This window comes from Tetrao urogallus (genome assembly GCF_951394365.1).
Source record: "Tetrao urogallus genome assembly, chromosome: 10".
In the NCBI taxonomy this organism is placed as follows: Eukaryota; Metazoa; Chordata; class Aves; order Galliformes; family Phasianidae; genus Tetrao; species Tetrao urogallus.
The window spans coordinates 2,545,792-2,667,271 of record NC_136823.1 but is presented as its reverse complement, the minus strand read 5'-3'; the positions used below and the strand labels follow the sequence as shown (position 1 = coordinate 2,667,271).

Genomic DNA, 121,480 nt, shown 5'->3' with positions numbered 1-121,480 from the left:
AGGACCTCCAGCCCCGCCCGTGCCGTGGGCTGCCCGCCCTCCAGCTCCCGCCGCCCAGGGCCCCTCGGTGGCCAGGGGCACCTCCAGGGGCGGCACCCGCGGCTGAGGGGCGGCTCTGCAGGCGGGGGATGGGATCAGACGTGGGCTAACGAAGGGATCGCTTGCGGGAAGACCGCGGCGGCAGAGCGGCAGCTGGCGAGCTGGAGGGGCGCGCAGCCCTTACTCAGAACCCCGTGGTGATGAGCGGCTGCGTAACGGCGGCTGCAGCGCGCTGCAAACCGGTTTTGCTCAACTTTTTAAAAAAAAGGAAGAAGAAAAAAACCTCCACCCCAAAAAGGGAAGAGCACGGCAACGAGTAAGCTCAGTAACGGCCATGAAATCCCCACAGCGGCTGGAAACTTCCTGCTCTGCCGCTGTGTCACCCCGGGGCGGGGGCAAAGGACTGCCTTTGCGTGTCCGAAGCACAGCCTGCCCCCCCCTTCAAAAAACTAATTGTATTTTGCAGGACTCGGCCTGGGTGCAGCTCGGTGCTCCCTTCCACAGGGCACCGGCCCAAACCCAGCTCTGCTGGCAGGGCTCTCAGCTCCGCAGCAGCTGCTGGAACACCAACACGGGCACAGATGCATGCTGCTGCACAGCTCAGCCGGAGAAGAGAAGGCTGCGGGGTGACCTCATTGCAGCCTTTCGGTACCTAAAGGGAGCCTGTAAACAGGAGGGGAATCAACTCTTGGAAAGGTGGATGATGGCAGAAGGGGAAATGGTTTTAAGTTGAAAGAAGGAAGACTGAAAAGACTGAGGTTGGATGTCAGGGGGAAGTTCTTTACTATGAGAGCGGTGAGGTGCTGAATTTCAGGCTGCCCAGAGAGGCTGTGGATGCCCCATCCCCGGAGGTGTTGAAGGCCAGGTTGGATGGGGCCCTGCGCTGCCTGGTCTGGCATTAAATACAGAGGTTGGTGGCCCTGCCTGCGATGAGGGGGTTGGAGCTTCATGATTTCTGAGGTCCCTTCCAACCCGGCTCGTTCTGTGATCTCATCGCCAGGCAGGGTGAAGGATCCTCCTCCACGGGCAGCACTTACCAGGAAAAACACACAGAAGCATTTGCAGCTGTTCCACAGCCACACCGAGAATGATTCTTCTGCTTCAGGTTGTTGGACGCTGGGCCAAAAGCCCGGAGTGAGCAATACAGACACCAGGATACAGGGAGCTTAGAAAACTGCCTTTATTCTATTAGTTGTTGGAAAAATGAAAATACAGAAAGTTTAGTTGGCTGCAGAACAGCAAGAAGTTCACAGGTTAGGAGTCTGATCACTACATGGTAACCAAACTTACACAAAAAGTTTCCTTTTTTTTTTTTTTTTTTAATTTTAGTTTTGAAACTGGGTCCAGCAATGAGCTTAAGGCAACTGAACAGTTCAGAAGCTTTGAGTGTGAGCAGGCTGTCTTTTCTCATCCCTACGGCACGTCATGGAAAAAACTCCTCCTGGCTGCGCAGACCACTTGGATCATTCCGGTGGGTCAGACTCTTACAAATGAAGGGGAAGAGGATCAGCTGCTTTCCATTGGACTTTATTTTCAAATACAGTTTCTTAAAAAACCCAGAACACCTTAACGCAGAGGTTACAAGTAACAGTATTAGGAAATCCAATTATACAAAAAATACTACATCTAAGCTGGGGTAAATAGATTTATTTTTGGTAACATACATTTAAACTGGCACTAATTACACAGTAACTAAAAGGTAACTAACATGAAACCACAGAACCCTCACTTTTCCTTAGCTGAATGGGACTTGGTCATTTCAGAGTGATCACATTTTCAAACAAACCTTTCACACCACCCAGCCATGCAAATCAGACCTTCCTAAATGTGATAGCACTGAAGCCACGCTTCGTTCCACATACAGCCATGAACTGTTGTACTCAATTAGAATAGGACGTTAGTTATTAAGTAGTTACAGACCAATCCTCTGTGTTGACAGCTTTTTCTCTTTCTAGAAAGAAGAAAGAAGATAGAGAATTGTCTTCAATTAGCGCCTGGCATATCCTGTGAGTGCAGAAAAGGTTGGTTAGAGGAATGTTGAGGTTAACCTTGGGTGCACAGATGAATTTGATGCAGATTGTTATAAAAATCATGGTTGGCTTCTAAATACTGGTAGCAAGATGACTCGATTTTTAATCTCTTAAGTAAATTATAGATAATGAAAAAGGCCAGTAATCATACACTAAGATTAATAAACAGCACTTCAAAATTACTCAAGTGCAGGGTGCTGCTTTGGCCATCTTCCTCTGGCCACACTTTATAAGAGAAGGCACCCGGACTTTTTCTTGCCACGCCGGGCTTGCAAAGCAGCTCTAGTGGCCATTTCAAAAACCTCCCTCACACCGTCTTTGGTCTTTGCCGAACACTCCATGTATCCAAATGCACCGATGCGGTTTGCCATATCTCTTCCTTCCTCAGGCTTGACAGGCTCCTGCAACAACACAAAGGAGAGTTAAAACCAAGCGACGTGCTCAGGAAGGAGCTGCAGCGTCTGCACTGATGGCAGACACGCCACTGAAGCCATTTCCTTTTACAACCCGACCATAAACTGCTCACTGTGCAACACACAGCAAGCTGCCCATGCCCACTCGATGCTCTGGGACAGCTGAGATGCACTTTCATAGAATGGGCTGCAAAGGAGCACAGCGCTCATCCAGTTCCAACCCCCTGCTGTGTGCAGGTCGCCAACCAGCAGCCCAGGCTGCCCAGAGCCACATCCAGCCTGGCCTCGAATGCCTGCAGGGATGGGGCATCCACAGCCTCCTTGGGCAACCTGTGCCAGTGCCTCACCGCCCTCTGGGGGAAAAACTTCCGCCTGATAGCCAACCTAAACCTCCCATCTCAGTTTAACACCATTCCCCTTGTCCTATCACTACCCACTTCATGTCTTGTTAAAGCTCTCACAAAGGAACCTGCCTGCTTCATTTTGGCCAGCTCTCGTCTTGTGTGCTCGTCATTCCTCAGGTCCTTCTTGTTTCCTACCAAGATGATAGGCACGTTGGGACAGAAATGCTTCACCTCTGGGGTCCACTTCTCTGGGATGTTTTCTGTTAAAAAAATACCACAAGTGTGAGCACACCAAAACCCAGTTCTGGGGCTGGTTTTCTTTTAAGGCTTCTGCCTGCTGACTTGTAGTAACGAGCTAAAACACACTGATGCCCTTATTCTACTTTCCACACCAGGTGCAAATAGACCTGTTCTGCTGATACCAAAAAGACAAGCTGATGGACACCCAAAATTTTGGTTTCTCTACGTCTCAGTAACCACTTGACAAGGGTTAGCACAAGATTTCAAAGAAGAGAAATCAGAATTCTGATGTGAAGAGTTATGGAATGTTTGGCTTCGAGAGATGCACTGCCTTTATCTCCAGAAGCTAAAGACAGGCACGACCCTGCAGCGTAGCTTTTTACAACACCCAACCCCAACACCAAACCACCACCTGAACTCCCACGCAGTGTCACTCCATGGACTACAGATGCACAGAAACAAACACTGTGCCACTCATTTGTAAGGCAAGGCAAGAAATCAGAACAACCACCAGGGTTTTCTGTCTCCTTGTTTCTTCCTGAGGCAACTCAGGGAGGAAGGGTTTGCCCATAGGATGGATCAGAGGAGTAGGGAGATCTAGTGAGACAGCTCCCAAATAAGCACCAGTGAACAAATGCCACTGGTGACTGATCTTTGCAGAAAATCACTTGTTTAAGAAAATGTTACCACAAAATACGTGGTTGGGAGGCTATGCGGGATGCAGCATTTACCATTTTAACTGGGACGGGAATCAAAGTGCAAGAAATGTTCTGAGTCTTTGCAATAGGAGCCTCCCTACTTCCTTCTTCTCCCCCTCCTCAGAACTGCCTTTTTAAGATCAAACACGTATCTGTGCATCAGTCTTAAATATCAAACACCAAACAATTCAGCCCTGGGCTCTGTGCAGGAGAGGTGCCATCTGATACACAAACATCTGTCTCATTTGGAGCTCAGAAATCTTAAGCAGCTGTGTTCTCTTCTCCACCAAAAGCAGGTGCCACTCACAGGAAAGCAGAGCAGGCCATAAACCCTCAGCCTCTGCAATCCCTTCCAGCAGTGAGAAAGCCTCTCCTCCCCATCCTGAGCCTGCTCCAGGTCAGGTTTCTTCCCCACCATGCAGAGAAAGAGAACTCTGTGTGTTTAGAACCTAGTAATTGGGAGTGCTTCAAACCAAACTCTCTCCTGAATAAAAAGGGTGTGTTGGGAGGAGGAGGACTGACACAAAGCTAACTTTTCCCATTTACAAAGGAAGGGAGTTGGTCAGTTTTCCTGGATATAGTGTGATCTTGAGCACGTAAGAACCTGCCATTTTCAAGGAGAAATAATAATAATAACAATAAATCAAAGTGCCAATCTGTACTGCAAGGTTCCTTAAAGATCTGAACTTACGAAAACCATACATTGCAATAAAGGCAGATTTTGAAGCTGGGAATGCTCTCATCGCAGCACACGAGAATACATTTTAAGGGATGATTTCCAAAGGAATACAGCAACACCCAGGAGCAGTTTTTCATGCGATGCCATCCTGCTTACCTAAACTATCAGGACTATCGATTGAAAAACACATAAGTATAACGTCGGTGTCTGGGTAAGAAAGCGGTCTAAGTCGATCGTAGTCTTCTTGTCCTGCTGTGTCCCACAGAGCCAGCTCCACCTGCAGCACAAAGACCAGGGCAGTCAGCCACCTCACAGGGATGCTGTGATTCTGAAGCAAGAGACCCAAGCACAGTGCACCACGTATTGCAGTCAGTGCCTCATGGGAGCAGAACAGAGCTGCTTTGGCACCAGAACTGCCTGTCCCCAGACTGACTTCCTGCAGCTCGTGAGACCTCCCCTCACATCCACAGCAGTTCTCTGCAAGCACTTGAACGCTTCCAGCAGAAAAGCAAGATGGGGATTAAGGGGACCCAGCTGCACAGGGCTGAGAAGCCATTCGATAGGCATTCCAGGAATACCAGCTGTCAGCAAAAGAGGACTCTCTAAGTATAAACTTTTTAGGATTAAGCATATTTTCAATTGGTTTACAGCTGGAACCCGTAGTGACAGCGAAATGTCAAGCTAATACTTATTTGTGCACAAATTCTTACAACTCCATCTGAGCAGAAATGCAAGCTTGCCATTTGCTTTGGCACACAGCTGGTTTGTGCACCCAGCTTCTTGTGAGCAATTTTATTCAGTTCTGAGTAAGGTTCTTGGTATTTACACTTCTATTTTACTCTTCTCCTTTAGACTCCTTCAGAAAAAAACTCCACAGCAGCTCAGATAGAGACAGACAGAACCAGAACTCAAATGTGAGCTTGAACAGGCAATGCAAACGTCTGGTAACGCTGTAAAGATGCAATGCCTTATCTGCAGACACACAGAACACCGTGACATAAATACAGCAGAATGATTCCTCAGAGCAATCTCTGCATTCACAGCTGCTAATGTGAGCTTGGTGGCACTCACGCTTTTTACAGAGGTATCTGCTGCAGGTTCCCTCACATGATGCTCACATCAGCTCCTTTGCTCTGTCTGAACAAACACATCCCACAGCATCACCGTTCTGTTTTCATGTGGCACTGTGCATTTCTGGGAATGCTTTTCTAAGAGGACAGCAGGCGTGCATCCCTGAGACGGCGCAGCCTGAAGCACTGCTCCACTGCAGGCTTCTGTAACCAGGTTTTCAGAATACAAAGTGCTTGGATAAAACATCATCTGCTTATCAAACAGGCACGGACATTTCCACAGCAGAAAAGGCACCGCTCGAGCTGCTCGTGCCACTTGTACCAAGTGCTGGTGGCACAGAGCTGCACACCGCTGGAATGGCACAGCTCTCTGGCCCACCCATTGAGAGATGCAGGGATTCAGGCAGGAGGGAGTGAGGCTGTGTGACTGGGTGATAATGAACGCCAGATGTATTTGAAACAATTTAAGATCTCGTATCTCAGATATGATAAAGCAGCTGAAGAAGTTGTAACTGTGGAGGGAAATGTGTCTTTGTACTAGCCTAAAAGGATTTCTTTTCTATTCTATCCACATCATATGAGAGCTCTTTTCAGACTCAGATAGCATGAAGTGTAATGACTACAACCACAATTAATCCATACCTCCGACAGCAGGAAATCAAACGCAACAGAACACCCATAACTGGCTCTGATCTTGGCCCAAATCAGAACTGAAACTAAGCAGTTCCAATGCACATCACTGCACCTGAACTACAAGTGACAGGAAGGTATTCTGACCGTGCCTGAACCTACAGTGAAAGGACTGTGGCACAGGGGAGCTCAGCACCACAGCCTGCCACAGAAGACCAGGAAGGTCAACTGTGTGATAATAAACAGACACACGTCATGCTTGCCAAAATTCTGAAAGCAGTTGGCCTTTTGAGGTACAAGGCTCCAGAGCACGCTGCAAAGTGCCCGTTTGACACAGCTCATGCCACTTAGTGGGACACAGACACAGAATGCAGCGTACTCGGCTTTCAGATTGCAGGCTTCTGAAGGCTGGTTCCTGGAGCAGGGGTTTGGGGATTTGTTTGGCAAACTGTGTGACCTCTGAGTCCCATTAATACAAAACTGCTCTTCGAAGTACTGAAAATGAAGCGTATGAGCAATGCATTCACAAAAGAACAACTAAAATTGAAGCTTGGTGAGCACGCCCAGCTGCTAAGATCTGCATTCCTGCAGGCCAGTAGGACAGATGCTGATGAACACTACAAAAATGAAATCCCTTTGAAGTCTGCCAGTCATCTGTTCCAAAGAGGATTCTGCACATTGCCAGGAGCGGGTAGGAAAAAATACTGCTCCAGGAACTTTGTCCTCACAACTGCAGGACCCCATCAAGGCAGGGCTGCCCCTTTGCAGCTGCCCCGTGTTCTCAGCACATCTTTGCTTCAGCACACGGCATTCACCTGCCAGAACTGCTTGTTTTCCACCATCTCAAATTGTAGGGGGTTAGAAATACGTCGTAACAAGAAATATGCTGTAAACAGACACTGGATATGAGCAGGGCAGTATTTTTACTGCATGCAAACACGATGTGTTTAAAAATAAATTGACAAAGTGGGTACTAAAAGCACCTGGACTGCCCACTTATTAAAGAAGCACGCTAATCTCTATGGTGTTCTGAATAAATGCACGTTCCTTTTGATTACTGTAAGCGTGTATACATACCTGCTTTCCATCCACTTCAATATCTGCTACATAATTTTCAAAGACGGTGGGAACATAGACTTCAGGGAACTGGTCTTTGCTAAACACAATCAGCAGGCAGGTCTTCCCACAGGCACCATCACCCACTATAACCAGCTTTTTTCGAATGGCTGCCATAGCTGAAACACAAGAGGACAGCTTATTAATCCTTCCGTCGCAGCTTTTAATTGAGATGCTAATAATTAGCAATCGTTACTAATTATTTCCAATCAATAACAACTTCTAAATCGAGTCTTTCTGCTCTGTGCAGAGACACATCTGGAAAAAGATCTCCATCTTTTTAAGAAAACCACCATGCTGCTGAGGCACCGGGCACGGAAGCGGCAGAAGGGAATGGAAATCAGCATGCTGTAGCACTGCCTCGCCTGACCTGGAGTTTGAGACACGGAACTCCACAGAAACCAAGTGAGCACATCCTGAGAAGCGTGTTTTAGACAATCCAGCGAGCAGTGCTCCAGTCTGAGGGCACTGACACTCTCCCAGGCTGAGCTGTCCCAGCGACCCAGTGCCAGAAGGCTTGGTGAGTCACTGGGGCTGGGGAGTGCCCGTCTGCCACGTCACAGTGCTCACACAAGGACCTCCAGGTCTCAGCCTGCTCCTCCAGTTACAGGCAGCACGCTGCACAGGGCTGGGAAGCACACAGCTCACTCCTGGACAGCACGGCCAGTAGCTCCTTGCGGGCTGCTGGGATCCCTGCTGCTTCCTCCTGGAAGTGTCCCCTCAGTAGCAGTCAAAAGAACAAAAGGAAATAGCAGAAACTGCTAGGAAAGCAACAGAAGGACAAAGTAGCATCGTGAATGGGAGGAAAGCTGGAAGAGGTTTAACAAAAGCTGGTCAGGGTGGGGCTGAACGAGATGACCATGTCAGAGTTGGCAAACATCTACAGAGTCAGGAGTGGCCAGCGTGGATAGACACTGACTGCTTGTCATCACTTCCCACAAATGACTATGAGGGAGTGACACAAAGGCAGCAGAATAGAGTCCAAGCCCACCAGAGGGCAACAGGGACCTGGGCGACTCCAGCAAGGGGATGATGTGAGCACAAGAAATGCATGCAGCTCTAAAGGAGACTGGGCAGGTTTGTGGAAGAAGCTTCCTGCACAGGTTCAAGAATGCAGGAACCACACCTGAATTAGAAAATCCCTCATCAGAAAGTACTCTGAGACTGAAAGTCCTTGGAACACTATATATACACATAGTTGTTCTCTTTTCTCCTCAGGCATTATTTGCTCCCATTGCAGGAACAAGACATATAAGGAGGGGCTGGGCTGCATGGGAACGGAACAGGACAGAACCGCACTGACTTCCTTCTGCAGTGAGGGCACTTTGGAGGGCACCCTGAGACACCCCACAAAGCTTCCCAGCCATGCAGCCAACACGCTGCCATTATAGCCATTTTATGACCAACTGCACACTCCCAGAGGAAACTTGTACTGTGACGAGCCCAGTACAAAGCTCACAGGGATGACTGGTGCTGCTGGCGAGGGGAGAAAGGCTTGAGGAAGCAGAGAGAAGAATACAGCCAAAACATTTCCTCCTTTCCACCTCTTCTCTCTCCCTTGGAAATTAAGCAAATGAAAAGATAAAACTAACCACCTAAAGGCAATCTTCAGCACTACTTCATGGCGAAGCAGCAGTGGTTGCTAGAGGTTCTGGGCTTCTGCTGGGGGTGCCAGTAGGGAAGGACCCCTCAGCCATCAGTCAGCAAGGGCTTGGGGACTCCTGGAGCACGGCAACATCAGACAACTGCTGTAATCCAAATCTCTCTCTAAAATGGGCTACATTCACCTTATGAATTAACACACATGCATGCATTTGTGTTATTTACCTTAGGGCTTTAGGGTTATTTTTACATTTGTGGAAGGTTTAAAATGATACATGCCTTAAACGGGTTCTCTTTCAGTGGCTTTAGATGGTTTTGAATATTTCTAGCAACGGTAATATTTGATTTTACAGAACTGGAGATCATCTGTCCTCTGCACCAAGTCACAATCAACTGCATAAGGCCTGTCCCCTGCCAGGTTTCTCCATCACCCTTCAGAACCACAATGCTGAGCCCTACAGACCCCTGGAGCAACCTGTCTCTGCACTCTGCTCCCTCTGAGCATACTTCCCCTGCAGGCTGCCCTCAACCTTCCTTATGTAATGTAAGCCCATTACCTCTTATCCTACTTGACATGGGTGCAGGACAACAGCTTATTCCCTTTCTCCAGTGCATACCCCTCCTCAGGCTTCTCTGCAGGCAAACCCATCCCAGCTCATCCAACGCTTTTTTGGATATCACGCTTCCCATGCTTCCCTACGGCTCTGCTCTGCACACCCTCACCAGAATGTGGGGGACCAAAGAGTTCACCCAGTGCTTCACTGACATGAACCAACACACAGACGTTCAGGGAAGGAGCACTGCTGCTGCCTTTGCAGCACAATTTGTGTTCACAGCGATGACGCTGCAAGCCCCAAAAAAATCCAACCGGTTTTGTTCTTTGCTGGACAGCACATATATGGCCATGGCAACAGCACCCTGCTCTCCACGGCAGCTAGAAGGGATCGTCAGAGCTGGCAAACACTGAGAACAACATCTGGAGGGCACAAATGAGAAGGAATCTGACTGCTTGCAGCAGGACCACATCTTAGCAATCTGTATCACAGGACAACGCTAACAGCACGCGCGGCATTTGAGGCCTTCTGCATTTTGGCACGCTCTGCTTTCTTAACCAGGTATTCTGAGGCCTGGATATACACCCATTCGCTGCAGAAAGCAAGAAGAGCTTTGCTGTAAGACGGGCAGCACCTAGGCTACGCACACACTGCATTTGCTGCAGTGCAGCCAGCATGCAGCTCCAGTCAGGTGAGAGAAGAGATTCAAACGGAAGAAATTCCAAATTATGACACCCTCCCAGCCAGTGCCTTCCCCAGGTACCACAGGAGCTGCAGCTCCTCGCTCGGCACAGAGCTGACAGCACAAGGAGCTCCTGTTTGCTCAGCTGCCACACTAATACCCTTGTTACACGAAGCTATTTCCAAGCGCAGCACTCGCGCAGCATAAAGCCCTGCTTGTTACAAGAACCTACTGAACACTCCCAAAGAATGAAAAGATGGGGAAAGTAGTTTTTTTTCTGTGTTTCAAATATATTCTGCCACCCACTCCCCCAAAGCATTATTATTTAATGCAACAGAACCTGCCCCTTTAGCTCAGCACATACATTATTTTCCCAGGGGAATGCTGGCAGTGCCCCCCCTCCTGCAGACCCCAAAGTCACACTCAGAAGGGAGCCCACTGGCACGCTCCAAAGGTGGATATGGCCGTGCCCCACAGCCCAGGTGTGCCTCTCCAGCTCTGCATTTCCACCCCAGAGAAAGTAAGAAAGGGGCATTAAAGCCCTTTCCCACCACATGGGTATCCTCGCTATGCTTCGTGTCACTGACCTGTTGGCCACTACCAACTTTATGTTACTGCTATGCCATGCAGGCAGACCCAAGGTTTCACCCAAAAGGATCACTGCTTTGATAAAAAAAATACACAAAACCACAGCAGCAGCCCAGCAGCCCCACTCAGGACATTTTTGCCGCTGGGAGCAGAAACACACTTTAGATTCTTTCCCACCTGGTCTTACTAAAGCCCTCCAACACAAGGTGTTGCAGAGTTTCGGCATCTTGCAGGCAGCCCTGCTGCTGCCTCCCGCACGCTGAGCACCAGGCAGACTGATGTCCAGCACTCTCTGTGTCCCCCTACACCCAGCCAACCCTGCTGAGGTGGGGCAGAACCCTGCCAGGCCCTGTGTTCTGTTCTAAAATATTCCCTTCTGTGAGGACAGAGGGGGAGGAGCTTCTGCAGTGGTTCTGGAGAGGAGGGCAGGGAGGGATGAGCAGGCTGCTCCCACCGCTGTCTTCTGGCATACAAAATGAGAATGACCCAAGTCTCAGAGCAGTTTGGAATGGAAAGCAGAGCAAGTCTGCTCGTGGGGCAGCTGCATGCAGACTGTGAAGGGACTGGGGCTGAGTATGGAGCATTTGGGTGAGGGAATGGTACCAAGATCATCATCACAAGGAAGAGGAGGATGGCAAAAGCTCTAACTGCCCAGTCCCCCTTATTCCAGTCCAGCCCAAGTCCCACAGATCTGCCAGCAAGACAAAGCATCCCAGCCTTTTCTCCTTCCATCTCCCATGGAAAAACGTCACTGACTGCACATCTTGAAGGTTTCTTTCCCCCACCACATCTTCACATTAATGAAAGTACGTCTAAGCAAACGTTACAAATGCTGCAGATGAACTGCAGTTCATGCTGCCTTCGTCAGCTCCTCTCCGCATGCAGAGCTCACACAGGATGGGCCCCACGCTCAGCCAGCCATGCCTGTGAAGTAAAGGAAACTGTGACCCCAATTCACCTCTTACAGAAGCTGCAAAACAGGTTTGCAATCGGCCTTGGGACTGCAATGAAAGGAAGGGAGGAAAGAGACCAATTCAGTCACACAGAGGAGTTAGATTTAACCCTAAGAATAACATACACCAAAACACGCTGCCAGCACTTCATTATTGCCATTATTGCCAAAGGCATCCAGGACAGGGCTCATCTACACTGCACTGAAAGCAAAGACTGACCAGCTCTGTGCTCAGAGAGATCACACCCGTGTGATACCACAAACAGCACGGAGCACAGCGGGCTAGGAGGATGCCTTGGCCACAGGGCACCAGGATGCAAGCACTGAAAACATGAATGCTACAAGGTGATGGTCAACACAGCTTGTTTCAATAATAAACAGCTGCTTGAATGTGTGCAAACTGGCCTGTGGATGTTCATTCTCACATCAGACATTCCATGTGTTGCTATTGAGGCTTTTGGGAAATAACCATATTCTTTAGGGAGCATGGAGAACATGAGGCAGCTTTGTTTGACAGCACTGCAAAATAGTTCTATTTCTAACTACCGTGCGCCACAGGAGCAGGTGGTAAGAAAAGATGGGGGTTTTTTGGAGGCTTATATATGAAATGTAGCACTCAAACAGTCCCGGAGCTGGCAAAGCACGGGGCACGCTACTGCTGCGGCACGTCGTGTGCAGCCCTTAATGGAAATTTTCTATTACCTGACTGAAGTACAATCGAAAAATGCCACAGAAGGTTGGCACAGCTGCCAGCAGGACTAAGTGCTGGACCCTTGGCATCCAAGCACAGCGCTTGGCTTTCTGCTCACGGGTTGTTCTGACTGCTAGCCATGCTCAAGCCTGGCAAGTTTTACTAGGAAATGCTTTGCAAACAGAGCCGCCCATTTCCAGAGCCACGCAGCTGTGCTAAACCCCAGGTAACAAAGCTCAGCAGGCCCAGGTCACTGATAACTGATAACCCACTCAATGCCCTGCAGCACAACCCCAGAACTGCGAGCAGAGGCAGCTCAGTGCATCAGAACCCAAATGCATCAGCTCTGAGGCAGCTTTTGTTTTTGGTTTGAGGCAGCTTAATGACTGATGTATTTTACACAAGAGCAAGAAAGAGCCAGCCAGAAGTGCCAAACTGGAGCTTTACAGGCACGAGCATCCCATGTGTGTCAGTTACATGCTGCTGGTGCTGCCCACGTTGCTGCAGTGCAGAGAGTGCAAAGCTTCCCAGGACACCAGGTTGGCACTCAGCACCAGATCAGTGCTGGGGGTTTTGTGTGACACCTCAGCACCGGATTCCTCGTATCAGATGGCAGCCTTTGCCCTTGCTTTCCTCTTCAGGAGGAATCCTGTGCTAGAGAAAACTGCTTCTGATTGTGATATGCTTTCTGGATTTCTAGCCACTGGCTCTTCACTCACCGGGGCTTTACAGGAACAAAGCCACGGCAGCAACCCCAGCCTGCCTCCCGCCCTGCACTGTGGGCAGCTGCAAGGCAGAGCTGGCAGAAGGGCAGGGAGGAGGAAGAGGAAGGAACAGCATCCTGCAGGACTCCCTGAGCAGCTGCACACCCCCACCCTCCCCCAGCCAGGCCAGACGCCTCTGAAGCCGCGCGCAGCTCTGGGCTCACAGCCTGCAGGAGGAGGGAGCTCCCACAGCTTAATGACACACTGTGAGTAAAGCCACTTCCTTCCAACTCAGAACCATCCCTATTCATCTCTCTCACCGCCACCCAACTCCCAGGCAGGCACAGAGGAGCAGGCCACCTCCCTCGCCCTTTCTGCTTTTAGCACGAAGGAGCACCCACAGCTGTGGCTCTTGCTCTGGCAGCACTTGCACTTTGTGCAAGGGGTAAGGTTTTATTTGCATCTTCCTCCTTTGCAGGCCTGTTAATCCCTCCTCTGCTGCTTGGTGCAGCAGGAACCCCAGCCCAGGAGCTGAGTGCCCCACAGGCTCTACAGCCTCTCCACATTGAATACAAGACATACTGATTTTATAGCAGTTCAGTTCTTACTGAAAGCAATGCGCAATCACATCGAAGGCCAAGAGAACACCTGCACTTAAGAACAGAACTGAAACAATTAGCACTAATTGTTTCTCAGTCCTCAATGAGTGACAGTGCCTTAATTCTTTTCTGAACGCTTTGTTACTTGTTCCATTATTGTACCTGGGATTGATGCCTTACTCTGATGGGATTATAATCATTAAGGCTGTCCTACTTCTGCTGATTATTAGCACTCTTCCAGACTCCTTAAATCACTGCAGTAGTTCAAGAGCTTTCCAGAAAAACACATCCATGCAGAACCCCCCCACTTGCAGGCCAGACAGAGCTTCAAGCTGAGCCACACACAGAGCAGAGGTGTAAGCCAGCAGCTCCAAAGCACACAGTGATGTTCCATCCTTCCTACTGACAGAGGTAATGAAGATATCTGTGAGATCTAACACCTCCTGGCCTAGACTTCTCCTCGAGCTCCTTTTTCCCCCAGCTTTCTGTGCCTTCCAGCCTGTTTTTCTACTTTCTGCTTTCAGTTTCTACTTTTCTCCTGTCCCATCCGCACGGCTTTCCTGCATTATGCTGTAAATGCAAAACAGAACAGATGCTTTCATTTCCCTTCCAGGCCAGGTTACTCAGTTAAATCACTTTCAACACTTGCTTACAGAAAAACATCACAAAGTGAGGTTCCCAAAGCTTTTTTTTTTTTTTATTAAGCCAACTCAAGCCCTAACAGTTAGAAGCTAAAGCTGCAATATGCTCGAGCAGAACCCTCCATCCAAACACTGGCACCATGTGCCCTGCTGTCCAAATGCCAAGCCCAGCGAGATCCTTCTGGGCTCCCACAAGCTCCCTTTGCTCCTGCCAGGCTCCCCACTGTGCCACCCTCCTTCATTTCCAACAGCTATGGGATGGATGCTGCATCCATTAGCACTCAGGCAAGAAGCTAACTGCAGCATTTCTCTGGTCCATGGCAGGACACTCTCACACCCTGCCCCAAGGCAGGGCTATGAGGCAGGAAGCATTTAACCTGAGGGCGCACAGCCCATCGCCCCTCTGCACGCCTGCTGCTTTGCCCCCGCTGACCCTCTCTTTGTTATCAGCACACACGAGAGCACTTCTCTTACGCAATACCGAGTCCCAAGATTACTCTGCACAAAATGAGATTAGGGCTTAATATTGAGGTAATTATAGTAGATCTGTGGATTTCCAATCATGCGTGCGACCTGTGGGACGCTCAGCATTTAGGCCAGCTTTCTGTTCAGTATCCTCCCCCCCCCAGGTGCCCACCAGCTCCACAGGCACTTAAGATTACCAAGGGCAGGAGCAGGAAATGCTCAGCTACAAGCTTATTTTCCCAGTTTCCAGCTTGGGCGTTCCTTGCTTCGCAATCTTTGTGCTCAGCAGCACGCCTGACAGTGCTTTCTTCCATCATTTCACTTGCAAGGTCCTGAAGCTCCAAAATAACAACAACAACAACAAAAAAAAACCAACAAAAAAAACCAACCAGGCTGAGCTGGGGGGTTCAGCCTCTAGGCACCCCCTGCCTTATTATCTCCAGTCGCCTTCATCAGCCTCTCATCTGCTTCCCTTGGCACTCTGCACCCCCAAACCCCTCTTCATGCACAGCATTCAGGACAACAGTGGGCTGTGATCTGAGAGCCACGATGCCATCCTGTTTTCTTACTGACTCCTCTTCCCTTTGCTCCTCAATCAATCACTACCAAACATTAAACTCGATTTCCACTGAACGATGACAAACTCTTCCTCATAAGTGGCAATAATTAACTCTCACCCCACCAAATTACGATTATTTCTCCCTCCTGATTTGCACTTACCTGGAGCGACATGCATTTGATGCTTTTCCTCCTTTCATTTAGTATCCAAAGGCCTGGGCTGCAGTTCCTCCTCCTCACTTTTTGTCTTTCCTTCCCAGACTACTCAACACCCACCCCACCTTCAGACCTCATCAGATCCTCTGGTTGCACTGAGCAGATCCCCACATCTCCCCTCTGGGTGCTTGCAGGGCATTCAAACACTTGGGTACACTCACACATTTCCTTTGCAAAAGCCACACCGATTTCACCCACTGTAAGTGACCAATCTCTTTCCATTGAATTAAAAAAAAGGCATTGAACTATGTGACCTCCTACTGAACTATTTTTAAGAACTGATGCCATGCAAGCCATCTTCAGTTTCTCTGCCTTCGTGGCATTAAGCAAGAAGTCACAACAGCACAGCCACCAATGCAGCTGCTGGATTCCCAAGTTCCTTTGGAAACCCTTGGGCACGTACCATCCAGCCCTGGCACTTTGTAAGGATGTTTATCTCCCTTCTCTAAAAGAACCTCTTTGCTGACAGTGCTTCAAGCAGGGAGAGATCTTCCAGCGAGCGCTGTTCTGGCAGAGGAGCCTCTTTGGACTCCACTGTAAGCAAAAAGGACGCTTGTAAATCCATTCATTTTCTTCTGATGGCTTTAGCATCAAATATTTCTATCACCTATCCACCCTCCTGGCTCCAGCAAGCTTCTTGCTTCCAATGGGCTTGGAAAACAAGGTATTCTTTTACTATCAGCATGATGCTGCTGAAGGCTTTTCTGGCCAGTCCTCGTGCTTTTCAGTGGACTTGAAGGTGAGAGCTCACATCCTCATTCACTTCTCTGGTCAACTTCATGACTTGAACTGCATCCCTAGCAGTTACCTTATCCCAAACTGCACGCTCATTCTCCTCTGTCAACGTTCCACAGTATAATTCAAAACCTTCCCAGCAACACGTTCGATTTAGAGTGCAGAAGCCGAGCTCTGCTGTGGTGTACATGGAAGCCAGGCTTTCCCAGTAGCTTTTGGGCTGAGCCAAGGCACTCTGTCAGCACCAAGATCCTCCTGTCAGAGCTCTCTCATCTCACACAGCTTTGACAGGGCAGATAGGTGAAAAACAAAGAGCCTTCAGGTGTAAAACACGCATCAGATGGAACTTCAGCAAGAATGCAAGTGTTCAAACCGCTACCACACAAATCCCTGCCACAAGCAAAGGCCATAAAATTCTCTGCCTTCCTAAAAGCAGTGAAGGTGAGGAGGAGGAATCGCTTTCTACAAAGCATAGGAGGACCCACTCCACACTGACAGTTCCAGCTGAGACAGAGGGCTGCAAAGCACTGCTGCCTTACTGAGCAAGGAGACCACAGGCAGTTTCTGATCAACAGCAGCGAAAAATAAACAACAAAACCTAAGCACTAGAGCTAGAGGAAATAGAAACCTGCATTTGTTGTGGGAGCACAGCCCAGCTGTATACAGTGACACCGTCTGCTCCTCCCTACAGACCATACCTACGGCTGGTCAGAGAAAAGCAAATCCTGCTCCAATGTTTTTTACATGATTCAAACACCTTAAGGAGAAGTTGCTCTAAGAATATCTTGGTTATTTCACCACCTCTTAGTATCCTTCCTAAGTAAAAACAGAGACAGGAAAAGGACGGAAGAGAAAGAGGACAGGCAGATGTGAGCTGCTCTACCACTTCCCCTGCACTTTCAGAATCCGCCCCATGCAGCTCAGAACAGGCAGAGAACAGATCTCAGCAAGGTCAGAAGGACCCGGACACCTGGCACTGCTGCCGAGCAGTAAGCCAGGGTAACAGCACCCATGGCCTGAAAGCAGCCCTTCACCAGCATTTCTTGGTGAGTAACACACGAGCTGTTCCAGGCTTCAGTAGCAAAGGTTAGGCAGTGTTTGGTTGGGGAATGCAGCACCGCAGCCAGCACAGAACAGGAGGATGCGACGGTGGTAATGCAGCAATCGGGGCAGAAGAGCACATAGAAACTGGGTAAAGCAGAGCCAGAGGGACACAGAAATAAGAAAATGGTGAAAACAAACAAGTCACTGTGAAAAAAACTGAGGAAAGGCATTTCTAAACCCTTCCAAACCATCAAACTGTTTCAATTCGGAATTCACTTATCTGAAGGACCATCTCCAGCCCTACATCCTGGTGGCAGCTGAGACCACAGAGGATGTTTTTACCGTCAGTTCCTGGCTCAGGGAACTCCCCGCCTCCGGCAGTTGCTATGGCACGGGGCCAGGGCAGGGAGCTCCGGGGGACAGCCCTGCACTCAGCTCCTCAGCCCTAAGCATTTCATACCAGTAGTGTTAAACGAGACAAATTGCCCATTAAAAAATAATTCATGTCAAGCGTTTATGCTGGATATGCATTTAAGCATTCTAGAAAGCTAATTAAAATGAAATCAGAAAAATGGCAGGTCTTTTTTTTTTTTTTTTTTTTTCCCCCCCTTAAACATAAGGCTTTGGTCCAAACCAGAGCTGGGAGCATTCAGCACATCTGGAACAGAAGCACAGAGCTGCGTGGCTGCAGACCCAGGTGGGAATGAGCAGAGTGGGAGGAGGGCTCAGAGACAGACTGGGAGAGCCTTCCACAAAGCGCTTCCATGGACGAGATTCTCAGGGAGCAGTAGAGTTCATATTCCCCCCTAAACGAAATTCAGGATTAAAGGCCTTGGCATTGCGGCCCATAATACGTGGAGTCATAGATAATGGTTAGAAGGAACCAAACTAATTTTTGATGTTTTGATGGTAAGAAGATGACAACAGAACCGTGGCTTAAAACTACAAGACGGGAGATCTAGGCGAGACGTTAGGGGTAAATTCTTTGCTCAGAGGGCGGCGAGGCGGTGCCGCCCAGAGCTGCGGGTGCCATCCCTGGGGGTGCCCCGGGCCAAGGAGGGGCCGCGGGCAGCCCGAGCCGGGGGACGGCCAGCCCACGGCACGGGTGCGGCTGCGCGATCATCGCCGGTCCCCCCGCGCCCGTCCCACATCGGAGCCCATCGCCCGGCCGCGGGCCCGGCCCGGCCGCCCCCGGCTCCTCCCGCGCTCGCCGCCCGCGCGCCCCGCCCGGCCCCGCCCCCCCGCGCTCTCGCGGCGCCGCGCGGTGACGTCACCACGGCGGGCTGCCAGTCACGGTGCCGCCCCGCCGCCCGCTCGCGCCCCGTGGCGGAGCCGCCCGACCCCGCGCCTCTCCCGGCCCGGCTCCTCACAACCGGTGGGCCCGGCAGGCCGCCGCAGGGCGCCCCGTCGCACGGCTATCCCCGCACGACGCCCCGCCGGGCCGCCCCGCCCTCCTCTCCCCTCCCCCGCCGCCCGGAAAGGCCCCGTTACCGACCCCGGAAACTTCGGGGCGCTCTGCCGAGCGGCCGAGCCGCGCCCCGCCGCCTCCGCTTTGTGCGGGCGGAGAGGCCTGCCGCGGCGGCGAGGAGCCGGGCCCGGCTCGAAGAAGCTCGGCCGCCCCCGCCCGCCGGCGGTCGCGCGGGCTCCCGTCGGTCGGGCGGGCCCCACCCGAGAGCCGCCGCCGCCGAGGCGGGGGGAGCCGGGCGGCCGCCCCCGAGCGGCCGAGAACCCCGTCCCGGTACCTGCGGCCTCCGCTGGCTCCGACTCCCGCCGCTTCCTGCTCCACAGGCCCGAGCTCGAGCGGCGGCGAACGGAAACGGGCGGGGCGGGGGCGTGCGCGCTCACCGGGCCCGGCGCGACGCGGCGCGGCGCTGCGCTCCTCAGCCGGCCCCGCCCCGCCCGGCGCGCGCGCCCGAGCGCGTCCCCGCCTCGCGATAACCAATGGCAGCGCCCGGCCGCGGGGGCTGCCGGGAACGGCCGCTATAAAAGTCCGGGTGCTATTTACGCCGCGCGGGGTGGGTGTGCGCGCATGCGCGCTGCAGGGGCTGGGCCTTCCCGTAATGGCAGGGGACGGCGCTCGGCGGAACTCGCCCGGCCGACACCGAGCGGCGTGCGCTGCCTGTGCCACTCGGTGCTTCTGGAACCGCCTTTGCCTTCTTTCTCTACCAGCTCTGCCCTTCCCGTGGGCAGTGGCCTGCTGTCTGCTACAACCCTCCCCAGGAGCACAGTATGTGGTCGGTGCTTCCTGCCAGGCTTTCAGCCGTCTGCGGCAGTGCCTGGAGCACCTCTGGCCTTTGCACTACCGACTTCTTTTGACACTCCCATTTATTTTTACCAATATATATTTACCAATAATATACTTATGAGCTTATATAGTAACAACAAAAAAGTTTATTAACTCATATACAGGGACAGCTGAAACATTTTGAAGTATCTATCACAAAGTGCTTTTTGCCGTCAGTTTTGCTTATTGCACTCAGGCAATGTCACAAGTGTTTTTAGATGCGCAGAATCATTCAGGTTGGAAAAGACCAATAAGGTGTCAGGTCCAGTGGTCGACCCAGCTCCCTGGTGTGTGACATCTCTCAGTTTTATTGTGATGCACTCTGAGGATTGCTGTCAGCATTTGGGATTGCACACGGCTGCTCCTAAAGCTGCCCACCTCGGGAAAGGCAGAGAAGAACCAAACTGACAGTGGCATGATGGAACTGTCACTTTTATTGATGGACTTTGATGACTTTACACAGCAATTGGAGCTGGCACACGGCTGCTCCTATGGCATCAGTGGGGCCGGCGGTTGATGTTCTGGGCCCGACGTGGAACCAGGGAGCGGCTTCGGCCCCAGGCTGGCCCTGGCCGCCTGGACCGGCTCCTGCGGCGTCTTTGGGGCTGGCTGTTGTTCTGTGCAGCCCGATGTTCCAGAGGCGAGCGGCTGCGAGTCCTGGCCCGCTGTGTCTGCCCGGAGAGCAGCTCAGGCACCTGGGAGCTGTGATCTGGTCCCGATGGTGCCTGGTTGGTGGTGTTGGAGCTGCTGCTCTCCTGCCCTGTAGGGCCTTGGGATGGCCCCAGTCCCTGCTGGCTGGTGGTGTTGGGGCCAGCGCTGTCCGCATTGGTGCTGGAGGCTGTAAGGGGAGGCAGGAAGGTGAGCGGGACAGATGTCCAGCCCCGGGGTGGGACAGGCTCTCATCCCTCCAGGGCCAAAGGGACTTGAGCAAGGCCTCGCCTGGCCCCAGCCCAGCAGCACGCGGCCGTTTGCCTCTTACCGATGCCCTCTCCAGCACAGGCGTTGCACTCCCATCTGGTTGTGCTGTGACTCAGGTTGGAGCAGAGTCGATGGGTGCCTTGTGCAGCGCAGGAGCTGCAGAGGAGCAGCTGCCAGGGCCTGGGGAAACAAATGGGTTGTGGCCGTGAGGACAAAGTGAGCTGAGCCAGGGAGCGCCCGGCACAGCTCTGGTGCCCAGTGTGTGCTCTCCCAGGCCGTGGTGAGGCTGCGATCCCACGCAGAGCCCCAGAGGGCTGCTGAGGTAACTCACCCCTCTCCCTCTTCTCGTTCCCGGCCATGTGGATAATGGCAGTCTCTGGCATCACAGCGCTGATGCCTAACTCCCAGGGTTGCATAGTCATAATTGTCCTCCCATGTTGGTTTTCTGCAAGAGAAGAGACAGAATGTGATGCCCCAGGACTAAAACTAATCCATGGCATCCTTCCCCTTCCACCCAATGCCCAGTTCCATGTTGATGGCTGCAAGGGCCAGGCCTGCTGGACACAGCTTGTATGCCCTCACACCTCAAGAGCTGGCTGAAAGACACCAACCTGAATGGGATTCGGATCCCCATAGTGAGCATGTCTCGAATAAACCTGTCTCTGTCTCGGCAGTGGGGGCAATGAAAGCAATAAATTCCTGCACACATGGCCAGTTCCTGCAGCAGAAACAGAACAGGGTGAGCGTGAGCCAGGCCTGGTGCTGCTGAATACCTGCAGTGCCTGCGGGGTGAGGAGAGGGCTCCTACCTGGATGCAAGCCCGGTGGAACCAGGCGTGTCGGCAGGCTGGGCACACCATGGTGCTGTATGATCTGCTGTGCTCCATGGACTCCAAGCAGATGATGCAGGTTGTGTCCTGCGCCGGCGCTGCCTCCACTGCCTGATGTGGACGATGCACCCAGCAGAAGGACCTGGGGGAAATTTGAGGGACGGGCAAGGTGAGAAGTGCTGCGAGGAGGGCAGGGGAACAGGAAGGAGCCCCAGGCCTTGGCTCTGGCTCTGCCAGGCTGCTGGGAGGCGTCACGGCGCGCTCCTCGCTTCTTTGGCTGGTGCTGAAGCAGGGGTTGGAGGCTCGCAGGCCATGCCTGGCAGCCCTTACCTGAAATCTTCGCAGAACTGGGTGACGCATTCACCCTCTGAGGTGCAGGAGAGGTGGAAGCTGCGGTCGCAGCCCGGCTCTGCGCAGGTGATGGTGGCCCCCACATTGCCACAAACGAAGCAGAGCTGTAAAGAGCAGAGCATTTCCCATCAGCTGCAGGCTCAGGGCCTACGCAGCGGGCCCCGCACCTCTGTGCAGGGCACGGGATGGGGGCAGGGCTGGCTGGCACTCTGCAGAGCTGCCTGCTGAACAGGGCTGGTCTGCAAGAGCAGGGATTTCTCTTGGGGCTGGCTGGAAGGGCCGGGATTGTGTTCTTGAGACCAGGCAAAACTCAGCCATGCCTCCGCTGGCACCAAGCTCCCTGTTCCGGTGCGGTGCTCACCGTCTGCTCTGCCTGCCTGATGGTGCGTATCAGCTCTTCTTCGAAATGACATGCATTTCTGTTGTTGTTTCCAAGTTTACAAAGACCAGTGGAGAATATCTGTAGAAGAAGAAAGAGCAGGCTCTTGTTAGGGCAGGAAGGAGGGAATCACTGGTTGGAAGGAGGCAGGAGCCATGAGGGAACTCACCACACAAAAAGTATGGAAGTAGAACCCGTTTTTCTCATGTTTGTGCCCATATATGCTCGAGTCCTGATCCACTCGGCCACAGAGCACGCATGCTGGAGAGGAGAGAGGAACAGCAGTGAGCAGCTTGCGCAGCCAGGTGCCCTGGGGGCTGTCCCAGGGGCTGCTGTGTGCCGGCCGTGCCAGCTGAGGGCCAGGGCTGTGGCCGTGGAGAGGAAGGGGCACTGCAGGCCCAGTGCTGCCAGCAGGCGGCCACAGCCCAACCGCGGCCTCCCTGGCGAAGGAGCAGAGGGGCCCTGCGTGCCCCGCCTCCCCTGTCTGCCGCTGGCAGACCCCCAGCACCCCTCTGCCCTGCGTGCAGGGATCCTTTGCTCTCACCTGGCTCCCTCGAGCCGGCGGCCTCCTGAGTCCCCTCGGACATCGTGTGCATCAACGGCGAGCACTCGCAGAGTGTCTGTCCCAGCAACACCAGGCTTTCTCCTCCGCGTGACAACCTAGGGGAGAAGCGGGACGAGGCTGAGTTCTCAGCTCAGGCCCCGAGCGCTGGGGAACCCTCCTCCCTGGGCAGCCTCAGGCAGCCCCTTCCTCCCTGCTCACCTCACCAAGTCGCACTGAGCTCGGCCTGAGCCCCGCAGCCTTGGCTCTGTTCTGCACCCCGCAGGTCACAGTGGTCGCTCTGTGCCACACCTGCGGAACCATCACACCTCACCGGGGCTGAGGGCCCCCAGGCAGCAGGGCGGAGGCTCTTGCAGCCAGCGCAGGGTGAGGGGCCCGGTGCCATCAGTATCCCAGTCAAGTGTTTATGTGCTTCCGTGACTTTTTGTTGCTTGCTGCTGGTTTCCTCTCGCTACAATAAATGACTCGATTCACAGAATCACAGCGTCTCGGTGGTTGGCGAAGGCCTCTAAGATCCCCAGGTCCCACCGTCCACCCCCCACCTGCCCACGGCCCTCAGTGCCACATCCCCACAGCTCCATGGGCGCTGACTCCCCCAGCTCCCCGGACAGCACATTTTCTTTTAAAGCTGACAGATTTTGCAGACTAGAAAATATGCTTCTCTCATCTGCAATGTCAGAAACTGAGATGAAGTTAATTTCCAAATAAACTTATTATGGCTCAAAGCTGCAGGTAAATGAGTTTTTGAAGATTTTGGAGTTTATGAGGCTATTCTGTCATGTAACAGGTCCTTGCTGCCCTTTCGGAGTCAGTCTTAACCTGAATTTGTGTCACAGAACAGAAAACTGAAAAACTTCCCAGACACCTCGTTTTTCTGCAAAAACTCATGTTAAATTTGGATGAGCTTCTTTGGGTCAGAGTTGCTTCTGGGAAGGGGCTGCAGAGTGGAGTTCACATCTATGAGTGTGGAGGGTTTTCAGCCCTGTGACATGGTCTTGCTACACTCTGAGATGACAGAGGTGCACAGTGCACAGTTAACTTGGAACCATACTCCAGAAGTGTGGCATGCAGATTGCTCTGCTGCTTTGATCACCTCTGTGTTATTCTGTGTTTACCAGCCCTTCTTCTGCAAACCATCACTGCACAGAGGCTGGGGAGGCCCTGGGACTTGTGCCAAAGCTCAGAAACCTAGAAGCAAAGCTTTCCCTCATTCAACCATGAAACCTTTGCTTCTCTCATGCGAGGGGAGACATGATGCCTTTGAAATACTTTCTTCTGCATCTTCTGCTTCTTGTGCTATAAAAATAATGATAATAATATAAAGATATTAAAAAAGAAACACCATAGAAGGATCACATTAAGGCCTCCCCTGGAAAAGATACTTTTTAGTGTGTCAGAGACAGTTTGCTGGCAAATCTGAATACTACTTCCCTGGAATAAGTGATCGAGTGAGCTGTAAGGAGCCAGTCACTGCTGCACATGAGAACTATCATGACCTCAGACCTGACCAGAACCTTTGGCACCAAGCTGGTCCTGGTGTATCTAACTGGGATGAAGGCAAGAGTGCTGCCTTCTAGCATTTGGGGAATGATGGATGGGATTTGAAGCACTGCATGGGGCTGGGAATAGAGATTCTGTTTAATATGGTATTAGGTAGGTATTACTTCCTCTCTTAGTCCTAGCCAGGTAACAATCTGGCTTCTTGGGAACAATGCAATAAACCAGAGTGAGAACCGCAGCAAAGCCTGCGCACTCCCAGATTCTCAGTTCAGGGCCTTGTTAGAACTTCAGATGAAATCATCTGCCATCCAGATATCAGAGAAATAAGGCACTGTGTCCTGGTTGGGAAGGCAAGCTGTCTTGATGCTTAATTGCAGTCAAATACCTGCCAGTCTGAGGGCTGCACCACAGGCAGCACTTCTTCTCACTCACCGAGGCCTAATGAAGGAATACATGCAACTCACAAGAACTGGATCCAAGCCATATCTCTGGAGGTAGAAAGGCTGCACCAGAGCAGCTCCCAGTGTATAGCTGAATAAGCTGAATTTAACAACATCACAGGAGCTTCCGACTCAGAGCCCGTCCTGCTCAGCTGTGCACACTGCCACACGTCCCAGCCAACACTTTGCCACCAGCAGCCAGCAAGCAGCATCGTGTGAAGAAATCCTTTTTCCTTCAGGGCTGAATTAAGCCATGCTTTGTGCCCCCGCTGCTGGCCAGGGCAGGAAGGCTGCAGATCCGGTCAGCTTGGGGTTCTGCTTCGAACCACTCCATGCTGGCCCGTGACCTCTGAGCAATCCATCCCAGGTTTTCCCTCATAACAAAGTGTTAAAGACCCCACTGCCAAAACATTCTCCTTGCAACTACCTTCTCAGGCCTCCTGCTCCCACTGTCCCTGCAGACTGGTTGCTGGGGTTTTGCACTATATGGTCATACAAACCATGCCCAAAGTTTGCCAAAGTGCACTGGGCACTTCCAGGCCAGCGTTCACCTGTTGCAAATTAAGTCTGACACCATCTCTGGGAGGGCCACCAGCAAGCAAGCTGGGCTCTGCTTGCCAAGTCGGGCTGTGGTGAGCTGGTAGCTCCCTCCTCTGTCCACAGCACCTAAAGCAGTTTAGGATCTGAACAGGTGTCACTTGGAAGAGAGGACATTACACGTTTTCTCTCACTTTTCCACGTGAGAGCATCTTCAGCACAGTTTCCCAGGAGTAAGGCCAGCACACGCCAGCCCCTCTGCTCTGCCCCTCCGAAGATGTGTCTCTCACAATATACCTCTTGATGGAACTCTTCCGAGTATTTCTAAATGCAGAAAATGGGAAGAGATCAGATAACCTTACTCTGAATCACACCAAATGTTAATTTTGAATACCTTACTGTACAGCTGAAATCTTCTCTTTATAGTCCATACTTGGATGTTTTGCAAAGCATTACAAATTTCTCTATAGTAGCATCGTTGCAGGATCCCACAAAATGCCTCAACCTGCTTTTTGTATGCCCTGCTCCAATTAAAGAGCCAAAGTTCTGGATAAGTGCTGTCTTTGTGAATAAACTGAATTCCACCGGCCTCATCTGCTGCCTATAGATTTTTCTTATAGGGTTTTTCATTTGATTAATTCTCTTCACATGTACCACAAGGTACAACTTGCTTGCTTCAACTGCATTTTCCTGCCCTAGCTGCTCCCATGCACCCAAAGGCAGCAGAACATCACGTGCAAGCTTAAAGCAAAGGCTCTATGTAGGTGTGAAAGGAGCTGAATAATTGCAAATTGAAATTCAAAGCAGCTTCCCACTGAGGTGTGAATGAAAAGGATTGTGCAGAAAAGCAAATCACTTGCAACAAAATGATAGTGACATTTATGGAAGGGTTTTCACAACTGCTCTGTAAATCCCCCGCCAAGTGCTGCAGCTCTCCCCTGGCTGGAGGACAGCAGTGCTGACCCACGCCATGGTGCGGCCCATTGCAAGCTGCCAGCTGCAGAGAGGCTGCAGTCAGCTCACAGGAGGATGGCTGCTTCCTTCACAGTGTCAGACAGGCAGCTTGCTTTCTGCTTTCCTCGTATGTGGGACAGGTGCAGAAATGAAGTTAGCTGCAGTCGGCCTAAATGCTGTGTTTCCTGGGAGAGAGGAAGAAGGATGTCCTACATGGGAGAAATACGCTGCTTCTTTCACAGTTGTTTGTTTTCTTTTTATTGGCTCCATTGGGAGAGTTCCCATTTGCTTAACTAGGCTGTGTGTGAGGAGGCACATTTGGAGTGGTTTGCCCTGCTAATCTACAGAGGAGCATTCTTGATTTTCACAAGAGCTGGACATCCAGACCAGCTTTAGAAAGTTGTTTTGCCTGGGTTTTGTTTTTTAGAAGTAGAAAAACACACAGATTACAACCATACAAATGCATTTCTCCTGGGGGACACAGACCCTTGGCGCTGCTAAGCCTACAGCAGTTCTGAAGTAATAATCTGATGGTACAAAGGTGTTACTTTGGCAAGAACATCACTGGGACAGGTGTCTCAAAGTCCCAACCTCTAAAAGCAAAATATAACACAATAAGCAAACAGAAAATGCAGTGTATATTACAGAAAGACTTTTATTAAACATCATCATGTTGGAAATAAGCACTCCATTTCCCAGCACAAAAACTATTTCCGCTCTCCAACCAAGTGAGTGTGACTTCAGTGAAAGCAGTCCTGGATACACTTTCAAATGAAAATCCTGATCAGCTCCTGCTCCCAGCAATTTCCCCTCATTTTTTCTAGATGTTTCTAGTAGCTATACCGGATAAGAAGAGGCACACAGTAGATCTTAATACCCTCTACAGCTCCTTAAACGGAGATGCTGTATTCTCTTCACTACAAGAAAGACATGGAGGCCCTGCAGTGTGTCCGTGGAAGGGCAACGGGGCAGGAGAGGGTCTGGTCCCAAGAGGAGAGGCAGAACGAACTGGGGTTGTGCAGTCCAGAGGAGGCTCAGGGGAGGCCTCACCACGCCGTATAGCTCCCTGAAAGGAGGTTGTAGGGGGTGGGGGCCGGCCTCTTCTCCCAAGAAACAGCGATGGGACGAGAGGGAACGGCCTCCAGTTGCACCAGGGGATCCCCGTTGGATCCTAGGAAGAACGTCTTTGCTGAAAGAGCGGTCGGGCGCTGGCACAGCTGCATGGGGAGCTGGGGGAGTCAGCGCCCATGGAGGCGTCCCACAACCGTGGGGATGTGGCACTGAGGGACGTGGGCAGGTGGGGGGTGGACGGTGGGACTCCTGGGGCTGTTCCTCTGCCCTCCTGGCAGCACTTCTCACCTTGCCCATCCCTCCCATCTTCCCCCAGATCCTTCTGCTGGGAGCAGCTCCCACAGCAGCCAGTGGAGGCAGCACCAACACAGGACACAACCTGCATCATTTGCATGGAGCCCGTGGGGGACAGCATGTTGTACATGGTGTGCCCAGCCTGCCGACATACCTGGTTCCACCGGGCCTGCATCCAGGTAGGAGCCCCCCTGTTGCCCACAGGCACCACAGGTGCTCAGCAGCATTAGGCTCTGCTTACACTTGCACTGCTTCTGTTTCTGCTGCAGGGAATGGCCAAGAGTGTTGGGCTTTGCTGCTTCCAGTGCCCTCTCTGTAGAGACAGAGACAAGTTTATTCAAAAAATGGTCAATATGGGGATCCACATCCCAGTCAGGTTAGTGTCCTTCAGCCAGCTCTCCTCTCAGTCTCTTCTCGAGACATGAGGGCACAAGAGCTGTGCCTGCCAAAGACTGCCCTAGCAGGCTAGGCCCTTTTGCTGCTCATGAGCAGTGGCCTCAGCTTCACAGGTATGGTGGAAGTCCAGTCAGGCTGGAAGAGCAGGGATGGCTATGGTCATTCTTAGTCTAGAGGCACTGGGAGCTCATCACATTCCCTCCGTTCTCTGGCAGAAAACCAACATGGGAGGACAATTATGACGACTCATCCCTGGGAGTTAGGCATCAGCGCTGTGATGCCAGCGACTGCTATTATCCACATGGCAGGGAACGAGAGGTGAGTTACCTCAGCAGCCCTTTGGAGCCCTGCATGGGATCGCAGCCTCACCACAGGCTGGGAGAGCACACACTGGGCACCAGAGCTGTGCCGGGCGCTCCCTGGCTCAGCTCACTTTGTCCTCACGGCCACAACCCGTTGTTTTCCCCAGGCCCTGGCAGCTGCTCCTCTGCAGCTCCTGCGCTGCACAAGAAACACATTGACTCTGCTCCAACTTGAGTACGGGCACATCTGCATAGGAGTGCAATGACTGTGCTGGAGAGCTGCAACCACAGCTTTTAGTTTTCTGTTCTTTGACACAAATTCAGGTTAAGACTGACTCCGAAAGGGCAGCAAGGACCTGTTACATGACAGAATAGCCTCATAAACTCCAAAATCTTCAAAAACTCATTTACCTGCAGCTTTGAGCCATAATAAGTTTATTTGGAAATTAACTTCATCTCAGTTTCTGACATTGCAGATGAGAGAAGCATATTTTCTAGTCTGCAAAATCTGTCAGCTTTAAAAGAAAATGTGCTGTCCGGGGAGCTGGGGGAGTCAGCGCCCATGGAGCCGTGGGGATGTGGCACTGAGGGCCGTGGGCAGGTGGGGGGTGGACGGTGGGACCTGGGGATCTTAGAGGCCTTCGCCAACCACCGAGACGCTGTGATTCTGTGAATCGAGTCATTTATTGTAGCGAGAGGAAACCAGCAGCAAGCAACAAAAAGTCACGGAAGCACATAAACACTTGACTGGGATACTGATGGCACCGGGCCCCTCACCCTGCGCTGGCTGCAAGAGCCTCCGCCCTGCTGCCTGGGTGCCCTCAGCCCCGGTGAGGTGTGATGGTTCCGCAGGTGTGGCACAGAGCGACCACTGTGACCTGCGGAGTGCAGAACAGAGCCAAGGCTGCGGGGCTCAGGCCGAGCTCAGTGCGACTTGGTGAGGTGAGCAGGGAGGAAGGGGCTGCCTGAGGCTGCCCAGGGAGGAGGGTTCCCCAGCGCTCGGGGCCTGAGCTGAGAACTCAGCCTCGTCCCGCTTCTCCCCTAGGTTGTCACGCGGAGGAGAAAGCCTGGTGTTGCTGGGACAGACACTCTGCGAGTGCTCACCGTTGATGCACACGATGTCCGAGGGGACTCAGGAGGCCGCCGGCTCGAGGGAGCCAGGTGAGAGCAAAGGATCCCTGCACGCAGGGCAGAGGGGTGCTGGGGGTCTGCCAGCGGCAGACAGGGGAGGCGGGGCACGCAGGGCCCCTCTGCTCCTTCGCCAGGGAGGCCGCGGTTGGGCTGTGGCCGCCTGCTGGCAGCACTGGGCCTGCAGTGCCCCTTCCTCTCCACGGCCACAGCCCTGGCCCTCAGCTGGCACGGCCGGCACACAGCAGCCCCTGGGACAGCCCCCAGGGCACCTGGCTGCGCAAGCTACTCACTGCTGTTCCTCTCTCCTCTCCAGCATGCGTGCTCTGTGGCCGAGTGGATCAGGACTCGAGCATATATGGGCACAAACATGAGAAAAATGGGTTCTACTTCCATACTTTTTGTGTGGTGAGTTCCCTCATGGCTCCTGCCTCCTTCCAACCAGTGATTCCCTCCTTCCTGCCCTAACAAGAGCCTGCTCTTTCTTCTTCTACAGATATTCTCCACTGGTCTTTGTAAACTTGGAAACAACAACAGAAATGCATGTCATTTCGAAGAAGAGCTGATACGCACCATCAGGCAGGCAGAGCAGACGGTGAGCACCGCACCGGAACAGGGAGCTTGGTGCCAGCGGAGGCATGGCTGAGTTTTGCCTGGTCTCAAGAACACAATCCCGGCCCTTCCAGCCAGCCCCAAGAGAAATCCCTGCTCTTGCAGACCAGCCCTGTTCAGCAGGCAGCTCTGCAGAGTGCCAGCCAGCCCTGCCCCCATCCCGTGCCCTGCACAGAGGTGCGGGGCCCGCTGCGTAGGCCCTGAGCCTGCAGCTGATGGGAAATGCTCTGCTCTTTACAGCTCTGCTTCGTTTGTGGCAATGTGGGGGCCACCATCACCTGCGCAGAGCCGGGCTGCGACCGCAGCTTCCACCTCTCCTGCACCTCAGAGGGTGAATGCGTCACCCAGTTCTGCGAAGATTTCAGGTAAGGGCTGCCAGGCATGGCCTGCGAGCCTCCAACCCCTGCTTCAGCACCAGCCAAAGAAGCGAGGAGCGCGCCGTGACGCCTCCCAGCAGCCTGGCAGAGCCAGAGCCAAGGCCTGGGGCTCCTTCCTGTTCCCCTGCCCTCCTCGCAGCACTTCTCACCTTGCCCGTCCCTCAAATTTCCCCCAGGTCCTTCTGCTGGGTGCATCGTCCACATCAGGCAGTGGAGGCAGCGCCGGCACAGGACACAACCTGCATCATCTGCTTGGAGTCCATGGAGCACAGCAGATCATACAGCACCATGGTGTGCCCAGCCTGCCGACACGCCTGGTTCCACCGGGCTTGCATCCAGGTAGGAGCCCTCTCCTCACCCCGCAGGCACTGCAGGTATTCAGCAGCACCAGGCCTGGCTCACGCTCACCCTGTTCTGTTTCTGCTGCAGGAACTGGCCATGTGTGCAGGAATTTATTGCTTTCATTGCCCCCACTGCCGAGACAGAGACAGGTTTATTCGAGACATGCTCACTATGGGGATCCGAATCCCATTCAGGTTGGTGTCTTTCAGCCAGCTCTTGAGGTGTGAGGGCATACAAGCTGTGTCCAGCAGGCCTGGCCCTTGCAGCCATTAACATGGAAATGGGCATTGGGTGGAAGGGGAAGGATGCCATGGATTAGTTTTAATCCTGGGGCATCACATTCTGTCTCTTCTCTTGCAGAAAACCAACATGGGAGGACAATTATGACTATGCAACCCTGGGAGTTAGGCATCAGCGCTGTGATGCCAGAGACTGCCATTATCCACATGGCCGGGAACAAGAAGAGGGAGAGGGGTGAGTTACCTCAGCAGTCCTCTGGGGCTCTGGGTGGGATCGCAGCCTCACCACAGGCTGGGAGAGCACACACTGGGCACCAGAGCTGTGCCGGGCACTCCCTGGCTCAGCTCACTTTGTCCTCACGGCCACAACCCATTTGTTTCCCCAGGCCCTGGCAGCTGCTCCTCTGCAGCTCCTGCGCTGCACAAGGCACCCATCGACTCTGCTCCAACCTGAGTCACAGCACAACCAGATGGGAGTGCAACGCCTGTGCTGGAGAGGGCATCGGTAAGAGGCAAACGGCCGCGTGCTGCTGGGCTGGGGCCAGGCGAGGCCTTGCTCAAGTCCCTTTGGCCCTGGAGGGATGAGAGCCTGTCCCACCCCGGGGCTGGACATCTGTCCCGCTCACCTTCCTGCCTCCCCTTACAGCCTCCAGCACCAATGCGGACAGCGCTGGCCCCAACACCACCAGCCAGCAGGGACTGGGGCCATCCCAAGGCCCTACAGGGCAGGAGAGCAGCAGCTCCAACACCACCAACCAGGCACCATCGGGACCAGATCACAGCTCCCAGGTGCTTGAGCTGCTCTCCGGGCAGACACAGCGGGCCAGGACTCGCAGCCGCTCGCCTCTGGAACATCGGGCTGCACAGAACAACAGCCAGCCCCAAAGACGCCGCAGGAGCCGGTCCAGGCGGCCAGGGCCAGCCTGGGGCCGAAGCCGCTCCCGGGTTCCACGTCGGGCCCAGAACATCAACCGCCGGCCCCACTGATGCCATAGGAGCGGCCGTGTGCCAGCTCCAATTGCTGTATAAAGTCATCAAAGTCCATCAATAAAAGTGACAGTTCCATCATGCCACTGTCAGTTTGGTTCTTCTCTGCCTTTCCCGAGATGGGCAGCTTTAGGGGCTGCAACCACGGGCATCTCTTCTCCCCAGCACCCAACCCACTCCTTCCTCCCCCCAGCCCGGTTCAGGCTGAGCTGGGTTCTGGCCCCGACTCCAGCAGGCGCAACGTTTCCAACGCACAACGTGGCGGAGGCCAGGCTGGCAGCTGCAGCCCCGTTCTGGGGGTGTTTCTGTCATCGTGGGGATGCCGCTGTGTTTGGGACACGCGGGCAGCCCCACGGCTGCTGCTGGCTGTGGGTGGGCTGGGACCCAGGCTTTCCTCCTGCATTCCAGCAGTGCCTCAGGTCTGCTGCCACTGCTCGTAAACGTGACATCCGCCCTGTATTTACTTGGTCCAGTTGTCTAAAGAATTAGCCTGCTGGTCTCTTCCCGGATCCAGTGTGTTCTGCTAACTCTCCCATTGCAAAGTGACGTCTTTCATGCCCATACAATTCAAAAGGCTTTCCCAGACTGGGCAGTCCTAAGCAGGGCTAGACATCAGAGCTGCTCTCAGGGCCCTGAGACTCCACCCTGCAGCCAACCTCAGCTCTGGAACCAATCTCTGCCTGGCTTTCATCCATACTGCACAGAATCATAAGTGAAAACAAAACCTGTGCTTCTGCTGCAGCCCCCTGCGAGTTTTCATGTTCCTCATGCAGGAGTGTGCAGTAGGAGGAACAGGATTCCATGCCCCGTATCGCCGTGTTCCCCTCTACATCCCCATGCCCTCCTTATGTTCCCTTGTGCGAGAAAAGCTCAGAATGCATAATTTTCGATCATAGATCTCAGTGAAGCAGCAAAGGTTTTTTGTTCATGGTTGCAATAGTGGGCACGCTCCCCTTGTGGCAAAGGAGAAAACACACACTTGATCAGTGAACCACTTCTCCTTACACACCTTTCTTCTCGTGGCAGGTAATTACTCTCCTGTTCCCCTACTGGCCAAGTACCCCAGACTCACAATCTATGTGACACATTTGTTAATCCATTTTTCCATATGAGGTTTATCACCTGTGGTTTTTAAGATCATTTTGTATGTTTCTATGGATACAGGAGGGCAATATTTCTTGAAGTTCTCGTACCTGTCTCATCTTATACCAGGCTTTTCTGTACTTTGTTTCCTCTGTACTTTTGTCCGGTTTCTCACTACTAACAAAAGCCATGTTTAAAAAAGAAGAAACCCATATCAGAAAATATCTAAAGGTTACTAAGACCCAGTTCCTGATTTGTGATACCTGTTCTGCTTTGCTAACAAGCATAAATATAATTACACACATTTAGAGAGGAGGCACACACCTAACTAAGCAAGCTCCTGAAGACGGGGGTCAAAAGTTGAGGAGTGACGAAGGCTATCAGCCTTCCTCCCTTGACCCCCCAGACAGCCACCAAAAATACCCTCAAGTGTGATTGTGAATGCTCTAAGGGGGAGGGCCTGAGGTTTGATTCTAAGAAAACATTAACGAGTACAAGAAAATATTTAGCATATAGATGAAATTGTGGGGAAAGACATGAGTATGAGCGTAGCCAATAAATGCAATCTGCACATGGGCCCAGGTGTGCATATTAGGTAGAGTTATCCCCTATGTGCCCCGCACCACAATAAAGGAATACCTGCACAACACAACGCGTGTCAGGTCAACCTACCCACATCCTCGGCATCGGTGACACCATGCCACGTCCGAATCACAGTGCCGGCACCACCCATGACACAGTGACACCACCACGCGGTACAGTGACCCCAGCACTTGGCAGGATGGTAGCGTTGTATGGTGAGACAGTACCATCACAAAGCACAGTGTCAGCATGATCCTGACCCTGCGACACCACCCACAGCACAGTGACACGCAGACATTATCACAGCATACAACGACACCACCCCGTGACACAATGACACCATCTCAACAATGATTAGGCTCCTCCTATCATGCATACCTGGTATAAAAGAGCTTCAGCCTATATACATCACTTGTGCTTTATATGAAAACATTTTCCCAGGCAGTACATACCTATTCACTGCTTCCCCCAAAATGATTAATGTAGAGCTCCTTGCACATGCTCAGTCTTTTTGTGGTGGATGAAGTCAGTACTCTCTCGCACTGTGTTTGCTGGTTGAATCCAATCTTCACACACATTCAGTTATCTTCTTGCCTTGATTGCACAATATTTGCTTTCACAAAATAAGCTGATTCAAGCAGAACTTCCTTATCTGGAGTTATAAGTTATAAGTTATAACTCCTTATAAGGAGTTCAGTATTTCATTGTTAGCTCCTTGGTACCAGGGCACAGGTTCTTCCTGTTTTATAAAGCTACAAGGCTATTTATCGATGAACATTACCAAGCTAATAATATCACTATAACTTGTATCAATATGAATACATGCTGAGTGCACCATGGAGGTGCTGTGCGGTACTGCAGGTGAGAAGTGGTTGTAAAAAGGTATTCTGGTGTTCCTGTGCCATGTGGTTGTGTGGATGTGCTGATGTGCTGTGGCTGTACCATGGAGTTGCTGTGCAGGGCTACTGGGACATGTGGGCTGCATCATGGCACTGTGAGGTGGTACCAGCACTGTGTTCCCTAGGGGTTGGTGCTGGGACCTGTCCTCTTCGATATCTTTGCTAGTGACCTGGATGAGGGCATTGAATGCACCCTCAGTAAGTTTGCGGATGACACCAAGTTGGCTGGAAGTGTGGATCTAGCTGGGGTACTACCTGGGGTAGTGAGGCCCTACAGAGGGATTTGGACAGGCTGGAATGCTGGGCTGAAGCCGATGGGATGAGTTTCAACAAGGCCAAATGCCGGGTCCTGCACTTTGGCTGCAACAACCCCAGGCAATGCTACAGGCTTGGGGTGGAGTGGCTGGAGGACTGCGCAGAGGAAACGGACCTGGGGATATTGACTGATGCTCAGCTGAACGTGGGCCAGCACTGAGCCTGTGTGTCCAAGAAGGCCAATGGCAGCCTGGCTCGCATCAGGAACGGTGCTGCCAGCAGGAACAGGGAAGTGATCATCCCCTTGTACTCAGCTCTGGTGAAGCAGCACCTCGAGTACAGTGTCCAGTTTTGGTCCCCTCACTGCAAGAAAGACATTGTTCAAAGCAGGTTCAAAGAAGGGCAACAAAGCTGGTGAGGGGTCTGGAGCACAAGGCTGATGAGCAGCAGCTGAAGGAGCTGGCACTGTTCAGTCTGGAGAAGAGGAGGCTCAGGGGAGACCCTATTGCTCTCTATAACTACCTGAAGGGAGGTTGCAGTGAGCTGGAGATCAGCCTCTTCTCTCGTGTAACTGGTGATGGAACTAGAGGGAATGGCTTCAAGTTGCACCAGGGGAGATTTAGGCTGGATGTTAGGAAATGCTACTTTTCTGAAAGAGTGGTCAGGCAGTGGAATGGGCTGCCAGGGAGGTGGTGGAGTCACCGACCCTGGAGGTGTTCAAGGAACGTTTGGATTTTGTGATGAGGGATGTGGTTTAGTGAGTACTATTGGTGATGAGTGGATGTTTGACTGGATGATTTTGAAAGTCTTTTCCAACCTTGGTAATTCTGTAATTCTGTGATTTTGTGATTCTGTGATGGGGCACTGATGCAGGAGTGCTTCAGGCATGAGGCAATGGTGCTGCAGATGTAGATAGAGGGGCTGAAGGAGGAGAAGCACTGCATCCATCAGCCGGGGCTGTCATGGGCTCCGTGGTTGAGCAGCGGTGCCATGCGGTGCTGCAGGAGCTTTGGAGGGATGTGGAGCTGCGCCTGCAGAGTGGGGACTACGTGGCACCTGGTGGTGCACAGACGTTCAAGGAGGGCTTCAAGCGTGAGGCAGCAGCCATGCAGGAGCTGATCACACAGCTGCAGAAGGAGAACACGGAGGTGGGCCCCTTGGTTAGCTCCGCTTGAACGTTCTGAGCATTTTTGCAATGTTCCTGCGTGGTCTGGCAGTCAAGCTTTTCAACAAACTGCAGCGTGTGACATAGCCTGTCCCCCAGCAGCTGTCCCTGCAGTAAATGCTGTTGGTGTGGTACTGCCTGTCTGTGCGCTGTTTTTGTAGCAATCAGTACCTGCTGCTCTTTCCCTTGTAGCAGCCAGATTTTCTGACAGGACAAACAAGACAGACAGCTGCTTGATGTTGTCTTTGTTTGCAGCAGCTATTCCAAATACCCATCGATTTCCCTTGGGATCCTTAAAATTCCTCCTTCTGAGGCAATTGACATCAAGTATACATGGAGCCCTCGGGCCAGTCACAATCAGGTGCTTTTGCCAGTCCTTACAAGTGAGGCTTATTTCAGCCTCTAACACAGGTCATTATTGGGAACCCCCCGTCACCCCAGAAATACAAATTGGTTTTGTGCCTTGATTTCAGGACATCACAGTGCACTGTGTGCCAGTGTCCACCAGTGCCTCATGTTTCTGTTGTTCTGATGTGCCACGCTATCGAATCCACACAGTCCAATATATTCTGTTGCCCATTTCCCCTCCTGGCTGGGGGCACGGCCCTTCTATTGGTTAACTCTATAGTTCTTCTTCCTTCATCACAATCATGGTCCTAAGAGTTTTTGCCACATCCTGCAGCAACAGGAGCAATCACCTTTTTGGAGGAGATCACCTTGGTGGATGATCTGTCTTGTAATTCTCTTATCCATGCTCATAGTGCCATGACACATCATGAAGCTGTGTGGTGGTGGTACCAGAGCAAGAGCTCCTGGACAGCTGACAGGTCTTCCAGCGCTTTCTGCTCCACGATCTTCCCAGGCACAGAGCTGAGGCTTGCCAGCCTGCAGTTCCCGAGTCCTCCTTCCTGCCTTTCTTACAAATGGCAGCGATGTTTGCCTTTTTCCAGTCTCTGGGGACATCTGCCAGCCAGGCGGCTCAGCAACTGCATCAGCCAGCTCACTCCGTACAAACAGCAGCTGGGGCTGGGCCCTGCATGGCCAGCACAGTGAGGCTGCTGTGCAGTGGTGCAGGCACACTCTGGCTGTACCGTGGTGTTGTGTGATTGCGTGGTGCTACAGGTGCATTTTGGCTGCAGCATTGGAGGTTCAGTGTTGTGGTGCTGGCACACTGTGTCTGTACCATAGAGGTACTGTGCTCTGCTGTCGGGGCGTTGTGGATGCACCTTGGCATTGTGAGGCAGTAGCAGCACGGCTCCATGTCCCACAGGACATGAGGCACTGGTGCTGGACTGCTTCAGGCATGAGGCAATGGTACTGCAGCTGTAGATGAAGTGGCTGCAGGAGGAGAAGCGCTGCATCCAGCAGCCATGGGTGTCATGGGCACCGTGGTTGTGCTGTCCCTGCCCTCAGTGGCCAGCCAGGTGTCAGGCACTGTCAGCAAAGTGCTGCAGCATGCTGGAGCTCTTATCCCCACCAGCAGTCCCTGCAGTGAATCCACCGATATGGTACAGGTCATGTGACTTCAGTGAATTAAGCAGTATTCCGGGAATTAGTATTCCAGGAAAGGAAGAGAAAAAAGGGAAAATCAAAGACACAGGATGTGGAGGGTGGGGAGGAGCAGGACCTGGCTTCACTATATATTGCAGTTTCCAGTCTGTGATCACAGCAGGCAGCAGCACAACCATGGACGCTCCGATGCTCCCAATGCCGGCTCCCCTCTGCCTGGTGACCAACAAGGACAGCGTGCTGTCCCTCAACCGCACGGCGCTGGCAGTGCTGCGCAGTGTCACCCAGCCCCTGGTGGTGGTGGCCATCGCTGGGCTGTACCGCACTGGGAAGTCCTTCCTGATGAATCGGCTGGCGCAGAAACGCACTGGTGAGCAGAGGGGGAAACCCCATGCGTTTGGAGGGGCATCCTGTGGGATTTCTGACAGCTCACTGCCCACAGGCTTCCCGCTGGGCCCCACGGTGCATGCGGAGACCAAGGGCATCTGGATGTGGTGCCTGCCCCACCCGCGCCGGCAGGGAGTGACCTTGGTGCTGCTGGACACCGAGGGGTTGGGAGACCCCAAAAAGGTGAGTGCAGGGGTGATGGGGTCCCAAAAACCCCGTGGAAGTGGAGCCCCAGTAACTTGGATATATGTGCAGGATGACGATGACAGCGACGCCTGGATCTTCACGCTGGCGGTGCTGCTCTCCAGCACCCTGGTGTACAACAGCATTGGCACCATTGACCAGCGGGTACTGGAGCAGCTGCGGTACGGGGATGGCCGGGAGGGAGGTGATGGTGTGACAAAGGTTCTGCAGTGACAACGCTGACGGGGTGACGTGGGTCCCACAGGCTGGTAACGGAGCTGACGGAGCACATCCGCGTGCGGGAGGAGAACGACAACCCAACATCCAACTTTGTCCGCGTCTTCCCGTGCTTCGTCTGGACCGTGCGTGACTTCACACTGCAGCTGCGGGCCGGTGAAAAGGCCCTGAGTGAGGATGAGTACCTGGATGACATACTGCGAAAGCAGACCGGTATGGCCACCAGCGTGTGTCCCCAGGCGTCACCGTGCGCATCCGCAGTCGGAGGCTCTGTGCTAACAGTGGCAATGCAGGGGACGGGAAGAAGGCCAAGGAACGCAATGAGCTGCGGAGCTGCCTGCGCGACTTCTTTCCCCGCCGCAAGCTGTTCACGATGGAGCGGCCAGCAGCTGACGCGGATCTGCAGCGGTTGGAGGAGCTGCGGGAGGACGAGCTGCAGCCAGGCTTCCGGAAGCAGGTGGACGCCTTCTGCCGGTACATCTGGGAGGAGGCGCCAGTGAAGGTGTTGCCGGGTGGGCACCAGGTGACGGGCAGCGGTGAGTGGCAGCAGCGTGAGAATGGGTGGCGTGCGGGGGACGCGTGCCGGTGACGGGGACACGTGCGTGGCGGTGACGCGTGCGGGTGGCCGTCACCTCTCACAGTGCTGGCAGGCCTGGCGGAGAAATACGTGGCGGCCATCACCAGCGGCGCGGTGCCCTGCGTGGAGAGCGCAGTGACAGCGCTGGCACGGGCCGAGAACAGTGCAGCAGTGGAGGCGGCGGTGGCCGAGTACCAGCGGGGCATGGAGCAGGGCCTGGTGCTGCCCACGGCCTCACGCAGTGCTCTGGTGGCCGTGCATCGGGACTGCGAGCAACGCGCCATCGCCCTCTTCCTGTCCCGTGCCTTTGCCGACCATGAACGCCAGTACCATGCGGAGCTGGTGGTGAGTTGCCGTCACACCGTGGGGTTTTGGAGGCACGGCCGTGCACTTGAGCACTGATCTGTGGCGCAGCGCAAGCTGGAGGCGGCCAAGGACGAGTTCTGCCGGCGCAACGAGGAGGCGTCGGAGCAGCGGTGCCATGCGGTGCTGCAGGAGCTTTGGAGGGATGTGGAGCTGCGCCTGCAGAATGGGGACTACGTGGCACCTGGTGGTGCACAGCTGTTCAAGGAGGACCTGAACCGCGTGCTGGAGGAGTACAAGCGGCGGCCCGACAAGGGTGTCAGGGTGAGTGGGGTGTGGGGGAGGGCGGTGGGGTGGCACCAGGTGCGATGGAACTGTGCCGCATGGTTGTGCGGTCAGGCGGAGGCGGTGCTGGAGGTGTTCCTGCGGGAGCGCGAGGGGCTGGCACAGGTGTTGAAGGCCACTGAGGTGCAGCTGGAGCTGGCGGAGCGGCAGCGGGAGGCAGCAGCGGCCGAGGCAGAGGCGGCCCAGAAAGCGGCAGAGGCACAGCTGGAGGAGCAGCGGCGCACCATGGAGGAGCACAAACGTCAGCTGGAGCAACAGTTGAAGGAGGAGCAGCGTGCGTGGCTGGAAGAGCAGCAGCGCGTGTTGGAGCACCACAAGAAGGTGAGCGCTGTGATGGTGCTGCGAGCGTACCACAGATGTGTTCTGTGCTCGTAGCAGCACACTGGGCTGTGCTGTGGCATTGTATGCTGCTACTAACACGGCTCCCTGTCCATACAGGAGTATGAAGCACTGGTGCAAGAGGGCTTCAAGCGTGAGGCGGCAGCCATGCAGGAGCTGATCACACAGCTGCAGAAGGAGAAGAAGAACAGGGAGCGGGACACCTGGATTAGCTCAGCTCTGAACGTTCTCAGCAACATTTTGGCTCCATTCCTGCCTGGTGTGGCAGGAAAACTTTTGAATAAACTGCGGCGCATGTGATGTGGACTGTCCCCCAGCAGCTGTCCCTGCAATAAATCCAGTTGCACTGCCCAGGGTCTTGTCATTTCAGGGAAGCGTGGGGCTTAATTCCAGGAAAGCAAAGGCAGCAGAGGCAGAAGGTGGACTATGGGGGCTGGGTGTCCTTCCATTTTAAGTTCCAGAGCGGTGGCCACCACAGGCATCACACAGAATCATAGAATCACAGAATCATGGAATCACAAACTCTAGTATGGCTTGGGTTGGAAGGGGTGTCAGTGACCCTCTGCTGCCAAGCTCTCAGCTGCAGGCTGGTTGCCCAAGGCCCCTCCATGGCCTTGCCCACCTCCAGGGATGGGGCACCCACAGCTTTGGGCAGCAGTGCCAGCGCCTCACAGCCCTCTGAGTTAAAACCTCCTCCTCATAACTCACCTAAATCTGCCCTCTTTTAGTTTTAGACCTTTCTTCCCTACCCAATTGCCATCAGACCGTGTAAAAAATCACTCTCCATCCTGCTTATAAGCCCCTCAGTAATGAAAGGCCTCAGCGAGGTCACCTCAGAGCCTTCTTCTTCTCCTCCCCATTCTGAACACCCGTGCTCTCTCAGCCTTTGTTTGCAGAGGAAGAGGTGCTTCAGCCCTCTGAGCGTCTTTCTGGCCCTCCTCTGGGCCTGCTGCAAAAACTTCACATCGTTCATGTGATGGGGGTCAAGATCTTCATGAGCAGAGCAGAGGGCAACAATCCCCTCCCTGCCTGCTGACCACTCTCTGTTGGTGCAGCCCAGGATGCAGTTGGCCTTTCTGGGCTGCAAGCGCACACTGCTGCCTCGTGTCCAGCTTTTGTCCAGCAGGACACCCAACTCCTTACCTCAGGGTGGCACTCATGGAGTTCTCCCAGCCTGCACATCTATCTGGGATTGCCCCAACCCAAGTGCAGCACCTTGCACTGGGCCTTGCTGAACCTCCTTAGGCTCATGTGGGCCTACTTCCAAAGCCTGTCCTGGTCCCTGTGGATGGCGTCCCTTCTTCCTCTTGTGTCAGTGACACCACTCAGCGTGGTGTTGTCAGCCAACTCAATCCCACTACGACACTGACCAAGATGCTGAAGAGCAGCGGCCCCAAGAAGGTCCCCTGGGGACACGGCTCGAGCCCAGCCTCCACCTGGACATGGAGCCACTGAGCACAACCACCTGGCTGTGAACATCCAACCAATTCTTATCCACCAAAGAGTCTACTTTCTGAACTCATCTCTCCGTTTTACAAATAGGGATGCGGTGCAGGACCACGTCAAAGGCCTTGCACAGCTTCAGGTAGGTGACATCAGCCGCCCTTCCATTGTCCCCCAGTGCCGTCACTCCATCACAGAAGGCCACCAGGCAGGTCAGGCACCATCTGCCCTCGGCAAAGCCGTGCCGGCTGCCTGGGGTCACCTGGTCGTCACTCATGAGCCTTAGCGTGTCATCCAGCAGGATCTGCTCCATGACCTTCCCAGGCACACAGATCAGGCTTGCTGGCCTGGAGTTCCCTGGCAGCTCCTTCCTCCCTTTCTTATACATGGCAGTGACGTTTGCCTTTTTCCAGTCTCCATCTCCTGACAGCCCGGACATTTCAATGATGATGGAGAGAGGTTCAGCAACTGCATCAACCAGCTCCCTCCATACAAACAGCAGCAGAGGGTGGGCAGTGATGCTGTTGTGCAGTGGTGCAGGCACACTCTGGCTGTACCGTGGTGGTGTGTGACAGTGTGGTGGTGCAGGTGCATTTTGGCTGCAGCACTGGAGGTACAGGGTTGTGGCGCTGGAGCACAATGGCGGTACCATGGAGGTGTTGTGTGGCGGTACAGAGGCACTGTGGCTGCACCATGATTATTGCGTAATGGGAAAGTGGTGTTGTGTGCTGTTAGTGTCACACTGTGGCTGTAGCATGGTGCTGATGTGCGGTGGTACTGGCACGCTGTGGCTGTGAAGGTGGTCACTGTGATGGTGTTAGATGGCATTGCTGGCTATGTAATGTCTATTCCATAGCTTTGTGACGCTGTGTGGTGGTGGTACCAGCACTCTGTAGCTTCCCCATGGGCCTGTGTTTGCCTTTTTCCAGTTTCTGGGGACATCTGCCAGCCAGCCGGCTCAGCAACTGCATCAGCCAGCTCACTCCGTACAAACAGCAGCTGGGGCTGGGCCCTGCATGGCCAGCACAGTGAGGCTGCTGTGCAGTGGTGCAGGCACACTCTGGCTGTACCGTGGTGTTGTGTGATTGCGTGGTGCTACAGGTGCATTTTGGCTGCAGCATTGGAGGTTCAGTGTTGTGGTGATGGCACACTGTGTCTGTACCATAGAGGCACTGTGCTCTGCTGTCGGGGTGTTGTGGATGCACCTTGGCATTGTGAGGCAGTAGCAGCACGGCTCCATGTCCCACAGGACATGGAGCTGGACTGGTGCTGGACTGCTTCAGGCATGAGGCAATGGTACTGCAGCTGTAGATGAAGTGGCTGCAGGAGGAGAAGCGCTGCATCCAGCAGCCATGGGTGTCATGGGCACCGTGGTTGTGCTGTCCCTGCCCTCAGTGGCCAGCCAGGTGTCAGGCACTGTCAGCAAAGTGCTGCAGCATGCTGGAGCTCTTATCCCCACCAGCAGTCCCTGCAGTGAATCCACCGATATGGTACAGGTCATGTGACTTCAGTGAATTAAGCAGTATTCCGGGAATTAGTATTCCAGGAAAGGAAGAGAAAAAAGGGAAAATCAAAGACACAGGATGTGGAGGGTGGGGAGGAGCAGGACCTGGCTTCACTATATATTGCAGTTTCCAGTCTGTGATCACAGCAGGCAGCAGCACAACCATGGACGCTCCGATGCTCCCAATGCCGGCTCCCCTCTGCCTGGTGACCAACAAGGACAGCGTGCTGTCCCTCAACCGCACGGCGCTGGCAGTGCTGCGCAGTGTCACCCAGCCCCTGGTGGTGGTGGCCATCGCTGGGCTGTACCGCACTGGGAAGTCCTTCCTGATGAATCGGCTGGCGCAGAAACGCACTGGTGAGCAGAGGGGGAAACCCCATGCGTTTGGAGGGGCATCCTGTGGGATTTCTGACAGCTCACTGCCCACAGGCTTCCCGCTGGGCCCCACGGTGCATGCGGAGACCAAGGGCATCTGGATGTGGTGCCTGCCCCACCCGCGCCGGCAGGGAGTGACCTTGGTGCTGCTGGACACCGAGGGGTTGGGAGACCCCAAAAAGGTGAGTGCAGGGGTGATGGGGTCCCAAAAACCCCGTGGAAGTGGAGCCCCAGTAACTTGGATATATGTGCAGGATGACGATGACAGCGACGCCTGGATCTTCACGCTGGCGGTGCTGCTCTCCAGCACCCTGGTGTACAACAGCATTGGCACCATTGACCAGCGGGCACTGGAGCAGCTGCGGTACGGGGATGGCCGGGAGGGAGGTGATGGTGTGACAAAGGTTCTGCAGTGACAACGCTGACGGGGTGACGTGGGTCCCACAGGCTGGTAACGGAGCTGACGGAGCACATCCGCGTGCGGGAGGAGAACGACAACCCAACATCCAACTTTGTCCGCGTCTTCCCGTGCTTCGTCTGGACCGTGCGTGACTTCACACTGCAGCTGCGGGCCGGTGAAAAGGCCCTGAGTGAGGATGAGTACCTGGATGACATACTGCGAAAGCAGACCGGTATGGCCACCAGCGTGTGTCCCCAGGCGTCACCGTGCGCATCCGCAGTCGGAGGCTCTGTGCTAACAGTGGCAATGCAGGGGACGGGAAGAAGGCCAAGGAACGCAATGAGCTGCGGAGCTGCCTGCGCGACTTCTTTCCCCGCCGCAAGCTGTTCACGATGGAGCGGCCAGCAGCTGACGCGGATCTGCAGCGGTTGGAGGAGCTGCGGGAGGACGAGCTGCAGCCAGGCTTCCGGAAGCAGGTGGACGCCTTCTGCCGGTACATCTGGGAGGAGGCGCCAGTGAAGGTGTTGCCGGGTGGGCACCAGGTGACGGGCAGCGGTGAGTGGCAGCAGCGTGAGAATGGGTGGCGTGCGGGGGACGCGTGCCGGTGACGGGGACACGTGCGTGGCGGTGACGCGTGCGGGTGGCCGTCACCTCTCACAGTGCTGGCAGGCCTGGCGGAGAAATACGTGGCGGCCATCACCAGCGGCGCGGTGCCCTGCGTGGAGAGCGCAGTGACAGCGCTGGCACGGGCCGAGAACAGTGCAGCAGTGGAGGCGGCGGTGGCCGAGTACCAGCGGGGCATGGAGCAGGGCCTGGTGCTGCCCACGGCCTCACGCAGTGCTCTGGTGGCCGTGCATCGGGACTGCGAGCAACGCGCCATCGCCCTCTTCCTGTCCCGTGCCTTTGCCGACCATGAACGCCAGTACCATGCGGAGCTGGTGGTGAGTTGCCGTCACACCGTGGGGTTTTGGAGGCACGGCCGTGCACTTGAGCACTGATCTGTGGCGCAGCGCAAGCTGGAGGCGGCCAAGGACGAGTTCTGCCGGCGCAACGAGGAGGCGTCGGAGCAGCGGTGCCATGCGGTGCTGCAGGAGCTTTGGAGGGATGTGGAGCTGCGCCTGCAGAATGGGGACTACGTGGCACCTGGTGGTGCACAGCTGTTCAAGGAGGACCTGAACCGCGTGCTGGAGGAGTACAAGCGGCGGCCCGACAAGGGTGTCAGGGTGAGTGGGGTGTGGGGGAGGGCGGTGGGGTGGCACCAGGTGCGATGGAACTGTGCCGCATGGTTGTGCGGTCAGGCGGAGGCGGTGCTGGAGGTGTTCCTGCGGGAGCGCGAGGGGCTGGCACAGGTGTTGAAGGCCACTGAGGTGCAGCTGGAGCTGGCGGAGCGGCAGCGGGAGGCAGCAGCGGCCGAGGCAGAGGCGGCCCAGAAAGCGGCAGAGGCACAGCTGGAGGAGCAGCGGCGCACCATGGAGGAGCACAAACGTCAGCTGGAGCAACAGTTGAAGGAGGAGCAGCGTGCGTGGCTGGAAGAGCAGCAGCGCGTGTTGGAGCACCACAAGAAGGTGAGCGCTGTGATGGTGCTGCGAGCGTACCACAGATGTGTTCTGTGCTCGTAGCAGCACACTGGGCTGTGCTGTGGCATTGTATGCTGCTACTAACACGGCTCCCTGTCCATACAGGAGTATGAAGCACTGGTGCAAGAGGGCTTCAAGCGTGAGGCGGCAGCCATGCAGGAGCTGATCACACAGCTGCAGAAGGAGAAGAAGAACAGGGAGCGGGACACCTGGATTAGCTCAGCTCTGAACGTTCTCAGCAACATTTTGGCTCCATTCCTGCCTGGTGTGGCAGGAAAACTTTTGAATAAACTGCGGCGCATGTGATGTGGACTGTCCCCCAGCAGCTGTCCCTGCAATAAATCCAGTTGCACTGCCCAGGGTCTTGTCATTTCAGGGAAGCGTGGGGCTTAATTCCAGGAAAGCAAAGGCAGCAGAGGCAGAAGGTGGACTATGGGGGCTGGGTGTCCTTCCATTTTAAGTTCCAGAGCGGTGGCCACCACAGGCATCACACAGAATCATAGAATCACAGAATCATGGAATCACAAACTCTAGTATGGCTTGGGTTGGAAGGGGTGTCAGTGACCCTCTGCTGCCAAGCTCTCAGCTGCAGGCTGGTTGCCCAAGGCCCCTCCATGGCCTTGCCCACCTCCAGGGATGGGGCACCCACAGCTTTGGGCAGCAGTGCCAGCGCCTCACAGCCCTCTGAGTTAAAACCTCCTCCTCATAACTCACCTAAATCTGCCCTCTTTTAGTTTTAGACCTTTCTTCCCTACCCAATTGCCATCAGACCGTGTAAAAAATCACTCTCCATCCTGCTTATAAGCCCCTCAGTAATGAAAGGCCTCAGCGAGGTCACCTCAGAGCCTTCTTCTTCTCCTCCCCATTCTGAACACCCGTGCTCTCTCAGCCTTTGTTTGCAGAGGAAGAGGTGCTTCAGCCCTCTGAGCGTCTTTCTGGCCCTCCTCTGGGCCTGCTGCAAAAACTTCACATCGTTCATGTGATGGGGGTCAAGATCTTCATGAGCAGAGCAGAGGGCAACAATCCCCTCCCTGCCTGCTGACCACTCTCTGTTGGTGCAGCCCAGGATGCAGTTGGCCTTTCTGGGCTGCAAGCGCACACTGCTGCCTCGTGTCCAGCTTTTGTCCAGCAGGACACCCAACTCCTTACCTCAGGGTGGCACTCATGGAGTTCTCCCAGCCTGCACATCTATCTGGGATTGCCCCAACCCAAGTGCAGCACCTTGCACTGGGCCTTGCTGAACCTCCTTAGGCTCATGTGGGCCTACTTCCAAAGCCTGTCCTGGTCCCTGTGGATGGCGTCCCTTCTTCCTCTTGTGTCAGTGACACCACTCAGCGTGGTGTTGTCAGCCAACTCAATCCCACTACGACACTGACCAAGATGCTGAAGAGCAGCGGCCCCAAGAAGGTCCCCTGGGGACACGGCTCGAGCCCAGCCTCCACCTGGACATGGAGCCACTGAGCACAACCACCTGGCTGTGAACATCCAACCAATTCTTATCCACCAAAGAGTCTACTTTCTGAACTCATCTCTCCGTTTTACAAATAGGGATGCGGTGCAGGACCACGTCAAAGGCCTTGCACAGCTTCAGGTAGGTGACATCAGCCGCCCTTCCATTGTCCCCCAGTGCCGTCACTCCATCACAGAAGGCCACCAGGCAGGTCAGGCACCATCTGCCCTCGGCAAAGCCGTGCCGGCTGCCTGGGGTCACCTGGTCGTCACTCATGAGCCTTAGCGTGTCATCCAGCAGGATCTGCTCCATGACCTTCCCAGGCACACAGATCAGGCTTGCTGGCCTGGAGTTCCCTGGCAGCTCCTTCCTCCCTTTCTTATACATGGCAGTGACGTTTGCCTTTTTCCAGTCTCCATCTCCTGACAGCCCGGACATTTCAATGATGATGGAGAGAGGTTCAGCAACTGCATCAACCAGCTCCCTCCATACAAACAGCAGCAGAGGGTGGGCAGTGATGCTGTTGTGCAGTGGTGCAGGCACACTCTGGCTGTACCGTGGTGGTGTGTGACAGTGTGGTGGTGCAGGTGCATTTTGGCTGCAGCACTGGAGGTACAGGGTTGTGGCGCTGGAGCACAATGGCGGTACCATGGAGGTGTTGTGTGGCGGTACAGAGGCACTGTGGCTGCACCATGATTATTGCGTAATGGGAAAGTGGTGTTGTGTGCTGTTAGTGTCACACTGTGGCTGTAGCATGGTGCTGATGTGCGGTGGTACTGGCACGCTGTGGCTGTGAAGGTGGTCACTGTGATGGTGTTAGATGGCATTGCTGGCTATGTAATGTCTATTCCATAGCTTTGTGACGCTGTGTGGTGGTGGTACCAGCACTCTGTAGCTTCCCCATGGGCCTGTGTTTGCCTTTTTCCAGTTTCTGGGGACATCTGCCAGCCAGCCGGCTCAGCAACTGCATCAGCCAGCTCACTCCGTACAAACAGCAGCTGGGGCTGGGCCCTGCATGGCCAGCACAGTGAGGCTGCTGTGCAGTGGTGCAGGCACACTCTGGCTGTACCGTGGTGTTGTGTGATTGCGTGGTGCTACAGGTGCATTTTGGCTGCAGCATTGGAGGTTCAGTGTTGTGGTGATGGCACACTGTGTCTGTACCATAGAGGCACTGTGCTCTGCTGTCGGGGTGTTGTGGATGCACCTTGGCATTGTGAGGCAGTAGCAGCACGGCTCCATGTCCCACAGGACATGGAGCTGGACTGGTGCTGGACTGCTTCAGGCATGAGGCAATGGTACTGCAGCTGTAGATGAAGTGGCTGCAGGAGGAGAAGCGCTGCATCCAGCAGCCATGGGTGTCATGGGCACCGTGGTTGTGCTGTCCCTGCCCTCAGTGGCCAGCCAGGTGTCAGGCACTGTCAGCAAAGTGCTGCAGCATGCTGGAGCTCTTATCCCCACCAGCAGTCCCTGCAGTGAATCCACCGATATGGTACAGGTCATGTGACTTCAGTGAATTAAGCAGTATTCCGGGAATTAGTATTCCAGGAAAGGAAGAGAAAAAAGGGAAAATCAAAGACACAGGATGTGGAGGGTGGGGAGGAGCAGGACCTGGCTTCACTATATATTGCAGTTTCCAGTCTGTGATCACAGCAGGCAGCAGCACAACCATGGACGCTCCGATGCTCCCAATGCCGGCTCCCCTCTGCCTGGTGACCAACAAGGACAGCGTGCTGTCCCTCAACCGCACGGCGCTGGCAGTGCTGCGCAGTGTCACCCAGCCCCTGGTGGTGGTGGCCATCGCTGGGCTGTACCGCACTGGGAAGTCCTTCCTGATGAATCGGCTGGCGCAGAAACGCACTGGTGAGCAGAGGGGGAAACCCCATGCGTTTGGAGGGGCATCCTGTGGGATTTCTGACAGCTCACTGCCCACAGGCTTCCCGCTGGGCCCCACGGTGCATGCGGAGACCAAGGGCATCTGGATGTGGTGCCTGCCCCACCCGCGCCGGCAGGGAGTGACCTTGGTGCTGCTGGACACCGAGGGGTTGGGAGACCCCAAAAAGGTGAGTGCAGGGGTGATGGGGTCCCAAAAACCCCGTGGAAGTGGAGCCCCAGTAACTTGGATATATGTGCAGGATGACGATGACAGCGACGCCTGGATCTTCACGCTGGCGGTGCTGCTCTCCAGCACCCTGGTGTACAACAGCATTGGCACCATTGACCAGCGGGCACTGGAGCAGCTGCGGTACGGGGATGGCCGGGAGGGAGGTGATGGTGTGACAAAGGTTCTGCAGTGACAACGCTGACGGGGTGACGTGGGTCCCACAGGCTGGTAACGGAGCTGACGGAGCACATCCGCGTGCGGGAGGAGAACGACAACCCAACATCCAACTTTGTCCGCGTCTTCCCGTGCTTCGTCTGGACCGTGCGTGACTTCACACTGCAGCTGCGGGCCGGTGAAAAGGCCCTGAGTGAGGATGAGTACCTGGATGACATACTGCGAAAGCAGACCGGTATGGCCACCAGCGTGTGTCCCCAGGCGTCACCGTGTGCATCCGCAGTCGGAGGCTCTGTGCTAACAGTGGCAATGCAGGGGACGGGAAGAAGGCCAAGGAACGCAATGAGCTGCGGAGCTGCCTGCGCGACTTCTTTCCCCGCCGCAAGCTGTTCACGATGGAGCGGCCAGCAGCTGACGCGGATCTGCAGCGGTTGGAGGAGCTGCGGGAGGACGAGCTGCAGCCAGGCTTCCGGAAGCAGGTGGACGCCTTCTGCCGGTACATCTGGGAGGAGGCGCCAGTGAAGGTGTTGCCGGGTGGGCACCAGGTGACGGGCAGCGGTGAGTGGCAGCAGCGTGAGAATGGGTGGCGTGCGGGGGACGCGTGCCGGTGACGGGGACACGTGCGTGGCGGTGACGCGTGCGGGTGGCCGTCACCTCTCACAGTGCTGGCAGGCCTGGCGGAGAAATACGTGGCGGCCATCACCAGCGGCGCGGTGCCCTGCGTGGAGAGCGCAGTGACAGCGCTGGCACGGGCCGAGAACAGTGCAGCAGTGGAGGCGGCGGTGGCCGAGTACCAGCGGGGCATGGAGCAGGGCCTGGTGCTGCCCACGGCCTCACGCAGTGCTCTGGTGGCCGTGCATCGGGACTGCGAGCAACGCGCCATCGCCCTCTTCCTGTCCCGTGCCTTTGCCGACCATGAACGCCAGTACCATGCGGAGCTGGTGGTGAGTTGCCGTCACACCGTGGGGTTTTGGAGGCACGGCCGTGCACTTGAGCACTGATCTGTGGCGCAGCGCAAGCTGGAGGCGGCCAAGGACGAGTTCTGCCGGCGCAACGAGGAGGCGTCGGAGCAGCGGTGCCATGCGGTGCTGCAGGAGCTTTGGAGGGATGTGGAGCTGCGCCTGCAGAATGGGGACTACGTGGCACCTGGTGGTGCACAGCTGTTCAAGGAGGACCTGAACCGCGTGCTGGAGGAGTACAAGCGGCGGCCCGACAAGGGTGTCAGGGTGAGTGGGGTGTGGGGGAGGGCGGTGGGGTGGCACCAGGTGCGATGGAACTGTGCCGCATGGTTGTGCGGTCAGGCGGAGGCGGTGCTGGAGGTGTTCCTGCGGGAGCGCGAGGGGCTGGCACAGGTGTTGAAGGCCACTGAGGTGCAGCTGGAGCTGGCGGAGCGGCAGCGGGAGGCAGCAGCGGCCGAGGCAGAGGCGGCCCAGAAAGCGGCAGAGGCACAGCTGGAGGAGCAGCGGCGCACCATGGAGGAGCACAAACGTCAGCTGGAGCAACAGTTGAAGGAGGAGCAGCGTGCGTGGCTGGAAGAGCAGCAGCGCGTGTTGGAGCACCACAAGAAGGTGAGCGCTGTGATGGTGCTGCGAGCGTACCACAGATGTGTTCTGTGCTCGTAGCAGCACACTGGGCTGTGCTGTGGCATTGTATGCTGCTACTAACACGGCTCCCTGTCCATACAGGAGTATGAAGCACTGGTGCAAGAGGGCTTCAAGCGTGAGGCGGCAGCCATGCAGGAGCTGATCACACAGCTGCAGAAGGAGAAGAAGAACAGGGAGCGGGACACCTGGATTAGCTCAGCTCTGAACGTTCTCAGCAACATTTTGGCTCCATTCCTGCCTGGTGTGGCAGGAAAACTTTTGAATAAACTGCGGCGCATGTGATGTGGACTGTCCCCCAGCAGCTGTCCCTGCAATAAATCCAGTTGCACTGCCCAGGGTCTTGTCATTTCAGGGAAGCGTGGGGCTTAATTCCAGGAAAGCAAAGGCAGCAGAGGCAGAAGGTGGACTATGGGGGCTGGGTGTCCTTCCATTTTAAGTTCCAGAGCGGTGGCCACCACAGGCATCACACAGAATCATAGAATCACAGAATCATGGAATCACAAACTCTAGTATGGCTTGGGTTGGAAGGGGTGTCAGTGACCCTCTGCTGCCAAGCTCTCAGCTGCAGGCTGGTTGCCCAAGGCCCCTCCATGGCCTTGCCCACCTCCAGGGATGGGGCACCCACAGCTTTGGGCAGCAGTGCCAGCGCCTCACAGCCCTCTGAGTTAAAACCTCCTCCTCATAACTCACCTAAATCTGCCCTCTTTTAGTTTTAGACCTTTCTTCCCTACCCAATTGCCATCAGACCGTGTAAAAAATCACTCTCCATCCTGCTTATAAGCCCCTCAGTAATGAAAGGCCTCAGCGAGGTCACCTCAGAGCCTTCTTCTTCTCCTCCCCATTCTGAACACCCGTGCTCTCTCAGCCTTTGTTTGCAGAGGAAGAGGTGCTTCAGCCCTCTGAGCGTCTTTCTGGCCCTCCTCTGGGCCTGCTGCAAAAACTTCACATCGTTCATGTGATGGGGGTCAAGATCTTCATGAGCAGAGCAGAGGGCAACAATCCCCTCCCTGCCTGCTGACCACTCTCTGTTGGTGCAGCCCAGGATGCAGTTGGCCTTTCTGGGCTGCAAGCGCACACTGCTGCCTCGTGTCCAGCTTTTGTCCAGCAGGACACCCAACTCCTTACCTCAGGGTGGCACTCATGGAGTTCTCCCAGCCTGCACATCTATCTGGGATTGCCCCAACCCAAGTGCAGCACCTTGCACTGGGCCTTGCTGAACCTCCTTAGGCTCATGTGGGCCTACTTCCAAAGCCTGTCCTGGTCCCTGTGGATGGCGTCCCTTCTTCCTCTTGTGTCAGTGACACCACTCAGCGTGGTGTTGTCAGCCAACTCAATCCCACTACGACACTGACCAAGATGCTGAAGAGCAGCGGCCCCAAGAAGGTCCCCTGGGGACACGGCTCGAGCCCAGCCTCCACCTGGACATGGAGCCACTGAGCACAACCACCTGGCTGTGAACATCCAACCAATTCTTATCCACCAAAGAGTCTACTTTCTGAACTCATCTCTCCGTTTTACAAATAGGGATGCGGTGCAGGACCACGTCAAAGGCCTTGCACAGCTTCAGGTAGGTGACATCAGCCGCCCTTCCATTGTCCCCCAGTGCCGTCACTCCATCACAGAAGGCCACCAGGCAGGTCAGGCACCATCTGCCCTCGGCAAAGCCGTGCCGGCTGCCTGGGGTCACCTGGTCGTCACTCATGAGCCTTAGCGTGTCATCCAGCAGGATCTGCTCCATGACCTTCCCAGGCACACAGATCAGGCTTGCCGGCCTGGAGTTCCCTGGCAGCTCCTTCCTCCCTTTCTTATACATGGCAGTGACGTTTGCCTTTTTCCAGTCTCCATCTCCTGACAGCCCGGACATTTCAATGATGATGGAGAGAGGTTCAGCAACTGCATCAACCAGCTCCCTCCATACAAACAGCAGCAGAGGGTGGGCAGTGATGCTGTTGTGCAGTGGTGCAGGCACACTCTGGCTGTACCGTGGTGGTGTGTGACAGTGTGGTGGTGCAGGTGCATTTTGGCTGCAGCACTGGAGGTACAGGGTTGCGGCGCTGGAGCACAATGGCGGTACCATGGAGGTGTTGTGTGGCGGTACAGAGGCACTGTGGCTGCACCATGATTATTGTGTAATGGGAAAGTGGTGTTGTGTGCTGTTAGTGTCACACTGTGGCTGTAGCATGGTGCTGATGTGCGGTGGTACTGGCACGCTGTGGCTGTGAAGGTGGTCACCGTGATGGTGTTAGACGGCATTGCTGGCTATGTAATGTCTATTCCATAGGTTTGTGACGCTGTGTGGTGGTGGTACCAGCACTCTGTAGCTTCCCCATGGGCCTGTGTGGCTGTGCCAGGAAGGTGTGTGGTGATGCTGGCACGTTGCACACGTACCATGGACTTGCTTTGTGGTGGTCCCAGCACACCGTGTCTGCATTAAGCTGCTCGGTGGTGGTGCTGTTGCATTGTGGCTGCACCGCGGCACCGTGTGGTGGCAGCAACCCCACTCCCTATCCCACAGCACTGCAAGGCACTGATGAACGAGGGTTTCAAACGCATGGAGATGGCAATGCAGCAGATGATGGAGCAGATGCAGAAGGAGAAGAGGGAAATGGAGATCTTCTCATGGTACAGCATGGGTGTGAACTTCCTGAGTAATCTGCTCACATCTCTTCAGCTCGTGCTGTCAGACAATGACAGCAAAGAGGAGGTCAGCGATGAGGACAGCGATGAGGACAGCGATGAGGACAGCCATGTGTAGCCCTGTGCCCTGCCAGCTGTCCATGCAATAAATTCTGTGATGCTTTCCAGGTGTTGTGATTTTGGGACAGCACTGGGCCCTGTTTGGGTAAAGCAAAGGAAGCAGCAGCAGGAAATGCGTCCATAGCAGCTGGGTGTGCTTTCCCTTTCGGTTCTGGCTGCTGCATGGCCAAGCAGGCTCTGGTGCCTCTGACACCGGCCCCCCTCTGCCTGGTTTGCTAAAGCAGCATGCTGTCTGTCGACCCCCCCCACACAGTGCTGATGTGCAGTGCGGGATCACCAGCCCTTTGGTGGATGTGTCCATCGCCGGGCTGCACCATAGTGGAAGTCCTTCAGTCTGGATGACAGGATGGGTGTTGTCTCCAACCAGTTGCGATATGCTGTGCCTGTGCCAGCTGCCCCTACAAGAATGAAGGCCACAGCTGAGGCATTGTGATTTCGGGGAAGCGAGGGGTGTTTACAGGAAGGGAAAACCAACAGCAGGGGGAGGGCTGGGTTTGCTTTCTCTTTCCGTTTCAGCATTGCAAAGCCGCACACAGCAGCACAACCATGGATGCTGCGGTGCTCCCGATGCCGGCCCCGCTGTGCCTGGTGAACAACAAGAATGGCGAGCTGTCCCTGGACCCCACGGCGCTGGCAGTGCTGCAGGAGGTGGCCCAGCCCCTGGTGGTGGTGGCCATCGCCGGGCCCTACCGCACTGGGAAGTCCTTCCTGATGAATCGGCTGGCACAGAAGCGCACTGGTGAGCTGGGGGCAGAACCCCATGCATTCCTTCACTGCGGGGCGTTTCGGGGTATGCTGGGGATTCCTGACGGCTCGCCACCTGCAGGCTTCCCGCTGGGCCCCACGGTGCAGGCAGAGACCAAGGGCATCTGGATGTGGTGCCTGCCTCACCCACAGCGGCCCGGAGTGATGCTGGTGCTGCTGGACACCGAGGGGCTGGGAGACCCCACCAAGGTGGGTGCTGGGGGGAAGGCTGGCCCCATATCTCTCCCCGGTGTCCAGAACACCCCTAACCCAGCTGTGGGCACAGGGTGACAGCCAAAACGACGCTTGGATCTTCACACTGGCGCTGCTGTTGTCCAGCACCCTGGTGTACAACAGCATAGGCACCATCGACCAGAAGGCACTGGAGTACCTCGAGTATCCTGCAGGGAGCTGAGTGGATGGGGGACGTTGGGGTGAAAGTTGGGGACTTGGGGCTATGGGGGACTTGGACAACGCGGGACACAGGCTGTAGCTGTGGGACTGGGGCAAAGGGAGATAGGGCTAGGGTGGGGGATTTGGGGTGAAACTGCGTGTTTGAGGCTACAGGAAACCTGGGGAAAACCTGTGTGACATGGGCAGCGTGGGACGTGTGGCAAGACTGGGGGATGTTGGCAAAGTCAGACTGGGATTTGGGGAAAAACTGGGGGAACTCGGCAAGGGGGCAGAGGACTTAAGGGCAAACTGAGGGATTTAAGGGTGATTCAGGCTCTAAGAGGGAGTGCAATACTCAGGGCGTAGATGGGCACCGTGGGGCAGGACACAACGTACAGAGGAGGACAGAAATATTTGGGGGGTACACAGGATTCTGGAGGGGACACAGAATTTGGGGAGCGTTGTGCTCCTGAGCGGGGCAGGCTGGTGACACAGCTGTCGGAGCTGATCCAGGTGCGGGACAGGGACAAGGATGGCAACAACGGCGCTGAAAGAGAAGATGAGGCTGAGGACTGCGAGTTCATGCGCTTCTTCCCCAGCTTTGTGTGGGTGGTGCGGGACTTCACACTGGAGCTGCGTGTGGACGAGCGGCCCATCAGCGAGGACGAGTACCTGCAGCAGACGCTGGAACTCAAGCAAGGTGAGCGCTGGCCCCCTTGGGGTCATTAGGGAGGCCCTAACGAGGGGCTGCGCCAGCACCAACAGCTGCCTGCCTGCCACAGGGTACGGCCGCAAGGTGCAGAACTACAATGCGATGCGGCAGTGCCTCCGCAACTATTTCCCCACGCGGAAGTGCTTCGTGCTGCCTTCGCCACTGGGCACAGAGGAGCACGGGCGCATGGAGGAGCTGCCCGAGGCCGCCTTGGCCCCACGCTTCCTCCAACAGGCAGCCAAGTTCTGCGACTACGTGCTGAGCTCCTCCAGGCTCAAGACGCTGCCTGATGGCAGAGCACTGACAGGGCGAGGTAAGGGGAGGGTGGGAGCGGGGAGAACTGGGGACACAGAGGACAACAGGGTGGTGGCGAGGCAGGACAACAGGATGACAGCGTGCTGACTGCAGGCTGATGATAATGACGTCATTGTGAGGGACGACAGGAGGTCCAAGGAAGGACAGTGATGATGGCAAATTGGATGATGGGGGGACAACAGCAAAAGCAACGGGGCAACTGGGATGAAGGCAAGAGTGCCATGGGTCAACAGGCTGAAAACGGGGTGACAGTGGTGACACAGGACAACAGGGGGACAATGACAATGGCAACATGAGACAACGGAGTGGAAACACTGGGGACAGCAGAGTGATGACAACGGGACAGAAGGGATACAATGGCAACACAGTGCGACACAAGTCAATGACTGGGCGATGACAGGGTGACAGTGGGGCAAAATACACGGGGAAGACAGGGGACAACAGCAACACACAGCAGCAAGGTGCCAACAATGAGGCAGGTGTCCCTGTGCCATTCCCCACAGCCCTGAGCACGCTGCTGAGCAGCTACGTGGAGGCCATCAACAGCGGGCGTCTGCCCTGCCTGGAGGGAGCAGCAGCAGCCATGATGGCCAACGAGAACGCAGCTGCGGTGGCGGCAGCGCTGGAGGCCTATGCCAGGGGCATGCGGGGGCTGTCACTGCCCACAGAGCCCGCACAGCTCTCGGCCGCGCACGGGGAGCACCTGCACGAGGCGCTCGTCGTCTTCCAGCGGCGCAGCTTCCGGGATCGCAACCAGGAGCACCAGCGGCGCCTCATGGTGCGTGGCCACCCCCCTTGTGCCACAGCGCCGTCCCTGTCCTCGCCACCCTGCTCCTATTCCTACCAGGCTGCCCTTGTCTTCACGACCTTGTCCCCATCCCCTCAAGGCACTCCATCTCCATTACCTTATCCTCACGTCCCCCCAACACTGCCTCCGTACCTGTGCTCCCACCTGCACTCTCCCCATTGACACCGTGACCCTGCCCCCATCCTGTCCCTCAGGAACAGATCAGCACGGAGTACAGCCGCCTGCAGGAGGAGAACAATGCAGCATCGCGGCAGCTCTGCAAGGCGCTGCTGGCTGAGCTGGCGGGGGCACTGGATACCAGCCTGTCCCGTGGGGCCTATGCACAGCCCGGTGGCTACCGCGCCTATGAGGCCGAGCGGCAGCGGCTGCTGGAGGCCTACCGGCAAGCAAAGGGCAAGGGCCCCAAGGTGAGGGCAGCTCTAGGCAGGGGATCGGGAACAAGGAGGTGAGGCCGTGCCTCAATCGTGTGGGGATGCACAGGCCGAGGAGGTGCTGGATGAGTTCCTGGCGGAGCGCCGGGCAGAAGCGGAGGCAGTGCTGAAGGCAGACAACGCACTGAGCGAGGCCGAGAAGCAGCTGGAGGGTGAGTGGCGCGTCCCAGTGCCGTCCCTTCTCTCCTTCCCCCCTCACCCATCCCCGGGTCCTCCAGGAACAAGAATAATGCATTGCATTATTCCTTGGGGACATCTCACAGCGTTCCCTTGTTCCATGGGCCGTGTCCCCCAAGGACAGCACATGGCATCCCCATGTACTCTGGGAATCCTTATAACCCTTCACAGGCATCTCATGATGGCCCCAGCACTCGAGGACTCCCCTTCTCCCCAGGGACATCTCCCAGAGTACACACATCTCTTGGGGCGTCCCACTGCACCCAGGAGACACCTCAAATTGCTCCTTTTTCCTCCCTGACGAACCCTCACCCCATCCCCACATCCCCGCACTCTGTCCCCAGCCCCTCCATCTCCTCCCCACGTCCCCTTGCACTGTGGCTTTGGCCCATCTCCCCGTGCCACGGGGACCCCCACTCGGTTCCTTAACCAGAAGCACAAGGCTCAGCTCCTGCTTACTCCTCACCCCGTCCCTTTGTTCCCAGACCAGAAGCAGCAGACGCAGCTCCTGGAGCAGCAGCAGAAGGCGACGGCGGAGCGCGAACGGCAGCTGGAGGCGCTGCTGGCGGACGAGCGCAGCAGCTACGAGCAGAACCTGCGAGCCCTCGAGGCCAAGATGCAGGCGGAGGCGGAGAGCGCGCAGCGGGAGCTGGAGCGGGTGCTGAAAGCGAAGCTACAGGAGCACAGCGAGCTGCTGCAGCACGGCTTCAACGAGCGGGCGGCGCTGATCGAGCGAGAGATGGAGGCGCTGCGGCTGGAGATCAACAGCAACAAGAAGCACGAGCTGGCGGCCAGCGTCTTCAACGCCGTGGGCGCCGCCTGCAAGTTCGCCATTGCGCTAATGCAGAGCAAGTCCCGGGGCACAGCCGTGTAGGCGACTGCACGCCGCAAAGCCTCCGCCCGCCCCGCTCTGGCGGCGCAATAAAGCGCTCCTCCCGCACCCCGCTCTCCGCGTCCCTGTCTCGCGGCGCTTCCGGCGCGGTGACGCCATAACCCGTGCGACCTGAACCGACTGCGCCCCCTTGCGACGGCACCGCGGCGCGGCACTGGGAGGGACGGAAGAAGGGAACGAACGAAACCTTTGATTGGGTGGCACGATCTCGCGAGAGCGTGGGCCTTCCGTCTCCTCCCCGGCTGGTGGAGCTCACTTCCGGGTGTCCCGCGCGTGTGGGCGGTGCCTGAGCTGCAGTCCCGTTTGTGCCCGTAAGGCACCGCAACGTGCCGCAAGGCAGCAGAGCAGCGCCATCCCAGGCCGCGGCGAGCGTTTGGAACAGCAGAAATGCCATATATTCTAGTGGCATCTGTTAGAAACATGGGTCTTGAATTATGTGGTCAATTCTCACTTGCAAAACTGCAAATATGTTTCCCTGTACTTTAACTATCAGATCACAATATAGATATTCTTTTGCAAGTCTCAGAGGCATTGTCCACAATAGGTCTGGGTGTTCATGGGATTAGATCTGCACATAGGAATTTCCCAGGATCTACAGGCTCAGGGCAGAGAAGGCATCAGCACCCATGAGAAACACAAAGCTTTCAGCATCCTGGAGAGCAGTGCCAGGAAACAAACCCTGTCCCAAACACAGAAGTGTCCTGCTAGCTTCTCCTCCGGGCCTTACCTTCGCTGCTCAGCGCAGCAGGTGCCTTTGCCTTGTGGCCATCCCAGAAGAAACGCAGGGCAGCAATGAGCCGGTGCAGGAAGCACACCATGTACTCTGGTGGGCACAACACAGTCAAGTGCTAGGGCAACAATGAGAGTTCAGCCATTAGGGCAGCTGTGAAGGTGCTTCTTAGTTCTGGTGGCCACGTGGGCCAGGCAGAAACTTCCTGCTCTCAGTCCTGCTGAAAGCACATGCACCCGTTTGCAAAAAGCACCTCTGGTTTCCAGCACCGGGATGGAGCCCAGCGCTGATGGCACCTAGCTGCTTCCACCTCTGGAAAACCCCTGGCCCTACAGTAACAAGCTGGTGTGATGGGAGGATGGATACCACGTGCTCTGCCTCTGAAGGTGGGCTGCTCGTTAACGCAGAGAGGCTGGTGAGGAAAGGGCTTCCTGCAGTAATGATAATATCCCCACCTTCCTTAGCTGCAGGCCATCAGCCTGAGCCAAGGCCAGAAGAGCGGTCCTCACCCAGGTGGTGAAGAGGATGCTCTATCTAGGTATCAATTGCTCATCTGCTGGAAGCAGCTCAGCCAAAAGGGCAAGAGCTCCCACCCCAAAGGTACCAGAGAGCTCTTCAGGTGAGGCCTGTGGGAAGGCTGTCCCTCTGACTTACCCCTCTATTGCTAGCATTTTCCTGAAGAAACTTGCGGAATTTGTTCAGGAAGATGTATCTGGATGCTTCCCCCTGGCAGGAGGAAAAGCAGGTGGTGAATTCACAGGGAAAGGAACTCCCAGAGAAAGGCATTAGCAGAGCTGTATATGCTTGGGAAGTATGTTCAGCAAGAGAAAGCAGTTGACCCAGCTACCACCATTGCTGGAGCACCCATGAGCATGTGGACCACTGTTTTGCAGTGTTGTGTCTTCTGAGGCCCATAGTGGGACGCTCTGATGACGGCCAGAAGATGCACAGCTTTATGCAGCTGAACATCCTCCACCTGCTCTGTAGAGGCACACGCTCACACGCCTGCCATTTCTTTTCTCTCTGGAATTAATATTAATTATTAGAGTAGAATGTACTGCAGTCAGACTGTGTCTGCCTAGTTCAACAGAAACACAAGGCTGGCCCAGGTGCAGCTCATGTCATCACTCAACACTGGCAAAGCAACAGAGCCCAAAACATGTTTCTGCAGTTCAGCCTGCCTTACTGGATCAATTAGTGAACTGTTTCTGAGGACAGAATGTCTCCTCACCTGCACTTCTGTAAGTTACAAGTCCTGGGATGCAGACACAATGTAGCAAAAGATCTACAGAGTGCTTACCCCTCGTCTGTCCTTGTTGTTCAGCAGCAGCTTCAGAATTTGAACCTGGAGACCTTCCACCACTAAAACAGGGACACACTGTTTGCTACTGGACAGTAACAACTGGAAAGCAACTGCCCCTGCTAACTCCACCAGTGCCACAGTTTTGTGGTCCAGCAGGCAATTCATGTGTCTGCACTCCCCTCTCAGCGACCTGCCAACACAGACATCACAGTCATTCCTACTTCTAAACACCTGTAACCTGGCAGATGTGCAAACACCACAGTGCTGCTCAGCAACTACCCTGGGAATCACAGCCGAATTATCATTTGCACAGAATGGCATGGAAAGGCATTGGACTCGGCACAATATGAAGAGCCCTGCTCAGCTCCAAGGGCAACCCTAATCCTTACAAGGTGTGTGATTACCAGGACATTTTAAAGGCAGGTGGCACTTATGGCCTCATCCACTTGAGACTGATAGAAATAGAAGGAAATAGAAGGAAAGAAATAGAAGGTCTTAGTCCACTCTTCTCTGAAAGACGATGGCAGCATCTGACAGTTTTTCATTCCAGCTGACTTGTCTCAGGCTGTAGTTTCGGGCCTGGGAACAATTCGTACTCAGGCTGGCCATTGCTCATTGTCCAGTGGAGCTAGCAGAGACTGGAGCTAACAAGGAACTTAAAGGGGAGAAGGAAGAAAGAGGGATCAGTAACCTGCTGAGCAATGAGGAAACACGTAGATTACACACAGCCAACGTCAAGACGAGAAAACTGAGGGGGTCTGTGTGGAAGGTCTTTACAGTGCTAAACCTTTTCCCAGAAGAATCATTTCCTTCAGCTTTTTGAGTACATTCCATTTAACAACACACTACAAAGGCAGTGAAAGGGACCTGCCATGACAAACAAACCGAGAGCTTTTAGTCTCACAAGCCCATTTCCTTCAACAGGCAGCATCACACTCACCCCAAGTAAGTCATCATCAACCAGCAGGAGCCCCTCAAAGCCACTCGTGTGGTCCAGCACCACAGTAGAGGGACCGAGCCGGCCCTCTGTTAACTGATCTGAAACAGAGAGTTGCAGACAACTTGTCAGAAAAAGATGTGCAGGATTTAAAGGTAGCTCTGAAGTGTTGCCAGATAGACTGCAATGGTACCTGAATTCTGCACTCAGTGTTACACACATCAGACCGTGAGAACTTCAGGAAAGAACTTCAGGACACCCATGAGATCTAAAAGGAAGCTTGCACAGCAACAGCCTAGGCCTGAGCTAAGCAGCAGTCAGGTCATAAATGATAAAGGCTTCATTTATGAAGCTTTCATGTCATCTGAAAGTTTTATCTCTGCAAAGTTCAAAGGTCAAACTCTGAGCCAAACGTTTGGCCAGCGTACCACATAACTGAGGGCAAGCTCTGCCTGTGGTCTGCAAGAAAAATGCTTTGTAGGAGAAGAGCCAGGATGCATCCTGCCACTTCCTACCTCGTTCAGGGGAACAGATGCTAGCAAGAACAGAGGCAACAGGCTGAGGTCGCGCTGCCAGGGGCAGCCCCTGGACCGGGCCCTGTTCGGCGCACCGCCGCGCTACGGCGAGCCGCGAGGGCCACGCGACAGGGCGGGCGCGTTGCTGGGAGACGGGCGGAGGCGCCGAGCGGACCGCGTTCCGCACCCGCGGCGTGAGTCCGCGCGGGGCGTCCACGGATGCGCGGCGGCCAGCGAGAGCCGGAGGGGGAGGGAAAGCGTCCAGACGACCCGGCCGGCGGGGGATGGCGCGGGGACACCGGCCGGAGAGCGCTGGGTGCGCGGCGGAGTGCGGCCGGCGGGCCCGGAGCGGGCGTGGGAAGGAAGGTTTGAAAAGCTGGAATTAGACGAGGCCGCTAACGCGCCGTGTTGCGAGAGCCAAGGGGGCTGCGACCGCGCTCGGGGCTGCAAGATGGCTGTGGCACGGCAGCAAAACGTCACGCGCTGCACTGGGTGTGTTGGGAGAACACACTGGGTGCAGGAAGAGAGCGGTGGGCTGCTTCTCTGGGCAGTTGGAGCGAGTAAGTAGAGAGTGGCCATCCCGCTTAGGAGCAGCGGCAGCACTGGTATTGCTCGCACAGGAGGCGTGGCGCCGGACTTTGGGACAGAGAAGAGTGGCTCACGCGCTCGATGGGCTGCGTCACCCCAAGCCTGGCAGCATCCCCAGAGCAGCAGCAGCCCTCAGACCTGAGGCACTGCTGGAATGCAGGAGGAAAGCCTGGGTCCTGGCCCACCCACAGCCGGCAGCAGCCACGGGTCTGCCAAATGCAGCAACATCCCCACAATGACAGAAACACCCCCAGAACGGGGCTGCAGCTGCCAGCCTGGCCTTCTCCACATTGTGTGTTGGAAACGTTGCGCCTGCTGGAGTCAGGGCCAGAACCCAGCTCAGCCTGAACCGGGCTGGGGGGAGGAAGGAGTGGGTTGGGTGTGGGGGAGAGGAGATGCCCGTGGTTGCAGCCCCTAAAGCTGCCCACCTCGGGAAAGGCAGAGAAGAACCAAACTGACAGTGGCATGATGGAACTGTCACTTTTATTGATGGTCTTTGATGACTTTATACAGCAATTGGAGCTGGCACACGGCTGCTCCTATGACATCAGTGGGGCCGGCGGTTGATGTTCTGGGCCCGACGTGGAACCCGGGAGCGGCTTCGGCCCCAGGCTGGCCGTCGCCGCCTGGACCGGCTCCTGCGGCGTCTTTGGGGCTGGCTGTTGTTCTGTGCAGCCCGATGTTCCAGAGGCGAGCGGCTGCGAGTCCTGGCCCGCTGTGTCTGCCCGGAGAGCAGCTCAGGCACCTGGGAGCTGTGATCTGGTCCCGATGGTGCCTGGTTGGTGGTGTCGGAGCTGCTGCTCTCCTGTCCTGTAGGGCCTTGGGATGGCCCCAGTCCCTGCTGGCTGGTGGTGTTGGGGCCAGCGCTGTCCGCATTGGTGCTGGAGGCTGTAAGGGGAGGCAGGAAGGTGAGCGGGACAGATGTCCGGCCCGGGGTGGGACAGGCTCTCATCCCTCCAGGGCCAAAGGGACTTGAGCAAGGCCTCGCCTGGCCCCAGCCCAGCAGCACGCGGCCGTTTGCCTCTTACCGATGCCCTCTCCAGCACAGGCGTTGCACTCCCATCTGGTTGTGCTGTGACTCAGGTTGGAGCAGAGTCGATGGGTGCCTTGTGCAGCGCAGGAGCTGCAGAGGAGCAGCTGCCAGGGCCTGGGGAAACAAATGGGTTGTGGCCGTGAGGACAAAGTGAGCTGAGCCAGGGAGCGCCCGGCACAGCTCTGGTGCCCAGTGTGTGCTCTCCCAGGCCGTGGTGAGGCTGCGATCCCACGCAGAGCCCCAGAGGGCTGCTGAGGGAACTCACCCCTCTCCCTCTTCTTGTTCCCTGCCGCCTGGGTAATGGCAGTCGCTGGCATCGCAGCGCCGGTGCCTAACTCCCAGGGATGCGTAGGCACGGTTGTTCTCCCACTTTGGTTTTCTGCCAGAGAAAGGAGGGAATGTGATGAGCTCCCAGTGCCTGTAGACTAAGACTGAGCAAAGGCACCCCCGCAGCAAAGGGCCAGGCCTGCTGGGGCAGTCCTTGGGCAGGCACAGCTCTTGTGCCCTCCTGTCTCGAGAGCTGGCTGAAGGCCACCCACCTGGCTGGGATGTGGATGCCCAGGTTGATCATTTCCTGAATGAAGACCTCTCTGTCTCGGCAGAGAGGGCACTGGAAGCAGCGAAGCCCAGCGCTCTTGGCCATTCCCTGCAGCAGAAACACAAGCAGTGTGAGCGTGAGCCAGGCCTGGTGCTGCTGAGCGCCTGCCTGCCTGCTGGGCGAGGGGAGAGCTCCTACCTGGATGCAGGCGCGGTGGAACCAGGCGTGTTGGCAGGCAGGGCACACCATGGTGCTGTACGACCTGCAGACCCCCACGGGCTCCATGCAGATGATGCAGGTCGTGTCCTGCGTTGGCGCCGTCTCCACTGGCTGCTGTGGGAGGTGCTCCCAGCAGAAGGACCTGGAGGAAGATGGGAGGGACGGGCAAGGTGAGAAGTGCTGCCAGGAGGGCAGAGGAACAGGAAGGAGCCCCAGGCCTTGGCTCTGGCTCTGCCAGGCCGCTGGGAGGCGTCACGGCGCGCTCCTCGCTTCTTTGGCTGGTGCTGAAGCAGGGGTTGGAGGCCCGCAGGCGATGCCTGGCAGCCCTTACCAGTGTCGGTCAAAGTGCTGGGTGACGCATTGACCCTGGTTGGCGCAGGGGAAATGGAAGCTGCGGTCGCAGCCCGTCTCCGCGCAGGTGATGGTGGCCCCGCGCTGGCCACAGACGAAGCAGAGCTGTAAAGAGCAGAGCATTTCCCATCAGCTGCAGGCTCAGGGCCTACGCAGCGGGCCCCGCACCTCTGTGCAGGGCACGGGATGGGGGCAGGGCTGGCTGGCACTCTGCAGAGCTGCCTGCTGAACAGGGCTGGTCTGCAAGAGCAGGGATTTCTCTTGGGGCTGGCTGGAAGGGCTGGGATTGCTTTCTTTGGACCAGGCTAAGCTCGCCATGCCTCCGCTGGCACCAAGCTCCCTGTTCCGGTGCGGTGCTCACCGTCTGCTCTGCCTGCCTCATGGTGCGAATGAGGTCTTCAACGTAGAACAGACCTTTATTTTGATTGTCTATTCCATGTTGACAAAGACCGTTGGCAAATCCCTGTAGAGGAGGAAAGAGCATGATGTTATTAATGCAGAAAGAAGGGAAGCACTGGTTGGAGGAAGGTGTCAGGAGGCACGAGGGAACTCACCACACAAAATGCATGGAAACACATCCCATACATCTCGTATCTCCTGCCGAAGATGGATTTCTGGTTATCCACTCGGCCACAGAGCACGCATGCTGGAGAGGAGAGAGAAACAGCAGTGAGCACCTTGGGGGGGGCTGTCACAGGGGCTGCTGTGTGCCAGCATGCCAGCTGAGGGACAGGGCTGGTGGCCATGGAGAGGAAGGGGCACTGCAGGCCCAACGGTGCCAGCAGGTGGCCACAGCCAACTGCGGACCCCTGACCAAGGAGCAGAGGGGCCTTGTGTGCCCCTACCTCCCCTCTCTGCCACTGGCAGACCCCCAGCACCCCTCTGCCCTGCATGCAGGGATCCTTTGCTCTCACCTGGCTCACTCGAGCCGGTGGCATCCTGAGTCCCCTCAGACATCGTGTGCACAAATGGCGAGCACTCACACAGCAGAGTGTCTGTCCCAGCAACACCAGGCTTTCTCCTCCGCGTGACAACCTAGGGGAGAAGCGGGATGAGGCTGAGTTCTCAGCTCAGGCCCCGAGCGCTGGGGAACCCTCCTCCCTGGGCAGCCTCAGGCAGCCCCTTCCTCCCTGCTCACCTCACCAAGTCGCACTGAGCTCGGCCTGAGCCCCGCAGCCTTGGCTCTGTTCTGCACCCCGCAGGTCACAGTGGCCGTTCTGTGCCACCCTCTGTGATGCCATCACACCTCACCGGGGCTGAGGGCACCCAGGCAGCAGGGCGGAGGCTCTTGCAGCCAGCGCAGGGTGAGGGGCCCGGTGCCGGACGCAGCCCCGCTGGAACCCGGCGTGTTGATGCTGCTGAAGGCACTGGGCGACACGTCCACCCTCCTGGTCCCACCTGAGTGCTGCCAGGCCTGTGGCTCCAGCAGTATCCCAATCAAGCGTTCAGCTGTTCCCGTGACTTTTTGTTGCTTGCTGCTGATTACCTCTCACTACAATAAATGACTCGATTCACAGAATCACAGCGTCTCGGTGGTTGGCGAAGACCTCTAAGATCCCCAGGTCCCACCGTCCACCCCCCACCTGCCCACGTCCCTCAGTGCCACATCCCCACGGTGCTGGGACGCCTCCATGGGCGCTGACTCCCCCAGCTCCCCATGCAGCTGTGCCAGTGCCCGACCGCTCTTTCAGCAAAGACGTTCTTCCTAGGATCCAATCGGGATCCCCTGGTGCAACTGGAGGCCGTTCCCACTCCTTCCATCGCTGTTACCTGGGAGAATAGGCCAACCCCCATCTCACTTCAATCTCCTTTCACATAGTTATATGGAGTGAGGAGAACTTGTTTTTTTTTCCCAGGTGCTCATTTGTTTGGCAAAAGCTTCATTTACGTTCCAAAACTTTATTAGGGGGTCAAAACCTCTACTGTGTAGAATACAGCCTCTCGTGTTAATCTGGTGGACTTCTATGATAGAGCGACCGCTCTGGTGGATGTGGAAGGGCAATGGATGTCATCTACATCTGGTGCTCTTCAACATCTTCAATGACAGACAGTGGCATCGAGGGCACCCTCAACAAGTTTGTGGATGACACCAATCTGAGCGGTGCAGTTGATACATTGGAAGGAATGGAAGCCAACCAGAGGGACGTGGCCAGGCTGGAGGAGTGGGCCCATGAGAACATAAAGATGTTCAATAGGGCCAAGTGCAGGGCGCTGGGTCGGGGCAATGCCAGGTGTTTATACAACTGGAGGAAGATCTCCTGGAAGCAGCCCTGCAGAGAAGGACCTGGGGGTCCTGGCAGATGAGAAGCTGGCCATGAGGCAGCAGTGTGCGCCTGCAGCCCGGAAGGCCAGCTGTGTGCTGGGCTGCATGAAAAAGGGGCGGCCAGCAGGAGAGGGAGGTGATCGTCCCCCTCTGCTCGGCTCTTGTGAGGCCCCATCTGCAGCGCTGCGTCCAGGCCTGGGGCCCAGCACAGGAGCAGGTCCAGAGGAGGCACTGAGATGAGCAGAGGGCTGGAGCAGCTCTGCTGTGAGGAAAGGTTGAGGGAACTGGGCTTGTTCGGCTTGGAGAGGAAAAGGCTCCAGGGAGAACTCATGGCCTTCAGTACTTGAAGGGAGCATGTAAACAGGAGGGGGAACGGCTGTTTGTGAGGGTGGATGGTGACAGGACAAGGGGGAATGGTGTTAAACTGAGACAGGGGAGGTTTAAGTTGGATATCAGGAGGAAGTTTTTCACCCAGAGGGTGGTGAGGCACTGGCACAGGTTGCCCAAGGAGGCTGTGGATGCCCCATCCCTGCAGGCATTCAAGGCCAGGCTGGATGTGGCTCTGGGCAGCCTGGGCTGCTGGTTGGTGACCTGCACACAGCAGGGGGTTGGAACTGGATGAGCACTGTGCTCCTTGTTAATCCAGGGCATTCTGTGATTTGATGATCATCAAAAATCTCTGCTGAACACCTTGGAAGTGGTTGCAGTTCTTAGTGAGCTCCCATTGATCCAGACTGTTGTGTTAGGTCCACTAAAACAAGGACAAATATCCCACTATTATATACTTTTTTATTATTATTATAACGTTTAAAAGAAAAATGTATCTAAAATTGCTTAGTAAGTTCTATAACATAACCACTATATAACGTATATGCTGCCCAGGACAACAACTCTTCACTCAGTGCAGCCCAGGCAAGGCAGCAGGTTGGGCAGCCAGCAGCCACATTGCACATCTGTTCATCTGCTACATTCTCAAGCACTTGCAATTAATACGGAGTTGCCAAAGAATCCTCTTGAGTGTTATCTAAAACAATTGTACCAACCAATTAAGAGTGTTAGTGGAGAAATAATTAAGACCTGAGCTTAATTATACCTACTTCCTTTTTTTAATTGTAAAGTTTTTCTACCTAATTACAGTTGAGCTTAAATATATATATGTACACTTGGTATTTTAGGTAACAGAAGACATTCTTTGTAAGAGAGGAAAATACAGTTTATAGTAATCACACTCTACTGTAACCATTCAGCTCAGGCTAAGCCCAGGAGTGGCAGGGCTTCCTCTAATAAACACAGGATAGCAGCAGATGAGCAATGCTCTGGTTATTATGGAGCTCCACAGCATCCCACCATACAATTTTTGACTTTGGCTGCTTACTTTGTTGTCATTCTTGCACTGGCTGCAACATTCCTGCATGCAGACCCTACAGAGCACAGCCCAACTCCCTATTAGTAGGGAGAAATGCTCCATAGAATGATAGAGATGCTCACAACTTTGGGGAAGGCTCTGAGGAACGTGTTGGAAGGATGCCCTGTCCCAAGCTCCAGAGCTGCATTCCAACTTGCTTTTTTATGTTTTAAAAGATCATCAGTTTTAAACACCATCAGCTGGTTGCGTATATTTCAGAACAGTTCATCTCTTACTTCCTGCAAATGTAATATAATGAAACATTGAAGTCTCATATGAAGACAAACTCTGAGTAGGGACTTTTTTCTGTTATACTGTCACAGGAGGCTGAAACTTGCTGGGCATACAAACACCTCAGGTTAAGGATGACCGCCAACTTGGAAAGCAAATCCCTGCTGTCTGATGGAACAGTGACAAAACCCAACATGAATCCCTTTACACTGTGTTCAAAGGCTGCAGATTCTGTTTCCACAACTCAACAGCATTTGGGAACCATTACACACTTGCTACAGTAGAAACCATTTTCTTTTCCTTTGTCCCTTATTTCATCCTTTATAATACACTCCAGGAACAAAATGCACCACTGAACTGTACATGGAGTATCCTGCAAACAAGATATACTTGAATTAAGACAAGGCCAAGAGACAACTGTCAAATTACACTTTATTTGTATTGACAAAATAGGCAAAAGAAAGACTGGGTGTTCAGCGATACAAACTCATTATTTGCTGACAAAATAGCTTTATAGTCATCTTGGTTATTTCCACTTTCAAGGCCATATACTGAGCAGACTTTGACAGGCAATCCTTTCTCCTGTGCTAAACAAAAAGAATGTGCATGAAACAAACTCTGTATGGAAAAAGTGTCGCCTGCTTGTGCCGGAGATTTCGCTGCCAGGCTCGTGATTGGCAGCAAATCATTACATTTGGCCTTAGAATGGAAGAAATACATAAAACAAAGGTCATTAAATAATAAGGGTTAGCAGCATACCCAAAATACATCTTGTACAAATACCATTGCACTGGAACATACACAAGCATTTACCATTATTTACACATTGGAATTTGTATAGAATAGCAAGACTGATATATACAGTAAAATCAGCAGAAACCTCAACAGCCCTAGAAGACAGCATATCTAGTGTTGACTCCTTGATTTTTTCCATACAGTTTCCCAGGATGTCTCATGAATTTTGTCACTATATGCTACTGCATAAAAAACAGACTTCACAAAAAGTCCAACCTCCAGCTCACACCTCAGAGCGGTCGCACGGACTGTGCAGTGCACTAGGAAGCACAGGAGTCCAGTTCAGCTCCTTACTGAAGTGACAGAACTTGACAGCCGCTCTTTGAAACGCTGTGCTTCACTTGATAACAGACACTGCAATCACCGAGCTGGGCATGAGTTACCCAGTGAGTTCCAAAGGCAGTTCCCTACCACACAATATCTCCCACTGTCTTGCAAGCAATGAAATTAACCTCTCTCGACTTTCTGCACTTGGAATAAAGATGTACCACTGGATCTCTCTGTTCCTGATGCCTTCTTGTTTAGCATTTCCCTTTGGGGCACCATCAGCGTCTCCAAAGTGATCCAGCGCTAAGTTCTGCATCAGGTTCTGATTCTGAACATCATCAAACACAAATGTAAGGGCCTGTGGATACGTTTGGTAACCCATAAGTACTCTGTCCAAGTCCCGGATTCGTCTGCCGTCCGCAAGCCGATACTTGTCTCTCTTTGGAGGCTCCTTAGCAAATTCAGGCAGTGGATAACAGATATAATCTTCATCAAAGAGGAACAAATCGGAGCTGGTTAGTATTAGTGTTTTAGGTTGAAGTGGACTAGTGTTTTGGGCAGATCCTTCCACAGGACTGACTTGAAACGCCAACACATAAAGGAGGATATGGAGAGACCGGAGCTGAGTTAAGCCATCCATCTTCTCTGCCACTAGAAAAGCAAGGTCCCCAATCTCCTCTTCATTTGGATAAATAAATTTTACTCTGCTAGAGTGAATCAGTTCATAATTCTCCATTTTTCCTGCAAGAATAATAATATGTTCTAATAAAGCTTAGTAATATACAATACTTTAAAGATAAGCAACAGCGTTTGGCTGTTGGCTGCATCTGGAAGTCAAGTTTACATTTACGCACGTGTAGTTTTACTTTGACATACTGGAATCATTTTATTTGGATTGCAAGTATTTACTGGAGTCTGTTGTGCATTACCTACCTACAGCTCTCACCACAACTAGTTCCGGTGACAGTAGAACAGACAGAAGGAAACAAAACTGAACTCGTGTATCATGCTCTCCATCTTCCTACCAGCTGAGTTCCTCAGCCTCCTCCTTACCACTCCCTAGTTCCAAATTGACTGAAGGCATCACCGTACCACTGGACACAAGTTTTCTACTTCTTGGAAGCAGAATTAAAAAAGAAGAAAGTGCTCCTGCAAGAACTGCTTTTACATCCCTAATTAATGAGCACATCTGACAGCTTTGGGGTTGAGTTCTGGAGTGGCAGGAGGAAATACTGCAGTCCCTTTCTCCTTTGAAGTCCCTTCCTTGAAGGAAGGCTGCCTGCTTTCTTCACATAAATCAGCTGGTGTAAGGAATGGGGTGACTCCTGCCATCAGACCTTGCACTTTTTGGATTTACATACCAGAAAGGAGTTACAATAACAATCATTCTTCAGGAAGAAGTCGCTTTATTTTGTGGCCTTCGGTTAGAATCGTGAGCAAAGAAGTTTCACCTTACATTGGAACCGAACTTAATGCTCCTTATGAAGGTCTGGTTTTTACTTCAGTACGTTGCTTCAGAATGACAGAATTACTTCATCTGACCAAACAAGGAGAACAGCTTTCAGGCTGTATTCACTGTTCCCTTGCTGACAGACTTAGAAGGCTTTTAGAGGTTGAAACACACAGTGAGAGCTGAACTACTCCACTCTCCAAAACACTGCATAGGAAATGCAGTTTTACCTAGGCAAAAGAGGCAACCAAACTTTACATGTGCAAGACTGCTTATGTTCAGCAATTCTTCTCAGATAAGGCACATATAAGATAAGGATTAAGGTAAAGGAGTTTGAATGAAGCATCAGGAACAAATGGGAATCAACTGACACATGCACCTCCCCCTGAAGGCTTTTAATCGCTGCACTTCGGAAGATGCTCTCAGCACGAAGCCTAAACAACCCCAGCCATGTAGGAAGGATACTTACCAGTGGTTTTACTCCCAAATTCAGAGTAGAAGTCTTTATCTATTGGTTCTGGTGAAGGTGTGCGTGCGAGCAACGACAGAACTGCCATCAGCTGCTGCATGAAGGCGTGAGTGTTGTAACTGTCTCTCGTCAGGCAGGCGACTATGTGATCCGCAGACTGTCCTGAACAGAAGACCACATCAACCATTCATACATTCATATGGGGAATTACCACTACCTCTTCACCAACAAGCAGCTGTCTTAAAATATGTCTTGTAAGCAATTTTTCTCCTGAAAATAGGCATCATGGAATAGTTTTGTGAATACAAAATCTTCCAATCCTTGGAAAAGGACAACTCTCACAAGCTCTAGACAACAAGAATATGAATTCTTTTGGTTTAAAATGATGTACACTTAGGATTTACGTTTGACCAGTGCTCTACAGGCTCATCCTTATGTTGTTATTTATGAAGGTCATTTTTTTTCCTCTAAGATCTCTCCCTTTGTTTGCTGGCCATACATAAGCTAACTTTAAACACATTTTCACAAGGTCTTAACAAAATTGGAAAGGTATTTCAGAACACAAATGCATGACTCACAGGAAGTGGGACTCCAGGATGAAGTAATACAGCCCTGAAAACACACCTGTGTCACTTCAACTAAAAATTAAGTTGGCATCCTCACTCCTGGAAGCTCATCACCTTATTTTTCATCCCAAAAAGTCAGCCACCAACTATGCATTTTGCACCGTGGGCAATATCCTATAGTTTAATGCAAGCCAAAGCCTCAAAGCAACAAGACAGTCCTCGGAATTCCTTTTAATCTGTCATTAAGTCAGGGTAATTTAAGAATTTCAAGATAAAGATTCCTGCAGTTCCTGAACTACAGGATGTTGCAAGCCTACTCATACAGCACCATCAGCATAATTCCTTTTCAGAAAAGGAAGTGAAAATAACACTTCCATCTCAAAGGTAATAATCCATCCAGGCAAGATATGGAAAAGGAAGAACTTAAAGCATAATACATACTCACCAGTAATTCTGAAGTATTGGTCAAACAGGCCAACGTTTACTGACTGCAGATCATTCAGCTTTAGCACAAGGCAGCAAGAGAGGTGGAAAGAGTTATTTTCACATTCCGAGTTTTCTTGGTTCCAAAAATCTGTTGAACGTACGGTAAAGTCAAGCGAAAAAGATTAATTTCACTTCTTTCCATGACTGTAATTGTAATTTTCAGGAAAAAAAAAAATCACAGGTAAATAAGGAAGGTAGAACAGCAGCTAATTTCCAAGCATCCAGTCTCTTAGCAAAGGGCGTTTCCTGAAGAACCACAGCAATTCAAATCAGCAGGTCTCACTTATCAGTACAGATAACACTTGGGAACCACTACCATGACTACAATACAGTAATTCTCATTATCCTTCATTTGCCATTTTGCTTGGGGACAGGTTCCTTAACTGCTCAGCTGAAGACTATCAAGTGACACCTGAAAGAAGCCTGGACACAAAGGCACAAAAAGGTTTGAGAAAGAGCTGTGACTCAAAACCCCAAAGCTGACTTTTTTTTTTTTTTTTTTTTTTTTTTTAAGATAAAAGCCTCATGCAAGCACTTTGCATAGGGCAGACTGTGCCACTCCTCAGCCAGGAGTATCAGCCAAGTCTGGTAAGCTCCATACAAAGAGTGGACGCAGATTTCGCCTGTAATCTCACCAGGGGATCAAAGCTAACAGCTGCCTTACCTGACTGATGCTCATCAGCATGATTGAAAATATCATCCAACAGGAAGTAAATAGCCTTTGTTGAGAGAAGCACACAAGCCATCACTTCCACACTGGGAGTTTTGTAAAACAGAACTGAAGACCACATGAGGTGCCTCAACTCTTCATTCTCCACCTAAGACGTAAACAGTATTTAGCAAATAACTCCACACTGATCTTTCAGACAGCTTCATGGCCTCACACGCAGGTTGAGATGGCTAGGGAACCTGTTTCAAAATTTGAAATGGCGCCATATGTTACAATCAGAGCAGAAGTTTATCTGCTAACCAAAGCTATGGTAGGTATCTGCTGAAAATGCCTTTGTTTTAGAGAGAAAGTGGTTTCTGCCATGGTCTAATGATTCCCCACTTCTGGGCAGAAAGAAAAGAAAAACATCGAGTGCACAAGAGACTTCCTAAAAGAGACACTGAAGGTAATTCTATAGATGAGTAGTGCTTCCTGCACCTCAAGGTTATCAAGCCTTCACATGCTACTCAGTGCTTGGATACAAAGATCCTTAAGAGGGATGGAAGCACAGCTCATCCCTGCAGCTCCTTTTCTAGCTGTGCAGCTTCCATAGTAACCCAGCTCCATTACTTTTCCGCATCAAATCCTCATGGTGCAGAGACAAGCACGCTTAAAAACTGCCTGCTTTAAGAGACTGGGAAAGGAGTCAGGTAATTAAAAAGTGACTTTCTTAATAAGCTTTTCTATTGCTGTCTGCAGCAGGAATGTAGTCTTCTACTACTTCAAATGCCAATCGTCAACAATTGCAGCCAGCTAATGAATTTAGGTTAGAAGCTCTACACTTTATTTCCGAATTACAGATCTTGTTTCTGGAGTGCCCACAGCCACACAACATGCTGTGTTGTATTCACACAATGCTCACAGTCAGGACATCAATTCAGCCAGGCACTGTGTCAAAATACAATTCCATTCCAGTGACTCTTCCATTTCATCACTTTAAAAGAAAAATGGGAACGTTCTCGGAGCAATCACCTTCTCAAGACATACGTTAGAACATACATGAGATCCTCCTGCTGTGCACCACGCATCCTGAAGGCAAAATACGCCTGCCAGCACAATTACTGCAGCAGTGACAGCCATTTGCACAAGTGTTTCATCAAAATACTTTCTGGTCTGGGATAACCTACATTTGATTAGAACAGCGTTGTTGCTTTTTTTTTTTAAATTGAGTTTGTTATGTTAGTTTTTAAATATCTAATACTGAAAGGTCATAAGCATATTTTCACATAGCCAGGCTAGGTGCAATACCTCTGCAATGTTGCCATGGAAGAATTCAACTAGGGCATTTCCTTTAAGCCCAGCCACATACTGCAGAGACACAGAAGCATGAAGGTGAACTGGAATCTGGTTATCTTCTGTAATCTTCTGAATAAGAAATTCAGATGGATATAAAGATGACAGAGTCAGATGAGGCTTGTAAAAGCTAGGAGACAGACAAGATCCAGAAAACAAGATCAAAATTTAAGCAAATCTACAGCTCTTCCACTATCTAACAACTATGAACAGGCAACTTTTATTCTTAATAGTTCACTCTAATTGAAACATCTTGAGCATTGCTGTCTGTTCTGTCACATCATCAGCCTGCAAGCACATGAAATATGAAGCCTCCTTCCATAAGAAAATACATTTTAAGCTGCAACCATAAAACAATAAGAAAACTGTACCTGGACAAGATTAAGTCCAGGATAACCATTCACACAAAGACCAGCAGAATGAAAATACAATTCATCAGCTCTCCAGGCCAAAAACAATTACAATGACAAGTGCCAGCAGTGGCTAGGCCACATTCACTTTGAGGCTGTGCAACAAACCTTTCACAGGAAGCGTTACCTTGCTGACTGACCATGTCTGTTTGACTCCAAGGTGTGATTTCTTGCAGCATCTGATTTGTTTGAAGCTTTGAAGATGATAATAGTCTTAACGTTCTTCAGAAGTGTCCTCAGAAGGCTGTAGACTCTTAAGAAGTGGAATTTCTCATGAGGTAGAACAAACACTGCTGTAACAAATCTGTATCCAACAAGCAGCTCCAGCACGTGCCCATCCAAAAATGAACCTTTCTGCTGGATGGACCCATGGGTTGGATGCAGCACCACTGATGCTAATGGAACACTGTTCAGTTTAAGAACACTTCTCAAGTCTCCGGCGGCTATCAATTTACTTGGCAGTACACTGAAATCCACCTTTATTATGTACAAATGTTGTGGTGTTAGAAACAGCCAGCAGGGATGGAGTACACAGGGACGCGGGTCAGATTTACGCATTGAAGAATAAAGTGCGGAACACAAATCATGTTTTGACCATGTTTTGTTACTGCCAGCTGACTCTGGCTGATGCAAGGTTTTCTGAACACTGGTTTTATTCCCATAAACAAGGTAGGTTGGAAAACAGCCTTTTATCTCCACATCCTCTGACGAAATGCAATTCAATTCCATAAGCTGACCAAGAAACTCTTGGAGGTTTGCACTTCCACAGTATGTTGTGGAGATGGGTAACACTGGTGTGCAGTGTTGAGAATGACAAGTGTGCAAACAGGAATAAAAGTCTTGAAGATTCTGGGAGTCTGAAACAACAAACAAGCAGTTATCACTGTTTCTCAGCTTCAGCGCTAAACAGATTTCTGGCATGAGGAAACCAAACTCCGTTAGGTCAGCATATGGGAAACACAGCATTAATTTCAAAGCAGAAGGGATATGCTGGCAGCTTCCACTCAGTTCCTGAGGAGGAATCTCAAACACAGCTAGAAAATCATCCGTCAAAACTAAACAGGAAGCAAATTGCCTGACTTCTTTATGAATATGAATAGAAAAACTCCAGAGAATTTTGACTATGCTGATGCTCTTCACTGCTGCATTGTCAGCTGACTGAGTCTGTGAAGCACTGAACTCAAGAGTCTGATCTCCTTCATGAAGTCCCATTTCAAAATATCCATCTTCTTTGTCTGCCGTTCTGGAACTGGCTGGAAGGCTTCCTTTATTCTCTATAAAGGAGGGGGGTGTCCTCTGCACAGTCTGTGCTATCAAGGCAGAAAGGTGCTGGGTAAAATCCTGGTTTGTGGCAGTGTATGACATGCAATTAAAAGGCAAGATGACAGTGTTACAGGGGTCAGGCACTGTACAGCATTCTTCCTCTGAATGATCCAAACTTCAAAAGAGACAATATGTCACAGTAAGTACAAACATGAGCTTAAAACCAGCTATGGCTATCTACAGTTGATGGTGCTGCTTGTCAGAGCTCTGAGGTTTACTCTTGTTACTAAAGTCAGCACATACTTTAGAACATCCTTGTAAAGCACACAGCCACTGGTATTAAAGGCTTGCAATGTGCAATCTGACAGACAGAATTTGACTAAAATTGTCATTCATCCTCCATTTCCCACCTCCAATAAGTATATCCTACAAGTTAAAGCAGTTTACAATACAGCTATTGCTGTTTTTTCAAACTCCCAAATCCATTTCAGCTTAAAGGCTAAGAACCACGATACACATGAAGTCACTTTTGGTTCAAAAAACAGCTGCAGCATGCAGTGAAAGACAGTTCTGCCATGAAAGCCACATTTTAAAAATGCATTGTTACCACAAAGCTAAGGAGGATTGAAACCAGAACTTATGTACAGCTTACCACATATTACCACCTCTTCCATACTCCAGTAGAGAGACAGGTGCCTGAGGAAAGGAAGGAAACATCAGAAACCTACCAACTACTTATGGCTGCCAGACTGCAGCAGGCACAAAAAGCAAAGTTAATGGTACGACTGTTTATGAGTGTGGATGGTGACAGGACAACGGGGAAAGGTGTTACACTGAGACAGGGGAGGTTTAAGTTGGATATCAGGAGGAAGTTTTTGAGCCAGAGGGTGGTGAGGCACTGGAACAGGTTGCCCAAGGAGGCTGTGGATGCCCCATCCCTGCAGGCATTCAAGGCCAGGCTGGATGTGGCTCTGGGCAGCCTGGGCTGCTGGTTGGTGACCTGCACACAGCAGGGGGTTGGAACTGGATGAGCACTGTGCTCCTTTGCAACACAGGCCATTCTGTGATTCTGTGCTAGGCTCCAGCTTTTTAGAATTAGCAAATTCACTGTGAAGTCCTGATTGCCATGGTCGTGGGCAGCTGAGCTCTGCTGTGAGGATCCTAGAACACAACCTTTTCTAATTTAATTTGGACATTCTTTTAAAGTAGAAAAAGAATGGACTCTGCTGCTGATTTTAGAACAGATCCAAACTGCAGCCCATAGGTATTATTTCAGCACACTACTGAACTACCACAAAGTGAGGCAAAAGGTAAAGGAACCTGACAAAGACTAATCGCAGTGGTGGCAAAGGAGGACACTCCCCCAAGGTCTTGCCCTGCCTCATTTCCTGAAGGGGAATCAAGATAGCTGTGCTACAGATTACTTTGATAAACGAAGTCTACTATCAGAAAAGCTTGCAAAAAGACTTAAAATACCATCAAATAAAGAATTGCAATTACCTGATTTTTACATCTTGAATCTGGTATTTCAGAGCATCTCTGGGGAACTGTATGGTCTGTAGGAGTCGATGCATTGAATTGCAGTGAACTGCTTGCTAGGACTGTTTCTTCACAAACTATTTCTACAATAAATACAAATTGCTCTTAAAACTACTGCAGTAAAACCAAAACTAAAGCACAACATTATCTGCCAAACAAGTGGAATAAAAGTTGCACAATTACCATATTTTATCGTAAACTATAAATCATTAAAGCTAAATGATGTCTTCACATAACAGGACAGAAGAAAATAGAATTTTATCTGAACCACAGGAGCATCTTTAAGTGCAAAGTTGTGTTAAAGACTGCTGACAATTTAAAGCTCAACATCTGTGCCTGAGAAGATCATGCAACAGATCCTCCTAGAATACATGTTAAGGCACATGAGAGATGAGCATGTGATCCCAGCAGCCAGCATGGTTTCACCAAGGGAGGGCTGTGCCTGACTAACGTGGTGGCATTCAGTCATGGAGCAAGACAAGGAAGGCAACTGATTCTATCTGGTCTTGTGCAAGGCTTTGACATAGTTCCCCATCACATCCTCATCTCCAACTTGGAGAGACATGAATTTGAAGGGTGGACTACTTGGTGGGTAATGAATTGCTTGGAAGGTAGGTTGTGGTCAATGTCTCTACATCCAGGAGGCCTGTAATGAGCAGTGTCCCCTGGGAGCTCCTCTTGGTACTAGTACTCTTTAACACCTTTATCAGCAACACATGATGGGATCAAATGCACTCTCAGCAAGTTTGCTGATGACACCAACCTGAGCTGTGCAGTTGAGACAGCAGAAGGAATGGATGCCATCCTGAGCTGATCAAGGTCTCTCTGAAGTTGGACCCTTGTGAACCTAAGATTCAGCAAAGCAACACACAAGGTCTTGCACCTGGGTTGAGCTAATCCCAGATATGCATACAAACTATGAGAAAACTCCTTGAGAATAGCCCTGCTGAGAAGGACTTAGGAGTCCTAGTTGATAGGAAACTGAACATGAGCCAGCAGTGTTGCGTGCTTGCAGCTCAGAAGGCCAATGCTATCCTGGCTTTCATCAGAAGAGGGATGGCCAGCAGGGTGACAGAGGTGATTGTTCCCCTCTGCTCTGCACTTGTGAGGCCTCATCTGGAGTACTGCATGCAAGTCTGGGGCCCCCAACTCAGGAAAGATGTGGAGCTTTTGGGGAGGGTCCAGAGGAGGCCGCAAGGATGCTCAGAGGGCTGGAGCACCTCTCCCATAAAGACAGGCTGAGGGAGCTGGGCTTGTTCAGCCTGGAGAAGAGAAGGCTGCAGGGAGACCTCATGGCAGCCTTCCAGTATTTAAGGGGAGTTTAGATACATGAGGGAAATCAACTTTATACATGGGTAGATAGTGACTGGACAAGGGGGAATGGTTTTAAACAAAAGCAAAGGAAATGTAGATTAGATGTCAGGGACAAGTTTTTAATGAGAGAGTGGTGAGGTGCTGAACAGGCAGCCCAGAGAGGTTGTAGATGTTCAAACCATGGAGATGTTTACAGCCAGGTTGGATGGGGCCCTGGTGAGCTTGGTCTAGTATCTGATCTAGCAGCTGGCAACCCTGCCTGTGGCAGGGAGTTGGAACTTGATCTTTGAGGTCCCCTCCAAGCCAAGGTATTATCTGATTCTATGATCAGGTGTAAGAGCTCTTAACATGACTTAGCTGTAATAGAAATAGTTCTGTCAGAAGCAAGCTTTTTCACAGACAATTGCTTGCAGCAACTGCAGCAAAGCATTTTTCCATCAACTTTTCAGCATTTCCTCACATTTCTGAAAGCTTCAAGAGAATCAGTATCTGTATCAATCCTTCAGAAAGTTAACCACGCTCCAAGGGCATTCAAAACTTATTGCACCACCCTACCCAGAACCTTTTTGAGGGGTTCAGAGTTGAGTATCAGTAAGCTTATCATTAGTGGATATAAAGGAACACTTTTTGCAGTACTACACTGAAGCAACATGGAAAATCATTTTTCAGTATTACCACTGAGCCAACCAGCTCAAGAACTCGAGCAAATAAAACCAGCAGAATTAGAGTTGATTTGTGCTTCCAGACATAAGAACTCCTGCACGCGTCTTTCTGGATCGATGGCAAGGTTTAGCAGGTGGTATGGAAAAAGAACGTGTTTATTACTTGAACAAAGCATTGCTTTGCATTAGCAAGAAGGAAATTCAAACTGACAGGAAAAGCAGAACATTGCTTTTTTGTTTTCTATTTCCTATATTAATATTTCATCTTTTTCCACAAGCCATTTGCCAGTGACATTTAATTTGAATTATATTTTACGGAAACAGAAGGGGTCTAAAAAAACTGCAGGGAAAACAATTCATAGAAACAGTATTTCAGGAAATGAATTCTATCATTCATGACTGAAGGTCTAACAGTTAAACTAATTGCTGAGCACATTTCAGAATTTCTCAACTGATCTCAAAGTCACGGTTTCCAAAGCACCTCTTGCTGGGTAAATATGTAGAAAATAGTAAATCTGTGCTATTGAAAAATGACCTGCCCCAGTCCTCATTTATTTTCCCACCACTTACAGCAGCCTTCCCCAAGGTTTTACTAAAGGAGCCTCATGAAGAGGACTGTAGTTAAAAAAAAAAAAATCCAAAAAAGACACAGCTGGAAATCCTATACACGTTTTTCTATGAAAAATTTGAAAGAGGAAGATGCTCCTCCCCATCTGTGCACTCATCTGCTCTTAAACATCAGCTGGAACAGAAAAGGACAACTGAGCAGTAATTCTGAGACCATCACAGTGTTGCTTGTGTATGTTTACAGTGGGCCCTGCATAGAACAGCAGGCCATTACACAGGGAAACTGTCTCATCCCTGTGGCTTAACTGCTTACTACATCACAGCAAGCACTGAATAGTTCAGTTGGAAAGGACCTTCAAAGATCTTGCCCAACTGCTACTGACCCCACATTATCCTTAAGTGCTTCCCACACACAATTCTGAAGAACTGTCAGCATTTTATCTGCAAATGAAAAATTACCAAGAATAGTTACAGAGGCAAATAAAGTGCAGAAGTAACAACTAAATCTGCACCTCTTTTAAGTTATTTGTCCTTAAGTCAAACACTGTAAAAAAGAAAAGTATTTGTGGAGTGAACTACCAAAGCTCTACTGACTGCACAAGTCAAGCAAGTGATTTCCTCCACACCCCTCCCCCAACCAAGCTGTTCAATGCAAAAGGAATCTCTTTTCAACAGAGACAGCAGAAGTCATTTTCAGGTAATGTGAGCAGGTGCTGAAGCCCTACGGAAGGGCTGAAATCACAGGCTCAGCCTGCGCTGCTGCTCCCACAACAGCCTTTTCTCTACTTTTTCCTTTTTCTGTCTTCCCTTAAGCTGACTGAAGAAATGCAGCCCTTTGGGGGGGGGGGGGGGGGGAAGCTCCTTCAACTGTCATTTTGCAGACCAAGCACAGCTAAGATAAGCAATTTCAGAACGTGCCTACACGTGTCAGTTTTTCCATTAAGAATCTAGGACATATCTGAAGTGCAAGAAAGACCTCCTCTGATTTCTTTATAATGATATGGTAAAACATCCTGAACCCAAACTTCCAGTACAGGTGAACAGCACTGCAGCAAACAGGTCAACTTCAATGACTCGCATGCAACTTTCAACTTCTAAGCCAACACTACCAAGCTTTTCTCCTTCATTGTAAGCCCTACATCCATGCATATAATATTCATGTATATCAATGCAGCTTAAAAAAGCAGAACCAAGAGGCTCAGCCCAGCAGCACGATACATACATGATTACCTTGGCTGGAGCTGACAGGACGAGGCAGAGAGGGAGAGGAAGGACGAACAGTAAGGGAAGAACAGTTTGATTTGGAACTGGCAGCAGTGAGCCTGAAGTCCTCACTGATCTAATAAAGAAAGTATGCAGTGATTAAAGAAAAAACTGAAACAACTACACAGGACACACTAGAACTGGAACTAAAACAAGTCTACAAAGGTTATCCAATTTTAGCAAAAGCAAGACACTGTCAGCTTTTTTGTGACCTTCTGTCACATCCAGTGAAGTTTGTGATTCACATTCTTAGCAGAATTCCACTAAGAATTCATTTGAACAGTAATTTTCAACACTATTTCCTGACAAAATCAATAGCAAGTTTTACAAACCATAAGGGAATAAAAATGGGAATTCTACTGCAAGGACAGAGTATGTTCTGTTGTAACACCAAAACAAGATTGACTAGCTACACAGCACACAAATGTGTGAGAAAGTAAACAGGATTCAGGTTCTTGATTCTTTTCCACCTCTAAGCACCCACAAGAACATCAGAATGTCATTTTAGTACCCATCAGCAAAAGCAGTGAAATTACACCTTTGCAAGATCTCTACTTGTCTGAGTGTAAAACCAACTTATGGCCATCTGCACATTCACTGCAAGCACTATTAAGCCATCCTATCTTTTCCTCCCACTTCCTCTCTCCCAGATCAACATAAAAAGGAAGGTCACAATTACTGAAGTTACAATGAAAACTAAGAGGCAACATCACAAGTTCATAACAGCATTAAAGCACAAAGCAAAGAAAGTAAGAACTCAAAAGCTGCAGGAAACTTGAATGTGTTCCCCTCTGACCTAATTTGTAGAAGTCTTTGTAAGTTTAAAACACATCCTAAGCTAAGCAGCACATTTTATTTGCTCCTCTCAGCACTGCTCAAACTCACCTTTTTATCAGAGTTGCTCAGTTTGTACTTCACCTCCTTTGATTTTTGTATAGCTTTTAGAACTTCGACAGTGTCGAGTTCCTTCTCTGTAGTAACAACGTTATCCAAACAGACCTGGAAAAGATCAAAAATATCCAAAATATCTAAAACCAAAGCAGTACTACAATGTGTTTTAACAGTAGAAAGATACCTCAGCCTAATAGAAACTATGTGCATCTTAGTAAACATTAGATGCAAAAAAAATTATCACATTTGACCTTGCTCCAAGCTGACACGAATTTAATGTAAACTCAAATGGTTAAGCTTCTTCAGTACCCTTTTAGCACAACCATTTCAATGTAATGGTTTTTAATCCACTGAAGACAATAAAGTTCCATTCAGATCCAGGAGCGAGGAGTGTGGTAGAATAACAGCAGCATTCTTTCGTTCTCTGAAGACCTTTTCCAATTCACACTAAAATCCCATTGGATTTTAGACTCAGAGAATCACACAAAGGCTTGAGTTGGAGGAGACTTGAAGGGGATGTGACACTTATAGACATGGTTTAGCAGGCACTGCACTAATGGGCTGACATCTGGACTTGATGATCTTAGGGGTCTTTTTCAACCTTAACAACTCAATGATTATTTAGTTCCAACCCCCCTGCCATGAGCTGGTTGCTACCCACCAGCTCAAGCTACCCAGAGCCCCACTCAGCATGGCCTTGAACACCCCCAGGGATGGAGCACCCCCAGCTCTGCACAGTGGTGCCAAGGCCTCTGAACAAAGAACTTCCACCTAACATCTTAGCTATGTCTCCTCTTTTATTTTAAAAACATTCCTTGTTCTTGTCGCTATCAGACCACATACAAAAGTCAGGCTCCCTCCTCTGTATAAGCTCCTAATTAGCACTGGAGGGCTGCAATCAGGTCTTCCCAGAGCCTTCTCTTCTCCAGGCTGAACATTCCCCAGCTCCCTCATAGGAGAAGCGCTCCAGCCATCCCATCATTTCTATGGTCCTCCTCTGGACCCGCTCAAACAGCTCTATTTCTTTCTTCTGCTGGGGTAACATTCACACTGCTTTACTTACCATGCTTTAAAAAAGCATTGCTGCCCAGAGAGGCTGTGGATGCCCCATCCCTGGAGGTGTTCAAGGCCAGGTTGGATGGGGCCCTGGGCAAGCTGGTCTAGTATTAAATGTGAAGGTTGGTGGCCCTGCGTGTGGCAGGGGGTTGGAGCTTCGTGATCCTTGAGGTCCCTTCCAACCCTGGCCATCCTGTGATTCTGTGAAAAGTTTCTTCAGGTGCCAGCTTCAGAGAAAGAAGTACACTGTGGCTTACCTCTGAGGCCCTGTCTCCAAACTGAGCAAGTACTTTGGTCCGGTAATCAGGGATGATGCTCAATGGATTGCTGGATAAGACCACCTTTTCTAAGCATGGGAGGCTTCCTATATTTTTAACTTCATCAATCTGAAAGTTTATAAATAAATTAACAAGTCAGATAAATGAAAATCAGCATGCTCACGGAGCATTTCTTGCCCAAGTTACAAGACATGATAGCAGGAAAAAAATAATTACAGTTGGATTTATTTGCAGTTTTTCCCACTAAAAGTGGATGTTTGTGTTCCAAACTACAATTCAGTTTTGTACTGAAAAAATCAAGTTACCTGTTCTATTTTGTTGCTGCTGAGATCCAAGTTGACTAATGAGTAAAGTTTGTTAAGACCATACAGACTTTCCAGCTGATTTCCTGCTAAATTCAGAGTTTTGATGTTTCCCAGTTTTGTGTGAACACCTTCCAGTGATGTAAGTTTGTTATAGGATAAGTCCAGATGAACAAGGTTGTAAAGATGCTACAAAAGCAAAGAACATCCATCACACACAGCACATTAAAATTCAACACCATCAGGAACACTATCACAGCTCGCTCACTTCTTGTCCAACAGTATTTTTCATGCTGGACATAGATTTAAGCCTGTCAAATGGAAATTCCCTCAACTGACCTAACTAACTGACAAGCTTTTATACTGACCCAGAGAAACAGCTCCAATGAATACAGAGATGTCAGTACTGGCAAAGAAATTAAATCATACAGTGCAAGTAAGAAACATCCACTGTAAGGGTACTGGGATGTTACAAGGGATAAGCAACTTGGGCTTGCTCATTTTCTTATGGAAAATTGTTTAACACAACTCTGAAGGAAATATTTGTTCTCTAAGCAGTCTGCAAAGAAAAACTGACCTTCAAAAGCTTCACTTACCTGTAAGTTTTCTACTAGTGACACTCCATTGTGACTCAAATCCAGGAATTCAATCTTTGGAATTAATTTCTAGAAGAGGAAAAAAATGCCTGTGGTGAAACATTTTAGCTCATAAATCAGGCCAGGTTTGTTTCAGTATTAGCTGATGGTAAGGAAAAGGTAAAGAAAACCATCATCCTGTGCACAGTTCCTCAGGATTTGTCTCAATTAAAAAAAAAAAAAAGCAGTTTGAAAGTGCAGCAAAAGAATTGAAAATGGCTCTTACAGAAAACAGGATCACAAAAAATTCTGAACAAGAGAACTGCACTGCTAGTACATGATCTACAGCTTACAGAAGTAATTATTTCCTTCTTCACAGGAATAGGAAAAGTTAAAAATACAACCTATGTTTACATTTGACAAATTCTTGTGATGAAAGTCAGTCTTGTTTTTTTTTTCCTCCTTAAGAGCAGAATTATCAAACAAAACTAAGAGACTGTCAACAACACTGACTCCAATTTCCATGCTCTTCATACTGTCTGGATGTCAAAAAGGCTACCAACAAGCCACAAGTTCAAACAGAGGAAGTTTCTGCTCTGATAACACTCTGAAGTTGAGCCTAAAAGGAGCTTTGTTTTAAAAAGAAAAAAAAACATGCTTCAAGAAGTCAGCATTCATGAAAGCATTACTTTCTGCACACAGAACGACAAACTTTTCTCCCACGGCAAAGAAAATACGAAGGTAGTCAAGGAAAAATTACCCTAAGTATTAACAAGGGCAGCTAACCAACATTTAAAAAAAAGTGCAACTGAAAAAAGAGATACAAAGCGAATGCAAAATCCTTGCTACTGAAATGTGCCTCAGAAGACCAGACATACTTTAAACATAAGATATTTCTTACCACTGAATCATCAATTTGAGGGATGTTATTGTGACTCATATCCAAAGTTGTTAAATTTCTCCAAGTTGGAATAACTGCTGTCACTGGACAGCTTGCTGATGCGCCCTCTGGCTCCCACTGATCAAACTCTGAGGCCTCAGGCACCAGGATTTCCTATGTAAGATGAGCATAGTAAAACATTATGTCTTCAATGAGAGCAACTCACTTTGAAAATAGTCCAAGGAACTCTTCTAACCTTTAATTATCTAGACTAAAGCTGTTGGTCTTAACAAGGAGCTGGCTGGGTCAGGAATTTTTAGAGCTACAGGAATACCAATATTAGCAGCCAATCAAGTTGGAGAATATGAAACAGCCTAAGTTATGCTAAATATATATCCCTCACCACCATCAAAGCACAGAGAAATGAAGAGGTAAGCATTCAGTTCTACATGAACATTCCAATAAAGACATCACAGACGTTCCTCTAAAGGACACACGTACACAATTCTTTCACGTGCTACAAAAAGTTGAGGTACAGAAAGATTAGAAAATCCTTCCAAGATCGATGGTTGTAAAACCAGTCCGTGCAAGAAACACAAAACTACACGCTCTCCAAGTGGACGTTTCCACAATGCAGATGTTATCTTGACATGTGCTTTAAATGTGTACCAGGAAGAGGAACTCACTCCTACCTTCATTGATGTTGCTGAAAATCGAACACTCATTGTGGCTAGAGTGTGCTTTGAAGAAGTCAGCCCTCTGATAAGCTTTCCTCCACAATGACTTATCTGTTTTAGAAGAAAACTGTAATTTGTACAAAGCCATAAATGCTAGAACAAGAAAAAACATGGAAGAAGCAGCAAGAAGCCTCAATATCAGATTCTCCACTCCGTTACCCATTTCAAAAGTAGATACGGCACTCCATTAAAACCTCCTTCTGGTAACAAATAACCACGAGATAATCAGACCAGAAATAGCAGTACAAATGAGATGCCATAAGAGGGTATAAAATAGGTTATTCTTTCTCTAGAAAGATTTGAAGAGGAAAACATTTCAGAAAATATTCACCAAACAACTGAAACTTCATTTGCAGTAAAAGTACACCACTGCAAACACTCTAAACATTGCTGAGCAAGAGGCACTATATCCCAAAATGTACTTTTACAAATTGGATGTCAGGATATTTTCACACATTTGGTGGTATACAAATAAAAACACTGTGTACTAACAGATCACACTACACAACAGCTGTAAGGTATTCAAGACAATGAAAAGCAGCTCAATCTAGGTATATACTGGAAATCTCATCCTTTCTGAACACACAGTGCAAGGCAGTCCTAATTTGGCATCCTTATTTCCAAGAGTTGTTAATAAAACTAGTCTCTAAAGAAAAGTTCCATCTAAAGATTGCACTCTCAATTTCTAGCACCAAGTCTAAGGATACAGTTATCAGTATTAAGACATGCAGCAGAGCTTGGATTCAGGGCCTGTAGAAGCAAGCAGTACCTCAGTCATACCTCTATTTGATGAAGTGATTTAAAAATAGATAGATCAAATGGCAAGAGATGCTCCTGAATGTTACTGGTTCCAAAAGGTCCTCCTGTTCCAGTGACCTGGTTATCAACATTTAAGAACAGAGCTTTAGGGACATAGGATGATACAACTCATCACAACACATTTCAGAACTGCCACCTTGCGTTTGTGTTTTGTAGCACACTGAGCATGGGAAAAAAAAGGCACCATTGGCAAGACAAATCAAGGCTTCAATGCTGAGCTGAACACAGCAAAGCCACGTCCTCTGAAAAGAACTTATTTGAAACCCCTGTTTCTTTCAAGGCAGAACTGCCTTGCTTTCCAGTACAGAGGGAAAAGTTCAGAGCGCTGACAACACAGGTTTGGAGAAAACACAGCACTCCACTGATGCACATCTAATAAAACTGCATCTAAAAATTTCCATGTGCCCATTGGAGTTTGGCCCCTGGAGAACACTAGCAACACAAAAAAAAAAAAAAAGAAGGGCTGTTTCCTTAATGTATCCTGTGCACACAGTTTTGGGAGAAATCTTGAAGGTTTTCTCTGGTCTAATCTGAACCACGCAAGCTCCGAAAGAGCTCTCAAATGTTCACACAGGGCAGAAATGCTGAAGATGGCAACTTTTCTAACAACAGTGCTGTTCTCCAGCCAGTGAATCCTCAGTTCTGAGAGTTCTGTACAAACAGGGAATGGAAAAGGCAACTGAAGAGCAACAGGAAAAGCTGTACAAAGTGTGGTTTTGCTATTGCAGCTTGTTAGGTTTCCAGTGAAGCTTTCTCTGCTTGTTACTCAGGGAAATCCTTTCCATAGCACTTAACAAGTAGTAAAAACACCTATCTGTTCTGAGGCTATCTTACATTTATTCTGACATGGCATTTTAGCTACAGCTTCAAAGTCAGTTTCAACTATGAAAGTGAGGGCTTGTGTTGTTCTTTTTCTTCAGATTGTCAGAAATAAAGAAAAAGGACAGAATTTATATTCATGTAAGCATATATACACACGTGTGTGTTCCTACAGATACAGCGACCTAACAAACGACAGCAAAGAATGCAGGGCTGAGAAAGTAATACTTATCCACACAGTCCTACCAGCACCCACACTCTGTGAGCACGAGCCTACAGAGAAAGCTGCTGAAAAGAGCACACCACAAGCAAATGAGCATTCTTGTTGGAGAACTACATACATATTTCAAATTGGCAGAAGCGTATTTAACATGAATTCTAAATGATCGTTGGGGTTTACAATCAGTGAAAGCTCTTGTACATTTGAACTAAGCTCCAAAAGTTTGCTAAGAATCATGTCAAAGGCTGATAGGAACAATGTCTCCAGTATTTGTGCACATATAGCTCACCTTTAAATACTTGAGCCTACAAGTGAAATCTAGAATATGACCTAAGTCTGTTTTGGCATCTCCATTAGCACACGTAGGCTTCCCCTGTAGCAACTGTTGAGTGACAGCATATAACTGCAGTGGTCTAATGGTAAAGACTTCTCCAGCCATTAATAACTGCTCTCCTGAAAAACAAGAGTATGACATTAAACACTGCTGCAGTGAGCTGCACTACTTCAGTGATCATAAAGAACAAATGGTACGTGGAAAATCTCAGGTTAGAGAGGAAACAACTGTTTCATGCTTTAAAAGCTTGAGACTGACATACCAAAACAGCTCCTGTTTTTGGTCACTTTGAACAGTTTAAGTAGAATTTGCTTTAAACCAGAATACAGCTGTTCAAACAGGCATCTGTAATACAAGCCTGAAGCTCCTAGTGCAACTAATGGCTAATATTCCCCTCCTTCACAGAAGTACAATCGAAGTTCACATAATGTAAGAGATATCAAGCTTTTCTTCCAAAAAGCTTCAATCCATTCAGAAAAAGCAGTGTTTGTTTATCCAGACAATAATTCTTGCAGTTTTAGCAATTTTGCCTAAATGCTCAGTTATAGCAAACAGTTTTTCTGAGAGCAGATCTTTCACCACACTAAAACCAATGGGAGCTCCCTGGGCATAAAGGCATCATCTGATATTTGTAAGATCTTGTATTCCTACAGAACTATCATTAAACAGTAGAAAACAGCATCCTCTCTGGAGGCACCTGAAGAGTTAACATGGAGCACAGCAGAACACACATGGAATGAACCCCTCTTCCCTTTAGAGACATCAGATTGACTCAGACAAGTGAGCACCATCTGTCATGCTAAGCTGAAAAATACAATTCCCTTCGACATCAGGGGGAGCAAGCCCAAGAGTTCACCTGCATAGAAAAGGGAGAATATACCCCTATACAGCAGTGAGACTGCATGGGCTACAAAGACAGGACAGATTTCTTCAGCAATTGCCGTAATGTTCCAACATTTGCTGAGTGGACCCTCTGGAATGGCTGTATCTGAAGTTAATTTTGAGCCAGAAAATCTGGAACAGCACTCTGAAACATGCTTCACCTACTGCCTCAGCCATCTGGAACATCCACATCTATCTAGCACGTCCTTAGAGACAAGACAAGCATGGTTTAATCATTCCAAACCTCCTCTGTTAACTGCACAGCTAGAGCTATTGCAGGTACAAGAAGTGCATCCCATTTTCTTCTGCCAGCTATAGTACCTTATTTAACTGACAGGTCTCCCATTTCCCAAATACTGGAATAATATTTGGATATGGAAAGTGCATTTATTGCAGTCTGTCTCAGCACTCATTGATACACACCAAACTTCCCTACAGCAGGAGGAAAAGTCTAATGAAAGCTTCTAATTGGCAGTACCACAGCTTCTCCTTTTAGTCTTTACATATCAAAAACTCAGATCTCTACTTGTCTGGAAATTAAACGCCACAGGTGCATGAATGCATGCAGATAGAGGAAAACTGTCACATCATTCACAGCTAATTCTTCCAAGTTATTTACCTTTGTGAAAGAGATCTTCAGCCAAAGCAGCAGTGATCCCATTGATCTCCTGCAAACAATAAATCACTGTAATTAAATGTTATTTATATACTTCTAATTACAATTTCCCAATGTGCACCTTTGCTGCTTTCCCTTTTTGCTACAGTGCACAATTTAAAATAATACAATGGAACTGTGACTGTGTCTTACTGATTTGTCTATAACTTGAAAATACTTCATACAAATGATCCCAAATCAGTTATTTCATACATTTTTGATTTCCAAGATGGAATGCATTGCACTGCATTTAATTAATCAGATTCTCATGTATTAAAAGTACAACAGCAGCTATAGCACCTGTTACTTATCATCTCAACCCAGCTTGAAAGAGATCTCAGCTATGAAGAAGCTAAGTAAGAATATTCTCCAAACAAACGAAAACCACAGAACAACACAGGAAGTAAGATTTTGAGTGTCAGTAAACAAAAAACCACCAATCCATTAACAAGCCTACAAGGAAAATAATTCAGCTTGTGAACTTCAACACTCTAAGCTCACTGCAGAAAGCAAGAGACCACTTTCCCATCCTCCACCTTCTTCTCTACTTTTCAGGACTGACCGACTTGCTCAGCTTCCACTCCAGGCACTGATAGCTCCCGGAGGAAAACAAAACACTGAACCCAATGCAGGAATTTCTTCCTTCTAAATTTGAAGGTGCACAAAGATCAGTGCACTTGTTTTCTGCAAGCCCACAAATTGTCCTGAACGCTTCCATCTCAAAGGCACACAAGGCATAAAACGAAACCATTTGTGATGGTGAAAACTCCCCTAGACACACACCTCATTTTAACATAGCTGCAGTGTAAACAAACGCTATGGATTGTGAAATGAGTACCTGATGGGTTTGCTTCACTGACAAATCCTCCATTCGTAAAAGATTCACAAGGCATCTGAAACACTTCAGCTCATTTCATGAGGTAAGCATTTTAGAAAAGCACATTCTTAATACAACTGCACCCCACTCACAGAGGATGAACAAAGCCTCCACATTGTTGTACAGGAAACAAGCTACAAAGAGCTGCATGCCAAACTACCACCTCTTCTTTGAGCCAACCAGTTACACCCATGTCGCCTGCTCACATTCTTTTTCATCACCTGAGACACACAGCAGATATCTGTATATGTTTATAATTAAAACAAGATTATAAATTGGATGGCTTGGTGACTAGCACACAAAAAAAGCTACTCTATTCCTCTGTCAAACTCACAAGAGACTTCTGTCTCAGCTCCAACTACTTACATGCTTCAACCCCACAGAAGCTCCATTGTTTGCAGGTGCTTCTGACCAGTAATTTCTGAGCACTCTATTTTCATGCAAAAGTTCATATCTGCAAGTTAAACCAAATCTCTTCAAATGACAAAATATTAAGCAGCAACAAAACGAGCACCCCTGTATCTCCACAGACATTCTGTTCAATGCCACGATGTGATGTTCTGCATTGCTACCACATGCAACTGTGACTCCTTGCCAACTTGTACCTGACCATTCCCTACAATCATAGAATCACGAGGTTGGAAACAACCTGCAAGATCATTTAGTCCAACCATCCTCCCATCACCATTGCTACCACAAGCACTAAACCAGATCTCACAGCTCCTCATCCAGACGCCTCTTGAACGCTGCCAGGGACAGCAATTCCACCACCTCCCTGGGCAGCCATTCCAGTGCCTGACCACTGAGAGAAAAAGTTTCTCCTCATGTCCAACCTAAACATCCTCTGGTACAACTTTCAGCCATTTCCTTGGGTCCTGCTCATTGCCTGGGAGAAGAGGCCAAACCCCTCCTTATCACAACCTCCCTTCAGGAAGTTGTAGAGCGCACTGAGGTCTCCCCTGAGCCTCCTCTTCTCCCGACTGAACAATCCCAGCTCCCTCAGCTGCTCCTCGTAAGGTTTGTGCTCCAGACCCCTCACACGTTCCAGGGCTTCAACGTCTCTCTTGTAGTGAGGGGCCCAAAATTGAACACAACACTCGAGGTGCGGCCGCACCAGTGCTGAGTACAGAGGGATGATCACCTCCCTGCTCCTGCTGGTCGCACCATTTCTAATGCACACCAGAATGGCACTGGCCCTCTTGTAGATGGGAGTCACATCAGCAAGCTCCAATCCTCTGGGACCTCTCCAGATAACCAGGAATGCTGCTAGATAGCACAGAAGTTCAGAAATCACCCCACCAGCTCCCTCAGCACCCTAGGATGGAGCCCATCCAGTCCCATGGACTTGTGACAGTGCAGATGGAGGAGGAGCTCTATCTACCTGAATCACCAGGGCTGTATTCTACATAGCATCCCAGACTTCCAGATCAGGGCATAAAGTGCCCTGAGGATAACTGATTTGCCTATTAAAGGCAGATGAAAGAAGGTGCTGAGGACCTCAGCCTCTCCTTATTCTCAGTGGCCACATTCCCTGCTGCATCAAATAAAGGATGGAAATTCCCCTTGGTTCTTCTCTTACCATTGATATATTTGCAAAAGGATTTCTTATTCCCTTTTACTGCAGTGGCCAATCTGCGTTCAAGTTGGCCTTTTGCCTTTCTAACTTCCTCCCTGCATACCTTAGCAGCTTCCTTGTGATCTCCCCAAGTCGCCTGTCCCTTCTTCCAGAGGACACAGACTGTCTTTTTCTTCCAAAGTCTCAACAATAATTCCCTGCTCATCCACACCAGTCTTCTCCCCCTGCAGCTCGCCTTATGGTGCTCAGGAACAGCCTGTTCTTGTGCCTTTAAGATTTCCATCTTGAGGAGCATCCAGGTTTCCTGGACCCCTCCCCCCTTAAGGAGTGACTCCCAAGGGACCCCCACAAGTGTCCTGAACAGGGCGAAGTCTGCCCTCTGGAAGTTCAAGATAGCAGTTTTGCTGGTCACCCTTCTGACATCGCCAAGAATAGAGAATTCTACAGTTTCATGGTCGCTCTGCCCAAGACAGTCCCCAAACCTTCACATCTCCAATACATATGGGCTTCAGAGTGTTTGAAATCTATTTAAGATAAGCCTCTTATTTCAACTTTGTATAGTTCTGCTAACCAGGGAAATAAAATTAAGCAATCCCTACTGGAAACACTACAAGAACAGGAACTGTAGCAGCCTTTCTACCCAAACTACCAAGGCAAGAGCAGTGATTTTAACATCTCAAGAACACATGCAGGTCATCTGACAGAGATACTTAAAAAGATCAAAGTTCTACAGGAATATTATTTTCCAGCAGAATTGCTGTGGTAAATATTTAGCTTTACTGCTGACAGCTAACTTTTTTTCTGTAAATATTTGTAAGCTCCGAGCAAAAACAATTGAGTTGGAGTTTATACTTCAATCTCCATCCTCAACATTAACCAACAATATGCAGAGTAAGCAACACCTTTGTTTCTAAAATACAGAAATAGAGCAGCTTTCATACACAAATAATGCCAGATCTTTGGAAAGTCTTGCAAAAACATGAACACTACAGCAAAAGAAAAAAAAATCAGCTGAAAAACAGGGCAAGGAATACAAAGAGGTTCAGCCTGCATAAAAGAAACTTTGTTGAAGCTGATGTACTGAAACATTACTGAAACATCAGAATATCATTTAGGAAAGAGCAGCCAGAGGAAAAAAAGCAACTTTTCAGTCCTCAAGAAGCTTGTTCCACCTGATCAGAACTGCTCCTATGCCATCATGCACATTTCTAATCAATTTAATACCTCTACTTCATTTAGAGGACTTAGTCATCATACGCTCTTAGTGCTTTTCGATCAACTCTGCAGGGTAATAGTAATGCTATGGACTAAACCTACAGTTTCAGCTGAGTTTAAGTCTGAACTCTAACCAGGATGCTTATATTCATGTAATGCAACTTCGATAGTTTCTCATTTTGTTGCTAAGGCTTAATCACCATACCTAATGAACCAACATACCTAACGAACCATTTGTGACTCACTTCTGAAGCCTTCTTAAGAAACTACAAAAGGCAATCTCAGCCACCACGCCAGAGCAATTACTGCTCTTTCATTCCACTCAGCTCTCTCCAGTGCATTTTCCTCTCAATAAAAAGTCCCCTCTCTCCCTTGCAATCTGAAGCAGTACTGCAAAAAAGGTTAACGAAGCACAAGAGACAAACGAACAATTTGCAATATGAACGTGAAAGCCATGGCTTCTTTCTTCCCTACTGTAACACTGTAGGCTGGATGGAGCAATGCCTCCAGGGGCCTCTCCATTAGCACGCTCTCCTACAGAAGTGCTATTTTTCTTCATTTGGTCTATTGGAAACTGTTTCAGTGTGAACCACAGCTCTGCCCATTACCACAGAGAGGGAGGAAGTGGATCAGTTACGTAAGGTTCCTTCCGAGAACCAGCACTGCTGACTTCAGCCAATTCAGCTGCAGATTTATTCACTGCTTCCAACTATTCCACTTCTGATCTTACTATGGTGACTAGTAGTGTGGGCAGAGTGTACCTACTCCAAAGGCTTTGGTGTAAAGAAAAAAGCCAACAACTTTCATTATATTCATTATATTATGCAAAAGGCTGAAAAAGAGTTTCAGTTATTCCGAAAAAGACTGCATGAAATTCCCTCCAAGTTGGAGAACTAAGGAAGGACACTCAGGACCACGTTCTTATACACTAAAAACAAAACTTACATAAAAATGAAAGTGTAAGAAGTGTGACAGAACTTTTGGAACAGTAACAGGGAACTTGACTAGAAGAGTTTGCAGATAGACTTCTAATTCCTTTTGCCTCTTCTCCACCAGACTTTTGGAATTTTTTCCAATAATCTTCTTGGGAGGTAGCAGGTTTTTATCTATTTTCTTTTCTGAGACGAGCTGAAAGACAAAGACCAGGCTTATTACTTCCTATGTGTGGTTACGCAGAAGCAGCAACTGAACACAGACACAAGTTTCTGTTTGAGGCTATAGTTATTCAGGCTCATTTCTCACAGTTCAGAAGGGGAATGTAACATGCCCAGTTAATATTACTCAATCAAAAAGGATTTAGTGCAGCGCTATCTAGTAGACATTTCCACTGCTACTGAGGGAAGAAAAGATGTCCTATACAACAGAACTGCTTTTGTAAAAGACTAAGGCCCCAGTTTTAAGATCCTTACCTTTTCATGGAGGTCATGGAAATCACTGTAGCGATGTTTGACTGTCCACTGATGACTGCCAACACTGACCTGAATGATGTACACCTGAAACGAAGAACGCAAAGTAAGGAAAGGAACTTGCAAAGCATTTTAAAGAAAAGTCAACAGGTACGCTATAAGGCTACACATAAAGCACGTAGAATCTAACCTGAGTCTAATCTTGCAGTTAACTTAAAAGCTAATCCAAACTCTAAGGTGATCTTGCTGAGGTAGGACACCTAATGCCATGCACAAGGTTGCTCCTCAAACAGAACACCTCAGCTGCTGCTTCTTTTAAAGCCACGTCATTCTTGCCATCCAAAAGCTAAAGCAAACAAGATTTCTAAACTTAACGTTTCCGGCAGCCAAGCCAGAATTCATAGCTACCCACAAGCCTGAGTTAGCAGCATCCCTTTTTCAATCTACCAAGCTGCAGAGTAGGCACAGGAGTCTGGCAGGCGTCCTGTTCCCACTTCACTGTTAGGCAGGAATCCTGTTCTGAGCTTTTCAGAAATCCAGGAGAATCCTCTAGTTGCTTGGGCATTAACTGTTTAACTCCTTTTACAGTAAAACACAACGTAGCTTCCTGATCACTACAATTGCACCCAAATACTTACGATAATTCTCCAAACCAAACCAACACTTATTTAGACAAAGATTTTAAACATCCTATGTAGCGAAAGCAGAACACAGGATTATTTTCATTGCAGGTGATGCTCCCTGTTGAGCACAGATTGTGCAGTAAGTGCGCAGTCCACCTCTGGACAAACCAGAAGTAAGGCAATCCCAAAGAAACTTAAAGGCAGAAAAGAAAGCACCAAGTAGAAAACAGACAAGGATCAGTAAAGTTAGTTGTGTATCTCCATGAAAGCAACACAGTAAACTTATCCAGCTTCACTTCACTCCTTGGAAAATGTATCTTAATCAAATTTTGAAAGCATTTAGCACAAATGATAACTTGTTTCCCCATTACAGATAACACAGACATGATTCACTGCTACGCTGACACTGAAGCACACTTAGCTGGTAATTCCACTTGAAGAAATGAAAACCAGAGTGAATTTTCAATTTGCTACATAAAAGGCAGCCAGTTAGCACTCACTGCTAGCCAAGACCAGGAGAGTGTCACACATTAAACAGAATGCCTCTTGCATTTTAGAAATGAAGCTGCTCCAGAAAACATAATTGGTACGAGATGCATCTGACGCACGGCCTCGCTGAACACGTCCTGCAGAGCAGCAAATCAAGATGTCTGACCGGTGCGTACAGACGAGGACACGTCAGTGTTTGGGTGAGTGCTGCAAGAGCAGATGAATGCCTACAAGAATTAGTTTCAATTAAGGCCTGTGTATGATTTGCAGGCTGGTTGTGTTGAGAAACCGCCGGTCAGGATTATTTACTGTGCTGATGACAAACCAAAAGAGGAATAACCCCAGTGTCAGCAGTTCCTCATATGCCTGAGGAAAAAGCAAGGGGGGACTCAAAGAAGTCATCAGATCAAATTCAGAACCATAGCAGTACTATGCACAGAAGCCAGAAGAATACTAGTTATTTTTAAATGCTGCGCGCTGAACTATGGCAGATCGAGCAGCACAGCTAAATACTGAAAGTGCAATGAATAAAACCTTAGATGAGATATTGAAAGCCCAGTAAACTGTAGCTCCCAACTGCAGACTCATGAGACAACAAAGCTAGAAGCTTCCTCTCTGCACTCAATACAAAGCAAACATACAACAAAGGTTCCATGAAGGCTTTTGCCAAAATGACAAGCCTTGAGCACTTCCAGAAACGGAGCACTGAGCCAAACGGACAGTCTGGTCAGGAAAACATCTGTTAAGGCAGACCTTTCAGATGAGCCAACTCCTCACAGCACTCCCCATGTAGAAAACACTGCAGCAACCAGCCATACAGCCCCAGCCCTCAGACAGACTGCACATTCATCTTCAAACTGCCATTATTTTGAGCAACACCAATGAAACAGTGTTTCATTCAATTCATTCTAGAGCAAAAAAAAAAAAAAAAAAATTGGACTTTTAAAGAAAGCCAAGTACATGGCGACATTTTCATTTAATTGATGGACTGATAGGCCAACAGTTCAAGATTGGTGACTGCCAGCCCAGCCACCAAGCCACCTGCTGGCAGGCACACGTGGGGAGATGAAACCATGCTGCACCTCCTCCCAGGCATTACCATGTGAAATCTCCACCTGCATTTATGACAAACTGCATTACTCTGCAGCTAAACATGAAAGCATTCCCACCCACAGGTTCTCAGCCTGGAAGCCTGCCTCCCAGTGCCTTCACTAAACTCTTAAGTACAATGCATTTTGTCTTTCTACGTGTTGTTACCATATCTAGTGCTATATTTTTTCATTGTTTTCTTACCCATTACAACAAGGTTCTCAATTAAAATCACAGAATGGCCTGGGTTGCAAAGGACCACAGTGCTCATCCAGTTCCAACCCCCTGCTGTGTGCAGGTCACCAACCAGCAGCCCAGGCTGCCCAGAGCCACATCCAGCCTGGCCTTGAATGCCTGCAGGGATGGGGCATCCACAGCCTCCTTGGGCAGTAGTCACGCCCTTACAGCATACCTTTTATCTTCCTCAATCTAATAAAGTGAAATGCTTATGTAGAATTAAGATGTATAGCTTCTAATCCAGCTGCTAATAAACACTGGTGATCTCAGACTCCTTTCTGTTTGCCTGCACAGCTGAACCTGTTCACCTTGCTTTGTACGGAGACTTGCCTTTTTGCAGTGTCCTCCTTCCAACTGCACAAACTTTGGTACCACTGAGAGAAAAACAAGTACCTGTCAGAGCTGCCTACATCCACAGCCCAGGGCACAGGTGCAACCGCAGCCAGCAGGTCCCACATTGCAGAGCAGTGATGCATCTGCTCCTCCCTGCCTCCTCAGGCACTTCGTTTACACCCATCTGAGGAAGCCACAGACTTCTTGTGAATTATCAAAGCTTGTATTAAAAACAGCTGCTCAAGACAAGAAAGGCAGGAAAACAATTTTAGGCCAAACAAATGCACAGAAGGAAACAAATGAAGCATTGGCAGCCTTGAGGCCTTCTAGCAATCTGCCAGTCTTCACTCAGCACCTATTCCAACTAGCATACTCAGGGGAAACACTCAGTGAAGGTGCTCACACTTTTCTAACCCAACAGAAACACTGTAAATAAGTGTATATCTTCTCTGCTGTATTAATCCATACCTTGCCTTCCTGCCTAACAGTTCCAGCAAGAACCACATTTGAAAAATACTTACAAGATTATGAAGAACTGTGGGTCTTCCCCATATATTTTACAGGTTTTAACACCTAAGCCATCATCCAGATGCCATTAAAATAAAGCCCCCTTCTGTGAGATTATTAACTCTGAAATACAGTACTCTGTAACTCTGAAATACTGTACATAGCAACCATCAGTGCCAAAATAAAAGACCCTTTCAAAGATAAGGGTAGAAAGAGGTCCACTGCTATCTTTTATGGCTAATGATGCAGTTTGCCACCAGTATTTCCTTTCTCACCTTTAACAAAGGTGACTGACTCTTACACCTTTTACTTCTGCTGCACTACAGGTCACTGTAAGGTCCTCACTGCAGCACAACTCATTTTTAAAACAAAACAAATGCCAATTTCTGCAAACCATTTCACTTTGTCAATCATTTTCTAAATCATTTTTGTCTTCATTTAAAATCACACCTATATCTAATTGCTTAAGCTTTCTCATACAAACTGCTGCAGGTTTGCACTCCTGCTAACACTCTTCACAGCTGCACCAACAGGGAAGCTTAATGTGTCAACTCCCTCAAACCAGCAGCAAGAGAATCAAAACCAGGATCAACTACTTGTAAAACTTCCTAAAGTGCTACTTTTAAAGCACCCAAGCAAAGCGACATCAGAATAGCGCAACGTTCCCAGAGCTCCACTCATTAGCAATCTTTAAAACTAAGATTTTTGTTAACACAGCTGCTAGCCCCAACCACCAGCTGATTTGCTGAGCACTACCTGCAAAGCCATAAGCCTGAACTGCAGCTCCACCCAGCACGCTGATGGCCTTGCCCAGCATACCACCATACTAGTTTGAGCACCAAGGCAGCTGGCACTTCCCTTCCCCTGCCTGTAAACTCCAGCACAGCAAGAGGCAAGTAACACTTGGACGTTTCTTTAAATTAACTTTAATTTTTCTTGCACGGTACTGTAAAACACTGGTGAAAATCCTCAACATCAACACTAACAACTCGGAGTCATGGCGCATGCCTGGCATGCAAGCATCCAGACAGCACGCTGCAAGTCTCACCACGGCGCTGGGACAGCGCTGCTCGGGGATGAACCACAACCCGAGCAGCACAGCTCTCGTGAACACACATCCTATAGTAGCCCACCGTCTGCTCTCAGCTCCTCACCTCCCGACAGCTGTCCCCAAACAAAGACGTTTAGGGGTGGGCAGTTCAGAGAGCCGTTACACTCCTCGTGTGCTACAGCTGTGCACGTTCCGTGTCCTATGATGCACAGAAACGGCTCTAAGTTTTCCTTGGGAAGCCGTTCAGACGGATTTTCAGGCACTGTCCTGCAGCTCCTCGGCTCAGCGGTGCCCCGGTCACGCCGCGCTCCACCAGGCGCGGCTCGCGGCTGGCCTTACATAAAGCAGGGCGGTGCTGCAATGCCTTGTGTGCCACCAGCGGCTTCGCGAGAAGCTTCCTGAACAACACAGCTCCGCTACAACGCAACCCGTCGAAAAACAGAAGTGTGAAACCAAAACCCGAGCTCCTTCCCAACAACACACACCGCCGGCCGCCTCTCTCCCTCGCCTTCCCCTTGGAGAAGCACCGCCGAACGCCAACGCCGCCCCACGTAGCGCGAAACGGCACGGAACGAGGGCCGCGGCCATTACCGTGTAGGTCTCCACGAGCTCGGAGCCCAGGACCTGCGCGCTCCGCAGAGGCTCCTCGCCGTCCTCGCCCGCCGCCGCCTCCATAACGCGGAAGAAACACGCAGCCGCCCCTCACGCCGCAGCCGTTCCCCGCCGCCCGCCGCTGCCGCCTCCCGCCCCGGCTCCCCGCCTGCCCCGCGCTGTCGTCGCCGCCGCCGCCGCCGCCATCTTGGCTCTGCCCCCTCAGGGTGCGGCCGGTGCCGCCCGCGATCATTTTATTGGCTCGGCGCTGGAGGGGCGGGGATTGCCGCAGGAGGAGGCGGGATTGGTCGGGCCTCGCGTCCGTCTGCGCGAAGGAGGGCGGGGCTAAGCGGCGAGGGGGCGTGGCTTAGGTGCGTGGGGCACGCCTGCGTGCTTGCTCTCTCTGGAGGATGCTCGTGCAGTGCGATGCAATGCAACGGTGTAACTCAGCGCGGTGCCGTGCCGAGCAATGCAGAGCTGTGCAGCGTAGTGCTGTGCCATGCAACGCAGTGCTGTGCGGTGTAGAATTGAGCTGTGCAGTGCAACAGTGTGCAGCACTGTGCTGTGCAGCGTAGTGCAGCGCCGTGCAATGCAGCGCTGTGCTAGGACAAATTTGGGCTAAGTTTGTTGGGCTTCACGTCTGCCATAGGCAGTGGTGGGAAAGAAACCTCCCAGAGAGGCGAGGTGGGAAGCATCGGCCTCGGCTGCAGTCCAGCTGCTGGGGATGGGGCTGGCAGCCAGGTTGTGGAGACTGCAGTGGCCTTTGTGCCTCTGCTGTGTCCCCGGCACCGAAGGACTGATCCGTCCCCATCCCAAAGATTAATGCAGCCCAGCTGAGGAGCAGTACTTGCAGATACATGCTCCATCGTAGCTTTTGCTTCACATTGCTTGGTGAGTGCAGAAACCCACCGTGGCCCTGACCGCTGCTGCTGGTTGCTCAGCAGGGACGACCAAATTCTGACCTGCAGTGTGACTGCTGTAAAAGACAAGTGGCTTTTATTTTTGGACGAGAAGAAGCCAACAGCTGCATCCATCCCTGCGGCTCAGCCGTCAGCTGGCCGAAGCCCACCAGAGGGAGTGCTGCACCCCCAGAAGCGCGACCTGGCCGGGCTGCTTCGGGGTTAGGGCTTCTCCCTGCCCTGTAGCAGCTGCACGTCGCTGGGGCCGAAGCGCTGCCGGCTCCGAGCGTGGGCTGCTCCATCCGCGCGGGGACGGATTGCAGGCTGCCGCTTCCTGAAGGACGGGGAATTCACCCCAACGCGCATCGCTTGGCAGCGCCCCGTCGCCGTTTGCAGCCCCGGCTGAACGCAGAAGGCGCGGGGAACGCTCCCGATTTGCCCCCGCCCCGCTGCTTGGCGCAGCGGCGTGCCGCACGTTTACCAGGCTCCTCCAAGGACGTCGTCCCGGGCCCCAAAGCGATGGGCCAGGCTCCGGCCGGCCCGTCGCAAGCCGGCACGGTGCCACGCAGCCCAGCACGCGGCGAGACGCTGCTGGGGGCCGGGCCGCGGTGGGCTGGCGCATCCCGTCACTGGCCACTGCCCCCTATATCAGCGGGGCCGGCGGGGCGGCGGCTGCAGAGCGTGTCCGTGACGCCCCCCGGTCCTTCGCCCTCCCTTCCCAACCATGGATGACATCTATAAGGCGGCGGTGAGTGTCTGCCCGGGACTGGGATGCTGGGGAGGAACGGGACGAGGACGAGGTGTGGGCAGGGGGCAGCCGTTGGTTCGGGGACGCCGGCGGGCGGCTCGGCTGGAGTCGCGTCCTGTCGTCTGAGTGAAGCTCCCAGCGCTGAGGTGTTCCGAACCTCGGCCAAGTGGAAGGGGCGGCTGCCGGCTGCGGTCACATCCCGGCAAAGCAGCAGTTTCCCACAAAACAAGCATGATTTGCATGGGTTGAAAGATGATTTGCATGAGTTCAACCTCACCCTCTCATTTCTGGAGCTTTACAATCCTAAGCGCCGTTGCTTAAGATCCCCCCCCTTCCTCGGCTGAGTGTTTTTCGGTGGGACTTTTAAAATCTCTCTGCTTTGGCCGGTGTTTCTGAATGGCCCCCTCCGCTCCGTCGCTGCTACCCCCTGTTGTCTGCTGCGCAGGAATCCAGGCTGGAAAGCAGGCTCTCTGGGAATGCAGAGCATCTCGGCAGCTGCACGCAGCGCTTGCCCTGCACACCCGGAGTGCTCGGGTCCATAATAAGCTCAGCGCATCATTTTGTAATTTAGACAGAGAGTGTTATGCGGGTGTGATAAGGATGAAAATAGATTCTGGATTGTGTGAATCACTACAGTGTGCCCGGAGTTAAAATACTCTACTGTGTGCCCGCAGTGTAAGAACTTTGGGGCGATTTGTTTTTGTTAACGTAGAGTTGGCCAGGTTGAAAAATACATCCTACAATTACAACTCCAAGAAGTTTAGGGGGAAAAAATTCATTGCTTGGTGAAACAAAATTGAGGGAAAGAAGATGCTGTCACCTTTCCCTGTCCTTTGGTCAGCCCTTATAACAGCGACCCCCTTCTCAGGATCCGGATAGCATGTGAGGAATGAGCTGGGTAGTGCATGGCAATGTGCTGAGTGCCCTGAGGAGCAAGTGAAAGGGAAAAGAATGTGCCCTGTAAAATCAGTTGAAATCCGGCCCCTATAGTTAATCTTTTTAAATAGTTATGTTCTGCCACAGAACAGGTCCTTGCTGTATTGTTTAGAGACTTCATGCACAAATTAGGAAGAAAGCCTGGGGTGCCTTTCCACCCCAAAATGGGCAAAAATCCATGGTGAAGGTCATCTCTAGCTGAAGCCTGTGGGTTTCAACCCAAACCTCCTCTGCGGACACCCAAAGCGGAGTCCTTGACCTGAGAAATGTGTTGGTGGGCTCTGACTGGGAGCTGCCAGTGTAAAGTCAAAAGGAGAAGAGGCAAAACATGGCTGAAATTGATAGCTTTTTCATGAGTCTGTTCCCAAGATTTTAACTGTAGAAAAACATGTCTCTGGCAAAATAACTAAGATCTTAAACTTCTCCTGCCCAACTTCAAATGGAAATGTGAGATGAAGAAAGGAGCTGAAAAAGCAAAATCCTGTGGGATGGGTGCCTGCCTTTACAGAGAGCAGCAGGAAAAAGCCATTTCCCAAGGAAGCAGCAGAGGAGAAAAAGGGAGAAAGCTGTGAACAGCATCTGTGACCAGAGGGCACAATGAACAGCTTGGGAGAAAGCTGTGTAGTAAAAGCATCACAAAAGCATCACATTCCATCCAGCACAGCTCCACGTCCATAGTCCTGTAGAAATCCAACATGCAGTAGTCAAAAAAGCCTTAGAAGTAAGGATTTGTTATTTGCTGCATATATTAATGGCAGCAAACCTTTGAGGGTATATGCCAACATTATATCCATATTGAATTCACCTGGTGCAGCCGCAGAACCCGGCGGGATTTTGTCTTGCCCACTCATGTCTAGATAAGGGTGTGCAAGCACAAGGCTATTTTGGGAGCATTTTTCAGCTCTGTTGAGCGGTTCTAAGAGTGTTGCTGGGGACAAGTGTCAGGATAACAGGCTGAGGGGACACATACCAAAAGCCTGGGAACAATCACAGGGCTCATCTTTATCTCTAGCACCTCTTTCATCAGGGCTTATAAATAGCGAACGCTGCCAGGGGGTCAGGTTACCCAAGTGGCCGTGGCCATCGGCTGAGCTGCCCAAATGATGCCTGCGTAGGGCTTGGGGCTCTTCCTGCTGCTCTTGGCAGGGCCTTCTCACCCTGGGAGCTGGATAGGGCTCTCTCCCAATTCCTGCTAAGATAAAGCACTTTCCCTGCATCTTGCTGCAAGCAGGAAGGGTTTCCAGTTGTTGTTTGTTTTTTTCTTTGCCAAAGTACTGCTTTTCGGGTGAAAAAACATCAGCCTTGCTTCCAAGACAGAGTGCTGCTGGGTTGAGGGGTTCTGCTTCTACCCAAACACAGTGGGAATCAGTGTGGGGGGTGTTAGAGGCAGGGGGGGAGGGATAAGTTACTGTAATGGATGTTACCAAGGGGGCAGGTGGGTATGGCAGTGGGTCAGGAACAAAGCCCACGGCATGGCGGTGCACTCCAAGAGGATCCGAAAGAAATGCACTTCACAAGGATCTGGTGGATTCTTCTTTGCTCTCCTCATCAATTTTCATTAATTCCTGCTAATTAATAAGCTCCCACTGGTGGATGGTGGGGGTTAGGACTGGATAGATGAGCGGGGTAGGACTTGGGAGCAATCTACCAGCTCTGAGTGGCTGCAGGGACCGTTTCTTCCAGCTGCTCCCATCTGCCTCAGTTTGTTTCCACATTCCAGTGCCCAGGTTCAGGGAACAGTGGTGACTGCAGCCTGCTCCTCATGCACAATTACCTGTCTTTGGCACATCCCCATTTCATCCCAAAAGCCCATTTTGCTTGAGGTGCTTACACAGACCAAAGAGTCTACACAGATGCTGAGTATTTGGTCCGTATCGTTAAATCAATTGTAGAATCATAGAATGGCTTGGGTTAGAAGGGACCTCAAGGTTCACAAATCTCCAACCCCCTGCCACATGCAGGGCTGCCAACCTCCACATTAAATACCAGACCAGGCTGCCCAGAGCTCCGTCCAACCTGGCCTTGAACACCTCCAGGGATGGACGGGGCATCCACAGCCTCTCTGGGCAGCTGTTCCAGCACCTCACCACTCTCATAGTAAAGAACTTTCCCCCTGACATCCAACCTAAATCTTCCCTCCTTCAACTTAAAACCATTTCCCCTTGTCCTGCTATTATCTACCCTTTCCAAGAGTTGACTCCTGTCCTGTTCGTAGGCTCCCTTTAGGTACTGAAAGGCTGCAGTGAGGTCACCCCACAGACTTCTCTTCTCCAGGCTGTTCAAGCCCAACTCCCTCAGCCTGTTTTTGTGAGGGAGGTGCTGCAGCCCTCTGAGCATCTGAAGTAAAATAGGCTGAAGGGAATAGAGGCAGGCCCTTTATAAAAATTAATTCTGATGGAGGTAGACAAGATCTTAATGCTTTTGATAGTTTATTGAATCTATGGCTGAAAATGACTACTGGGAATTGCCTTGGCCATGGGGACAAGGACGTCCCTCCCTCCTCTGATTGGGTTCCAGCCTGTAACAGCTCTTGGAGGGTTAGCAATTAGCAGTGATGAGGAATTAAAATGAATTGCTCTCTGTCTTTCACTTACAGGTTGAGCAGCTGACAGAAGAACAAAAAAATGGTAGGTGCATCTTCAACCTGACATGGCTGCCTGAAGATGAGCTCCCAGGGCTTTTGACCCACTAGGATCACATCACAGGCAGCTTCTGTGTCCCCTGGGTGTTCTCACAGGGCAAGCCCTCAACCTGGGGCTGCAGCATGGGACAGGACCCACACATCTCCTCTCTACTCTCTTCTCAGAGTTTAAGGCTGCCTTCGACATCTTCGTGCTGGGGGCAGAGGATGGCTGCATCAGCACCAAGGAGCTGGGGAAGGTGATGAGAATGCTGGGGCAGAACCCCACCCCCGAGGAGCTGCAGGAGATGATTGATGAGGTGGATGAGGATGGTGAGAGATTTTGGTTTCTTCATTTGAAGCCCTGTCCCTGTGCCCAGTGCTCCGTGCTGCCCATGGGCTTCAGAAAGGATCCACGCTGGGGACAGCACCTGTTGAGAGCTGGGAGCTGGGGTTTTGATGGACACTGAATGCACCCCATGCTTCATTGTGGTTCCTTTAGGAAATTTCCAAGCTTATAAACACTATAAAAATTATCATGCTGCCATGACCAGACTACTTGAACCGATTTGGTAGCAATTAGTATTGCATAAATTAGATTTCAATTTCAATTAGATTTCTATCAGCAGGAAGGTCTTTCACTGCTCTAACATATATGGATATAAACACATGTACTGATCAAATCAGTGTGCACATACAAAAGCCACTTTGTGCAGGTTGGAGAGGAATACTGTACTAAGTAACTGGAAAATGTAAAAGTGGCCAAAAATCATGCAAAACCTTAGTGTCATTGAAAACAGTATTACACTGCTGGTGCAAAAATAGTGCATGAATACCTGCCTGCTGGAGGTTTTATTATTAACGAGATGGACAGGTGCCTCCATGGTAGGAATTCACATTCATCAATGCTTCCGGTCCTGCTTTGCAGTATATTTGGTGTGCTAGGGCAAAATGACTGCAAAAGGTAAAATAACAACAATAATAATAAAAAGAGTAATGAATTCAGTCCATGTTCAGCCTCTGTTGCTCACTCCAGCCTGCAAGCTGCCTCCTGCCACAGAGCTGCTCTCTGAGTTCTCTCCCTCAGTTCCTAGCAGGTACTTTGTCCTCTCCCTTGGCTTTACCCGCTGTCTGACGGTGTTCATTCTGCACACAGGCAGCGGCACTGTGGACTTTGATGAGTTCCTTGTTATGATGGTCCGGTGTATGAAAGATGACAGCAAAGGAAAAACTGAAGAAGAACTCTCAGATCTTTTCAGGATGTTTGATAAGTAAGAACCATGGCCACAGTATGGGTGACAGGAGAGGTGAGATGGCCTCAGCTCACCTGCCCAGTGTGTGGGTCCCTTCCTAAGCTCTTCTGTCCTCACACAGGAATGCTGATGGCTACATCGATCTTGAGGAACTGAAGATCATGCTACAGGCAACTGGGGAGACGATCACTGAGGATGACATAGAAGAACTGATGAAAGATGGGGACAAAAACAATGATGGCAGGATTGACTATGACGGTAGGAGTCTTTCTTGCCTGAAGTTTGGTTGTGAGTCCTTGAGCAGCTCCCACGGTCTCGGTTGTCTTTGGGGGCAGGTGTGAGCTTGTGCAGGCAGAGCTGGGCAACACGCCTGATCCCATCCTGGGTTTGTATGGAGCTGGGGTGATTCTCAGGCTTGTAAAATGTTTGCAAGGATCTGGGCCTCCCTTAACTCCCCACTGATGTTGTAATGCAAGGTTTGCTTTCATTGAGACCTGCCTGTCTGCTTTTGCCACCTAAACACAAGCGTCAGCACTGAAGGGCTCATGTTTTGAATGCAGTGCTGCCAAAATGATCCACAGGCCATTTTTGAGTGGAGTCTGTGGCCGGGGGTGACACTGGGCACTGGTGACATTTCCATCGGCAGGCATGAGGAGCCCTGGCCATGGCCAGAGGAGCGGTAGCCATCTGCCTGGCCTCTTGTGCATCAGTGAGATGGAAAAAGAGAAAGGGCCATGGAGAACTGCCAAGTGTGTACTAGGGCAGCTGTGAAAACACTTCAGTGCCACCTAATAGCCCTCATCTCTGATGTCTCCCCCTTGGCAGAGTTCCTGGAGTTCATGAAGGGAGTTGAATAAATCTGAGGCCAGATGGACAGCCCGAATCTCTGAAACCCCTTCTGCTCTCTGACTCAGCTCCTCGGTTCCATCCCCTGGCTGCCAGCATGAAGACTGAGCGCTAAGAAGGGTGGCCTTAGGGAAAATAAAGCACATTGTTATCAAGTGCCTCTGGTGGTTGTTCCTTGGCAGTTAGGTGAGCACTGCACCTTGGCCACAGGCTCCGAATCAAAGGGGACGCTCCTCGTGGCTGTGGGTGCCTGCCAGGGAGCTGCCATTTTGTGTTGCTGCCATGTTGTGTTGCCCCACTGATCGCACCATGGTGAGCGCAGCAGGAGCCTGCATTGGTGCCTGCTAGTTTAACTAGAGCCCTGGCAACATTTTCGTGATCAAACATGAATTAACAACCACTTATTGTATTACTAAAACCCTGGGAAAGGATCATCTCCTTTCCTCCCTGACGTTAACACAACTGTCCCAGAGACATCCCTCCCCCCTTCCCCATCCCGATGGCCACTCTGTGATACATACGAAAGGAAAACTTCTACTCATCTGGAAACACCTCTTTCTTCTCTTACTCTGTGTGGAGTGAGGCAAGTGGCCCTGTGAGGGAGCAGCACTGTAGCACTATGGCTATTTCACACTGAATCTGAATCCCAACATTTTTCCTTTAGAAATCACATCTGTTGCAGGGCATGACCCTGATACAGTCTTAACAGCCACATTCAGGGTGGCAGCAGGGTCAGGAGGACAAGTGGTGCTGTTTATGATGCCTTGGGCACCGTCTTCTCTCTCTCCAAGGAAGTGTGGCATTCCTACGGTATTAGCAGCTCCCCCTGCACATAGCTGCCTCCTCCCATCGAATTACATCCCAGCACGGCTCACACATTGTGTTCGTGTTGCTAAAATCAAATGTTTACTCAAGCAAAATAAATATTGGCAGGGCACTGCACCAGTCTGCTCCTGTGCAAGCCCTGCAGGTCCTGCCCTTGACCCCTCGCACTTCTGAAATATTATTAATTTACACCAAACAGGCTTGAGGTTAAAGCAGCTTAAGTGAGGATGTGAGAAGTGTTGTGTTTTTCCTCTGGACAAGGAGCAACAAATGTTTTGCCCAAGCAGGGCTTGTAACATCAAAGGAAACAAAGAAATGCACCAGGGCAGCAGATTTTTTTTCTTGGAGAAGAGAAGGGTCCAGGGAGACCTCATTGTGGCCTTCCAGTACTTGAAGAGAGCATAGAAACAGGAGGGGGAACGGCTGTTTGTGTGGTTGGGTAGTGATAGAACAAGGGGGAATGGTGTTAAACTGAGATAGGGGAGGTTTAGGTTGGATATCAGGAGGAAGTTTTTGAGCCAGAGGGTGGTGAGGCACTGGCACAGGTTGCCAAGGAGGCTGTGGATGCCCCATCCCTGCAGGCATTCAAGGCCAGGCTGGATGTGGCTCTGGGCAGCCTGGGCTGCTGGTTGGCGACCTGCACACAGCAGGGGGTTGGAACTGGATGAGCGTTGTGGTCCTTTTCAACTCAGGCCATTCTGTGATTCTATGATTTTCCTTAAAACCCAGGATATTTTAGGAACACCTCTAATGCATACATCTGGCAAACCTGCGGGTCCTGAGGCCTCCGTGCCTTGGCTCCTGGGCCAGACACAGCCCAGTGCAGAGCAAGGAGCCTGTTGCCTTGATAACTTGAAGGTCTTCTCCTTCCATGCTGTCATTTTCCACCTCCTGAGCAGCACAAGTCACTTCACAAGTCCCATTGAAGCCTCCTGCATTTGAGGTAACATTTGGAATGTTTTACCCATGCCTGGAAATCTGCACAAAAGGTTCAGACAACTGGGCTTCAGCCACTCTCATAACCACAGCAATGCTACAGCTGTAAAATTTGGCCTTTTTCTTCTTGAACAGCCCAGTGAGGTGGCAGGGACACTGAATTTCCCCACAGCCACTCAAGCCAGCAGGCAACCCACACTCATGTCACATCTCAGCAGGCACTACTGACAGCTCCATCACCTTCTTTTGTCCCAGCCAAGTCCCACTACTCAACATGGACATCTCCAAGATATTTGCTACCACTTAGAAATATGCTTTGTCTCACTGAATTATGAACACGAGAGGAAATAAGCACCTTTCCCAGCTTAACCTCCTCCCCCTTTTGGCCAACTTGGTTGCTTTATGGGGTGGCCTGGACTCCACCGTGAGACCAAGGAAAAGGATGGCTGTGAAGGTTGAGAGGAGCCATCCAGCCATGTCTCAGCACTCTGCCCTTGGTTCAAGAGTGCCAGGTGTATGAGCAAAGGCAGCAGCCACACACAGCAACCTCACTGCCCTTCTCTTTTCCCTGAGAGCAAAACAGGGATGATGGCGGCTGGAGAGGAAGAGGACAAAAGCATTATAGCAGCTGAAACTTGTTCCTACAAGAGCAGAAATTCTGGGGAATGTTTGGGCCTTTTCACTCCTTGGAGCAGAGGCATTGGCAGGTCAGCATGCTCAGCGTAAAGTCAGAAAAACTACTGCAAGACCAATTTGTCGTAACATGCTGACTGCCATCCAAGAGTAAGCCAGTAAATGCCACGGGGTTGGGTGGTGTGGGTAGATTTCACTGTTGGCTAAAGCACAGGAACAACTGCACTAGGAATTTAACACAACATGATAGACAGCCAAGCAGTTTAGGTGGCTGACAAACCTGTAGCTGGCACACAGGCAGCCCTGTTAAAGCCTCCACGCAGGAGATGTGCCTGGAGATTAGGAGATGTGCTTAGCAAGAAGAAAACTCAGGACCCCATGCACGTATGTAACTCGTTTAAATACATTTGCAGTTTCCCCTGGATGTTGCACTTACCAGTGCCAGAGAGCTTTAAGGAAAGTGTCATGTTCACAAGCACTGCTTGAAGAAATAAAGTCATCAAAACATCCACTTTTTTTTTTTCAATTTTCCTAATCAGAAAAAAGACATTCTGTAAAACAACCCACATATCTGCATGCCGTTACTCTGTACTGCCCAGATGAGACAGAGAGCTGTGCTGCCATGTGACTGCAACATGAGCCACTGGACGCAGCCGCAGCTCTTGGGTGAGTTGCTCTGCTTGCTTCTGGTGATAGCAGATTTAATTCTACAATAGTTTGAAGCAAGTTTGCCACCAGGGCGAAAGAAATGAGCTCACCTATGCCAAATACACAACATTTCACTGTGCCAAATCTACAGTTGTGAAGGAACGCCTGTGACAGCTCTGAAAGTTGGGCAAAGCAGAAATCGAGTTCTCATGCGTTTTTTTGCTAGAGCATGCTACTGAAAGGTGGTGGAGGGGGCAGAATAAAATGCATTCAGTCGCTTCTTTTCATTTTCACAGCAAACATCAATGTCTCTGGTGATTACTGTGTCCCATCAGGGCATTTCCCACTGCTTTGAGCCCTGCTTCCCATTTCTGTACTCTGCACTTTCAGTGCAATTGCTCACCTCTGCAAAACGAGCTGGTCGGTGTTCGGTTACATGCCCTTTGCACCCTATTTTTTTTTTCCTCTGTAGGGAAAACAGGAGCCAACCTAGAAATTAATACTGAGCCCTCTTCATTGCAAAGGGGAGAAATCATTATCAGCAAGTATAAAACACATAACGTGATGCGTGGCAGTGGCTAAGCAGAGAGGCTCCCTCAAAAACATCACCTTCTGATGGGATACCAAGGACTTAGTCATGCGGGTTTTGAAGTTTTTAAATGTCAAGGATGACAGAGCTCTGCATAATGGGAATAGCTTCAAGCGGTCTGCAGCTGCCAGTTCCATCTCCCAGGCTCTGCAGATGTAATCCTCCCAAAAAGGGTCATCAGCCTCCCTCAACTAACAGAAGGCAGAATTTACATGATTGCACACACAAATGAAAGTGCAGGAATACCCAGCGCAGAGCACTGGTACCCATTCACAGCTTTCCCTTCTGTGCTGGCACAGCATCATCCTCAAGGAAGGGAAGGAGGGAACTCACGAACTGAGCCATCATGCGGTTCTGAACTGCCAGTATCCAGGCAGTGTCCCACAGGACCATCGTGTGTGCAGGGAAATCAAAGAGAGGTGCAGACGACAACAAACCTGACACCAAGCTGCTGTGGAAGCTCACAGACTCCTGCCTTTTGCTACACAATGATGCCTGGGTTAAGGTTACATTCCTCTGTGCCGCATTTTGTCACGCAGACGCTATTTTGGTCAGAAAGTCAGCAAGCCCATATTTGGGAAGCTGTCCCACTGAAGGGCAACATGAAGGGCGGCATGAAAAGGCTGCTTCGAGGCAGGCCTGGGGAAACCGTGGAGCCACTGGCAGCCCATTTTCCATTTTCTGCTTCTCACTAAGGCGCAGACTTCCATTTCTCAGCGCAAACCTTGCCTCTCTTCCCTCGAACCACATCCTGTGAGATGCTCCCACAACACAAGCCCTCTGGGGGAAGACACAAAGAGGATTTAAAATGTCCCTTAGCTGACAGAAACACCTCAGTGCAGAATTTATAACGTACAACTCAAAGTCAACTAAAGATTTGCAGACACACAGGTGAAGGTGGAGCAAAACAAATGCCAAGTCCTGTCTTCAAGGTTTGTGCTTCTTTTTTCCATCATTGTCACCATGCGGTCCTGCAATACACTGACCTTCTTCCAGGCAGCTGGACCAGCCACTCTGCCTCCTCCAGCACCAGCAGCATCCCAAGGTGACGTGCACATTCATCAGAACCACAAGTATGTGGCCATGCTCCTGCAGACAAGCTCACTGCACCAAGGAAGGCAGCTGCCATGCAGCTCAGAAACCTCTGATCTCAGTTGCCACCACGATTTAAACACTGTAGAGCTAAGTCCACATAATGTAACCAGTTGCCAAAAAAACTGCAGGGATGACTGTCATCTCCAGGATCCTCTCCCCAGATAAGCACAGGCTTTTGGCTCATTTGAAGGCAGCTGGTCCTCTTGTCTTGAAAGATTTTATCCAGTGATATGAATCTCACGACTGCATTCTCCAAACATGATCACACTACCCTCCCTCAGCAACGTCAGCACATTGCTCTTGCACAGAAATTAAGTTCTTCAAGCTGAGAAACCTCAGCCTCAAGAAGAGTCCAAGAGATACACGCAGCAGAATTCATGCAGATTGAGGCTGCACATCTCTCTAGCTGCAAGGACACTCCTGCAGTTGCAGTAAATCTCTGTGTTGGTTGGCCAAGGTAGGGCTGGACCAGTTAAAAAGAAAAAAAAAAGAAGAAAAATCTACTGAGAAAAGTCTTGTAGAAGCACTTTGGGCAACAAAGAATTCAAAATACTTATTTGAACGAAGTATTTCATTGTACTAATTAGCTAGGGTATATATCTATATCTAAAATCTCATTAATTGGATGTTTCAGTTGAAATATTTGTCACTCAGCAGCAATTTAACCACTTACACACTTCCAGCCCGTGTTGATTCGTGGATTTACGCCACCAGGTGGACAAGCGCTGAAATTGCAGCTTCAAGAAAGGTTTGGTGCCAGCAATGAACGAACTCACCTGGTCTGCCAAGGTACTCAACTCAAATACTCAACTTTGCTGACTGGTAGCACCAGGAAAATCAAGTCTACTACTTAACTACAGTAGCAAAACCTCGTCATGGCACCATCCCTTCTTGTGCCTTCAAATGCTACTTCCCTGATCCGGCCAGCCAACCAGCTTCATCAGACAGGGATTCTTGTGTTACAGCTATGAAAACTCCCACTGAAATACAGTGGCTATGAAAAACGTGGGTATTTTATACAGTTCAATTACTAACTGCTAACACTTAGCACCCTTTTAACACTTTATTACTTGAAGCATTTCAGAAGACAACACACACTACTGTTATTAACTGCTGTGATCTCTTACACTGCAGTTAACTCAGTACTCTTCCTGATTTTCCAGGATTTCCATTGCTGTAGCAACCTGACTTGAACAGTAATGCAGAGGGTGTGGAAGGAACAGCCCTCCAAGACTGGTAATGCTCTAACAGCTCTAAGAACTGCTGCACAAATCAGTGTGAGACAGCTTTGAACACACATCCACTATCAAAACCAGTTCTACCTGTACTGAATACTGTCACCTAAGAGCCTGTGCGATGCAAAATAGTGCTGCTTGTTCCTATTTTAAAGCTTCACTCAGTAACAATTTCACAAATTGAAAACAGGCTGTCAGTTATCAGATGTTCACAGTCCATACCAATAATTGCAGAACACCACTGAGGAAGGAGCAGCTGCTTTACCCAGGACTTGTGGAGGCTAAGAACCTCTGCAGCTTCTCTGACACGGAGCAAAACCATGCGCTGCTCACTACACACAGAAGTGGTAACACACAGTTGGCATTTATAATAAGACTCAAGGCACTTTTGAGGGCTCTTCTCAAATTCAGGAGATGAAAACTTTGTTATGTCCAATTTTATTTGTACAAAAATGCTTTAAACACACATGCCAAAAGGCAAACTGGTTCTTTGTCTTAAACCAGGTCAGTCCTTTTTCTGTAGAGCTGCCTGCTTGGCATTGTTGGCCTGCATCTTCTTCAGCCCCTTCTTGTTGTGTTTCTTGGCAAATCTCATGTTTCTCAGAAACTTGGGATCAACCTGTGAAAACAAAGGAAACATGAGCCCCCACATGTGTGAAAGGGACCTGTGTACTTCCATCACATTGCAGTCACTGCAATTCTAGCTGTGATTAATGCAGACACATTTTCTGATTTGATATCAACACCATTATTTTAGCCACTCACAGCCATCCTTCAAACCATTTTCTTTCATTTCTAAACAAACAAAAAAACCTAAAGCCAAGTAATAAGTACACAGGAAGGACAAATTAAGTAATTTGCAAACAAGACAAATTTAATTTCTGTGTTCTGAAGAGCTGCTCCTGTCTTTTGTCACCTTCTGGCTCACTAACACATCCTTTCATGGCTACAAACGATCCTCAGATCCATCTGTGCCCCACTGAGACAAACCTCCTGCTGTACTCCAAGGAACATTTTCCCCAGTACTCACAGCTAGCAGGACTTTTTCCAACTTAACTCACGAGTGCTTGATACAAGGCAACACTCATAGATAGCATGAGTATTTTCAGAGCACTGAACCCCCACTGAGCCTGGCAGAAACTTCTACATCACTTCTGAAAAGCAAATTCCCGCATCTATAAGGCAAATAGAATCACAGCACTCTTCCAAACCAGAACAATATCTTTTTTTCCTTTTCTCTCTGTTGCATGGAGAAAGTTAGTGATGGACCAAATGTTTAGTATCAAGAAAATGCAAATTTTTGTTATTTCCATGTGTGCCATCCAGCAATGCCAATTCTTCTTTTCTGAAGGAAGTTTTGTGTACTAGTACAGATACTATAACAACACTGACGGGTAGGGAGAAGACACAGCAGGATTTAAAGTGAAGGAGAGCAGTGAAACACTGCCTTGTGTTTGCTTCACTGGAAGCAGTGTTTAGCAATACTGATCCCAAGCAGAACAAAGGTGGGCAATGGTTTATAAGAAGTCTTGTAGAAATGTGGATTTCACATAGGTTAGAACTGTCACAGCAGCAATTAAGGTGAGTAAACAATGTAAGAGAAGCCCACAATCATCATCTGCAAAAACACTGACAGTCAAAAGTAAGAAACACCAGTAATGGCTTTTCTGGAGTCTGAAGAGGTTGGAAATGTGAGCAGAAATACTCACCCCTTTGAGGGACTCATATCTATGGGATCTGGGCTTCTTGATGCCGTTTCTGTGCCACTTACGGGCTACGTGAAAGACAGGGAAACAATACAGATCACAACTTCTACTATTATTGAAAAGTGGTGTTAGTTTTCTTTTAAATACACTGTGAGAATAATGCAGAACAGAAAATGAGCCAGCCCTGCAAATCCCAGCTGAATCCGAATAAAGGGAGCACCTCCATCCCCACCCCTTGGCACACTGTTCTCTCAGCAGCGTAAACCTTTCTAATTAGGGATTTCAGGTTATGCATTAATTATTAAAATACAAGCAGCACATCCACACATACAGGGTAATGGCCTCAGGCACTTTCCAGTATCTGTGTTCAGCATTACAAGGCACTGGTGCTGGCCATGCCAGAACCAGCAGAACCTGACAGCGAGCGCTGCAAGCTTACACCAATTAGTATGGGGGAAAACAAAAAAGAAAAAAAGAAAAAGAGAGAACAGGAATTATTTTACGACCACGCTTCTCCCTGCATGCGAGGCATCACATCAGAACACGCAGAGCCGTGACGCTTGCTGGTTATGCAGCCTCTGCATTAAGCCCCGGCAGTGGCAGCCACCGCTCAGCTGCCGCTGCCTCCTCCCCCTGCTGATCTCACTACAGCATAAGAAGGCCCGGACCGGCGCCGCGCGTCCCCGCCGGGCTCCACCCCGACCCCGCGCCGGGCCCCGACTCACACTGGTTGTGCGTGGTGTGGTTCTTGGACTTGGCCATGGCGGCACCTGCGGGACAAAAGACACGATCCGGCTCGGCTCGGCTCCGCCTCCCGCGGTGTTCCCGCAGCCCGCTGTGTCGGAGCCCGGCACCGGGAGCAACCGGCGGAGCGCGGATGGAGCCGGATTGCGCGGAGCGGCACCTACCGAACCCACAGCGGACAGAGTCGCACCGGAAGAGAAAGACCGCGCAAGGGTCCCTGGGTAATGGACGTAGGCCGCACCGGAAGTCTCTACCGGAAGTCGGGGCGCGCAACAAGCGCCGCCAGCATGGAGGTTCCGCGACGCGACCGTTCCTCCCCGTCCTCTCCCTCGTCTTCCCGGCCCAGCGGCTGAGTTACTCCGGCTGTAAAACAATTAAAAAAACAAAAACAAAACACCAAAGCCCCAAAGAAAACCCCAATAAAGTCAAAGTTTCTTTGACGACCATGTCCTCTGTGAGCGTTCTTGTATCACGCGGTTCAGTGGCTTTTGAACAGAGGCCCGTGGGTACGGATCAGAAAATTGCTGCGCTTGGAGGAACTACCCCAAAAGAGAGATGAACGGGGCTTTGTGGGCATGTGGTGTTTCTGTGGTGTCCTGATATTTATGGACTTTGGCACGGGATAATTTTCTCTCGGTCTTTCCCAGGGCTGCCCCAGCTCGTGGTGAAACGCACGGGGCGCCTGCGGTGCCAAGCCTCAGTGCTGGGGGATTGGACTTGATGATCTCCAGAGGTCCCTTCCAACCCCTGTGATTCTGTGATCCTGTTCAGGCGCTGGCTAGGAGGAGCCCGGGAGGACTCTGCTTTGCACTATGGCGCATTCCTTAACACTGGCGAGCTTACTGGCCTGGGGGAGAAGGGAAAGTAAGGCTTGGCTGTGGTGTAAAGCCCACACTAGCAAAGCTGAAGGGGAGTGGGGACGAAGGACACCTCCCGGCGACAAATGGACCCGGAGAAGCAGGGATACCAGGACATAAAGGCACTAGAGGGAGCCTGAGCATAACAGATGCCGCTCCGGGCTCGGAGTGGGAGTACCAGTCCCAGTCAGGGAGAAGGGACACCTCCAGCAAATAACAGCGGGAAATGCTGAAACTTCCCAAATGACTTGGCATTTTACCCGACTGTGGTATTTTGCCCTGACATCCGTTATAATCTTCTTAAAGATACGAAGAAGAATATTAAAAATGTCAGTTTTCTTATTGAAAATGCCAGCCAATCTGCAGTAAGGCTCTCCTTAAACCTGCCACTCACTGAGACAGCAAACACTGCATCCCCTGCGTGCAGAGTGCCTGGGAGGGCTGTTGCTAACGAGCTGAGACCAAGTGGTGACAACTGCTGTCAGTCATCAGACCGCGAGGGTCCAATGAATTGGGAATTCCTGAAGCAGGAGTGGTTTGAGAGTAGCGGTGCAAAGTGAAGAAGTATCCCTTGATGCTGGTAAACTCCTCCTCGATAAAAGAAGGAAGGCTTCCCCAGTGCACCAGGATATGATGGGAATGGGGAGAGTTTTTCAGCATGGTGCTGTGAAGCCCAGGGAGCCTGATGGAGTCAATGTGGGTACAGGAGCTGCTTCAGAGCCTGGCAGCAGGAGCAGCCCGTCACTGACACTGCAGAGGCTGCTGCATCCTCATTGGAGGTGCTGGGATGTTCATGTTGGCCATCTGGAGTGGGAAGCTGCTCTGGATGGCTTATGCGGACTTTTACTGACCTGCCCAGAAAATGACTTAGAATTCAGTGAACCCAAAGTTACACATAAATTAGATCTTCCCATTTCAGGGCTTGCAACCAAAATATATCATCATAGCAATAAATACATAGAACTGTAGGGTAGGTTTGTTTGTTTATTTATTTATTTGCGACGTTCAAATGATGTTGTTGGATTTAGGAAGAGCTTAGGGATTTAAAAGATTTCCCTCTGTGTCAGTTCTGTCCAGCTGCAGATCTGGCTGGTTGTCTCCAGAATCAACTGATGCCAATGCAATTGCAAAAATGCAGCCTAGGCTGCCTGATAGGAGGGGAGAACGGTCTGCAAGGGTGGAGGTTGCTGGGGAGGTTACTGGCACAGAAAAGCAGTCAGGTGATGAACAGGGCCACCAAGATACTGCAGCAGGCTGGAAGCAGGTTGGCTCCTCCATGTAGCTCTGCTGCACCTCCGTCCCTCTCCACACTCCAGCTGGCTTTAATGGGCTTTTTTTTCTGGCCATTCAAGCTTGTTTCCCATTTTACACTTTTACCTTAAAATAACTCCAGAACCATCAGCAACAAGCACATAGGGAACTTCAGATTCCCATTTTCTTGATGGACTCCAGAAGCTGAGTGTGTGGGGCCAGAAGAGACAGGATTTGTGCAAGGAAATACAGCTAATGCTGTAAAAAATCACCCAAGTCACTCCAAACACCATCACAGCTCCCTCCAGAGCATCACTAACTCTGGAAGAAATTACATCGAGGTTATATTTTGCACCGGGATTTCAGATCTGTCACCTGGGCACAGCTTCTGTCCTCCTGCCAGGTGGCAGGGATGGAGGGGACAGACCTCAGCGAGCTGCACTTTGCGGCAGGATCAGGTAGCTTTTCAGCAACAGTAAAAGGGATCTGCTTTAGCTCTGCCTTATCTGCATGGCATTATTGAAAAGCTGTGTTGACAAATACCGTGGTCTCAAAAGGAAAAATGAACTTCCGCACAAAGACGGCTTGTTTGTGCAAAGCAGGGAGGGAATAAAGAAGCTGCCAAAAAGCTGACATAAAACCCTGCGCTTACCTGTGATTCGTCTGATGCAATGACTGAAGCCTTTCATTTGCAGCACCATAATCCAAGATGTTCTTTCCACAAAGTGGGAAAGTAGGTTAGTGTGGAGGCAGGGCTGGGGAGGGGGAAGGGGATAAGGGGAGCCCGATCCTGCATATACTCTGAGCAGAGCTGACACCTGGTTTAGCAGTGGGATGGCAGTTTTTTGTAAAAGCCCACAGCGCCCAGCTGGGTTCAGCTGGAGGCAGCCCTGTTTCCAGCTTCTTTTGCCCCTTCTGCAGGTAGGAGGCACTGAACAGCCACCACCTGCAGCATGACTGAGTACCATGAAGGAGGTTTAAAGGATGTGTCTGGCCTGGGACATCGCTGTTCCCCATCACATTTTAAATACCTATGTTGTATCAGCTCATTTCAGTATTTCTTCTCGCTGTTGCAGTTGAGCATGTAAAACAAAAGCTGGTGCATCAAGAGGAGCTTGCATTACTGAGTTGCTTCTGTAGCATCGCAGGGTCAGGCATCAGATCTGATAAAGCCTGTGTGAACTATTAGCCCATTTTTATTATTAGCTCATTTTAACAAGTTGTTAATAATTTGGAAAAATGAAAACAACACTTCTTTTTTTCTTTTTTTTTTTTTTCCCCACCCGCAAACTAAGCAGAAGGCTAAAAAAAGAGAGGAAAAAAAGGAAAAACAGAGAGGAAGATTTCTCTTAACACTGCAGCTATTTATCACCTGTGACATGGACCTAAATCACTCAAGTTGTTTTCACTTAGGACAAGACCACAATGCTAAAATCAAGCTGAAGATCTTGGCATTCCATACAACAGGCTGCACAGTGTGTGGAACAAGGGAAGCAAAGGTGCTGAGTGGGTTGATTCATACCTGTAGCACTGCACCGTGCTCAGCATCATCCTGCAAACCCTGCTCTGAGCACAGAGCCATGCCATTCCCTGCCTGCTAAGGAAGGGGACAGCAGTCACACTCGGGGCTGCTGCTCTGAATCACCCGGTGCTTTGCTTGGGGACTTTGCCCAAGGACATTGCTCTGGTCATGGGGGAAAAGCTGATGCAAGGCACTTCCCCAGGACTGTGCCAGGGAAGGACCGTGACAGTGGGACATAAACATATGCAAAATAAAGATGATCCAGGTAAGCACAGCCTTAGATGTGTCTTTCTGCCCTGGACTTCGTTAGGACTTTACACGACTATGAAATAGATGGCTCATCCATTAAAATAATGCTCACATGACCTTGACATCCAGGAGGGGCACCACATCCCTGCTTTTCTGCTTAACACAGTAGGATGCCTCAGGGGTCTATGGGACACAGGCTTGGTCCTTGCCAGGACTTTTTCCAAACTCATTTTTCAAACCTGTCACCAGCACTTCCAGAACAGGCAGGTGACACAGGGCATTCCAGATGCCAGTTGCTCTCTCATGCTCAGGGTAGATGAGCACTGCAGGAAGGGGTTTTGATGACCATCATCTCTGGCTGGTGGCTTGCGACTTTTTCTCTATGAGCGCAGATGATATGGATGTGGGCAGGGGATTTGCATTCAGTGCCAAGCAACCCCTCAGGACATTTCTTGCAGGATTTACAGCTCTGCAGCTCTTTACCAACTATCTGACAAACAGCTGCCCAGGCAGTGCAGACTCATCCACCACTGGACACTGCTGCTGATCATGTCAGGAGCGTGTATTTGGAAAGAGAGTCAAAGAAGCCTCTCCTTTGTCACTTGCCCAGTTTCTAGAAGCAAGGGCATTTCTTTACTCAAATTTAATGTTCTTCTGTGGAACAGGCAGTACTGCCCATATCCTATCTATGGCTATCTAGTGCACAGAAATCAATAAGATGGTAACTCAGGTGATGATTTCTGCAAGTCAGTTGTGCTTGTGGTGCCTCCCTGCTGTCCTCTGTCTGGATTGTTCCAGCTCATCCCTCTTGGCTTTCCTGGGATGCCGAGCAGAGATACCTACAAGATACCAGCAGCAAGGCAGAGTTCCTCTTTGCAGCACATCTCCCGTTCTGTTTCTTTTCCTGCTTTTAGCTGCACTGATGCATCAGACGCTTGATTTTCGGGTGCAGCATCCGCTGCTGACGCCTACTGGCGGTTTTGCGCTGGGATCTCTTCAGAAGGGTGTGCTAATTAAGAGATCACATTTCCATCAGAACCTCTCATGCAAAAGCACCTTGGTGTGCTTCATGAATGCCGTAAGAGCATGCTGCAATCAGACCAGCTCTCTTGGAAGGATGCTTAATATCCTGCTGGCAACAGTAGGAACTTTTCCAAACACCACCCCCTGATATTAAGGACATAAATTATTAAACAGCCCAGTGGTGTTGCCCTTGTACAAAGTCAGCATTGAGAAACGACTGACATCCTCCTTGCACATAATTAAACTGAAAACTTAATTGCACTATGGCTGTATGGGATGGGGTTTCCAAACAGATTTGTTGCAGAGTTCAGCATCCCCACTGCCTGCGTTTTCATGACATTTAACATGGGTTTGAATACGTTTCTTTGTGCCGCAGCCCAGTGTGGACCACAGTGCTGTGCTGTGCTTGGTGTCAGCATCAGTGATAAACAAATAGCATTTGTGCTCAACATGTTTTGGAAATGGTGTTTAAATCAACTGTTTTTAGCATGATGCCCTCTGCCCCACCGTGAAGTGGCTTTCATTAGGAACTTGAGATAGCCTGGACTGTTGGCATCCCACCTAGGAGGAGGACCTCAGCGTGGGCACAGCTATGCTCCATCCACCAGCAGTGCCTGAGCTGCATCCCACAAGAGCAGATGCCTGGGGCCAGCCCTCTCCTTTTGCATCAGCCCCATCTCAAGCTGTCATTTGTGCTAAGGCTGGCCTGACTGATGGTTTGACGGTGATAAAAACACATTTGCTTCTGCTGCAATTTTAGCCAGGCTTCTCAAGCCACTTCAGGGTGAAGTGCAATAAATCTCCAGGAAGTTTCTGGCAGGTGGATGACCTTAAATCCCCATCTGTAGTACATACCTGATGCATTCAGAGTGGAGGGGAAGGGCATTTTCTGGGGACAGGCATTTTCCACTCTAGTGTAAGAAAGCAGGTGACGGTTGCATGGAGTACGGGAGAGCATGCAGTGCAGACACCAGCAGTCCATTCTCCCTCCTTTTTCCCTACCCTGCTTTATCACATCTCCACTCTTTCAATTGTGGAGAAATTACAGCTAAAACTCCCCCCTCCCCCCCCACTCTGGCTACCTGAAATAACCTTCTGTTTTCATGCAAACCTCAAAGTATTTTTTACGGCAGTTCTTCCTCCTGCCATTAAATATTTATATGAAAAGCCACATGGTTTTGCTGCAGCAGGATGGTGCAGTGCTGAGAACCTCTGTGAGCCAGATTTAAATAGCAGTGAGCTGGCAGACACTCACAAAACACCTGGTTTGATTTCTCCCATTCCCCAACCTGCTGCAGTGCTTCCTGGAGTGTCCCCAGTATAACATCCTCACCCCTGCAGCCCAGGTGCTCAGCAAGCGCCCAGTGTGTGACCAACAGAGCTCTGTGGGGAGAGAAGGCAGGCTGAGCTGCTCCTGTGCCCAGATGGGTTGCAGGTAGGTAATGAAATGGAGACCTGGGAATGGACCTGGAAATCAAGTGCTCAAATGGTCTGATGAGCAGGGAGCTGCGCACGGGTGCCATCCACTGCAGGACAGGAAGCTTCAGTGCACTGCTACTAAGGGTCGTCTTCTCTCCCCAACACCTTGCTCTGCTTTATTTTGGGGAGATGAGGATGGTAGAAGGAGGATACTCGTCTCAGTGCTTTGCAGTTGCTGTAGCAACTGTGGTGTCTCTGGCAGCAGGAGCACATGCTTCCTACAGCCAGCATCAGTGTGAGCCTGCTACTTGCATGCAGATATTCT

The 121,480-nt window shown here is 50.8% G+C and overlaps 11 protein-coding genes across 13 annotated transcripts; 6 read left to right on the top strand and 5 right to left on the bottom strand.

Annotated features, from left to right (window-relative positions):
• Nucleotides 1-2,296: 2,296 nt before the first annotated feature.
• On the bottom strand, nucleotides 2,297-7,376 carry RHOA (ras homolog family member A; the record flags this gene model as incomplete). 3 transcript variants are annotated; one of them, XM_079540149.1, is made up of 4 exons in its annotated part: nucleotides 2,297-2,470; nucleotides 2,956-3,086; nucleotides 4,600-4,720; nucleotides 7,221-7,376. In XM_079540149.1, 4 exons carry the CDS (start codon nucleotides 7,374-7,376, stop codon nucleotides 2,297-2,299), a joined length of 582 nt encoding a protein of 193 aa, XP_079396275.1. The 3 variants fall into 3 exon arrangements, with proteins under 3 accessions (XP_079396275.1, XP_079396276.1, XP_079396277.1); XM_079540150.1 differs by having other exon boundaries at nucleotides 7,251-7,376; XM_079540151.1 differs by lacking the exons at nucleotides 2,956-3,086; nucleotides 4,600-4,720.
• Nucleotides 7,377-20,071: 12,695 nt separating this feature from the next.
• Nucleotides 20,072-27,584, bottom strand: LOC306950340 (uncharacterized protein; the record flags this gene model as incomplete). The annotated part of the gene is given in 12 exon segments (XM_079540571.1): nucleotides 20,072-20,412; nucleotides 20,554-20,672; nucleotides 20,824-20,937; nucleotides 21,104-21,227; nucleotides 21,230-21,288; nucleotides 21,290-21,463; nucleotides 21,652-21,776; nucleotides 22,034-22,156; nucleotides 22,221-22,312; nucleotides 22,596-22,711; nucleotides 22,820-22,904; nucleotides 27,404-27,584. Coding segments are annotated over 12 exon segments (1,653 nt in total).
• Nucleotides 27,585-27,762: 178 nt separating this feature from the next.
• LOC306950338 (PHD finger protein 7-like) lies at nucleotides 27,763-31,792 on the top strand (the record flags this gene model as incomplete). The annotated part of the gene is given in 12 exon segments (XM_079540569.1): nucleotides 27,763-27,785; nucleotides 28,021-28,123; nucleotides 29,153-29,268; nucleotides 29,448-29,643; nucleotides 29,708-29,830; nucleotides 30,088-30,212; nucleotides 30,401-30,574; nucleotides 30,576-30,634; nucleotides 30,637-30,760; nucleotides 30,927-31,040; nucleotides 31,192-31,310; nucleotides 31,452-31,792. Coding segments are annotated over 12 exon segments (1,617 nt in total).
• A 5,670-nt stretch (nucleotides 31,793-37,462) lies between these two features.
• Nucleotides 37,463-39,963, top strand: LOC306950337 (guanylate-binding protein 1-like; the record flags this gene model as incomplete). The annotated part of the gene is made up of 9 exons (XM_079540568.1): nucleotides 37,463-37,655; nucleotides 37,728-37,855; nucleotides 37,928-38,037; nucleotides 38,121-38,305; nucleotides 38,386-38,628; nucleotides 38,734-39,014; nucleotides 39,084-39,296; nucleotides 39,372-39,638; nucleotides 39,756-39,963. The coding sequence occupies 9 exons, from the start codon at nucleotides 37,463-37,465 to the stop codon at nucleotides 39,954-39,956; spliced, it is 1,821 nt and encodes a 606-aa protein (XP_079396694.1). The 3' UTR covers nucleotides 39,957-39,963.
• Nucleotides 39,964-42,767: 2,804 nt separating this feature from the next.
• On the top strand, nucleotides 42,768-45,268 carry LOC306950336 (guanylate-binding protein 1-like; the record flags this gene model as incomplete). The annotated part of the gene is made up of 9 exons (XM_079540567.1): nucleotides 42,768-42,960; nucleotides 43,033-43,160; nucleotides 43,233-43,342; nucleotides 43,426-43,610; nucleotides 43,691-43,933; nucleotides 44,039-44,319; nucleotides 44,389-44,601; nucleotides 44,677-44,943; nucleotides 45,061-45,268. 9 exons carry the CDS (start codon nucleotides 42,768-42,770, stop codon nucleotides 45,259-45,261), a joined length of 1,821 nt encoding a protein of 606 aa, XP_079396693.1. The 3' UTR covers nucleotides 45,262-45,268.
• Nucleotides 45,269-48,072: 2,804 nt separating this feature from the next.
• Nucleotides 48,073-50,573, top strand: LOC306950334 (guanylate-binding protein 1-like; the record flags this gene model as incomplete). The annotated part of the gene is made up of 9 exons (XM_079540565.1): nucleotides 48,073-48,265; nucleotides 48,338-48,465; nucleotides 48,538-48,647; nucleotides 48,731-48,915; nucleotides 48,996-49,238; nucleotides 49,344-49,624; nucleotides 49,694-49,906; nucleotides 49,982-50,248; nucleotides 50,366-50,573. The coding sequence occupies 9 exons, from the start codon at nucleotides 48,073-48,075 to the stop codon at nucleotides 50,564-50,566; spliced, it is 1,821 nt and encodes a 606-aa protein (XP_079396691.1). The 3' UTR covers nucleotides 50,567-50,573.
• A 3,014-nt stretch (nucleotides 50,574-53,587) lies between these two features.
• LOC306950164 (guanylate-binding protein 3-like) lies at nucleotides 53,588-57,554 on the top strand (the record flags this gene model as incomplete). Its single annotated transcript, XM_079540322.1, has 9 exons — nucleotides 53,588-53,780; nucleotides 53,868-53,995; nucleotides 54,072-54,181; nucleotides 54,661-54,878; nucleotides 54,961-55,203; nucleotides 55,709-55,983; nucleotides 56,208-56,420; nucleotides 56,494-56,596; nucleotides 57,107-57,554. 9 exons carry the CDS (start codon nucleotides 53,588-53,590, stop codon nucleotides 57,493-57,495), a joined length of 1,872 nt encoding a protein of 623 aa, XP_079396448.1. The 3' UTR covers nucleotides 57,496-57,554.
• A 4,579-nt stretch (nucleotides 57,555-62,133) lies between these two features.
• LOC306950333 (PHD finger protein 7-like) lies at nucleotides 62,134-65,360 on the bottom strand (the record flags this gene model as incomplete). Its single annotated transcript, XM_079540564.1, has 10 exons — nucleotides 62,134-62,474; nucleotides 62,615-62,733; nucleotides 62,885-62,998; nucleotides 63,159-63,518; nucleotides 63,708-63,832; nucleotides 64,089-64,190; nucleotides 64,282-64,373; nucleotides 64,642-64,762; nucleotides 64,974-65,094; nucleotides 65,311-65,360. 10 exons carry the CDS (start codon nucleotides 65,358-65,360, stop codon nucleotides 62,134-62,136), a joined length of 1,545 nt encoding a protein of 514 aa, XP_079396690.1.
• Nucleotides 65,361-68,800: 3,440 nt separating this feature from the next.
• NISCH (nischarin) lies at nucleotides 68,801-99,205 on the bottom strand (the record flags this gene model as incomplete). The annotated part of the gene is made up of 21 exons (XM_079540501.1): nucleotides 68,801-69,429; nucleotides 70,608-70,769; nucleotides 71,619-71,747; nucleotides 72,324-72,477; nucleotides 73,617-73,791; nucleotides 74,199-75,509; nucleotides 75,987-76,030; nucleotides 76,835-76,956; nucleotides 80,647-80,755; nucleotides 81,565-81,678; nucleotides 82,884-83,012; nucleotides 83,210-83,395; nucleotides 83,803-83,871; nucleotides 84,683-84,835; nucleotides 85,354-85,449; nucleotides 86,179-86,274; nucleotides 87,546-87,709; nucleotides 89,092-89,140; nucleotides 93,741-93,923; nucleotides 94,205-94,288; nucleotides 99,122-99,205. 21 exons carry the CDS (start codon nucleotides 99,203-99,205, stop codon nucleotides 68,801-68,803), a joined length of 4,242 nt encoding a protein of 1,413 aa, XP_079396627.1.
• Nucleotides 99,206-100,713: 1,508 nt separating this feature from the next.
• TNNC1 (troponin C1, slow skeletal and cardiac type) lies at nucleotides 100,714-106,578 on the top strand. The gene is made up of 6 exons (XM_079540456.1): nucleotides 100,714-100,768; nucleotides 104,301-104,331; nucleotides 104,511-104,657; nucleotides 105,481-105,595; nucleotides 105,699-105,835; nucleotides 106,403-106,578. Exons 1-6 carry the CDS (start codon nucleotides 100,745-100,747, stop codon nucleotides 106,432-106,434), a joined length of 486 nt encoding a protein of 161 aa, XP_079396582.1. The 5' UTR covers nucleotides 100,714-100,744; the 3' UTR covers nucleotides 106,435-106,578.
• Nucleotides 106,579-112,785: 6,207 nt separating this feature from the next.
• On the bottom strand, nucleotides 112,786-115,017 carry RPL29 (ribosomal protein L29). Its single transcript, XM_079540207.1, has 4 exons — nucleotides 114,999-115,017; nucleotides 114,816-114,860; nucleotides 114,094-114,158; nucleotides 112,786-113,003 (listed from the first exon to the last, which is right to left on the bottom strand). The coding sequence occupies exons 2-4, from the start codon at nucleotides 114,850-114,852 to the stop codon at nucleotides 112,890-112,892; spliced, it is 216 nt and encodes a 71-aa protein (XP_079396333.1). The 5' UTR covers nucleotides 114,853-114,860; nucleotides 114,999-115,017; the 3' UTR covers nucleotides 112,786-112,889.
• Nucleotides 115,018-121,480: the final 6,463 nt, after the last annotated feature.

Coding starts and splice junctions, on each gene's coding strand:
- TNNC1 (XM_079540456.1), top strand. CDS start 100,745: ATGGATGACATCTATAAGGCGGCG. Junction 100,769..104,300: donor ATGACATCTATAAGGCGGCG/GTGAGTGTCTGC, acceptor TTTCACTTACAG/GTTGAGCAGCTGACAGAAGA. Junction 105,596..105,698: donor CTTTTCAGGATGTTTGATAA/GTAAGAACCATG, acceptor GTCCTCACACAG/GAATGCTGATGGCTACATCG.
- RPL29 (XM_079540207.1), bottom strand. CDS start 114,852: ATGGCCAAGTCCAAGAACCACACCACGCACAACCAGT. Junction 114,159..114,815: donor CCACACCACGCACAACCAGT/GTGAGTCGGGGC, acceptor TCTTTCACGTAG/CCCGTAAGTGGCACAGAAAC. Junction 113,004..114,093: donor GATATGAGTCCCTCAAAGGG/GTGAGTATTTCT, acceptor TTGTTTTCACAG/GTTGATCCCAAGTTTCTGAG.